The 144,179-nt window shown below is 44.7% G+C and overlaps 5 protein-coding genes and 1 long non-coding RNA gene across 6 annotated transcripts in view; 3 read left to right on the top strand and 3 right to left on the bottom strand.

Annotated features, from left to right (window-relative positions):
- Nucleotides 1–3,339, top strand: part of KLB (klotho beta) — a 29,980-nt gene extending 26,641 nt beyond the window's left edge. The window contains exon 5 of the mRNA XM_083158398.1: nucleotides 332–3,339. Coding sequence (XP_083014524.1) covers nucleotides 332–738 — 407 coding nt within the window. The 3' untranslated portion in view covers nucleotides 739–3,339. The remainder of the gene's footprint in view (nucleotides 1–331) is intronic.
- A 47,806-nt stretch (nucleotides 3,340–51,145) lies between these two features.
- Nucleotides 51,146–61,061, bottom strand: RPL9 (ribosomal protein L9). Its single transcript, XM_083158391.1, has 8 exons — nucleotides 60,973–61,061; nucleotides 59,746–59,792; nucleotides 59,544–59,659; nucleotides 57,881–57,976; nucleotides 57,379–57,511; nucleotides 53,180–53,260; nucleotides 51,903–52,012; nucleotides 51,146–51,201 (listed from the first exon to the last, which is right to left on the bottom strand). Exons 2-7 carry the CDS (start codon nucleotides 59,789–59,791, stop codon nucleotides 51,906–51,908), a joined length of 579 nt encoding a protein of 192 aa, XP_083014517.1. The 5' UTR covers nucleotide 59,792; nucleotides 60,973–61,061; the 3' UTR covers nucleotides 51,146–51,201; nucleotides 51,903–51,905.
- Nucleotides 61,062–61,071: 10 nt separating this feature from the next.
- On the top strand, nucleotides 61,072–89,677 carry LIAS (lipoic acid synthetase). The gene is made up of 11 exons (XM_083158383.1): nucleotides 61,072–61,509; nucleotides 63,449–63,615; nucleotides 64,863–64,956; nucleotides 66,416–66,496; nucleotides 66,603–66,759; nucleotides 67,300–67,357; nucleotides 69,226–69,354; nucleotides 71,047–71,192; nucleotides 71,540–71,610; nucleotides 80,112–80,223; nucleotides 89,152–89,677. The coding sequence occupies exons 1-11, from the start codon at nucleotides 61,459–61,461 to the stop codon at nucleotides 89,202–89,204; spliced, it is 1,119 nt and encodes a 372-aa protein (XP_083014509.1). The 5' UTR covers nucleotides 61,072–61,458; the 3' UTR covers nucleotides 89,205–89,677.
- A 16,381-nt stretch (nucleotides 89,678–106,058) lies between these two features.
- On the bottom strand, nucleotides 106,059–133,574 carry UGDH (UDP-glucose 6-dehydrogenase). Its single transcript, XM_083158362.1, has 12 exons — nucleotides 133,303–133,574; nucleotides 128,226–128,394; nucleotides 124,187–124,288; nucleotides 123,533–123,733; nucleotides 123,076–123,273; nucleotides 122,681–122,828; nucleotides 121,738–121,832; nucleotides 115,000–115,130; nucleotides 114,594–114,727; nucleotides 112,157–112,248; nucleotides 111,940–112,050; nucleotides 106,059–107,376 (listed from the first exon to the last, which is right to left on the bottom strand). The coding sequence occupies exons 2-12, from the start codon at nucleotides 128,385–128,387 to the stop codon at nucleotides 107,266–107,268; spliced, it is 1,485 nt and encodes a 494-aa protein (XP_083014488.1). The 5' UTR covers nucleotides 128,388–128,394; nucleotides 133,303–133,574; the 3' UTR covers nucleotides 106,059–107,265.
- Nucleotides 133,473–137,119, top strand: LOC146029754 (uncharacterized). Its single transcript, XR_014455390.1, has 2 exons — nucleotides 133,473–133,725; nucleotides 136,874–137,119. It is a non-coding gene; the product is annotated as an uncharacterized LOC146029754 (long non-coding RNA).
- Nucleotides 137,120–143,478: 6,359 nt separating this feature from the next.
- Nucleotides 143,479–144,179, bottom strand: part of SMIM14 (small integral membrane protein 14) — a 29,111-nt gene continuing 28,410 nt past the window's right edge. Inside the window, exon 5 of the mRNA XM_083158355.1 lies at nucleotides 143,479–144,179. This exon is cut by the window's right edge and continues 4,140 nt beyond it. The gene's annotated coding sequence lies outside the window, so the exon portion shown is untranslated.

Genomic DNA, 144,179 nt, shown 5'->3' with positions numbered 1-144,179 from the left:
GTTGCACTATTATTGATGGCAACCATCAACGGCAATGGCCCATCCTTAGAGTCTACAGCATTCTGGGAGATATAGACAACTTTTCACTCACCGTATACTAAGGGAACCCTATTTGTTCTCTCCTGACTGTGATGCAATTAGAGAACATTCTTCCAAAAAGTATAATTAAGTTATCATTTACGCAATTAAAGTGACTCACTATCAAACATAGAAGTCACTAATAAAGAAGGTAATACTGCAGTATCAATACAGTATGTCTGTATTCTTTTGTCCTGGGAATGAGGATTGGTATGTAATATTACTAACCCCACTCTATCTCGTTCTCTTCTAGCCTACCTACAAGATGGCATCAACGTGAAAGGGTACTATGCATTTAAGCTGACTGATAAAACAAAACCCCAATATGGATTCTACAACTCTGCCTTGTACAGCTTCAAAGCCAAGGCTTCAGTGCGTGCATACAGCGACATCATTACAGCAAATGGCTTCCCGTTGGATCACGGGAGAAACTCATGCAGGATGACGATTGCAGAGAACTTGTGTCCTTTCTGTTCATACATCCAGCAGAGGAAGCCGCTCATCTTCTTCTGCCTTTGTCTTTTTACCACCATCATTCTATTAATAACTGTCGCAATCATTAAAAAGTACAAGAGGAAGCGGAGAAAACTGCGCCCCATAAAACACCAGCACACCGCTTGTTTCCTAATTAAAAAGAAAGCCGGCTTCAGCCAGTGCTGAGCGCCACTGCACCCAATGGACTGTTCTATTGATTTCACTCCATTTTCTTGGCGGAAGCCAAAGACTGGTCCATCTTTTCAATGTGTCTCTGAGCACGTTTACAAGAGAGACAACACCCCTTTTTTGGGATTTGTTATCCCGTTCCCATGCATCACTGGCAGAGACGTGTGCTGTTCTTGACATCAGTGCTTATTTAATTTATAAACTGCAGTTCTACTGTAATTATTTTTTCGTTATTTAAAAAAAGAAAAAGTCACTGTGCGGGGGGGATGGGGACGTTGCTTTTTTTTTTCAAATTTGCCCACTTACGACATTCCACTATAACAGATTAGTAGCACTTTTTATAAAAAAAAAAACATTTATTTATATAAATAAAATGCTGCTAGTCTCTTCACTAGGAGTGACTCTGTTTTGGAGTTATGGGAAGTGTGTGGGGGGTCAGACAAATGCCTTACCCTCATCCGTTGGTTCTACACTACATGCCACGGAAGGTTAGTGACCATGGTTTCTCACTGGTCATTTATCTTATAGTTACTTTATGCCACAGTTCAGAATAAAACTGCTGAGAAATGTCTTGGATAGAGATACTTTTTCAGCTCTTGCTTACCTGTGCCAGTCACAGGTTGGCTAAGCATGATGGGTAATAGGCCTAGAGGTGATACTACTCTACTTATGATGCTCAGCCAACCATTGACTGGTTATAATGGAGGAGTAGCAGAATAGTGTCAGGAAGTGCCACAAGTTGACCACGGATCTCTTTTGGAAGATGAGGGTGTAGAGTTAATGTCTGCCCTCAAAAACCTTTTAACAAAGCATTTTTCACCTCAACTCAATTTTTTTTTTTTTTAATGTAGTTAGAATATTTAATTTAAAAGATACTGCAACATTTATTTGTATGTTTTCTAAGTCAGCCATTTGTATCCAGCCGTACTAAGGTTGCAGCTATAAGGAAGTTTGCACTCACCGATAGTCGGGATTCTGACGGTCGTTTATCTGACATCAGACATCCCCATACATATTAGGCAATATTGTTAACAATATCGCTCAGAAAGGGGCTTCTAAACTATATTGTTCACAATATCGTCTAGTGTGGACACTCGATATCGTTAATGATGCGTGTTCCATGCAATGATAATGATGAGTGATATTTACTGAACATGTAGGTCAGTTTGTTCAGTGAGTCCCGGTGACGCCATTAGACGGTATCGGTGGCCAATATGGTTAACTTACTATATCATCCACAGTTGCGGTCATGTAGTGTGTATGGGACTTTACAGTCAGACCATAAGAAACTGAACGGTGCAGTTGGATTTTCTAGACCAGCGATAGCCAAACCAGTCCTCGAGATCTACCAACAGTTCACTTTTCCAGGCCACCTAGCTGGTGCACAGATGCAGTCACATTTTCAAACATGTGCTGCATTCATTCCTAACCGACATTCTACAGATCTACAGGTGGTCTGAAAAACATGAACTGTTAGTAGATCTCAAGGAATGATTTGGCCACCCCTGTTCTAGACTGTAAGGGGAAAGGTACTTCACAACGATGGTTTAAAATTGACCAACATCGATGTTTTGTTTCATGGTCTGAAGGTGCCCATACACTAGGGCAATATACATGCGATTTGGTCATTTTTTATGCGATTATGCCGATCAACCACATAAAAAGCATCCAAATTGCATGTATTTGGAAGCAGGCCCAATGCAATCTGCTGCGCATCGCATTGGAGCCTGTGAGTCGCACTGCCAAAAGGAGAGATCTGCCGGATCGCAGCCAAGCCAGGCAGACTTGGCTGGGATCGCATGTGATATATCGTGTGCAAAATGACCTTATACGATGTATTGTATGCAGTCATGGCACCCGGGAACCTCCCGGGCGGCTCTAGGGGTGATCGCGGGATGACACAAAAATTATCTGTGCAATTTAGACCAGGGTTTCGTCACCATCGTAAAAACATAATATAAATTGGTAAAGGTGCTTAATTTATTGTTTAATAAGGACAGCCTCAAACATACATCCCCCCATAACAGCGATAACCATGGACTATTGCACTCACATTTTAGCAAAGTGCACCTTCACACAACACCTGTACACATAGCGACTTGCATTAATCAACACAATTCTGACCAAAATAGATATGTAAATAAAATGCTAGAAAGGGGGTGGGGACAGAAAACACCATTATTTCATGGATTTTTTTTAACAGGAAGGTCACAGATTAATATATTGATTCTATAAATATGTCATGTGTAAATAATGTGGGTATATGGTTCTCTCATATGTGTCTGTTTAGCTAGTTTTGCTAGAATAAATGTATAACCGGTCTTTAAAAACTCTCTGAAAAGGCGGAGATGTCTACAAGTGGGCGGGGCTTTTGATACAGTGACTGCAGTCTGCATTAGCCCCCTTGGCTTTCTGTGTAGTCCAACGTCCTGCATGCCAGTAGCACGCTTACTCATCTCATCATCTGCAATACTTCAGATATTATGACAGTAAGGTTATTTTGCCTTTACAGAAAAAAACAGGATTTTAGCAAGTTATTGCCATGAGTGAACCCCTATGTTGTTCATTGTGATAAAATAAACTGAATATGCGTCAGTGTGTTATTTGTCAGTGTTTCATGTATATTATTATTATTAATAATAATAAGATATCTTTAAGTCAAAACTGTTCATAAAATTGATGCATGGTGCAGTGGCGGAACTTGAAGGTGGTGGGCCCAGGTGCAAAAATATAATTTGCCCCCTCCCCCCCCCCCTCCTCGACCCCAACCCAATTTCACAATATGCAGCAGACACTGGTGGGCTGGTCAGGATGGCAGGGTGCCAGCTGCCACCCAGGCCAGTACCTTGTAGACTGTTTGGGACTGTTTGAGTCCGTAAGCTGCTCAGACTGTGCCACACTCTTTTTTTTTTTTTTTTTACAATTTTTATTATTATTAATTTGAAATAGACACCGGAACTCCCACTGATCCCGGAATACGGAGGCAGGGTTTGGAGGGGAGTACCTGTATGCTCTCACTCTCCGAGGTTGTCTGTCTGCGCTGGTTGCAGCCTCCCTTGATCCCACATCTAGCTTTACCCAAGCCACGCCTACTATGTGCCATACGTTGTCTCTGGTGGCTGAGCTGGTCTAGCTTGGTCTGGGTCCTTCCTGCACAGTAGCTGTTTCACTGCAGAGCACAGCCAGGGGCAAACGCAGGATTTTCAGAAGGGGGTTTCCAGACGGGCGGAACAAAGCACGGAGATGGACACTTAGGTGACCCAGTATATGCAGGGTCAGTTAAAGTATTATAGATAGACCAAATGTATATAAATAATAATAATAACAAAAAAAAAAAAAAAATATATATATATACACACACACACACACACAGCAGTGTAGACGCCTGGGCATAGCAATGTATTGGGGCCCCTACCGATCCTCCAGCGGTAGGAGTGGGGGGTGCTATGAGCGGAGGCTTTGATGTCCCGCGGGTGGTAGGGGGTATTATATCAACCGCACAGATGGTGGGAGATGAGGTGGGAGAAGGGGGCATTGGGCTGAATGAAGGGGTCCTGATACATAACTTCCAGGGTGGTAGAGGATGTTTAATATGCAGAGGAGGGGTGTATAGTGGAGTGGGCTTATTATTCATCATTTTCTGGTGGGAGGACAGCTTGCTTGACTGCAGATATCTCCAGTTCCCGGAAATATATTTCTTAAGCCCCGTACACAAGGGGGGAGATATTGCTGAGCAATATATTGCCCAGTGTCTCCTTTTCATCAGCGACCAGAGATGGTCGCTGATGAAAAGGAACCTCTGCTGGTGGTGCCGCAGAGGTAATTAGCTCTCAGCCAGCCAATCAGAGAACGGCCAGTCATTTGACAGGTATTTTAAAATCTAATACCCGCCCCGCAGCGCTGTTGTGCTGATATCTATGATCATCACCGCCCGGCCAGGTCAGCACTCCCCGGCACCGCCAGCTTAGCACTCAGGGACCTGCTGCCCGCCCCACTGCTCCCCCTGATAAGAGCACCGCCGCCCACTGACCCTCACCGCCCGCCCCCTGCGCCCCGACATGTGATAAATCGCAGGCGATTTATCACATGTCAAATTTGGCTCATCAAGTGCCAAATTGTGTGTGAGCCTCCCGGGGAGCTCCCGGGCGGCTCACAGGAGAATTGGGTCCGACTTGTCCTAAGGAAGCGTCAGTTAAAAAAAAGAAAGAAGAAAGAAAAAACTATGACACAATTATTATTTTTTGCAGGAAAATTTATATTTTGTGATTAAATTGTTAATTTTAACACAAAATTACATTAAAATGTATTTTTGGGAAATTCATTTTATGAGTGCAAAATCTTTAGCTCGAACACCTGGAGTATTTTTTTGAGTTGCACAATTTGACTTTTTAGTGACATAACAACCAACTGCATGAAGGTTAATGTTTAATTATGGAGACAACATCACCCTCACTACAGGACCCATTGCAGATATATTTAGTAAAGGGGGAGAGGTTAAAATCTGCACAATTTGCAAGCTGTGCAGTGCACATGGGTCCAGGGGAGTGCCACCACACCACACACCGCAAAGCCATATTTTTATACTTACCAGTCCGGAGTCCTGTGGTGGGTGGTGCTGCACACATTAAACGCTGTGAAAATTGTACTGGTGACTTGTATGTGTGCAATTGAGATGTCCTTGGGAACAAGGTGCAGACACCATGTTCTCAGAGACCTGCATATGCGCTGTAGACTCTGGTGGTCTTTTACATCTGCCACTCATGTACATCAACCACCCATCAGCATACCTCCCAACATTGGTGGCAGTGGAGGAGGGAAATTAGGGGCCCTCACAGGCTCAGTGCTGCCTCTGATTAAAAACCCTCCCATGACGAGGCTGCTGCTGCTGTCCTCCACGAGCCTTAGAAGCATGTAAAAAGCTCCAACCAATCAAAGCTAAGCACAAGCCTCTCAGCCTCCGACCTCTTGTGCATTCTCATGGGACTTAGTCAACTCCCAGTAATGCACTACACACTTGTGTGCCTCGGTTCCTGATGCTCAGCACCAATCATTGTCAAATTGGCAGATAGGTGAAGCTGCAGCACTACCCCACTACCATGCACAAAACCTTTAGCTAAAAAAATTCATGCCGACCACAGGGGGGCCCTAGATAGAGGGGGGTCCAGGTGTACTGACCCCATGAAGGCCCCCCCCCCCCTCTAAACCGGTGCTCTGCTAGGCAGAACAGTGGGTAGCAGGGGGGACTTCCAACTATGGGAACAGGATGTGGGATTGACCCAAAGATAAACGGGACATTCCTGCAAAAATCGAGATAGTTGGGTTGTATGCATCAGACCTCCGAGCACCCCTATGCTGCCTCAGAACACAGCAGCTCCCCTAAGACACCAGGGCTTCCCAAGGTGTGAACGAAATTCATAGCGGCTGACTTGAAAAAACGATCCTGGCACACCTGTGTTTTTTAATCCCCCCCACCCCATTACCTCTCTAACTGTATCAACTTAACCGGTACAGTATATTTTTTTAAGGTCTAATTGACAAAACAAGGGCTGTACTGTTTGTACGGGAAGCGGTCATCTATTAGAATGAACTTAGGTCTACAGTCATTAGGTCGACCCCACTAGGTCGACTGGCAGGAAGGTCGACCTGACTTAAGGTCGACATGGGCCAAGGTCGACATGACTTAAGGTCGAATTTGCATAAAGGTCGACATGAGGAAGGTCGACTGGTCATACGGTCGACATGGGTTTTTCACTGTTTTTTGAGCCGACATGTGCCAACAGGCGGTATTTCATGCCCTACCATCCACTAGGGCGTGGTGGGAGAATAAAATAGTGTGCCGAGCGCAGCGCGGCACCGTGCCCGAAGCATTGCGAGCAAAGCGAGCGCTGCGAGGGTCCGATTCTCATTGCCAACTGTGTCCATGTCGACTGTGTCGACATTCGGATAAAAAAAACAGTGAAAAACCCATGTCGACCTTATGACCAGTCGACCTTCCTCATGTCGACCTTTATGCAAATTCGACCTTAAGTCATGTCGACCTTGGCCCATGTCGACCTTAAGTCAGGTCGACCTTCCTGCCAGTCGACCTAGTGGGGTCGACCTAATGACTGTAGACCTAAGTTCATTCTGACAGATGTACCGCTTCCGTTTGTACCGGGTGCAGTGTCCTGGCTTCCAGATATCCATAGCAGCATTACAAGGACACAGTGAAAGGCAGCTCCCTCTGCCCATGGCCTCACCCCTGCACCGGTTTTCTACAATTAAATGTTGAAGGGTTGTTGAAGACAATGTGAGTCAATCTGTGAAGTCCGGCAGCTGTTACTGTGAAATGTACACATACACTTGACGGTGTCTATTTAATGCTACGGGGTTATTAAGTGCAAAATATTCTTGCCTACTTTTGAAAACTTGTTTCAGGAAGATTATAGTTAGTAGTACAATTCTGTGTGCAATTGGGGGCGTGTCATGCTCCTCCAAAGGGCGTGTCTAACTCTATATATGGGTGTATATATGCTTAAATGCTTGTTGTTGTATATATTTCTATATAACATTATTAACTATATATTTTGGAAATTTTGCATTATATCATTGATAACTTGCTGTCCACAATATTGAACTTAATTATTTGTAAATAGTTGCTGTGATATTTATATTTCTTCTCACTCAATATACATAAATAATGTGATGCCTGCAATAAAATCCCATTGCTACAGACTAGGTGGGCCAAGTGGTTCTTATCTGAATTCATATTCTATGTTTCAATTACTAATAAACAGTGTTGCAAGCATAGGTGCCGATTTATGTTTTTGCTGGTGGGTGCTCAAGCCAAAAATATAGGGGAGTGGCTTCACGGGGAAGGGGCGTGGCCACACAATAATACCAAGGTCATGATGCGAAGTGGGGGTGTTTGGTTTAGGCGGTGGGGTGCGGGGGTTAGAGTCAGGCACTAGAGGGGAGGGATAGGTTCAGGCTGCGTGGGGAGAAGGGTTAGGGGGATTGGGGGAGAGAGTTACCCTGAGTGTATCCCTACCGTACACACACATATATATATATATATTCTATTCAGTGACAACAGTAACCAGCACTCCAAAGAGATTTATCTTAATAATAAAACTCACAGCATGTTGCCTACTGGTAGTTGGTGAATATACATACTGTACACCTGTACATACATACACACATACTGTATACCTGTACATACATACACACATACTGTATACCTGTACATACATACACACATACTGTACACCTGTACATACATACACACATACTGTATACCTGTACATACATACACACATACTGTATACCTGTACATACATACACACATACTGTACACCTGTACATACATACACACATACTGTATACCTGTACATACATACACACATACTGTATACCTGTACATACATACACACATACTGTATACAGTAGCTTATACTGTATACACAGTATACTTACAATTTGTATACTTTTACTTACTTACTTTTTACAATTACTTATCCAATTTGATGCCCCAGGCAAGATTTTTGTTGGTGCCCCCTAGCAGGTGATAATACCATCAAACTTTAGTGGTTAGACACCAAAAATAACATGCTGGTTAATGACATTTTATACATGTACATACCACGGGTGGGCAATTATATCAGCTGGGGCACCACTTAACACTTCCAGCAAGGTGTGGTCACTCAAAAGGGTGTGTCTTTCACTGTATTGTAGCACACCATATACCCCTTTTACACATCATGCAACACAATAGTAGGCCCCTTATACTTGCCCCTAACATATTATGCCGCACAGATTGAGCCAAAAGTCACATTATGCCACACTGAATGTGCTAAAGTTCATATTATGCCACATAGAATAAGCCAAAAATCCCATGGAATGAGTCAAAATTCACGTTATGCCACACAAAAAAGATCCAAAATTCACGTTATGGCACCCAGATTGAGCAAAAATTTACATTATAGCACAACGAATAATTCTAAATTCTGTTATGTGGTGGGAGGGGGTCTCTTCAAGTGTAAAGGCCCCATCCACTAGTGCACTTTGGAATGTTTTCATCTGATGCAGAGCAATCAAATTAAAATGTAAAATGGAGGTAAAACTTACCTCCATTTTACATCCCCTCTCCCCAGGACACAGATAGCACCATCTTCTACCATACATACTACACACACTGCCGCTGTCATTCATACATACTACACACACTGGCGCTGTCATTCATACATACTACACACACTGGCGCTGTCATTCATACATACTACACACACTGGCGCTGTCATTCATACATACTACACACACTGCCGCTGTCATGCATACATACTACACACACTGCCGCTGTCATGCATACATACTACACACACTGCCGCTGTCATGCATACATACTACACACACTGCCGCTGTCATACAAACATACTACACACACTGACGCTGTCATACATGAATACCACACACACTGGCGCTGTCATACATACATACTACACACACTGACGCTGTCATTCATACATACATACCACACACACTGGCGCTGTCATGCATACATACTACACACACTGGCGCTGTCATGCATACATACTACACACACTGGCGCTGTCATGCATACATACTACACACACTGGCGCTGTCATACATACATACTACACACACTGACGCTGTCATACATACTGATACTCTCATTCATACATACTACACACACTGCCGCTGTCATACACACATACTACACACACTGACACTGTCATACATACTACACACACTGGCGCTGTCATGCATACATACTACACACACTGGCGCTGTCATGCATACATACTACACACACTGCCGCTGTAATGCATACATACTACACACACTGGCGCTGTCATGCATACATACTACACACACTGGCGCTGTCATGCATACATACTACACACACTGGCGCTGTCATGCATACATACTACACACACTGGCGCTGTCATGCATACTTACTACACACACTGGCGCTGTCATGCATACATACTACACACACTGACGCTGTCATACATACATACTACACACACTGACGCTGTCATACATACTGATACTCTCATTCATACATACTTCACACACTGCCGCTGTCATACACACATACTACACACACTGACACTATCATACATACTACACACACTGGCGCTGTCATGCATACATACTACACACACTGGCGCTGTCATGCATACATACTACACACACTGCCGCTGTCCTGCATACATACTACACACACTGGCGCTGTCATGCATACATACTACACACACTGGCGCTGTCATGCATACATACTACACACACTGCCGCTGTCATGCATACATACTACACACACTGATGCTGTCATACATACATACTACACACACTGACGCTGTCATACATACTGATACTCTCATTCATACATACTACACACACTGCCGCTGTCATACACACATACTACACACACTGACACTGTCATACATACTACACACACTGCCACTGTCATACATACTACACACACTGCCACTGTCATACATATATACTACACACACTGCCACTGTCATAAATACTGCACACACTGCCGTTGTCATACATACATACTACACACACTGACGCTCTCAAACATACTACACACACTGACGCTCTCAAACATATATACTACACCCACTGCCACTGTCATACATATATACTACACACACTGATACTCTCAATTAAATATACATACACATACATATATACATCCCACCACACTACAAGTCAAGGCACATTCAGACCACTACCTTATGATGTCCCCTGGCTCCTGCTTAGACAATTTGAATAGTCCCTCTCCCACTCCCGGCCAGTCGCATCCCAGCTGCGTACTCGCTGGTGGCCATGCTCTGGGGCCCGCAACAGGCTGCTGATGTCTGGGGAGCACTGGATGAGCTGACACCCAGTCCAAACAGTGTGCAGGAGGAAGTGGTGCTCCACGCTGCAACCTCAGGAGACGGCATGCGTGGCCGGTTCCTGGCACGGTCAGCAAGCTCCGGGACCCCGGCTGTCTTCTAGTGAAGACCCAGCAGCAGAAATACGGCCCTGTGTCATAGGCACCCGGTCCCTGCAGTGGATGTGAAGTCCGCAGCGAGGTCCCTGTGGCGGATAGGGACTAGTAGTTCCCAATTCCCATCCGCCGCAGGGACCTCGCTGCTGACCTCACATCCGCCAAAGGGACCCAGCGCAGCACCGATCCCCGCAAGGTACCGCCCAGGGGGGGGGGGGGGGCGGCGTAATCACAGCAGGGAGAGAGCCTCTTCAGTACTGCTCCTCCCTGCTTTGCAGAGGTTGACCTGGCCACCAATAGTAAAGGACGTTGCCGCCCCTAGGGCCTAGGCAATTGCCTAGTATGCCTATCCCTAGGGCCGACCCTGCACACACACACAGGAGACACACACATGCACAAACAAACTTTAGCATACATACACACAGCAGGTGCACACATCCATACACACAGCTGCAGCATAAAGACTCACACAATATACATACACTACAGTACACACAGCCGACATGTACTTTCAGCTCACCCATCCAGGATTAAAGATGCCCGCGCTCCTCCACCACCAGCCGCTATTCAGAGGATGTCTCTGCCCACAGCCTGTCACTCTCTGCCTCCGTTCATCCCGTCTCTTCCTCCAGCCAGCCCGTCTCTTCCTCCAGCCAGCCCAGCTCTGCCTCCGGCCGCGTCCAGCCCCGGATCTGCTGCTAAGCCCCATGGGAAGGGAGATGATGAGAGGAGCTGCGCGCTGCAGCTCCCTCAGCCTAGACGCCAGCCCTGCGCTGTGTACGGACTCGGGAGGAGGGCAGCGCAGGGCGGGGGAGAGGGAGGGGGAGCGCGGTGTGACGCCAGCGCGTCACATCAATATGGGTGGGCTGGCTGTGCGGCCATCCACCAGCGCGGGCGGAGGGCGGGCCTGGTGCTGGTGGGTGCTTAAGATTTTCCGTGGGTGCTCAGGCCCCAGAGCACCCACGGAATCGGCGCCTATGGTTGCAAGTAAGGGGGTACGGCGTGGTACGGAGTACCTGTAAGAAATATGTTGCAGGTACGCAGTACCACTTACCCTCTGACCCACTGTCAATTCTATTTTTATTTTAAGTCTAAATATAATGCATCCGCAGCCCACCCACCCAGCGTTATGATTGGTGCGTAAGCACAAGCTGCCCGGCTCTACCCCAAGCAAGAGCCAACCCACCCCCAGTCATTCCCTGTTTCTCATTCACTGTCTCCTGATGTCGTTTAGTCACTTCTCTAGCTTTGTGTGACCACGCCCCCTCACGACACATGGCCACGCCCATTTTTGGTGGAGGCTATCAGTACCACCAAGAAAAAAATTCTACTTGCACCACTGCTAATAAAAGATTATCACCCTCAGCCCACTAAAGAGCATTAGCAGACACTGAGATAAGAAGACTACTGTTACACAGGCTATGTTCTCTACTGCAGGGGGACTAAGAAAAGGTGGTGGTACATTAGGGACTGCTGTGCCCAGGTAGCAGTCTTACCGACTGCAGAAAATAACTGTCCTTGAAAATTTTTGGGTGGTACCCTACTGCAGTAAACAATTCGGGAGAGTTGACGTATGATGGAGAAGGAGATAGGAACTTCGAATGTTCACCAATGCCAGGGAGATCACCCACTCCTCTTCTAATGTCAGGTATCAGAAAGTGCCCTCAAATTATATATTGTTCCTTTTTTACAGGGTCAGGTACTGGTAGATTATGAACGGACCTTCTTGGAGGTCCTACCTGACAGTCACATACATAACAAGCAGTCCCATTGGGAGGGATTCCAACCCTCTAGGTCTGCCAGACCGAGCTGCAATTAGCACAGAGCTGGCTTCCTGTAGGATGCCATTCCCTCCCATCTCATCAGCCCTAACCGACTTCTATGGGCTGCTGATGCAATCCATAGAAGCCGGGGGTTTGCACATACCCAGTACCGTTGCAGCGACTGCGTATGCGCCGGGGTAATATTGTACAATTTACGTGAACTAATGTGATCTCTGCAAAAAAAAATTTGCTATACATTTTAAGCATTTTAATCCTTAAGGTACATTTTTAGTGGACAGGTAGCTAAGAGTTTATCTTATTTTAACGGGCAGAGTTCAGGATTTCGCTTGCTTGGACGCAGTTGTTCAGTTGGTGGATGGCTAATGGGAAGAAGCTTCATGCAGATCTGGTAGTCCTCACATGGACGGACCTGAAACGTCTTCCCGATGGTAGAATCTCAAACAGGTTGTAACCTGGGTGCAGCTTGTCTGACACAATCCTTCCTGCATGCTTCCTAGCCCTGGCTGAGTATATATCTTTGACAGGGGGAGGCCAGTTCCAATGATCTTCTCTGCTGTCCTCACCACCCTCTGCAGTCTTTATTTGTCATTTTCGCTGCCCCCCCCCCACCATACCAAATTGTGAAAGAGGAGCATAGGACGGAATCCATGATTGCAGTGTAGAAAACACAGAGCAGATCCTGCGGAATGTTGTATTTCTTGAGTTGCCTCAAGAAGAACAGTCGCTGTTGGGCTTTTTTGACATTAGTGGTTATGTTTGGTCCCCATTTCAAGTCACTGGTAATGGTTGTCCCCAGAAATATGAAGGATTCAACCCTCGCCACCTCTGCTTTGGATATTTCTAGCGGGGCCAGGGCTTTTGGTTTCTTTCTGAAGTCAATCATCATCTCAACTGTTTTGGAAGGGTTTAGGACAAGGTTGTTGTTGCAGCACCACTGTGTCAGTTTGTCCACTTCTAGTCTGTATGCGGATTCATCACCCTCTTTCATTAGGCCGATGACAGTGGTGTCATCCGCAAATTTTATGATTTTCACTGATTTCGCCATTGAGGTGCAGTCGTTAGTGTAGAGGGAGAAGAGCAGTGGGGAGAGAATGCATCCTTGAGGGGCACCAGTTCTGATCGTGCGTGCACTGGACGGCTTTCACCACCTGTGTCCTTTCCATTAGGAAGTCCGCAATCCAGGAGCATGTTGATTCTGGTACTCCTAAGGAATGGAGTTTTGGTTGCAGGATGTGGGGGGTGATGGTGTTGAAGGCCGAGCTGAAGTCCACGAATAGAACTCTCACATAGGTGCCGGGGAGATCGACGTGTTGTAGAATATAGCGCAGCCCCAGGTTGACCGCATCCTCTTCACATCTATTTGCATGGGGTCGAGGTGGAGGTTGCACACTTTTAGGTGCGTCAGAACCAATCTTTCAAATACTTTCATGCCACTGAGGTTAGAGCGATTGGCCTGAAGTCGTTTAGGTCCTTCCTTGGTGTTTTCTTTGGGACTGGGACAATGACTGAGCGTTTAAAGCAGACGGGGACCTTACAGGATGCTAGAGAAGAGTTGAAGATCTCTGTGAATATTGGGGCCAGTTTTGTTGCACAGGACCATAGGGTCGATGGCGACACTCCATCAGGTTCCGCAGCCTTCCTTGGTTTGACCCTTTTGAATTGTGCTTCTACGTCCTCTAGGTCCACGTGTAGGGCCTGGGGTGGGAGTTGTGGTGTGTCAGGGGGGGTGGGCATGGCCTTACCAGGATGGTCAGGCGGAGAGATGATGCACTGGGCATCCTGCTCGAATCTGCAGTAAAATTTGTTTTGGTCTTCCACCAGTTCCTGATGTATTTCAGGTTGGCTGGGGGCTTACTTGTAGTTCATAATGCATTATATGCCCTTCCAGACAGATGCAAGGTCATTTGCCGAGAGGTTTTCGTCAGCTTGTTCATGTACTCCTTTTTAGCTAGCCTGATTGCATGTGTCAGGGAGTTCCTGGCTTTTTTGAACAGGGCACTATCTTCACTTCTGTAGGCCTCCTCCTTCTCCCGACGAAGCTTTCTGAGCAGACTGCTGACCCATGGCTTGGTGTTATTAAAGGATCGGACCCTTTTGGAGGGCACACATAAGTCTTCACAGAAGCTGATGTAAGATGTTACTACGTCAGCTAGTTCGTCCAGGTTGGACACCGAGGATTGGAATACATTCCAGTCGGTGCACTCGAAGCAAGCTTGAAGCTTTGACTTTGTCTCAGCAGTCCACTTTCTGACAGACCTGACAACAGGTTTTGTAGACTTTAGCTTCTGTATGTACGTTGGGAGAAGATGGACTATGCAGTGGTCAGAGAGTCCCAGGGCTGCGCGTGATATGGATCAATAGGCAGACTTTATAGTGGTGTAGAAGTGGTCTAACGTTCGCCCTTCCCTTCTGTGACATGTAACCTGCTGTGAGTATTTTGGAAGTTCCCAGCTCAGGTTGGCACAATTGAAGTCTCCAAGCACTATGAGCGTTGAGTCCGGGTGTCTGAGTTCGATGTCCATGATCAGCGATACCAACTGGAGTTGCGTTTCGGTTGGGCTTGGATGAGGGGGGATGTATACTCCTACCATGATAATTGAGACAATTTCCCGGGGGGAGTAGAACGGTCTGCATTTGATGGTCAGTGTCTCCAGTTGAGGGCTGCATGTCTTGCCCAGGAAATTTACGTCAGTACACCACCTTATATAGAAGTAGATTCCTCCTCCCTTGGATTTGCCGAAGTGTTCTTTGTCACGGTCAGCCCTGAAAAGGCCGAAGCCCGGCAGAGTCACGAGGAGTCGGTAATGTGTTCGTCTAGCCAGGTTTCAGTGAAGCAAAGGATGAATGACCTTGCACTGACCGACCTAGCATTGTGTATTAGTATGGACAGCTCGGTCATCTTGTTGATAAGGGACCTTGTGTTGGAAAGCAGGATTGCTGGGAGGGCAGATCTGTGGCCCCTGCATCTCCATTTGACAAGGGCTCCCGCGCGACAGCCTCTCTTGCACTTCCTCCTGTGCTTCGCCGTGCCGTGTCGCCACTCCGCTGCCTGAGAAAAGAGAACCCGTTACCACACCCTAGCAACTGTGGTAGGATTGTTTTGGAGGGCGTAGTCCTGGGAGTCGCCACGCGGGGGCACATCCTCAACACTTGTACTACTTTGGGGAGCAGCATATGCGCCGTTCAGCAGCCTGGGGGATATGTCTACATATGGGGAGGAGTTCTTGCTCGTGATGTCTCCCCAGACTGCAGGTGCCTGTGTTATGGGCCTGGGGCAATATGTGCGGCTGGGGTCAGCAGATGCACTAGGGGCAGCGGCTATGCAGGTTTTGACCGGGCCTGGTCTGTCTGGAGCAGGGATGTTTAGATCTGTGGTGGTGGAGGTGCTCTTGTAGGGGAGGACTGGCGTGGGCCGAAACTAGGCCGGCAAAGGGTCTGGGGAAGCTGCATGAGCCGTCTGGGGCAGGTGCCCCCTCACCTTGAGCTCTGTTGGTTCCTTCGCGGGGTCTGCCTCCTGATGGTGGGTCTGGTTGCTGGGCACTGGGATCCCTGAGGACCAAGGACCAGGAAGCCGGAGTTGATGCGGCCTGCAGGGGCCTCCACTGGACCACGTCCTGATGGGATCTGCCTCTGCATTCTGTGCCTTTCCCTGTCCAGGCACCAGGAGCTGTGTCGCCGGGTGGCAGGGCTACAGCCGGGCCTCCTAAGCTGTCGCACTGTTGTGACATCATCCATGGTGCGCCAGGGGCTTGGAGAACCGGGGACTCGGGTGCAGGGGGTGACGCGGCCTGTAGGAACTTCCGCTGAGCCGCGTCTTGGGCAGAGTTGCCTGCTTCGCCGGCGAAACATAATGAATACAAAATTAACATTAAAAATAGATTCAAAGCAGCAATAATTTGAAAGGCAAAACCTAAGCATCTTCTGGTTTGTAAATGACCCATATTATGTGGTTTGTGGCTGTGGCTCAGGAGACATCATTTGTGGTATATATTGTTATATTGTGGTCAGTACTTGCTTATCAAAATCTTCAAAGTCAGGTTTCTATAGCAGTGACTGTAATATAAATCTAATAGCTGTGACATTTGTATAGCTCTGTGATAACCTTCCCAGTTCATGTCATCTGATAACACAGCCTACTGGTAGCATGCACACTGCAAACTGGGGAGATAAGATAGGCCCCTGTGGCAGTGCGCAGGGCAGTATATTATAAGTGGGGATGGTGCAGGGGATACTCAATCTCCTCTCCAGCTGAGATTCCAACCACCAAATAAATGTGCAGCAAATGAACCGTTGTTGTGGGTTATTATATATAACGCAGCAGGAATAAATGCTGCAAGCTGATCATAGAGCAGGGCGACGGTGTCTGTGTTGCGTCATTGGGACATTCATTAAAAACAAGACTTGGATATCAGTCACATGAATTCTCCGTTGATTGGGTCGTAAATTTCTCAGGTTGACACTTGGCATTCCAGGGGAGATGCATGACCCAATGACATTCCACAGATAAGCAAGGCTCAAGATAACATTGTTTCAGTTCTGTGAGGAGTTTAAGACAAAAGGTGGGCAAGCTGATCTATGTGGCCTGGTATCATTTGTGGTAAATCATTCCTGAGCGTGGCTAAAGCCTTCCGTTACTAAGGCGACTATAGGGAAAATGCATGAGCAGCGATTCTTCAAAATTGACGATTTTTGGTGCATTTTTCCCACAGGATTTAAAGTGTTTCTGGGTGAAATGTACTAAGCCTTGAAAAGTGATAAAATGGAGAGTGATAAACCATTAACCAATCAGCTCCTACCTGTCGTTTTTCAATCACAATTGGTGACATGGCAGTTAAGAGCCGATTAACTGGTGGTGTATCACTCTCCCTTTTATCACTTTTCAAGCTTAGTACAATTACAAACATTTTTTAGCCAGTTTATACGGGTAGGGCCTTGGAGAGATATAAAGTAGACAGACATAAAGTACCAGACAAATAAAGCTGGCCATACACCTTAAAGCCCTCCATCCACTACGCAGACATATCTAAAGGTGGCCATACATCTACAGATCGATTGTCAGATTAGGCTGGTTGGAACAAAAACCTGGTAATGGATGAGAGCAAATGACAGTTGACCATTTGCTTTGAAATGCTGGAAAACTGCCAAAAGCTGTCACTCAGATATTACTAGGTTTTTGTTCCAATCAGCCCAATCTGAAAATCGATCTGTAGATGTATGGGCTTCTTCAGATTTGTGTGCACACAATTTTGTCTCTAATTAGGAGATTAAAACCCATTTTAAGGACATAAGAAACACTAGATTTATAAAATAACTCTGAATGATAAAATTACTTACGGCACATTTTTTTACCACTCAGATCCATATCACCCCTGATGAAGTCCTAACGGACGAAACGCGTAGGGTTTTATACCAAAGAAAATTGGGTTATACACCAAAGAAAATCACTCTTTAATGTTGGATCGCCTATTGGATCATTTGATATTCATCTGAACTCATTGTATTTGGATGTTGGATCACTCATTGAATCATGTACCAAGTCTTTATTTGAATGTTGCCTGTGTAATTAATTGGAATAAATACAGTTTTTTATACGTTGGAATTATCCTTGAAATATATAAGTGGTGAAATATCTAGAGCGCACTTCTATTCTTTCCTTTTTATCCATCTTTCCCATTCCGTACCTTCATTAACAGCAGGGTACTATAGAAGTGCTGCCCATATATCAGCGCAGAAAAAGGACCACACACCCCACTTTCGTATATATAAACCTACCCCAAAATCTCTCATTCTAACTCAATTACATTGTTTTCAATTACAAAGTACTGCAGAATATATGGGCAGATTAAGGAGTCAAGATGCACCCAGGCACAACAGTAATTGCAGCCCCTCTGTTATTATTGTTTGGTTGGTTAGAAGCCCTCATCTTATGATTGCCAATGTAATATTGCCAATAAGTGCTAGGTCCTGGCCTATAGGCATACCTGCCTACTTTTGAAAACTAGTTTCAGGGAGATTATAGTTGGTAATATAATTTTGCACAGCACCCCATAGAGGGGGCGTGTCTTGCTCCACTTAAACAATGTGTCTAGTTCCATATATGGAGAGATTGTGTAAAGAGATTGTGAACATGGCACCTAGAAGCGTGAGTGTGTACTGCAACATCTGAGAGGAACCTTTTTAAATTACCTATATCCAAATGTAGATGAGCCCCAAAGCAGTTAGTAAGAGCTACTATACTTGGTAAAGTGCTGGGAAATGGTGCAGATGATTCAATGTAAATGTATCTATCTTTTATTCCTTTTCCCCCAAAAAATTTAACAGTGTAATGTGGGCTAGGTGAAATGAGGGAGATTGCTAGACTAATGAGGGAGAGAGGGAGATTGCTGCTATTTTAGGGAGTCTCCTGCAGAATGCAGAAGGGTAGGCAACTATGCCTATAGGGAGATTCACCAGTGGCGGCATAAACGTTGATATATAAATATAATTCAGCACATTCAGTTAGGAAAGAACACGGATGGCTTAAACATTTGCACTTTGTTAGTGAATAACCTCCAATGTATAGCTACATTCTCTAAATATTTTACTATAGGGGCAAAGGGTAGGATGCAAATAGCAGAGATAATTCATATGGCAAAATAAATACATAGAGTAAAAAACAGGGATTCAGGCACGCACGCCGTGCTGCCAGTGTTTTCACAACAGAAGCACTTCCGCATAGCCCTGCGGATAGCGCTCGTTATTTCTAATGGACTGCAGGGACCCCCGCTGCCTCCGCCGCCAGATTTAAATACACAGCGCCGTAGGACAGGTACCCGGGCGGCAGGGAGGGGGGGGGGGGGGGCAAAATGCCGCCCTCCAGTGGCCGGCGCCCTAGGCAAATGCCTAGATTTGCCTAGTGGTGGCGCCGGCCCTGTGCGGCAGTAAGGTGAGGGGGCAGACATGCAGCAGAATTCCTTATAGCTGTACATGGGAGCTGGGATCTGGTGTCTGGGGGGTGGTTGTGTAGAACTTGGTGAGTGTGCGTGTGTGTAAATGTGCCTTTGATGTCTGCCAATGGGTGTGTGGGTGTGTGTGTGTGTGTGTGTGTGTGTGTGTGTGTGTGTGTGGGCACAGGTAGGGTCATGAATTTGCCTGTGATGTCTTTCTAGGGGTGTGGAATGGGAGTGCTGGGGGGGATGGATTGGCCAGTGATGGCTGCCTAGGGTAGTGGAAGGGGGAAAACTGGGGCAGGGGATTACGCTATGCTCGCCACGCTTCGGGCTCGGTGGCTCGCTGCACTCGACACACTATATAAAATCAACTCCATGCCGACATGGATAGTGGGGGTATGAGCGTACTAACTAAAATGGGCGCCCAACTAACATATAAGTACTGGGGATTAATAGACCTGTGATGTCTGTCTATGGGTGTGCGTGTTTGTGTGTGTGTGTGGGGGTAATTAATTTTATGCCTGTGATGTCTGAGAATATAATGGTCTCTTAGCTGTCTGCCTATAGGGGTAGTGGTTGATGGTGCGGTCTAAGGAGGGTAGGTGCACCGTGCAGGTGGGAATAACACTGGCTGTCCCTTCTGTTTATGGGGGAAGGGGTATGCCCAAATGTTATTTATATTATGTATTAGGAAACTTTCCCATTTAAATTCCTGGGAGTCACTTATGTCATATCTTATGAACTATGAAAGGACCACACATTGCTGTCAGTGTTATCACAGAAATAATCACAGCCTGACAACAGACCAAAATGTACTCTCTATGGGCGAATGCTCTTAGTAGCATCATAACTGGGTATCACAGACCATAACTCATGTGTACCGAGCTACTGGCTGGCACCTACCTACAGTAACACACACATCTGCCTGGCCACACAATGTTCATTATTCTAACAATAAAGCAGCAGCAATGAATACATCAGCATCTTCCAATATGACCATGCTACACATATCATTATATTGCCAGCTAGCATGGCATATGGGTCTGTGCCAGGAAATGAGCAATTACTGTAAATGACAGGCTCCCCATAGGATTTTTATTGCTATTTTTACACAACTTCCTTTTTCCATGAGCCTAGAAGATGGTTGCTAAGCTCCTGGCAGAATGTACACTGTCCCTGGTCTGCAGATCACCTCGTCACCTTCTAATCCCGATGCCATGGAAACAGCAACATGTCATGGAAACAAAACCTAAATATTGTAGCAGAGTCATACTGTGAAGATGGATGGTTCTCATAAGTGTTATCAAAGTGTTTGTGAGATGCCCTGTAGCTTAGACAATTCTATGCCATATACAACATTGATTGGATTAAATGGAATTGTTTTCTAGGAAGATCTTATGGATATAAACAGGGTGGTGCCTTTGGGCACAAATTACCTGGAAAGTGAAATCATTGCCCAGACCAGAAGAAGGGTCGGTTCTTGTTTCCTAGCACGGCCACCCCGATTTCCATCGGGGTGGTCGTGTTGGAAAAATCGCGTCGGTCGCATCGCATGCGATTTGGTCGCATGCGATGCGACCCGATTTTTGTATTGAATCAAATGTGAATAGGGTCCCTGGGACCCGATTTTACATTGGATTCAATGTAAAATATTCTCTAGACCCCCAATTTTACAACGTAAACCCCACCCCACGATTGACGCCAACCCGAAGCATGGCGAGTGCAGCGCGCCCGCGAGGGGCGGCGGTGCGCGTCCTCCGACCTTTTCATTCCCCTACTATCCACGTCGGCGTGGAGTTGAGAATATAAAGTGTGGGGAGCGTAGCGAGCCACCGAGCCCGAAGCGTGGCGAGCCCCGCAAGGGGGCGCGTATAACTTCACAGGTATACGCGTCCCCTCGCGGGGCTCGCCACGCTTCGGGCTCGGTGGCTCGCCACACTTTATATTCTCAACTCCACGCCGACGTGGATAGTAGGGGAATGGAAAGGTTCGGGTTCACGTTAATTGTGTGGTGACGACGGGGACATATATAATGTGAAATGGGTCATATTGGCCCATTTCACATTTTTTACTATGTGAGATGGACTTAATCAAGTCCATCTCATCTTGTGCCATTATAATGGCACAAGACCGACGCGATGCTCCCGATTTCAATGTTAAAAAGGGATTTTTGTAAGAACTTACCGTTCGAATCCCTTTCTCTGATATGGTCCTGGTGACACAGCTCAACACTGGGATGTAGGAGGGTCCGAAGGAGCCAGGCACCTATCCTAAAGCTTTTAGAGGGTAGGCTCCTCCCCTACTGCATCCCGGACTCTTCAGTTCAATCTTTCAAAGCCACTGGAATACATTAACTCAGTACAAACGCCTGCACATATTATATGCACATTTTATAACAATAACTGTTAACTTTTAACCATTTTAACATGAACATCATGAAACTTCTGGCATACTTACTGAGTGTAAGGGAGGGATCGCTGTGTCACCAGGACCATATCAGAGAAAGGGATTCGAACGGTAAGTTCTTACAAAAATCCCTTTTTCTCTTTCAATGGTCCTGGTGACACAGCTCAACACTGGGACGTTCCAGAGCCGGTCCTTTGGGTGGGTACGCTCAGGTCTGCAGCTCTCAGCACTGCTCGCCCGAATGATGCGTCCTCCGACGCGAACTCATGGAATCTATAGAATTTGGCAAAGGTATGAACAGATGACCAAGTGGCAGCCCTGCAAACCTGCTCAGCCGTTGCCCCATGTCGAACCGCCCAAGAGGTGGCAACTGACCTGGTGGTATGCGCATTTATTCTGGCCGGCACAGGCCTTCCTACTTTGGTGTATGCAAAAGCTATCACAGATCGCAACCACCTAGCAATAGTCTGCTTAGATGCAGGCCAACCAATTTTGTGTATGTCATACAATACCAACAAGGTGTCTGTCTTTCTGACACTCTTTACTCTGTCCACATAAATGCGTAAAGCACGCACAACATCCAAACTCTTCAACTTGTCCCTTTTCTTAGCACCCTCTGGGGGTTGAAACACAGGTAGAATTATCTCCTGATTTAAATGGAAGGCAGAGACTACCTTCGGTAAAAACTGAGGCACTGTCCGAAGGACCGCCCTATCGTCATGGAAAATTAAGAAAGGAGATCTGCATGACAAAGCTCCTAACTCTGACACCCTCTTAGCTGATGCCACTGCCAACAAGAACACCAGCTTCCATGTGAGAAACTTAAGGTCCACTGACCTCAAAGGTTCAAAGGGTGCCTTCTGAAGGCATTCCAAAACCAGTGACAAGTCCCAAGGCGCTACTGGTTGTTTGTATGGAGGTTTCAACCTAGATACCCCCTGTAAAAATGTCTGAATTTCTGGTAACATGGCTATCCTCTTCTGGAAATAGATGGACAAGGCCGAAATCTGCCAGGCCGTCAAAATTAATCGAGCTGAATCCAGGTGATTGAATGGACCTAGTCTTAGAAGGTCTGGCCTCAGAGGTAGATGCCATGAGTCCACAGACAACCTCTGAAGCCTCGAGTACCAGGACCTCCTTGGCCAATCTGGGGCCACTAAGATCACCGGAACCTTCTGCCCTTGTATTTTCTTTAAAAGTCTCGCCAGCATTGGTACTGGTGGAAAAGCATAAAGGAGATTCCCCTCCCAGGGGACAGTCATGGCATCCACTGCCTCCGCTAGTGGATCCCTCATTCTGGCATAGAACCTGGGTACTTGATGGTTGAACCTGGATGCCATCAGGTCCACATCCGGAGTTCCCCACTTCAAGGTGATCTGCTGAAACACCTGCGGGTGTAAGCTCCATTCCCCTTCCTTGAGCTCCTCCCTGCTCAGGAAGTCGGCTTCTATATTCTCCACTCCTGGTATGAATATAGCCGATACAGCTGGAACATTCTGTTCTGCCCATAGGAAGATTCTGGACACCTCCCACATGGCCAATTTGCTGCGTGTACCTCCCTGGTGATTCAGATACGCCACAGCTGTGGCATTGTCGGTTTGAATCCTTAAAGGGAGGTTCAGTAACCTGTCTCCCGCCAAGGAAATCACTTTCCAGACAGCTCTCAGCTCCAAGATGTTGATCGGTAGAGCTGACTCCTCTGCAGTCCACAAGCCCTGCAGCCTGAGGTCCAAGACTACTGCCCCCCAGCCCCTGAGGCTGGCGTCGGTAGTAACTACTAGCCAGTTCCAGGTCTGCAATGACCGACCCCATTGAAGGGAGTCCACTTCTGTCCACCATTTCAAGGAGTCTCGAGTGTCCGAAGACAGCACTATCAGCTCCGACTTCATGGTCTGTGTGTTTCCTGACCAAGCCGTCAAGATGTTCCATTGGAACACCCGAGAGTGGAACCTGGCAAATTGCAGCGTCTCGAATGACGCCACCATTTTCCCCAGCAGCTTGAGGCACCTCCATACAGAAATGCTCCGAGCGCTGAGAATCTCCTGGACTAAGGCGACCAGATCCCTGGCCTTTGCCTCCGGGAGAAATACCCGATGGAGATGGGTATCCAGAATAACTCCCAAGAATTGGAGCCTCTGTGATGGTACCAACTGAGATTTTTGCAAGTTTAAAATCCAGCCGTGAGCCTGTAAAAAACTGATGGCTTCTGCCAAGTGACTCTGAAGCATGGCTGCTGACTCTGCTTTGAACAGCAGGTCGTCCAAATAAGGTATCACTGTGATTCCCCTGAGCCTCAGCACCGCCGCCATCACTGACATTATCTTTGTGAATACCCTTTGCGCGGTGGCTAGCCCAAAGGGTAACGCCCGGAATTGTAAATGCAGGTCTCCTATAGCAAACCTCAACAAGGTCTGATGTTCCGGGTGTATGGGGACGTGCAGATATGCGTCCTGGACATCCATGGACGCCAAAAATTCTCCCTGGTCTAGACTCAGGAGCACTGACCGCAGATACTTTGAAATGGTCTACCCATAAATGAACATTTAGGGACTTCAAATTTAGTATCGGTCTGAAAGACCCGTCTGGTTTTGGCACCAGAAACAAAGTGGAGTAAAAACCTTTCTTCCACTCTGCCCTGGGAACCGGAGTAACCACCCCTTTCTCTAATAGGGAGTGAGCTGCTCTCACAAGAGCTGTACGAAGCCGCGCTTCCTTTGGCAAAGATGTGGGGATAAATCTTTTCGGAGGCAGACCTCTGAAAGGAATTTTGTAGCCCTGGGCTATAATGTCTAACACCTAGGCATCCTGGTCTAGAGAAGCCCATGCGTCCCTGAAATGTGAGAGACGCCCCCCCCACCTTTATTACTGTCGGGCAAATCCCCTGACAGTCATGCGGAGGGTTTGTCCTCTCCTTTGGTGGCAGGCTTCTTGTGAAAGGAGCCAAACTTGGACTTCGGGTCTTGCCCCTAGAGGACTGAAACTTTCCCCTGAATGACTGTCCTCGAAAGGACGCTCCACCTCTAGGGGAGGACCGAAAGGACGGTCTGAAGGCAGAAAATCTAGATGCCTGCTTAGCCGTGGGAGCCGGCAGAAATGTACTTTTGCCGCCGGATTCAGTATTGAATCCCGGCGGTCGGGATCCCGGCGTTCAGAATCCCGACGCCGGAATCCCGACAGCCGAAATGCCGACAAGGGGGGGGCCGTGGATCGCCCCCCCTTGCGGGCTCGCTGCGCTCGCCACGCAGCGGGCCCGGTGCCTCGCTACGCTCGGCACGCTATTTTATTCTCCCTCCAGGGGTGTCGTGGACACCCCAGGAGGGAGAAAGTGTCGGCATTTCGGCGGTCGGGATTCCGGCGTCGGGATTCTGAACGCCGGGATCCCGACCGCCGGGATCTTAACTGCATCCCTTTGCCGCCCGTGGCCTGTTTAATTATTTCCTCTAATTTGGATCCAAATAATAACTTTCCTTTTAAAGCTAAAGCTTCTAGGGCCTTTTTGGACTCATTGTCCGCTTCCCAGGCCTTAAGCCAGAGCACTCTCCTGGCATTAATAGACACTGTGGACACTCTGGTTGCCATTTTAAGTGCTTCCTCCTCTGCTTCTACCACATACTCTGCAGCTGCCTTAAGCTTCTCCGCCAGCAGCAATACACCAGGGTCAGCCTGCAGCATGGTGCATAATTCACTAGCCCACTCAATCATGGCCTTAGAGACCCAGGCTGAAGCAATAAGAGGACGTAGGGTGAATCCCACCCCTTCAAATATAGCCTTGAGGTTACCCTCCAGCTTTTTATCCACAGGATCTTTAAAAGCTGCACCGCCCTGAACTGGTAAAACAGTAGCCTTGGACAAACGTGCCACTGAAGCATCCACAACTGGCACCTTTTCCCAGAGCTCCGCATGAGACTCTGGCATGGGGTACAGACTAAGGAATCTCTTAGGCATTTGCAGCCTCTTATCAGGGGTTTTCCAAGCCCCTTCCAACAATTCCTGTAAATCTTCATCCGAAGGAAAGGTAACAGCCTCCTTACGCTGTCGCTTAAACACACCTTTAGCAGGAGTTTTATCCTCCACTGACAGTTTCAAAGCCTGTTTCACAGCTACAATAAGATCCTCTACTCCTGCAGAAGAGGTCTCTTCAAAATCATCACCCTGATCCCAGGGGATGTCAGTATACGCTCCCTCCTCTACCTCATCTACCAATTTAGGCATAGCATAAGACCTTTTAGGGGTCCCTGCAACATCAACATCAATCTTGTCTAGTATCTCACTAAACCTGTTGATCCCCCTAGCAGTATCCTGCATCACCAGAATAAAGGCAGGATCTGCCTGGGTAAGAGGCAAGGAGCCAGAGGACTGCTGATATGATGGCATAGGTCTCTGGGATTCTACCAAGACATCACTCTGTCTGTCCAGTAGCTGCACTAAAGCGTTCACTGACCTGCCTAGGGCACTGGCCCACGCGGGTTCAATCTGCTCTGCCCTCTGAGGTTCACTCCCCATGGGTCTCACAGCAGCGCAAGTGTTACATAAGCCCCCCTTGGCCATCTGCTCAGGGACAAATTTCTGTGTGCATACATTACACGCGCTCAGTGCAATAAGGGCTCCCTCCCCCAAAACCACAGCATGTTGCTCAGACATGATGAAAAGTGATATATATACAGTGCATACAATGTACCAGCTAGGGATGCCAATCCCGGGGCATTTTTTCAATCCCGGGATTCGGGATTGAAAAATGCTCAATCCCGGGATTCCCGGGATCCCGGGATTGGCTTCCCTAATAATAAAAAACACCCTGGCCGCCCGAGCGCTGGGTGGGTGGCAGGGACCGCTGGGTGGGAGGGCGGGTGGATGGCAGGGACCGCTGGGTGGGAGGGCGGGTGGATGGCAGGGAGCGCTGGGTGGGAGGGCGGGTGTGTGGCAGGGACCGCTAGGTGGGCGGGTGGGTGGCAGGGACAGGGACCGCTGCCGCTGGGTCCCCGTGAGCGCTGAGTGGGTGAGCGGGCGGGTGTCCGGCCGTGAGTGCTGCCGGCCGTCAGCGCTGGGTGGGTGGGCGGGCAGGTGGCCGGGAGCGCTGGGCGGGCGGGCAGCCGTGGACGTGCGGCTGTGCCCTGCGCAGCGTGACCTCGCAGCGTGACCTCGTCACGCTGCGCACTGCGGGGTATGGGAGAAGCTGGGCAGCGTCTGAGTGCTCAGACGCTGCCCGGCATTAAACTGCGCATGCGCAGTTTAATCCCGAAATCCCGGGATTGGAAATTCCAATCCCGGGATTGAAATCCCGGCGTTTTGGGGGCCAAATCCCGGGATCCCGCCGATCCCGATCCCGGGATTGGCCACCCTAGTACCAGCGATTATACAGGTTTAATGCACTCAGGAGGTTATTCTGATCGGAGCGGCCAAACGTGCGTACGTTCCCTATTAACGTACGCTCTCCGTACGCGGCCGTTGGGGTTAAGTCCACCCACAACTCAGCCGCATACGTACGGCCAGAAACAACGTCAAAGGGGAGTGGCGTACAATTGAGCGTACGCCAACGTACACGGACGGACCAGCCCTTACACTCCGACAACTGGCGTACAACAGAGCGTACGCCACCGTTTACGGACGTCTCTCGTCCGTCTTCCCACCGACTTCTTGCGGAAATCTGAGCGTACGCCAGCTTGCACGGACGGGTCGCTATTGTTTTCAATGGAAAACTCAGCTTATGTCACCGCTCGTGAGAGTGAGCGTACGTCCGTGTACGCTGGCATACCCTTCACATGTATGGACCTGCAAATCTTGCCTTTCAACTAAAATTCAGACAATTAATTAATTATTCTAATTGTTATTCAATTATTGTTTTCTATTAACTAAATTGTCTACCTTAATAAAGACCCTAATAAAACAACATTTTAACCCTCATTACATGTATATTTGTTATGTTCTAATGTGGCATTTTAATCACTATCTATGTGTCCCCACATTGCTTTTACTTTTAAATAAATTTATGTTGGTGTTTGTGTGTATGTACTAAATTATGTCCATAATTGGTTTGTCCAAAATGTGTAACATGTATACCTACCCTGATGTTATGTGTGATGTTTTAATCTAACAACATTAAAAATTCATGCATTTTCACTATGTGTTATTTAACTCAAAAACACACAAATTCACACATCAATGGTTACCCCTCACCTCAAATTACCAATCTAACTTACATTACACATCTGTATGTACCTGCTCTTACAAACCCTCTCACATATTTATGATTAAAAACACAGGAAACTTCTAACTTTTCAAAAACATTTATTTCAACAAAACAGAGTAAGGGAGTGAAAAAAATTTAAGGAGGGCCTCCAGTCGGCCAAAAAGAATAGTCAAATAAAATAATGTCAGGAAGATTTCCCGCAGAATTTCCTCCACATCATCCTGGTGCTGTTCTGTGTCTGTAGTGAAGGGAAAAAATACATTACAGTATATTTTAATATATCATATACACAAATGTTTGTTGCATTGTAACATAATATGAATTTGGGAGTTAACTGTGAAGGCCACATACATTTTACAACTACATTGAAGATGTGTCTGCTGTAAACACACACATACTGTACATATTACATAACATTAAATTAATTACTCCTTCTTGGATGGATGTATGCTGTATCCCAATTGGTAGTTTTGTTTTGGGGGACTCACCTCTAACCTCACAATTAGGCTGTGCTATTTAAGGGTTATGACATTGTTGTGGCTTAAGCACTCCTTACTATTTACAATTTAGGACATTGCTGTACAAATTATAGGCCTAAAGCTATGTTTGTAAAGCATGCATCCGCATGGCCTCACACACTATTAACAAAACAATCTATAAATTTATGTTGCACATCATGCTGGGAAGTGGAGTTACACAACACCTGGATCCACATAACTACAACACCACTAATGTCGGATATGTCATTGGATGTACTGTTATGTCAATTATTCAAGGGGTGAGGCATGGCCACACTCAAAAAAAAAAACACCAAGGGGACCCTTGTTCCTGGAGAAGGACAGGCCACACCTCATGGTCACCCTGCAGTGATATGTTGCAATTAATGTTGATGTTGGATACACATATGTGGTTGTTGTGATTGTTTATGTGTAGAAATGTGTAGGTAAACATTAGACACATTATTTACTTACGGCTAGTTGAGCCATCCTGCTCGCCGCTGGTTGGGTGTGCGGTGGTTGGGGGGGTCAGGAGCAAGGGGGATGGGATAGGACTTGGGATACTGGTAGTGGGTTGGAGTGGGGATTGGAGAGGTTTGGGGGTGGGTGGTGGAGAGGTGTAGGGGGGTTGGAAATGGGGTGGGGAGGGGGTGGGGGTAGGGGTGTGGGTGGGGGTTGGGGAGGGGGTGGGGGTTGGGGAGGGGGTGGGGGTAGGGGAGGGGGTGGGGGTAGGGGTGTGGGTGGGGGTAGGGGTGTGGGTTGGGGAGGGGGTGGGGGTAGGGGTGTGGGTGGGGGTAGGGGTAGGGGTGTGGGTGGGGGTTGGGGAGTGGCTGGTGGAAGGGGATGTCGAAATTTGGTGGGCCCCAGCTGGACCCATTGTCTCCTCCTCTTCCTCCTCCTCTTCCTCCTCCTCTTCCTCCTCCTCGTCTGGCTGCTCCTGGGCTGCCTGCTCCCGGGCTGCCTGCTCCCGGGCTTCTATGCGTGCCCTTGCCCGTGCTGAAATGTTCATGTTGATGGCATAGAAATCGAAGATTGGGTTTCATAAAAAAGGGGGAAAGACAAATTCACATTAGTCATGCTTATAACCTTCCAAATTATCATTGCTGTTATATTTCAGACATTTATCATGCAAACTAATTGATATGCTACACCCAAAAACTGAGCAACTACTTAAACCCCCCCTATACACCCCATATACACCCATATACACCCCCTATACACCCCATATACACCCATATACACCCCATATACACCCCATATACACCCACATACTCAGGAACATATTTATAAAAAGTACAGAAATCATTTGCAAAAAAACGCAGACATACTAGTTAATAAAAACTTACATCGGGCAATATGGCGGCGAATGGAACTCAGCATGACTGGCTGGCGCCGGCGCAGGTCAGACCAGCGCCGCTCGACTTGGGCCAGGCTTCTGCGGACGCCGGTCCGGGTGTATATTAGGCGGCGGGCAGCATTATACGCCCGCCGCTTGTCCATGTTGGACACATATGGGCCCCTGGGCCCCAGCCGACGGTCCATGACCTCAACCAAGGCCACCAGCTCCTGGGTCGAAAACGCGCTAGCCCTGGTTGAAGTCATAGTGGCAATGGCGCAGTTATTAATTGCAGGTACATATATCACTTTTGGTGCTTGCTGATTGGTGTAAAAAATTGTTTGTTTAGTATTAACTTTATTAATCCTTCTTACATTAATAAACTGGATGCGAATAGAAACTTACGCGGACCGTTCCGATATACACACACCATAACCAACAGCATGCATTCAATGTATAGAGAGGAACTGTATATACAGTGTGCGGAAAAGAATACACGCAACCGTCTACTAATAAATACGCTGCTAAAAGGGGCACAATACACCGATTTCCATGGAGAGACGTACTGTATATACAGTGTGCGGAAAAGAATACACGCAACCGTCTACTAATAAATACGCTGCTAAAAAAGGCACAATGCAACATGTTGGTGTATGACAATTTCATACTCATTACATATGTAAGGAAAGCATTATAACGTGATGTTTTGAAATGTGACTCACAAAGCATACACGAACTCCAACAGATACCAGCTGACAACACTCATCATTGGAATGACAGGTGCACACATTTCACGATGTAGCACACAATGCTCCACAACCTGTGTATGTGCATATACAGGTGATTGATCAGGTGCGTTGAGACCTGCGTAATTTAAGCGGCAATTATCGGCGGGAAATATCGGCGTAAATTAGCAACTACATTGCGGGGAAAAATATACGCCCCCTTGTTCATGGCGGGAGATTAACATATAAATATTCAGTCAGATGCAGGCCAGAATTGCTGCAAACATGTCTGGCTCAGATGATTCCGCAGCTGAGGACGCTCTACAGAGAGCTACAGCAGAATCCCTGCTTGAAGCTTTGACCAAGAGGGAACAGGAGCGGAGAAGGAGGGCCCAAGAGAGGAGTAGCCTGCAAGACCAAGCGGGCCCCTCACTAACAGGCCCTGTTCAACCTCCACCAGCTCCACAAGGGCCAAGCAACCAGCCAGAACAAAAGGTTGCATCTCTCCAAACAGGTGTGACCCAGCAGGTGCATGGTGAGAGAACTGGGGCCACCAGAAAACGAGCTGCAACATCTAGGGTGAGGACTGAGCAGGATACCACCACCAAAAAGAGAAACCCTGCATTTGTAGAGGCAGAATTAAGAATTTTAGTGCCCAGAGCACGCGAATGGATCGAATTGCCAACCAGGAAGCCGGGTGCCAGTGCAAGGAGAAACCTTTGGGACAAGATCACAGAGGAAGTGAACCAGGTGTCACCAGTGGTCAGAGATTGGCAAGCGGTGAAGAAAAGGCAAGTGTGTTTGTCCCCCTGATAATGTCATATGTGTGTACATATGTTACATGTATGTTTTGAGAATAATAGAAAGGTGTGTTTGTAGATAGTGCTACACTTCAATGTCACATGTGAACACAACCATGTCTAATAACCCACATTGATATATGAAACATGCACCATTGGTGTGATGTGAGGTTATGGGCACAGTTCTGCTCATGTGAAGTATGTGAAGTATGTGATGGGACAAGAGAAAGTGTGTTTTTGAAAGAGTTGTTGTAACATGTTCCATATGATGCTACTGAAACAAGAATGACCAAACTGTGCACATGTAGCTGGTGAGAAACTACACATCCCAGTATGCCATCCCATAGTTAAATTACTCCATAATAACCACACTGTCAAGCTATGGTGGAATGTGTAGTTTTACAACAGGTGGAGGTGCATAATTTGGCCATGGATGATGTCATTTCTGCATAGTGATCTATGTATGTGCATTTAGTGGCCTAATGAATGAGATGAGACACTGAAATGCCTCCTAATGGAGACATTAATGTGTGTGTGGGACACATATGGCTAAAAAACATAAGATGACCCACACTAGGAAATGTAACGTAGTCATGATGTTCACTAGCACAGTGGTGCACATATCTCATGGTGATATTTGTATTTTGTATATAGACGATGTATTGTTTATATGGAGAGGTCCGGAGACAGAACTTGACAAGTTCTGTGAATACCTCAATTTGAATCCGTTTAATATCCATTTAACCTTTAACATCAGTAAATATGAGGTGAATTTTCTTGATCTCAAGATTTTTATAGATAACAGTAAAATAGAAACATCAGTCTACTACAAACCCTCGGACTCTAATTCATACATTAACCCCTCCAGTAATCATCACAAGAAGTGGATTTCAAATATTCCTAAGGGACAATTCATACGTTTGAAACGCAATTGTTCCAATGATACCGATTTCGAGGAGAGTGCTGTTAGAATGAGGGACAAGTTCATTAATAAAGGATATAACACCACTCTTGTTGAGGGGGCCCTAGAGGAAACTAGATTGCTCCCCAGAGAAGATCTTCTTAAAAATAAACCGATTACTCCGACTGATACTAATCACTATACTATAGCGTTTAGTACACAATATAATGCTTACCATAGATCCATTGAGCATATTATCAGAAAAAATTGGAGAGTACTGTTAGAAGATCCGGCCCTTTCCAGCATTTTACCACAGAACCCTAAATTAATTTATAGAAGGGCGGCTAGCCTCAAAGATCAATTGGTTAGTAGTGCGTTCATGGATAGGGGGACCATGTCAACACGCAATAATGGGTTCCACAGATGTGGAGATTGTGCCATGTGCAAATCACACCCCTCTGTGGTTAGAAAATTTACAGAGATCAAACTCAATAACATCACCATTAAACCCAAACAGTTTATCACATGTAACTCAAATTATGTAATTTACGCAATCCGGTGTTCATGTGATAAACTTTATGTCGGCAAAACTAAAAGAAATTTAAAAGTCCGACTCGCCGAACATGTGCGAAACATCAAAAAAGGCTTTAAAGACCACCCTTTCTCCTTACATTTTTCAGAAATCCATTATAGCTCTGTGAAATCCATCACAGGATTTTGGGGGTTGGAGGCTGTTAAGGGTAATTGGAGAAATAATAACAGAGATGTTAGATTGGCACAAACGGAGATGAGGTGGATATTTAATTTATCCACCCTAGCTCCATTGGGTTTAAATCATGAGTTTGAACTAAAATGGTTTTTATGATATATTTTATGTCTTTCTCTGTTGCCTTATCGTTGTTATATCCTGCTTTTTTAAGACTATTTTAATGATATGCTGCTTTTTTAAAATGGTTTTATTATTATTATTATCTATGCATATAAATTATACTGTAAATGGAGGAACCTGTTTACCTTTGGTTATATATGACATATGCACATTCGCACTTTATATTTTCCAATTATAATCGCAGTGAGACACAAACGTGAATTTTGCGTTTCATTCACGCTGTTTCACTTCCTATTTATTGACACGCAAACGTCACCCCCTGCGCGTCACCTAGTCTAAAGCTGGTGACGCGTCAGAGCCTCTGCACTAATCACGTGGTTCAAACCACCGGAGGTCGTAGTCTGCTTTCCACTTGCCGGAAGGCTTCACTTCACGGCGCCTTGCGCTCCACATGCCGGAAGGCATCACCTTACGTCACTGATGCGTGTACGCATAATCCGACGCACCAGCCGGATATGCGTTCCAATTCCTCATCACATTTCCGGGGATGCGTTCCACTGAATGGAAACCATCGCCCGTTCGCTCGTTTTTAAACCTTATTGACGCACTTATCAGGCGCTTGCATTATTTAATGTTGATGCCCGGCTTACCAACATATGTTACGGGCTGCGCATGACACTCTAAAGGTGTCATTTATACAACTTTAGTCACATGCACTTTGACCCGGAAACGGTTCCTCCATAGCACTACAAAAACTCTGTAAGTCTCACTCACTGACTATCCTTGAAAAAGGCGGCAGAGCCCGCCGAAACATGTTGGATGTCAAGTGAGTTTTTTGTGATTTTAATGTTCAATTGATTGTACATTCATCTTTTAAGCTGTAACGTGCCCTTGGCCAATGGGCCACGTTTACAGTTTTTATTTTAAAATAAATCTTGTTTCTGAGACTGGTCATCCCTTTATTTTTGGGTACATCTGCTGCCACGTGGGGACCTCACCAGTGGGAATTCGCCACTCACCAGTCCCCCTACAAGATACCTTTATGTGTTTATGGTACCAGTACTTCTTGTGAGTATGGTACGAAGTGCCTTCATATTTACATCATTATGTGAATAGGACCCTTGGTAGTAAAGAAACCTTTATAAGTTTCAAACTCCTGTTTTATCAGTTGAGTACGGTATGCACCTATGATTTCACCCATTTCTGGTATTACCTTTCTGTCTAAACACGTTGGTGGACCTTAAAGAAACCGTTACATATTTGTAACCGCACACAAAGTGTGAGTCGTGGTACGACTTCATTTTTTGGGTCAACCCTACCCCTCCCACTTTTCATATATATTGTGTTATTTATACACATGTTTTCTCTTGTTTCTATATTCACACGAGAAACTATCGATATTGGAACATACAAGTCCAGCGCCAGGAATTCCCATTTGTTTTGGAAGAGTTGCATAGGAGGATTACCCAGTGGTCCTCGTTCTGGAATTTCGGCTGCAAGGATTGGTAGCGCTTTGGGACTTTTCAGTCTTTTTGTTGTCAATAGAAAGGTGTGTTTGTAGATAGTGCTACACTTCAATGTCACATGTGAACACAACCATGTCTAATAACCCACATTGATATATGAAACATGCACCATTGGTGTGATGTGAGGTTATGGGCACAGTTCTGCTCATGTGAAGTATGTGAAGTATGTGATGGGACAAGAGAAAGTGTGTTTTTGAAAGAGTTGTTGTAACATGTTCCATATGATGCTACTGAAACAAGAATGACCAAACTGTGCACATGTAGCTGGTGAGAAACTACACATCCCAGTATGCCATCCCATAGTTAAATTACTCCATAATAACCACACTGTCAAGCTATGGTGGAATGTGTAGTTTTACAACAGGTGGAGGTGCATAATTTGGCCATGGATGATGTCATTTCTGCATAGTGATCTATGTATGTGCATTTAGTGGCCTAATGAATGAGATGAGACACTGAAATGCCTCCTAATGGAGACATTAATGTGTGTGTGGGACACATATGGCTAAAAAACATAAGATGACCCACACTAGGAAATGTAACGTAGTCATGATGTTCACTAGCACAGTGGTGCACATATCTCATGGTGATATTTGTATTTTTAAACTTGTAGGTGGACAGACTTCAAAACGACACTGAAGAGGAAGATGACTGACCGGTACAACCACAGCATATCCACCGGGAGGGGGCCTATGCCAGATAATTTGGAGTATACCCCCCTGGAGCAGGACGCCTTGGATGTCATTGATGTGGCCGAGGTCAGGGGGATATCCAATATGGATAGTGAGCTCCCGGCGGAGGTCTTTGCTGCTGCTTTTGATGGTAAGTCACAGTAATGCATTGTATTTTGAAAGATATTTTTTTGTGCGTATGTGATGGTGACATTGTTTTCAATTATTATCCTAGAAGAAGCAGAAACCCAGGATGAACCGGCAGCATCTTCCTCTGCAGAGCCACAGGTGGAGCAAGTGGTCCAGCCTCCACCAAGATGACACCCCCAGCCACAGGAGACATGGGATGCCAGCGTGATGGTGATGCTGGAGAGGATCGAGCAGCAAGGGGTGGATGCTGCGGTCCGTCAGCAGCAGGTTGGGGAATTTCTGGCGGATTGGAAGGCCACAAACAGGCAGCAGTGTGAGGCCTTCAACCGCATGAATGACACTCTGGCGGCTGGCATGCAAAGCATTGGCCAACACCTCAGCCGCCAGAATGAAATTCTTGCGGAGCTGCTGACCACCGCCAGGTCCCTAAGGGACAATCCCCCATCTGCTGGCCCACCCCAAGCTGCTCCCCAACCTTCCACCTCTGCTGACCCTCCTGTGTCCACTAGGGGAAGACGCCGCAAGCCATCTGAGCCAAAGGCCCCTGTCCCCAAGGCCCCATCTAAAAAGGGGAAAAAAGGGCCCAAATAATGAGACCTGGTTCACTTCCTCTGTGGTTGGACCCCAAATGTTTAAATTGCACTGGACATCCACTTCCTGAGTTGGCCATCGATCCATTTTCGTGCCATGGGCATTAAAGTTCTTATTTTGATCTCTACAAATGCAGGATACATTTTTGGTGGTGTGTATCTTGCTTAGTATTCACCCTGGTTGTTCGAGTACGTATTCTGGTGTCCCCATTTCTTTCACCATTGCATTTGCAGGGTAACACATGTTTGGAGATATGCAACCTCTTGTTCTGGCTGTTTTTTTATTTTTGTGTCTATTTTATTTGTTTATTTGATTTATGACATTAAAGTGTCAAATAAGCTGTGATGCTGAACAGCAAATAAATTTATTTTACCAATTAAAACAAAATTGTTGTATGTGTAATTTCTTGTGTGAAACAAATACTACATTTATGTGTACTTACTGACCAGGGTATTTTTGAACATTTGTTGAAGTGTGGTAGAAGTTTCCCATGTGTAACCCTCTCCATGGCCATTCCCATGTTCCTATCCAACTTTTCCCTGCTAATTAGTTTGTGTCAGCACATGTGCAGAGCAACTTAATAGGTGAGAAAGCAGTTTGTGTGCAGGTGAGGTAGCTCCTACAGTAGTAGGTAAAAGCAGGTCCAGAACAATGCTTTCCTCATGGAGTGGGTGAGGCAGACAAACAAGGGTCAAAAGGTACATTTGTGTAGGAATGCATATGTGTCCTCCCTAAAAAAAGATGTGTGAATCGGCCAAACATGAGAAAATTGCTTGTGAACAAACATGTATAACTTTTTAAATATATATGATTTTACAGTGTCATAAGCAGATGTAGGAATCCTTTGTTAGAGAGATGTGAGTGCAATAATGTGATTGGTGGCATCTTACATCCAGAGTGTAGTAAAATCCAATTCATAGCAGATCAGATAGTGGTACAGTTCTGTATTTTGGGTACTATACAAAGATTGTGTGCAAAATAGTGGGCATGGGCTTAAAACATTGCTGAAACATACTTTGTAGGTGTTAGATGTGGTTTATGTTATTGTATCATAAATACAAAACCTATGTTTGTATTAGAGTGAACACGTTGACACATGTCGACTTGTGTAGATTGAGTGTGCTACTGTGTAAAGTCTATGAAAGCACGTAGTGAATGTGTATAACTGTTTAACAAATACCTACCTTAGCATATATAAGCAGGTCTTAAAAAGATTCTTACCTTAAATTAAACAAACCTTTAAATGTAGAGAAGTATAGAAAGATAAGCTTCCAATGTGTTTGAGTGTTGTGTGTGGCTTGCAGGTAGTGAAATCATGGTTTTGACTTAATAGACTGCAGCATTGCTTATTACATTCAGGTGTATGTGTTTGAGTAGTAATCAGCGTAAATTAGCAAACCCAGGCGCACGCAGGCATGCGGTATCTGTAGGGGTGGTCTGAGCTGGCGGTTGGCGGGCGCCTGTTTTGTGTCCGAAATGAACGGTGCTTTAGGCGATCGTGCGGTAGTAGCACCGTTCATTTTTGGTGCACACCCCCGTGTACGCCCATATTTACGCCCATTTTCCCTCATTATTTCGGCCGCTCCCCTCAACACGCCCCTATGCCGCCCCCAATGCACGTACTCTCGCGTACAGGTTTTTTCGCACGGAGAGACCCGTCCGTAAGCGTTGTGGAGTGTTCGCGCCTGCGCATTGGCGATTGTACGCATGCACAGATCATGAAAAACCCCGGAACATACGTGTACGGCCCGGCCGCACCAACCAGAATAAGGCCCTCAGTCACTTAGCTGTCTGTTGGTTTCAGATGCGGGGAAACGATGCCCAGGAAATCCAAACACTCTGCTGGGATCTGTAAGCCAGCTCATCTCCGCTGCAAGCGTTCTGAAAGGCGCCAAACACAGAGTGAGGGAAGAGACCAAAGTCCCTGCTGCTGCGGGGTCCGTGACTTTTGGCGCCAACCACCCCCAGTCAGCCGCTCCCTAGGTAGGATTTCCTAGTTCCAGTATCTCCCCCTCGACTGGGGACCACTTGGAACATGCCTGTAACAACGCTGCTGTCCTCTCATATAGGAGCTCAGCGTGTAAGCTCCGCATAAAATGGCCGCCGCCATCACGGAGCGCCTGTCCCCCATGATCCCCACCTAAACGTGAAGCCAGTTTCAGGACACTCCGGAGCCCAGGCAGCTTCTTAAAAGAAGCTGTAAGCGCTGCACAGGGAGGCCAGACAGCGTCTCCCTTGTGCACAGTGAGCTGACAGGACGCGCTTCTGTCAGCTCCTGCTGCGCTAGCAGTGTGAGGATTCACTATGAGAATCCTCACACTGTGCCTACCTAGCTAGAGTACAATTAATAAAATAATAAAATTCCCCTAACTACTCTAATTCTTCAGCTGCTCCTGCAGCTCTTTAGAATAGCACCCACTCCAGTGGGCACCTAACACGAACTGAAGAGTCCGGGATGCAGTAGGGGAGGAGCCTACCCTCTAAAAGCTTTAGGATAGGTGCCTGGCTCCTTCGGACCCTCCTACATCCCAGTGTTGAGCTGTGTCACCAGGACCATTGAAAGAGAAAAAATATTTTAACATGGAAGCCTATGGCTAAATCGCGGGCATCGCGTCGGGGCCAATGTTAATGGTCGCGACCGACGCAATGCCCGCGATTTTCCCTTTGCCGGCAATATGGACCTGATTTCAAAGGAAATCGGGTCCATCGCGGGCATCGTGTACCTTAACTTAAACTTGTGGCCGTTCTAGGAAACAAGTACCGAAGGGTCAGATGTATAAAGCCCTGAAAGGTAATAAAATGGAGTGATAAGCCACCCTCCAATAGGCTGCTACTGTTTTTCAAACACAGCCTGTGACACAGCAGGTAGGAGCTGATTGGCTGGTGGTTTATCACTCTCCATTTTATCACTTTTCAAGCTTAGTGCATCTGGTCCGATGGGAAACAAATATAAAAATAGAACCCAGAATCACTTGGAACACAGAACGTAAATAATAGGGTTTTATATACCTACCGGTAAATCCTTTTCTCGGAGTCCATAAGGGATACTGGGGATTCACTTAGTACTATGAGGTATAGATGGGGTGCAAAGGAGCCTGTGCACATAAAACACAACAGGGTGTGCAGGTTCCTCCCCTCTATGCCCCCTCCCACAGTTCAGTCTAGGTTAAAAGGTGTCCTGTCCTGCAGCTTAACCATAACCCACCCTTCCAAGTGCATAACACTAACCCACCCTCCCCACCACCTTACCCCCCCCCCCCCCAGCCTAAAGGTGGCCATACACACGCAGATTTATCTTCTGATCTGTCTGGTTGGAACAAAAACATGGTTATGGATGAGAGCAAATGACAGTTGACCATTTGCTTGGAAATGCTGGAAAACTGACAAACTGTCACTCATCCATAACCATGTTTTTGTTCCAACCAGCCAGATCTGAAGATAAATCTTACTAGTGTATGGGCACCTTAACTCTTACTCGCCTGCATAAGTACACCTGGCACTCTTTACTCGCAAACAGCATCATCACCATTGTGCCCTATGGAAGTATTTGCATATGAACATATTACATAAGATATGAACATATATATTACACTACCTTCGAGTGCCACGGTTTGTTTATATATAAGATGGCAGAGGCCACCTGCTTGTTTTGTTGAGCCAGAGCCACCAACTCACCCGCAGATGGATCTTGTCGAAGTTCCTTGGAGATCAGGGCTGCCTAGGCCTCCATTGCCTTATTTACCCAACATCCCACCTGTGCAGGATGGTGTAATACCCCTGCAGCTGTGTAGATGGTCATTAAGGTAGTCTCCAGCCTCCTGTTGGAAGTGCCCTTAAGGGAAGGGACACCCGGAATAGGGAGTACTGTTTTCTTGGAGAGACGAGAGACTGAAGGATCCACTGAGGGTGGAGTCTCACATGCTTTTATGCTACAGTATCTGCAGGGAAAGGGTATGAGGTTAAGAATCTACTTGATACCTGAAAAAGCTTATTAGGATGAAGCAAAGCATTTTTTAAATGGAGATCCAATTCCTCTGACACAGGAAAAGCAGCTAGTTGTCTGCCTCTTTTACTTAACATCTATGGACGAGCTGGCAATAAGGCTTCATCGTCTATCTTAAGGTTGATTTCACCATGGCAATAAGGTCCTCCAACCACTGTGAAACCGGTTCTGGAGCTGGTTGTTCCTCTAATATTTCAACTGGGTCGGCAAACTCACCCTCTTCTAAAGGCGGCATGTCATTGTCTGACCCATCTATATCATCTATGACATGAAACAGTCTTTTTGAACTAGGTAAAACCGGAGGGGCTATAGGTTCAGGGTCCCTGGAACTAGGACCCTGGCAAGGGATTCCACAGCCGATATTAAATCAGCCCGTTGGGATCTGGTGGCCTCCCTATCTTTCTGTGAGGCTGACAATTCGGAAGAGAAATGAGAAATAACCTCTGTTAGTTTAGAGGCCCATGTAAGAATTTCCGGTACTCTTTACCTAGCACGGCGGCCACGATTTTGAGCGTGGCGAGCGCAGCGAGCCCCGCGAGGGGACGCGGACACCTTCACAGGTAAACGCGTCCCTTCGCGGACTTCACAGGTACTTCACAGGTATCCGCGTCCGCTCGCCACGCTTCGGGCTCAGTGGCTCGCTGCGCTCGCCACACTATTCTATTCTCAACTCCACACCGACGTGGATAGTGGGGGTATGAAAAGGTCATAGCTGCGCTCGCCACGCTTCGGGTTCACGTTGATCGTGGGGTGGCGTTAACAATTGTGGGGGCCATTTCACACTTCAGGGTGCCTATTTGACCTCTGTGGGCCATTTAACATTGTTTCCTATGGAAAAATCGGGTCAATTGAGGCATTGAACAGGAAAATCAGGTCAATTGAGACATTTAACATTGTTCCCTATGGGAAATCGCGGGCAGCGCGTCGCACCTGATTTTTTAGTGCATTCAATGCCCGCGATGGGCGCCGTGATAAGTAAAGAGTACCGAATTTCCTGCCGGGGTGGTAACACCGGGGGTTCTGAACAATTATCCTGCCATAGTACACCCCGCACAATACACACTATGCACACAATAGTGGAGCTATAGGGTACAGAGAAAGGGTTAATAGGGACTGGATATGAGAGTTAGAAAAAGTCAGTACCTGCACTATGGCATATAATACAGGAGCACTAGGACTTACAATTTGTTACACAGCCTATGGGGCAGATGTATTAAGCCTTAACAAGAGATAAATGCAAGGGTGATGAAGAGACATAATTGTCCAGCCAATCCCCTGCTAACTGCCATGTTACAGGCTGTGTTTAAAAAAAAGTCAGTAAGGAGCTAATTGGCTGGACGTTTATCTCTCTTTATCACCCTTGCATTTATCTCTTGTTAAGGCTTAATACATCTGCCCCAATGTCTCCTGAAACCGCTTCTAATTGTGTGTACACACGTTACATTTCGTATCGGGATTGCATATACATCACATGGTGATTGAACAGGTTTTTAACCTTTCGATTCCGATGCGCGCTCCCGTTCAGCACATAGCGAAATAGACAGGGCATCAATGACTATATAGTGCAAATCGAATGTAGTTAGCATGAATTGTATGTAAATAGTGCAGACTTATCAAAGATTGCATAGCAATTGAATCTTAAGTCAAATAGAAAAGGATTCTCATTGTGTGTACACGCCATAAGTCCCCACTGTGTAACTCACAGATTCTGGGGCTTGGATCACATATCTGAGGCCAGCAGCAGCATATTAGGTCCGGTTCCCTGCACAGACTCAGGAGCACGTGTAAGTTGGCCGCTGCCTGTGAGGGGAAGTGCCGGGGAAGCTGGATGCCTGTAGTGCTAAGCTCCGCCCCCTTGCAAAGGCACGTATTTCAAATGTCCCTAATACCGCCATTTACCCGGACTCCCCCTTCTAACAGGGAGCCAGGATATACTCACAAATGCCATGCTGGCCGGTGGTGGTATGGCTGGAGGACCGCGCCACTTGTAGCAGTCCGGTCACTGAGATACGTAGTCTCAGGAGCCGGGTACCCTGGCGAAAACCACAAGCAGTGGTGCTGGGGTCCCCCGGCAGCTCCCACGGTGCAGACAGGCAGTGGTGTAAGCTGCCTGTCTGTCCTCAGTGTTAAAAGTAGTCACATCATTGAAAATTAAATTTCTATCAGCCCTGGAGAGAGTAAACAAGCGCCCAGCCTGCCTGGGAAGGGGAAGTAGAAGGGGGGGAGTTAGCCACACTTCTTTAATTTCTTAAAGTGCCCATGCGCCTGGTAGTTGCCCTTCTATTCCCCACTGTGAATTCCAGTGTCACCTAGTGGATGGAGGAGAAATACAGGTACTTGTTTCCTAGAAGGGCGCCCAAGATTTTGATCTTAGGCATCGCAAGGAAAAAAATCGCGTCGATCGCATGCGGCCAAAAAAATCGCATGCGATGCGACCGACGCGATTACCGCAATTTTACATAGGGAACAATGTTAAATGGCCCAATTGACCTGATTTCACATAGGGAACAATGTTAAATGCCCACGGACCCCAAATACCCACCCTGAAGTGTGAAATGGCCCCCCCAATTGTTAACGCCTCCCGACGATCAACGTCAACCCGAAGCGTGGCGAGCGCAGCGAGCCCACGTGGGGCGGCGGTACGCGTCCTCAGACCTTTTTATACCCCCACTATCCACGTCGGCGTGGAGTTGAGAATAGGAAGTGTGGCAAGCGTAGCGAGCCACCGAGCCCGAAGCTTGGCGAGCCCCGCGAGGGGACGCGGAACACGGTCCCGAAGCGTGGCGAGTGGACATGGATTACTTAACATGTATTCCGCGTCCCCTCGCGGGGCTTGCTTCGGGCTCGTATTCCGCGTCCGCTCGCCACACTTTCTATTCTCAACTCCACGCCGGCGTGGATAGTGGGGGTATGAAAAGGTCAGAGGACGCGTACCGCTGCGCTCGCCACGCTTCGGGTTGACATTGATCGTGGGGTGGTGTTAACAATTGGGGGGGGGGGGGGGGGACATTTCACACTTCAGGGAGGCTATTTGGGGTCTGTGGGCCATTTAACATTGTTCCCTATGTAAAATCGGGTCAATTGGGCCATTTAACATTGTTCCCTATGTAAAATCGGTAATCGCGTCGGTGGCATTGCATGCGATTCTATGTAAAATCACGTCCATCGCATCGGTCGCATCGCATGCCATTATAATGGCATGCGATGGCCGCCCTTCTAGGAAACAAGTACCGAAATACATTACCTTCCAACTATCTCAATTACAGCCAGACAGTGACAGTTGTGATATTTGGACATGCAGTGTCCCGCAGGCAGGAGAAGATTGGGGGAGCCTTTGATCCCTGAATTGTGGAATCAAATATTCTTATATTATTTTCCACAGAGCATGGAGTTTAGCCCTGCCCCCGGTTTTTATTGATCCATCTAGCACCTGCCAGCAGTGGCCATCAAGTAACGCAAATCATCGATAGTCCACCATAGATGGTTATCGTCAATGGCACCTTTAATAGTCAGCCCATCACAGACCATCCCTATCCTGAATAGGTAATCTAAACAGTGCAAAGAGATGAGTCTGGGGCTGCCCATGGAACCCTTTGCATACCCTAAAATGACAAAAACACAACACACTCCCACGCACTTTTCAGCAGCGTGCAACTGTGACACACGGGAACCCCAATTTCGACTACTGAATTGTTGGGAGGTATGAAAAATAGTATTTTGTACTAGAACAACCAATGTCATAGAGCGTGATGCAGCAAATGAAAAAAATGATGCCAAACAGCTGAAAATGCAGTTTTTGGAGGTTTGTCATCAGCAACATATGTGGTACATTCAGGGGTTTCGATGCGTTGGGCAAAGCAATTTTTAAATCAGTTTTGCCCATAGAATCCTATTGGCTTCTTTCGCACTTCCCCTCCAACTGGATCCCTCCCAGCATCCCTGGCGGCATGCATGTCACTCGGCGCATGCGCAGATAGGACTTCGGGCACAGAACCCGCAAGTCCCATCATCGCGAAGGACGGCTCTGACCGAAGAAGAGATGTCCTTCGCAGAATTCTTCATGCCAGTATGAAGAGGCTGGCGGTAAGCATCGCAAGTTTTTTTCGGTGATTGCTGCATCTCGCCCATAGAGATTTTGGGATGCCACCTATTCTGCAGAAGGATTGTTGCTTCTATGTTTCCATTGTTAATGTCCTATTGATAAGATTGGCACAGAGTTCCCCTTCTGCAGGCCAAGGGCCAGATTCTCTAAGCTTCAAAAGTGATAAAATGGAGAGTGATAAACAGCCAGCCAATCAACTCCTACCTGCCATGTCACAGACTGTGTTTGAAAAATGTCAGACAGGAGCTGATTGGCTGGTTGTTTATCACTCTCCATTTTATCACTTTTGAAGCTTAGATAATCTGGCCCCAATCCACTAAAATATCAGACAGGTGGCAGACTCATGGGAAGGTGACATATAAATTGGTGACTTACGTAGCTCAGGGGGTGATAGAAAGCTGCAGTTATACTATGCTATTGGTCACATAACAAGTCTGCATGCAGATTGCTCCCTGCTGGTAATGTTAAATGGGAAAACTAACAAGGTTCTGCCAGGGAGCGCACTGAGGCCGAGAGACACCAAAAACAACATTCTCTGGGGGAGAGAATATCTGCAGTGGAAGTTGGAGATCTGCACCTGTTAGATCTCCAGGTGGATAAAAGCAAAGGGAACACTGAAGAAGAGCTGTAGTTATATCTGACCTCACTTTACAGATACAGGATATGAACGAAAAGGAAAATAGCGCCCTCTATGGGTGTGGACTCAGTACATTTTCCCCAATGTATTATACACTTTTATTTATTTCCTAAGATCTATTGGCTATGAATAGGAGTATTAATAGCCTCTCAATATATTCATATTTTCCACATTTACTAAGGCCAGTATATGGTTATCCCTATTGGTAAGTATGAGTGGGTGATTGTAGTGTGTATTAAAGTTTTATTTTTCACGGTGTGTGTGTGTCTACACAATGCTATCAGCTCGGTGCCCACTGCAGACCCGACCAACCCGATTTTCTGGCTTTTTAGAGGTTCCTGTACAATTTAAAAAAAAAAAAAAATGGAGGATGGCATGCCATTATAATACCTCAGACCCAATTTTACATTGTATACCCACCCTGATGGTTAATTATTGTCAAATACCTCCCCATTGTTAACGCAACACCACGATCAACATCAACCTGAAGCATGGCGAGCCCGCGAGGGGCGGCGGTACGCGTCCTCCGACCTTTTCATACACCCACTATCCACGTGGAGCTGATTTTATATAGTCTGGCGAGCACAGCGAGCCACTGACCCCGAAGTGTGGCGAGCGCAGCGAGCCCCGCGAGGGGACGCGTAATACGTGTGAAGTAATGCTCATCCCCTCGCTGCGCTCGCCATACTATGAAAAAATAAACTGCACGCCGACATGGATAGTGGGGGTATGAAAAGGTCAAAGGACGCGTACCGCCGCCGCTCGCCACGCTTCGGGTTGACGTTCATCGTGGCGTAAACAATGGGGGGCATTTGACATAGTAATTACCCATCAGGGTGGGTATACAATTAAAAATCGGGTCTGGGGGGCATTTAACATTGGATCCAATGTAAAAATTGGATCGCATTGCATGCGATTTGATGCAACAGATTTTTCTGACCCGATGTCATACAATTCAAATTGGTGGCGCCATGCTAGGAAACAAGTACCGAAAGAGTACCCCCTTTATTGGGGGATACCCACCCCCCTAGGGTCCTGGCCCGGGCTCACCAGCCACAGGTTAATGCTTTAACGCTTAAGGACATGCAATGATCTAATAACTGGCACAATTAACAACATTCTTCATCTCCTGATAGGATCAAGCTGCAGGACACAAATAATCTTAGGCAATACTGGCATTGTTAAATAAAAACAAAATCAATTTCTTAATCCCTGCCTGTAGGGAATGTTCTCTGAAACACAAAACACAACACACACAAGAGAAGGGAATTTAAAAGGTACTAAATGTCCAGCAACCTGGTATTTGTATTAGATGACTCATTATGAGTGGTGTTCAGGGGCAAACGCAGGATTTTCAGAAGGGGGTTTCCAGAGAGGGGCGGAGCAAAGCACAGAGATGGGCACTTAGGTGACCCAGTATATGCCAGGTCATTTAAAGTATTATAGATAGACCAAATGTATATAAATAATAATATAATAAAAAAAAAAAAAAAATATATATATATATATATATATATATATATATATACACACACACACACACACACATAACAGCAGTATAGGACTAGCATAGCAATGCATTGGGGCCCCTACCTATCCTATGGATAGCGGTAGGGTTGGAGGGTGCTAAGAGCGGAAGCTTTGATGTCCCGCGGATGGTAGGGGGTATTAGATCAACCGCTCAGCATGTAGGGCCTGGATCAGTAATTTTCACTAATTACCCCTTTACTGCACAGATGGTGGGAGATGAGGTGGGAGAAGGGGGCATTGGGCTGAATGAATGGGTCCTGATACATAACTTCCAGGGTGGTAGAGGATGTTTAATACGCAGAGGAGGGGTATATAGTGGAGTATTCTTAATTTTCTGGTGAGAGGACAGTTTGCTTTACTGCAGATATCTCCAGTTTCCGGAACTAGATTTCTTAGCTTTTAATGGAATTAAAAACTAAAGAATCCCTCCTACCAAATGGTATTGGGGACTCGGGGATCAGACTTCAGGAGGCAGAGCAATCTGCCAACAAGTATTTAAAACTACATACCCGGTGTGTGGAGCTGGAACAGTAACCAGCTGCTGGAAGGCTGTTATCTCTGGTTCTGGGATCAGTAGAGACAAACTGCTAGTGTCCTTCAAAGGGGGAGAGTCCCAGCTTTTGGAATATACCCTCAGAAAATCTCTTAGTCAAACAGAACCTGAAATATCTGACTGGGAAGTGCAATTAACAGGCTTGGATGGGGACCACTGCTTTGAAGTCAGATATCTCCGGTTCCCCAGGGCCGATTTTTTAAATTCTTGTACCCATGGAAAGAGGAGACCCTCACCTTTCAGACTAGGGCCCTTAGATTCCTGGGGGGGTTTCTGGGTACTCAGAAACCCCCCCTGCGTGCGCTACTGGTGTTCGTAGTGTCCAGCAGTGTACGCATGATGTTTTTAGCAACATTGGTTAAAGTTTTTTCTATTAAACTATTGGGCCAGTTTACCACACCACCGTAACAGGTCAGAAAGTAATCCACTTAGGTGCATGCTTTTGATTGTCTTAGCTCAGTCATCTCCACTGCTTTATTCCAGTGGGGAGGTGTATACCGGGAGGTGCTGTTGGGAGACGTAATTTTCCCCACTGTCTCTAGACAGCCACGTGAAGGTGGTCATAGAGCTCTTGGGACCAGGAGACAGGACACACCGCTTCAGAGGTTGAGTAACTACAAAACAATTAAGCGAATTACAACTTCACAAAGATACTTCATTGCGGAGATGCTCAGCTAAATCCAGTAAGGAATATTGGGATCACTCTGGAGCAACAAGTTTGTCATCTTGTGAGACTATGGCTCAGCCATAGCCTGTTCAGGGAATACCACATCCTAGCTTTTTTGAGACAAAAAAAAGGGATCACCTTCTACAGGTGCAGCCAGAGGAAGGTCAAGGACTTCTCTGATGGCTAAAATTAAAGACTGAGACCCCTGAGAATCTGTTAGGGGGATCATCTACATCCTCCCCTTCTTCTATAGCCTCCTCCTCAGAGTCAGGCATAACTGCAGCTAAATCACACTTGTGTGACAAGCCACCCATGGGAGTGAGGATTTCCACCCTGGCAGAAAGGACTTAAATCCTGCTGCACTTTTATTCTGCAGGGTATTTGCAGTCAGCTGCGTGGCCACAGCTTCCAGCATATTTTTAATGCTGCTAGTCCAGGATGGTTCATGAGGCTCCCCCTATGATCCTCCACACAGTGGTGTGGGAATACCACTAAACTGTGGTGACCCCCTAGTAGTGGGGGGTGACATACAGTATTCACAAGTGACTTGTGAAGTAGATGCAGGGGCAAACTTAGTGTTGCAAATCATACAGGTTAACTTTCTAACCATTTTAGAAAAGTATCACCCCACAACACACACAGTAAAACACCAGTGTCAGTGTGAAGTGTATAGAAGCTATGTGCAGTCTCTAACACCTATGTATTCCCAGAAATGCTCAACAAGCAAGTGGGGAAAGGACTCAGATATTGGGGGAACCAGCACACCCTTGTCATAAAGCTCATAGATTGAGGAGCTGGTTAGCAGTAATAGATATGAACACACATAGTAAAATATCTATATAAGTATGCAAGGCTATAAACACTGTAATGAGCTCAATTTCACTTGCTGTCTTTGCTGAAGTTCACTTCCACCCAGTCTGGAGCTGCCAGCACTGCTGAGGAGTGTCTGCTGCTGTATAATGGTGCGCAAAACATGCAGAGAGAAGCAGGAAATTGGTGCCAGTGAGCTGTGTCCCCACTCTGAGTAAAGCCCTGCCCTTTACAATGGTGGCAGTGCTTTTACTAATCTTTATACTGGCGCTGTTGCCATTCCTAGCAAACACATGAACACCTGCCCTGATGGTCCTGCCCTGATGGTCCAGAAGCAGTGTAAAGCATCCAGTGTGGACAGGGGGCTGTGCAGGGACACCGCCATTACCGCTGCCATCATTATGCCGCAGATGTCTTAGGACTGAGCAAGGGTGTGCAGTGAACTGGGGAAATGCTGCAGTGCAATGCCTGCCACAATCACCCACACAGGACAGCGGTCCTGCAGCAGGGAGTTTGGTACCTTGAAAGGCTAGCAACTGTGAACCGCCCCTGGCTTCCCACGAAGCAGGGAAGTGTTTAGTCCAAAACAGGCTCCCCAAATTAACAAACAAAATTAAATGAAGAAAAACTCTTCAGGAGCTCTGCAAGTGCACCCTCTCCAAGGGCACATTCTTCTAAACTGAAAATGCGAAGGAGGAAGTAGAGGGGAGGAACCAATACACCCACTGTAAAGCGTTCTATGTGCCTGTCTCCTGCAGAGGACCTCTTCTTCCCCAATGTATGGAGAACCCAGTATACCATATGAATGATAGTGAAATGGAGATTTCTCAAGTCACATCAGCTTTATGTTTACAGGCAGCATAGGTCTTTCAAAGCAAACCCTTAAATATGGATAGTTTGCTATGTCTGGGACTGCCTATGTCACAGGTTGTCTCAAACTGTGCAGGGCATAATGAAATCAAGACGGTCACGGAATTTAGGTGAAACACTGTCCAGTGTCAGAGAACTGTCACAGGTCATTGTTCTCCCAACAGGATACTTATCCAAAATACAGCTAAGCACACCCAATAATAAAAAAAAAAAAAAAAAACCAGAACAATGAATTATTTTGAAGTGACCTCTGAGCCTATCTAAATTCAAACATCTATAGAAAGAGCTGCAGCATGCTGGAGAAGGTACTCGGACCGAGACAGCTGGAGCAGTTTGTTAGGATGAGTGCACTTGTCAGTAGGTAATTTGACCTAAAGCTCTTTCTGACCACTACTAAAATTGCAATATTGTGAAATCTTACATCATAAGTCAGCTCCATTTTAATTTGTTTAAAACATTTAATTTTGGTTAAACAGAAGGTAAGTCTTCCACCTTACATACCCATATTTCTATATGTGAGATTATGTATGACCATCTCTTTAAAATGTTAGTCCTACACATACACTACTTTAGTTTTGCCATGTATGTTCTATGCACCACTCTAACACCACAAACTGCCTTGCGGTGAAATGTTTATTGTTTTTTTTCACGCAAAATCAATAAAAAATACTCAATTCAAAAAACCAGAAGGTAAGTCTGATGTCTACCGAACATAGCATAATGCTGGATGGCGAATTTTGACAACCTAATATAAGAGAACCTGGGTTCTTATTGCATAGAAGGGTACCAACAAACCTAACCACGCATGTATATAGTCTGGATTTTCAAAGGAAATCCCATTCATAGTGAAAGTCAGTAACTATAGGTTTAAGTGTGCTTGTAATGTAATTACCTTTTCTGTAAAATGTAAATGAATGCTCCATATCCACAGTAGGGTGTCATGTGTACAACAGAAGGCTCTGCTCCAAACAAAAGCAGACAGACCAGCTTCATACGTAGCTATGATAAATTAATGTGGAAGAGTAATAGAGACCAGGCGAAAGGACACAGATCTTATACAGCATAGGAGGGTGTAATGAGTGGTGGTGCATCATACTAGGTGCCTTGGACTTGCTCAGTACACTTTAGTCCGCACAGCCATTGATCACCATCACTACTATAACAATGCAGCCAATCAGAATGATCAGAGCTTTACAAGTAGAAACCTTCCAGGTTTGTACAGGGGAGGGTCTACCGTTCTTTATACCTTCATCAGTTGGCAGCGGAAACCTCCCAAACAATACCATAGATTCCAAAGACTTGCATGTTCAACATTGAGGAGCCAGGCAGAGAAAAGCGAGTAAATGCCCACATTATTTCATTAGCGCAGCACCCTGCATTCACTAGTAAAATAATGAGAGCCAAGGACAAGAAACAGGCTGAAATGTCTGATATTATTCAATAATGGAATGAATGAGCTGGTCTGCATAACATCTTGGAATGTGGTGCATGCCGCACGGTAGGGCAGGCATGGAATGTTGTGCATGCCGCACAGTAGGGCAGGCAGTTTAAATTAGCGTTAGTATATCAGGGCATCACGGACACTGAGGTCATGGGTTCGATCATGTACCTAACTGTGCGGAGTCTGTATATAATCCCCGTGCTTGTGGGTTTACTCCGGTTTCCTCCCACAATCCAAAAATATATCGGTGGGCCAATTGGTTTCCAACAAAATTAACCCTAGACTGAATGTGCGCGTGTACATGTGGTAGGGAATATAGATTGTAAGCTCCACTGGGGCAGGGACTGATGTGAATGTTCAAATAGTCTCTAATGTGCTGCGGGATATGTGTGTGCGCTATTTATGCTTTACCATTTACCCAATCATAAGAAAGCAATAAAATCAGCCAACCAATTAGATAAATGGACTTTTATTTGATGCGGCATAGAATTCAAACTTCTGAGAACACACTGTAGAAAAAAAACAAAAAAAAAAAACAAAGTACCTGTTAGCGCTTTTAGAACAAGCAATGACCAAGAAAACATCAGATGTTCAAGTAACTGATCAGCCTACACCAGGCATATTCAAACTATGGCCCTCCAGGTGTTGACAAACTACAAGTCCCATCATGCCTTGCCACAGTTTTGCTATCAGGGGATGCTAAAACCATGGCAAGGCATGCTGGGATGTATAGTTTCACAACAGCTGGAGGGCCACAGCTTGGACATGCCTGGCCTACACTAATACATATACAGATATCTGGTGATTGTTTCATGCTGAAATAGGTCAGCATTACAACACCACTGATCTGTACATATGGCTCTAATCTTTACATGATGTACAGAGTTGCTTTACAATTGCGCTTAACCCTTTGAGTGCCACAGTTTGTGAGTGATGTGCAAAATAGCCACTAAAAATGCCAGGGTCGAAGACTAGGATGTGAATCACTTTAGTTATTGCCGGCAAATGCTCTGAAGTCATTTTTTAAGTTTTGTTAAACATGGCGCCAAGAAAAGAACAGTCGCTGTGAGCGATGCTGGCATTTTTAGCTGATATTTTGCACATCTCACAGCAACATCAGCACTCAAAGCATGAAATTGAAACATTGGGACAGGCTACAGTAATTAAGTGCCCATCAGTCACCCACATGAAGCTCAATAACCACACTAACCTTTTACTGCTCCTGTTGCTGAACTGTTCCCTTCTCAGAGACATAGATACCATCCAAGAACTTTCGGATATCCTTATTCTTTACTGTGGTGGCTTGCTGGATCAAGGCCGCTACAACCCATAAGGAGACAATCATCAATAGTCATATGCAATAGGTTTATACAGACTACATACAAACAGCTGTATAAATAAATCGGAACTCTAGCAAGAAACATGCCATGACAGGTGTGTGCCAACTGAAGTGTGCCAATGGGCCGCACTCCTACGTTTACAGGTCAGTGTCATTTAATAATGTACAGGTGGGGAATTCCACATTATACCAATATGAGGAGTTGTTTCAGGCCACCTCTTTACAGGAAGGAAAGATCTTTCTGACCTGAATTGCCTGGGCTAGTTAGCTTCCAGGAAGATGCAGCCCATTTAGAAAACACATTTAAAAGACTGTAGAGCAGGGGTGGCCAAACCGGTCCACGTTTTCCAGGTTACCAAACTGGTGCACAGCTGTAGTCATAACTGTCACATGACCAAGATCACCTAGCTGGTGCACAGCTGTAGTCATTACTAACTGTCACATTTCAAAACCTGCTGCATTCATTCCTACTATAGACCCACAGGTTGCCTGGAAAACATGCACCGTTCGTATATCTTTCGACTGGTTTGGCCACCCCTGCTGTAAAGGAACCAACCACCACAACAGGGTCACACTCAGTTTGAGTTTATATGTAAATACAATTACAAAGGTTCTACACCATTACCTCTTTTACAACCCGAAACATTGGTATTTGGAAGTTTGGCTGCCAACTCTAAAATGGATGCGTCTGTTACCCATTAGCAGAAAGACCTATTGTATCACTGCATGTCGATACAGCTCTTAACTGGTAACAGTACTGGTTAAGTGACGGACCCCTACCTCCTGCAATTCTATTTTGCCTGGGTGAGAGGTCCAATTATGGAAATGCTTGGGAAAATAAGCCATCACATGGGGCAATAAAGAGGGGCCTATTTAACCCTCTGAGTGTCAACGTTGCTGTAAGATCCTCAAAATATCCGCTCAAAAAGCCAGCGCTGCCCAGCGACTTATTTTGGGTGCAATATGTAACTAAACCTCAATTGGCTTGGCTGTATTTGTATTAAAAGAACAGTCGTTTTAGGCATTGTTGGTGGATATTTTGAGTATCGCTCACAGCAACGTTGACACTCAAAGGGTTAATGTTCAGTTTTCCCACAGCTACCCTGTACTCTTATCAGGACACCACAGAAAGCACATAGGTAACTTACCTGAGTTTGACACAAGTTCAATGTCATTCCCCTCCAGAATCAGCTCGTCCTTCTGGGCTTGGGACACAGCACAGGCAACACCTAGAGAACCAACAGATTCAGATCAAATCACAGCATCGGGCCAGTCCTTATCTAAGGGCACAAAAGGTACAGTCAGCCTACTCCCACCCAGTACCTGCTACACTAGGCTGAAGGCCCATATTACATAGCACCCACTGCAATATAAGCATGCCCCTCACTGTGCATTACAATGTATGCTTAACATTAAAGCATCTCATACATTGTACACTAGCAAAATGACTGAGTACCAGGAGTAGTATTCCCCGAATCGCTAGGCAACAGCAGTACGGTCCACTAGGACACTGCAGTACCAGTTGGATGCCCCACGCAAACCATTAGGGCAGTACTTCTCAATGAGGACTGTCAATGAGCATCCCCGCACTAGGTAATGGCAGTACTAGCATTGTTCATCACAAGGAAACTGAATGACACCGATAGGCAAATTGTTAGCTTAGATCAGTGGTGTCAAACCTAATGGCCCTCCAGCTGTTGTGGAACTACACGTCCCAGCATGCCCTGCCACAGTTTAAGCAATCCATTATATAAAATCTGTGGCAGGGCATGCTGGGACGTGTAGTTCCACAACAGCTAGAGGGCCATGAGTTTGACACCACTGGCTTAGATCATGATATGCACTTAATCACAAATAGAAATAAAGAAACCAATAAAGCACCAACCAAGATCAAAATACACAAGCAGCAAGCACGCAGGCAGGGGTAATACAGATCTTTGTAGAATGCCTTTCCATGGAGTACCAGTAAGTCGGGCATTGGAAACAGAACTCCGTAATAGCAAATAGAGATTGAAATAAGTTGAGACAAAAAATGAAGTTCTCACTATACGGCCTATAATAAAGGTGTGATGTCAACGGTAAAGCCAATTACTCAGTAAGAATAAGCACAGACCGGTAGACCGGTACAAAGGTGCCATATGCTAACGCAGCAAAGGAACAGAAGCACTGTAACATGTGCCTCATACAAAACGGGGCCAAGATGCTAAATAATGAGTTGATTTGACTTCAGCAGTAAATAGCCGATACTTAAACCATTGTAACCATCCAGCGTCAAGGCTGTATTTGCGAAGTATTGTATAAAATGATGGTTTGATGCCCATAGTCACCAATTGCCATCTAAGTAAGCTATGCGACAAAGCACCAGGTGGGAAATACTGAGTGTCTGATGATGGGAATCTGGACAAGCCCTATTGCTTCCAGCTTGCACTGAAGACAGCACAGCTGGATGGGGAATACGGACGTTTATAGGATCACCCCAACATGTTCACTATAACGCACATTGCATAGTTAAAAAAACAAAACCAAATCAACCCGCAAAAAAAACCAGATACCTAGTAGTTTAAGATTTTATGTAATCTTGAAAGAAATTCTGGATTTTACTCTTAACTAACATTTACAACATACTGAAGACACACATATACAGATTTAATGAGTGATATTTCCATCTGTAAAGCATTGGCATGTCAATATCTAGATCAGGCGTTTTAAACTATTTTGCTCTGAGACACCTTCAGATAAGATTTACAGGAACCCGGGTAGGTAGCACAGAATTGTCACCACGCGTGTGCTCAGCAGACAGCACATGCATGACAGCATTGTGGAGGCACAAAATGATGCGAGGAGTCTGAAGTAACAGCTGATTCAACAGATTTTTCAGACTCTTTGGATCACTGACAGAAAATCAGAGAATTAGTCATGTTGGCAACAAAGTCGCAACCCACCTGCCGAGTTGGTTGTGACAGATGAGAACTGGTGACCCGTTATGAATAAACCACATATAATCCACTATATGAACTTGCTTAATAAAAGTAAACCCCATTCGATGCAAGCTGGAGCACATTAGGACAAGCCATTCATGAAGACATTAACATATTAGTTCTAGAATTTATAAATATAGCGCACTGTCTCCAACAGGACTTAAGGCATTAAGTTGAAAGCTCTGCAACATACCAGTGTCTCACATCACAACCTCTAATGCACGGTACACACCAGGACGACCCGCTCACGATGTGCACCGCGAGCGGGTTCCGATCCGATGGCGAGCCGCACCCGGGTGTATGGTCATTTCCAGATTCTACCTGCTGCAGGTAGGATCTGAATAACGACCGTCCGACCCGCGGGGCCGCACATCCGATCGGAATCTGATCAGAACAGGATAGAAAAGGGCCCAATCACCACACAATCTACATCCAATCGGTCGGAATTGGATCTAGATTGATGGGATCGGACCCTTATGGTCCTGGTGTGTACCCAGCATAACAGTTACTGATTCTGGTGTACATAATCTACAATTAGATTTTTACATTCTAAATAAAAAAAAAAAAAAAAAAAAAAAGCTTTAAGATAAGCAATAATCCCATTAGGATGAGCCAAAGCCAAAGACTACACAAAGTCAGTAATATACTTTGAGATCTTTAAGAAATAAACATATGCTAAATAGAAAAATGAAACAAAAAAAAATAAAAAACACCCATATTGTGCAGCATTAGGTTTCGTTTGAACACACTGAAAGTTCTAATGCACAATTCTGCATTGTATAAAGAAAAACCATGTACTACTTTCTGAATATAAGGTGTCTTTCAGAACTATGCTTCTAGCTGTGGTATAATCACTACCAGTACAGTTACAAAAACAGAAGAGTTGTGCACTAAAGCTGGGTACCCACCTATACATAGTTCTTGCTGTTCTATCGCCCTCAAAACAAACAGCCATTGGATTGTGTACACAGTCCTGACTCATGTGGTACGATCCAATAACTTAACACTATGCAATGTTCGGCCTCAACCAATCTTAATTGCCGCTGTGATCGCGAAACCCCCAAAATAGTGGGTCACTGGGACCCCCACTTCAGGGGTCCTGCCTTATCTTTTCTAGGTCCCAAAGGCATACTGAAGCCGCCTGCTCTAGCCAACAAGGCATATACCCTGAGCCGAGGGCCGCCCCAAGCCTGTTTTTTGGGGTAACAGATTTGGGTGCCACTCACTGTGGCCATTGTGGGTCGAGGGGGAGTATCAATTAGCTTACTCGCACAAAGCAAGAGATAGACATACTAGAAAACACATAATCTGGAAACAGGGACAAAGTGCGCCTTTGACGCACCAAAAATTTAGGGCTAGGCCACGTTAATAGTAATAATTCAAATTACACCACGAAATAGTGTCACTTACACACACTGCACCAAGATTATGCAAACCAAAATGCCCATTAAACATGCCACACTACATTGCCCATGTCAGAATTATTTCCACTACACAACATGCCACACCATAATGCCCAGGGGGTACAAACAGATGTGGTGGTGTACCAAACTACCAAACTGTTAACTATAGCAAACTATTTATCGCCTGTCGAGGGGGGTTTTAATGTTAGGAGTTGTATTAAATAAAGGTTAAAGGAAGGTTGCATAGAATCACCAGTTTTTCAAACACTGAGGGGTAGATTTATTAAGCTCGGTGAAGTGATAATGTGGCTGGTACTTTATCACCAGCCAATCAGCTCCTATCTGTGAAGTTACAGGCTTGGTTTGAAAAATGAGGTAGGAGCCGATAGGCAGAATGAGCAACCTAATCATCAAAATGTATCTAAGGGTCTCCATCGAGCTTTACAAACAAAGATATCAAACTCTACACTAACAAAAACAGTCACCCTCTTAAGATCCATACACACAAAGCGATTTTCACCTGTTTTAGCGATTTCCCTGGGGGTGGATGGCTTTCCATAGCAGAACGCTATGGAAGTCCGTCCACCCCATCGCCTATCAGCGGTGGCCATCAATGATGTGGGAGTGCACATCTCCGCTTATCGCTGGCCCATACACACCAGGTGGCCTTTGAGCTGAAAGCAGCTCAGAAGACAAAACAGAGCTGCTTTCAGCTCAAAGCTGCCCAGAGTGAATGGGCCTTAAATTTATATATTAGTGGCATTTGCTTATTACTCAAGAGCTTATTTCCATTAGCGATATGTTCTGCTGCGTTGATCAATGACTGTTGCCCCAGCAGTGTTTAACCATTGTTTGCAGCCCATATCAAAATATTCAAACCTAAACATTTTTAGGAAACCCCAGAACCTGAACATTAAGCGCCGGTAAGTTATCCCCAAGATGGACCCCTTAAAGCATTATACATACCTGGCCTCATGCGCACCCTGCGGATGTACTTTTCACCCAAAAAGTTTCTGATCTCCACGAGTGACCCAGTCTCCTGGATAACTACGTTAATAGGAAAGTGAGCGTACACAGACCTCATCTTGTAACGAAAACCCTGTGAATGAGATGATCACGGATGACTGATCATTTAGTTCTGCAGATAATGTACCATGACAGAGCAAAACGCTATACCGACAAAGTACACATCCAATATGGATTAATGCGCAGCTATTAGTAAAGGGAATGAGAGATTTGCCATTTACTTAGCAAAGCACCCCTTATAACTGATAATTACATTCAAAGCAGAAGAGGGGGAGGGGGGTTAGTGGTGGAATCCATTAGTTAATTGCTGTCAAAATCCAATGGCACTGGTAAATTAATTTACCTCATGTGGAAACCCACCGCTTCTGGCTGGATTTATTTTGCCTCCACACAGAACTTTGTAATAAAGATAAGTACCAAGCACTTCTAGGCTGCTACTTACCAGTGTGACACCCTTGATCATGTTTTGTACATGGCTGCAGATTGTGCGCACTGTGGCCAGCTCCTTCCTGTTACCCCACCATTTGTCCACACGGAGCTGGAAAGGGAGAAAAAAAATTCAAACCAGGACTAGACTGATGTTCATGGACTAAAATCCTTAAGTCAAAAAACTGCTTTAGTGTGGTGTACAGGGCTGTGGAGTCGGAGCAAATTTCGAGTACCTGGGGTCGGAGTCGGCAAACAATGCACCGACTCCAAAAATTATAATTAATGACTTCTCTACTGTAAAAATAAAGACCAATGCATACAGTGCCTCATGTAACAGCAAAACGAACACGTTAAGTGACCGTGAAAAAGCATGCTTTTCATGTGCTTCACTATATGGCACGCAACGCCCAATTCGGAGCACCAATACTTCTAAATGTATTCTCCCTTGTAGTTTACAACTTATTTCCAACGTTCAATAAGGTTTTCAATACCTCATTGGTAGAAATCACCTGGTGTAGACTTGAAAAATTCATTCAGCCAAGCTCTCCCACCATACGCACAACATCTTTTTACGCGGATGAAGATCTTGTTTCATGCGCGGGGTCGTTTGTTTACCTTAGCTAAGCCATTCCTTACGCTGGTTCATAATGATGTACAGGCACCATTTTTCATCGCCAGTAACGATTCGGTAAAGAAATCGTTCCTTGTGTCCGTGAATTGAACGGTGACGAGCAAGCAAACCAGCAGACAAACATTGTGTTTGTCCTTTGCTTAAACTGTTCAATACAGTAGACTGTTGGCTTCCCAGCCACTAGTTTCTGTAGTAATAATATGTATGTTGCCTTTCTTTACTTCAAGGAATGTATCAAATACATTCACATATTAATACAGAGGAGTCAGAGTCGAGGGCAGACATACGAGGAGTCGGGCCATTTATCTACCGACTCCACAGCCCTGGTGGTGTAAACCTCTTAATGGCTTTAAAGCACACGACAATGATTTGGCTCTTTGAGGGGCATCTACTAGATTGTAAGCTCCTCCGAGCAGGGCCCTCTTCCCTCCTGTTGTCAAAGCCCTCTTCTCTTCACATTTCACTCACAGTTCTCCTATACTCAAATACTGTGACCATCTTCGTCCACATACTCATCTCCATCATTGGCCTCAAGCCTCTTATAGTATGTTGATTGAGTCCTCACTACTTACATTTAAGCTGTAATGTGTATTGAACTGTGGCGCTCTATTTGTTATTTATTCAATGTTATGCCAAGTTTTGTCTCCCTGTACTGTTCCTTTGTACGGTGCTGCAAAACACTTGTGGCACCTTATAAATAAAACTATAATAATAATAATAATAACTCAGAGGGACATTTACTTAAGTGGCTGCCCAAATGTTTACACCCTGGTACCTTTCTAGCATAGAAACCAATGCTTAACATCTTGAATAAAGAAAGCCCAGCAGCTGCAAATATGAAGCAACCCCCATACAATACAGTGGCCATCTAAGAGTGAGAATAGTTCTGTTTCGGATACAAACTTTGGACAAAATTGATAAACATCGTATTACCGCAGCAATTGAAATGAACGCTTGAAACTGAGGCATAGAGAAGTCCACCCTTAGTTTCAAGCTTTGCGGACCAAAGGAAAAAAAAAAAAAAGCAATTCTTGTAGATCCTTACCCTCCTCTTTTTCTTGCCCAGTAAGCACAGTTCTACATTGATGTGGTTGAAGTTTTTCCGCAGGGTTCCTCTGGGCCCCTTCACAGTTACTGTGCGGCCCTTCAAGGAGATTTCAACTGTTGAAGAAAACAAAACTGTCAGGAAGGGCTAAGTTCAAAGCAGGCATAAGCATGTAAGGACCATTATGGAGGTGGGAACTTACCCTTGCTGGGGATGTCAACAGTCTGGTTGCTGAGAATGGTCTTCATTCTGGAGAAGAAAACAGTATTAAGTTTCATTAAGTGGTATATACAATGCAAGTATAATAATAAATATAGTGTATGGACAGAGATGATCACTATCATCATCGCTGGGGGGAAAATCCACTCGTGCATACACATTGAGCGGCTTTCCCCCTGCCCAGCGCCGTCGGCAGGTAGGACAGCTTTGCATAGCATAGAACAAAGCTGTCCTCAAAGCCGCTTATCTGCTGGTAACGGGCAGCGCTCATTAACGGGCTACACATAAGGCGGCTTTGAGCTGAAAGCCACTCAAACATGCTGTTTGGAGCAACTTTCAGCTCAAAGTCACTGTATATATGGTGGGTAAGTTACCACTCTTGCTATCTCAGCAAGCTGTCCTTTACATAGCCGAGGCATCTTTGTAGGAAACTAAATCCAGGGCCACAATACATGGACATTTAGTTGCCTGGCTCATTAGATGCACTGCATGGCTATTTTACATCCAAGACAATGCAAACAAATTCTTCCAACATAAAAATATGGCTCATTTTGACAGCCCATAGCACATGGATTCCTAATACTCAGCTACTGGTATTAAAATCAAAATCACTTCTGTATACATTTCTTATCTATATAGGGGGGAGGCAAGAAACATAAAATCCAAAAATGTGTTTTTGCTGCAACCCTACAGGAGGCACCTACAGAACCCAGGCAACAGCACATACATGCTCAGTACCAGACCTATAACATGCCCAGACAACAACACATACATGCTCAGCACCAGACCTATTACATGCTCAGCACCAGACCTATTACATGCCCAGACACCAGCACATACATGCTCAGCACCAGACGTATTACATGCCCAGACACCATCACGTTTACACTGCGTAGAGTGCTGCGCACACCGCAGGGGCCTTACTGGTCAGAAGTAATATCTGTGTGCAGGCAATGTCACAGAGCGGGGAAGCAGCCCCCAGCACACTCACTACCTACAGGCATCAGTACTAGGCCAGGCCGGGGGGAGGAGACGTCACCACACCATTACCCCGCGCCTCCGGGCACCCAGCACACCCATATATCGCACAGCGTCAGCCTCACACCCCACGGAGGGGGCTACACTGCGCCCGGGAGACAGGGGATCGGCACACAGCCAGGATGGACGCAGATTCCGTCACCCAGCCCGCCGCAGACCGCCATCTCCTTACCTCGCTGCTGACAGAGCAGAGGAAAGGGAGGGCGTCTGACGTCATCACGTATTTATACTGCCGGTGCCGCCACGGACAACCCAGCGACGCCATCAACGTAGTCATGATCAATCGATAGCCTGATGCTAAAGAACGGAGATTTGCAGAGCAAAGAACAACAGTCTGAAGTGGCCTAACAGCTGCTGCATGCCGCGGCGTGAGAGTCTTCCGAGGCTTGCTGCGACCTGTAATCAGACAGAAGCGGTGCCGTATATACAGTACTCTACGACTGCATTACTTCAGTGCATCTGAAACGTATAGCCAAAACAACCACTAGCAACTATCACTGCCTGGCTACGGAAGGCCGCTGGTGCCAATCCTAGTACGAGTTAGCACTGGTTGTGACAGCGTCAGCCAGGGCTCAGGCATGACCAATCGTTGGTAGAGCAGTGCCCTTACTTGAAGTCAAACCAACAGCAAAAACTCAGGGGAGTGAGTGGTGGCAGGATGAGACTGGTCGGTTTGAGGATAGGAACAGATCTGATTCGGGCCACTGGGGTGAGATATGACAATATGATGGCTCTGCTATTTTGTACAATAACCTGCACCTTCACCCAGGGCCAGGGTGCTTGCTGGCTTTCCAGTGCAGCCAGGGGGAGTAAATCCAGAATGTACTGGGGTGGGGAGAACATTCAGAACTCATGAAGGTCCACAGATCTATTAGGCTGTAGCACTTATCACTGGGATGCCACACTTGTAGCTGACCTTTTACTTTTATTTCTGGGTAATAGCTTTAGCGCAACACTAATCTTCAAAGTACCGTTTTTTTGGTACTTTGTGCATGTGTAGGACCTGTTCTGCTCATGCCCAAATGGGATAGGATGCAGGCCAGCATCAGACAGTAATTGATTGACAGTGTGATGCCATTGGGGGGTTTACAGGCTTTGTTTTGAGAAACGGAGGTGTGTTGCTGCCTTTTAAGGGTAGGGAGCATGCCAGGGATCTGCATCATGTGACAGAGTTTTCTTGGTCTCTATGACGGGAGGCTTGAGCAAGTGCCGCAAGCCACCCAATGCTGGGAGAGGGATTGGATGCTGCATCCTATGATGCTGGTCGGATCACTGGTGCAGCAGGAGGTATCTGCTTGTAAAAGGCTCCTTCTGCTGTGTTAAAATACAGAACTATCACTGCTTCCTCCAAGGATGTAACAGTCATAGCAACTTCCAACCGCACCTGAATATAAGATTATTAAAAAATATAATTTAATTTCTTGATGATTTAAGCAACTTTACTTACTACTGGAGTGACACCTAGAAGGGTTGTCCAAGGCAGGGTTGCATTTTTTCACACCCATGAGGAGCATAGATGCATATAAGAATTTGAACTGCCTCACAGCACTGAGGTCATGGGTTTGATTCCCACCATGGCCCTAACTGTGCAGAGTTTGTATATTCTCCCCGTACTTGCGTGGGTTTCTTCCGGGCACTCCAGTTTCCTCTCACATACCAAAAATATACTTGTAGGTTATTTGGCTCCTAACAAATATTAACCATAAAATGTCTCTGTGTGTGGTATGGAATGTAGATTGTAAACTCCACTGGGGCAGGGATTAATGTGAATGTTTAAATATTCTCTGTAAAGCGCTGCGGAATATGTGTGCGCTATATAAGAAACTGTAAATAAATAAATAATAATAACTGTATTAGCGGCCTAGCCAATCGACAAGATTGTCCTTGAATACCGGTTATATTGGCCGTGTTAAAAACAGTTTGCTTACATGGCATACAAGCTGGTAGTGCCCTTTTCCTTCAGAAACTTTGATAACTGGAACTATATTCTTAAATTGCTGTCTAGAGAAAAAGAGATTGCATATTGAACCACAGAGTGAGGGCAAAGTTACACGCTGATTATTTTTCTGTAGCAGAAAGGTTATCGTGAAAGGATTATAGCTCCTTCTATCCATTAAAATACTAAGGTTCTCTTATATTTTTGTGTGTTTGGTTTATTATAGCACTTTTCTTGTTACCCATGGTCTAGAGCTGTAGGTCAGCACAAATCTTTCTCAGGACACCATTATATTGATAAGAGCTAAGCTGAGCTTGGTGAGAGCCATATACTGTAGTGTACACCATGTCTCTCAAAACCTGTGCAGTTCTTCTTTCCTGCCTGGGGTGTCGCTCTTTGCTTTGCTTCTCCTAGTCCAGATGCTAGAAGCAGCACAGCAGAGTGCGACACCCCAAGCAGGAAAGAGGAACTCCATGGGTTTTGAAAAGGCGCAGGGTGCTAGAATGAACACGACACTGAATTTTCAATTAAACTGGTTGCATAGAGCAGTCCTCAGAGCACCTGCTCAGGGGATTGACAGCATTGTATGTATTTATGTTCTAGTATTTGATGTTCGTTTCTAAAATATGTAAATAAAGTATAAGGAAATTAAATCAGAATATAATGTGATTATTTCATGTCTATACATATTCATATTATTATTATTTTTTAGCTGGCTGAATACCACACGTCTTACAGAGTGCTGGCCACTTTATCAGATGAAAAGAAAGACCTTATTCACAATGGGCCAGATCTGGGTGATTTCATATCCGGGGACTTGACAGACAAACACGTGTGGGCGGATTACAAGGGCAACCTGAAACGGCAGAAGGGGGAGAGGTAGGAAAGCAATTTATCTGTATGAGCATTCCCATCAATGGTGTAGTAACCGCTGTGCACCACTTTCACCTAAATGCACCAATGTTCTCATTGGGATTCCTTAACATTTGAAATCATATGTATAAACACTGACATAGGATAGAATAGTAAGCTACCCTACATAGTGAGTGAGAATATATAATGTCCCCCGTCCCCCGTCCCCCCCAAGCTCAGACACTCCAAGATACTTGTACATTCCCAATCCAATTTAATATTGTCAGTGCTGTCTTCCCACTGACCCATTATGAACAGGGCTGCCATCAGGAATATTGGGGCCCGGGACTCATTTCCAGTCCAGGCCCCCCCCCTCTTCTCCTCACTTGACTTGAGGTCCCGGAGCACAGGCTTCTTCAACTCAGGATGCCGGCAGCCAATTCAAATGCAGCAATGGCTGGTGAGCCAATCAGAGCTTGTGTACCGGCAGCCGCTCTGATTGGTACGCAAGCTCTGATTGTCTCAAAAGCCGGTGCAGCATTTTAATTGTCCGCCGGCATCCTGGGTTGAATAAGCCTGGGCTTCAGGACCTGGTTTCTTCAGCGCACCGGGTTGTGGTGGGAAAAATGAGCTGCCCGGGCCCTTCCAGAGGCTGGGGCCCAGGACAGCTGTACCCACGGCACCCCCCTATTGGCGGCCCTGATTATGAACACAATAATGGAAAACAAGCATACTCAGGGGTGAGAAGTGCTAGAAGTGTGAGAACTGTGGTGAGGTCCATTCTGTCTGTCAGGCCTGGCATAGTTTTCTCTGGTAAAACCATAGAGTGCACTGTACTATTGAGGAAATGACCTAATCCCATATTCACAAATGAAAAGCACAACCATGCTCTATAAATAATTGTTAATATTGATCAGTGTCCTCTTTATGGATAGTAAAGTCCATGAAGTCTCAAGGGAGGTCACTTTTAGATCTCCGTGACTGTCCGCACTGAGAGATCCGTTGTACGGTGATTGAGGAGTGGCTGATAGGCTTATCTGGGTGACTGCAGGCAATAGGGGAGACCTTCATCAGGCTGCCGTGGGTAGATGATAGAGCAAATGAAATGATGAAATCACACAAACCATATTAGGAATTCCTGTACTGTTTATAGAACTAGCCAGTATGTACGTTTACAGAGTCTCGTTTCTCTAAGACACCTATTTGTCATGAGGTTTGGGTTATCCAAGTGATATTTTTAACATATTATATATGTGTTGTTTTTATTTTTTCAGACTAAGACTTCCACCATGGGCCAGGTCTGAAATTCCCATGGGCAAAAATTACAATAAATTGAAAAACACATTGCGAAATCTAAACCTTCACACAGTAAGTATATGCATACATATGGGGTCTAACTGTGCGGCCCCTCACCTGTCTATACTGTGACCCCTTCCACATCTGTAATCACTTCTGATGCCTCCCCACTATTTTTAGCTTTTCTCTCTCTCTCCAAGCAATATATAGAGGGGAGCCAGGCAGTACTAGCTGCAATGTCAGAATATATGTACTTTTCTCTGTGCCAAATGAAGATGCAGATTCAGGGAATGCAGGCACAGGGCTTCAATTAGGAGCGACTATTTTATGTGCACAATTAAGTGTGGTTGTATGCTGCACTTAGAGATCTCTGGACACGCTGATTTTATTTGCAGACCCATAGGACTGCATACAGAGCTTGTCCAGCAAGGGGGGCGAGTTCCATTGCTTTTGCCAGTGTTTAAATTGAATTGACCCCTTATTGTAGAAAAATAAATCTAAAATAGCAAGTGTAACTAATCCCACAGAGGGGCAGTTCAGTTGGCAACTGCAGATCTCTGCGTGCAGACAAAAATAAGCAAGTCCAGAGTTTCAAAAGTACAAGCTGCATACTCCTGACCTCTGTCCGACCTTCAATGGTGCAAGTTATCTTCACCTCTCATGGTGCAAATTCATATGCATTCCACACTTTTATTCACATGTAAATCTTTATTGAAGTGACCGTGCTGTGCATCACAAGCAGTCACAAGTATCTGACGTATCAAATCACCGACCATCAAATAATTTCTCTCCCATTTAGAAATAAGTCAGTCAGAAAAGACTTTTATTTCAGTTGATATCCGCCGAAGACTGGGAGGGCGCTGATGTCATGTGACAGCCGGCTGCCACGAGCCAAGCGTTTTCATGGGGACGCCAAAAAAAGACGTCGCCATGAAAACGCCTTTAATGGGGTAAGGAGGGCTGGGAGTGTTCCCCTGCCCGCTCCCAGCCCTCCTTCGGTCCGGAGAGTGTGTTATTCGCCAAAGCCGTTCGGTGCTGCGGTTTGCGCATTGGGGCTGGGGCTGAATTCGGATCGCAAAGAGCGATCCTGAATTGGCCCCCAAGTGTGAACTGTAATAAAAAATTGGTTTTAAGTTTTCCTCTCCAATATACTTCCTGAGTACAGCACATGTCACTGAACACCTATATTCTAAGCAGCCCCACATACTGTTTATCCACTTTTATCCAGTAATTGCAAAAGCACGCAGTCTGGCTGAATTATATACAAGTCAGGATTTATGGTGCATTTATATGTTCTATACAATGTCCCACTATGCTTGTTCCCATTTATCATGGTTGTCAATCTTTACTAATTTACCTGAGCAAAGATATTGGTCTACGGAGTACCTGATCCCCCCCCCTGCTCTACCCCTTCCCCGGCCGGCACAGGCATCCGCAGAAGCCACTGCCTGAATTTGCTCCCGTGTCTCACTGTGTATAATGATGATTTTGTATGCACAGTAGTCAGTGAGTGTCTTTCTGTGTTGATCAGGTATGTGAAGAAGCTCGATGCCCCAACATCGGAGAGTGCTGGGGAGGTGGAGAATACGGCACGGCTACTGCAACCATCATGGTGTGTGATTACATTATTTACTGTCCGTTCCTATTATCTCTTCTATGGCTGGTTTAGATAGAACTTTCTTATGGTTTCTGGTAATTACTCTTATTTGTATCCTCAGTTAATGGGGGACACGTGTACCCGAGGCTGCCGCTTCTGTTCTGTGAAAACGGCTAAGATTCCCCCAGCGCTGGACCCGGATGAGCCGTACAACACCGCTAAAGCCATAGCGGAGTGGGGACTGGACTACGTGGTCCTGACATCTGTGGACAGAGATGGTCAGTATGTGCCCAGGGGCAGATCTTGTATTCCTGGCAGCTGTCACTTCATAGTCTGTACTCCTCTGTACTCTTACAATATAAGTATAAATCAGATTAGAACAACATACATGTGTATATCATTCTCGGGATTCAAACCCCAGACCACATGTGCCATAGTCAGACATTTCAGTGTATAGATAGCCAAGATGTTGTAATGTGCATTTCTGCACCAAGATGTTGTAATGTGCATTTCTGCACCAAGATTTTGTAATGTGCATTTCGTAACCATGGGTCTGAGACCCTGAGCTGACTTCTCTATAACAGCTCAATAATTCAGCATTCTAAAAATGTTCCTATAATGGCTGATCTAGATCTAGTATTATAATAGGGCGCTAAAGATATCCGATCTTTTAATAAAAAAAAAAATTACAAATATTTGTTTTTGTTTTTTGTTTTATTTACCAATGTGAAATATCTTCCGGTCTGCCAGACCTGTGGTTATTGTTCTAGTGTTCAATCCCTAACAATCATTTTCATATTGATGTTGCTGTTTTTTAGATCTCCCAGATGGGGGAGCTGAACACATTGCAAAAACAGTGTCTCATTTAAAGGAGAGGTGAATTTTTCTTTATTTTTTTGTCGTCCTTCTCATTATGCGCATTCCCAACAATCTGTTCCAGTTATGCCAGCTTATTTGTTTGTGTGTAGTAATGTGCCTGCCACAAGAACATTCCCCATAAGACTTGACTAATCCATCTGAATACTGTACATACTGTATACATCAGCTGGATCGACTTGTATGTTATCGGCAATCTTCACTTGTGACCTAATTATAAATTTGAAAAAAAATGGACATTGGAGAGATTTTGGAAACGTGGTCCAAAATTGAAATCCGACTTTGGGAGGTATTCAGTCTGTGCCGATTATTTCCTGACAGGGGAAATAACAGCATCACCTATTCAATGCTACCGTTACCGACAGCATTGAAGGCCGTCAGACCTTTTTTGTCGGAAACGGATGCGCATTGTTGGATTCACGTCCATCTTGTGGAAATCCGCGGTCGTTTCCCACAAATTGTGTTTTTTCCGACGCTAGACAGTCAGTACATTGAATACGGACTGTTGATGTACTGTCAGAAACATCCGGGATTCCGATTGTCGGGATGTCAGTTGAAATCCAGGTTTGAATACCCCCCTTTGGCTTTCATCTTCTAAACCGCACTGAAAGTGGAGCTTGAATATATTTTTTTTAATCTTGCAATCTGTTTATTTTGCAGCAGCAGTAACAATACTTGTGTATCACTGAATATTGCAATAATATTAGTAAGCCTGCTCGAAGCAAAAGCTTCGAAAGCTAGTCTGCTACCCTCTGTGTTTGTGCAGGTGTGAGAAAGAGATGTAGTTCACTCTCTGCCAGCAGATGGCAGTGTTCAGAGACTCACGGACACTAGGATAGATAGAAGGGATAAATTGGTATTCGTGTATGTGGCTTGCGTAGGCATATTCCATAGTCATTTCTTCTAATGGAGAACCAGCAAAGCTGTCTGACACTGCTGGTCCCCATTGGCAAGAGTAGATAACTGTAATCTCAGAAGTATCTAGAAAGTAGCAACACTCTTTGCAGCTCGGTAAAGGGTGAGATGCTGAGAAAAGGGCTCATTGCGCTCCGTAAACAGACTGCTTAGTATAGTGCCCGTCCTCTGCACTAATAATCCAGTAGAGGAGAATCCTGGATTCTACAAAATCCTGATGAATAGGATGTTCACGTTCTGCTAGATGCCCCCTTATATAGGAGCTAGTCATATGGACATATGGACACAATGCAGAATACATAACAACGTATATCCACCTCAGGGGTGGATAAAAAAGGTCTATAGTGTCTAGGTAGACAGTCAATCGGGCGACACATCAAAATGTTGACATATGTTTTTCACGGTACAGCTGTTGACATGAACTCCTGTTTTGTGTATCTCATACTCTCGCATGGCTCGCTTCCCTTTACTTTACCATTCCCATTGTGAAAAACTTGTCGACTATCGTCACATCGACCTTTCACTTGTGTCAACTTTTTTTCAAGGTCTACCCGTTGCATGCTGACCCTTGTCAATATTGACCTATGGCATGTCGACCGAGACACTGTAGAACTTTCAACTGCTTCCTGTCAGCATTGACTACAGTGCTCATTGCTTGTTTGTATTGCCTTATAGCACAGGTACTCAAAATCGGTCCTCAGGACCCCACACAGTGCATGTATTGCAGGTCTCCTCACAGAATCACAAGGGAAATAATTAGTTCCACCTATGGGTCTTTTAAAATGCGTCATTAATGAGTCCACCTGTCGGGTGACCTGGAAAACGTGAACTGTGTGGGCTCCTGAGGACCGAGTTTGAGAACCACTGGCTTGTACAATGTCATTAATGTGCCCACGTACATTATAATGTTGGTTTCTATAGTACAATAACAGTTTTTGTTTTTTTTGCTCCAGAAATTCAAAGATTATTATTGAGTGCCTAACGCCGGACTTCCGAGGGGATATGAAAGCTGTAGAAACCATCGTCCATTCTGGGCTGGACGTTTACGCCCACAACGTAGAGACTGTTCCTGCCTTACAAAGGTACTAACTGTACTAAAGAAAAAAACCATACATGGTTTGATTCGCATTGATTTTATAATTTTCCAAGGAAAATTAAGAAAACCGTGTGGGTGGGAGTTCACTTGTGTGGGATCTAGCCAGCTGTCAGGCTGCTGATTTGTGGAGCTATCCACCAATCAGACTAGTGTCAGCCATTTACTGTAGGGTAGCATGTGGAGAGATGGCGTGGGACTGCAGAATGTTATGAATGGGAGCGTATGGCACAATGCATTGCTTTGTCCAGGAAATACAGTCCTGGACACATTGGGCCTGATTCAGACCTGCTCACTAGGCTGCATATGTTCGCTGTCTAGAGAGCAGGTCAACGCCGCCCTGCCAACGCGCGCCCCCCCCCCCCCCCAGCGCCGGCTGGATTCTCTTGGTACGTTGCTCGCATGCAACCGCACAGGAAAATCATTCGATGAGCCAGGACTTACTTTTTAGATGAACGCTGATGGCCGATTTGAAGGTGGGTGCTGACGTCATGTGACTTAAGTGGCCCACCCCTAGCAGGCAGGGGCACGTCTGTGCCCCAACTGCCCGCCCAGCGTGTCTATGGGCACGCTCATGAAGTGCCGGGTGCCCACCCCAGAATGCTCCCCGCCCGTCAATCAGGCAGTGAGCGCCCCAACAAATGAAATATTCAACGAAGGCACTCGCTGCGGAGGATTGTGCATTATCACTCATGCGCAGACCCCCACCATTGGGGACGAAGTCGGAATACTTACAGTTGTAACTCATCAAAACAGGGAGCAAATGTATTCTGTTTTTATTACATTGGTCCCAAGTGGCTGCCGGGGACTTTCCCTTCATCTGTGGGGTGCAAGTAGCGGTTGTTAAAATAGGGATAAATAATAGTTTTGATGGACACATCTACAATGCTCGCACCAATAATTGCACTCCTGGGGGGTTATTCTGGTCCAATATACACGGACTGTACGTTCACATGGGGACCAATGTCTTGCGTATGCGCAGCTGCATTTTGCAAACATTGTTCGCCGGGTGCACGCACCCAACATTGCGTGGGATAGTCACGCCTATGGGAACGCCCAGCTTTTCATGGGCGGTCCCATGAAAACGCTGGGAGTACCCATGAAAATCGCCCGTCATGGACATCATCGGATGTCAGCTGCCCGCCCACTTCCTTCCAAATGCCCATGCACATCTCAGAGTAACCTTAGATGTGTGTGGGCCTTCCACATCATTCGATGGTCGACAAACATCGAATGATGTGGGTGTTCCCCCACAGTCTGCGGATGGATGTTTATGTAAATCATCCATTCGCAGCCCTTGCGAGCGTACGTTGTGTGTGGGGAGGGGTGGGGTTCCAGGCGACCTGGCATTCTCAAGGCGGCGTCTGGTGGACGCGAATCAACCAGAATAAGCTCCCTGGTCTTTATGGTGCACCAGCATTTGGAGAGCTGAGTACCTTGCACGTGCCTTTGGCGGATGTAAGACACCTGTAATAAGGTAACAGGTGACATGGCAGTGTGACGTTACGGCCTACTGTTTATAATGTCTGATTACTGTAGACTTAATAAGTGTGAACGTGATTGGCTCTTGGTTCTGTACCGTGACACTAGTGTACTGTGATATTTTACTGATACAATGATGAAAGACTGAGCTATGGTTATAATGACTCTTTGTGTGACATCACTTGCATTATGTTCCTAGGCAGGTGCGTGACCCACGTGCTAATTTTGAGCAGTCTGTGAGTGTGTTGAGACACGCCAAACACGTTCATCCTGACATTGTCACAAAAACCTCCATCATGCTGGGCTTGGGAGAGACGGATGAGCAGGTCCATGAGACAATGACAGGTGAGTGACTGAAGATATGATGTCCTATGCACTGGAGGGGGCGCGGTGTGCGTCTGGCCAGGGTGCTGCAGTACAATGCGAAATTATTAGCTGGAAGCCAACCACTATTGTGATCTTGAAAAAAAATGACCTGATTATATATATATATATGTGTGTGTGTGTGTGTGTGTGTGTGTGTGTGTGTGTGTGTGTGTGTGTGTAAATGTAGATTTGGCCCATTGTAATTCCCTGTTTTTTTTAAATGTCCCTACAATCCCCATGTGAAATGTTGGTGGCTATAGTTATAATGTTACTACAAGCACCTGATCATACACTGGTATATAATCTCGTATGTTGTACTTGAACAGCTTTGCGAGAAGCAGATGTGGACTGTCTGACGCTGGGCCAGTACATGCAGCCGACAAAGCGGCACCTTAAGGTAATAATCTATGACCCTAACACTGTGGACTGTATTACATAGAAGATTCCTCTGCATGCCGCAGACTCCCTGGTCAAAGATTACTGAGGACAAAGGAAACATGGAGATAATGAGTTACTGTGCTAAACCGATTCTACAGTGGTGTCCTCATACATCCAGCCTTAACCCCTTCCCGACAATTGACGTACATTTACGTCATGGTCGGGAAGTACTTCCCGACACATGGCGTAAATGTACGTCATGGCTTGTAACTGTCACCGCGTCTATAGACGCGGTGACAGTTTCAACATGTCTGCTGTCCCTGACAGCAGACATGTCCGTGCATGCCCAGGGGGGGCTGCGATGCCGCCCCCCCGTCGGCGATCGCTGTGATTGGCTGTTCAGTGTGAACAGCCATTCACAGCGTTTTCCTGTGTCACCGGCGAATAACGTTCGCCGGTGACACACGATCGGAGGTGATTGGTGCTGTAAAGTACAGCACCAATCACCGCGGGGTGTAAGGGTGACACTGGTGTCACCCCACCTCACCCCGCCTGCCCCCAAAGGCCGTGATTGGTCCGTCGGACCGACGGACCAATCACAGCCATGGAGGGGGGTTTAAACGAACGGTAACTGCACTGCAGACGCCATTCCGGTCTGGAATTGCGTGCAGTGCGGTCACCGTGCCTAGCTGCCACAGTATACTGACCTGAACCTTGCCAAATACTTACCTGATCCTTGCAAATATCTTGCCTGCTTCATCACTGCTTGTAGTGTGCTGGATGCTTCCTGGATCCTGTTACTTGTGACTTCCTGTGTTGTGAACTTGTGCTGCTGCAGTGTAATAGCGTTAGATAGAGAGAGATAGAGAGAGATAGTGTCAGAGAGTGCTATATTTTGTGCTGCTGCAGTGTGATATAGTTATAGAGAGAGAGAGAGATAGAGAGAGATAGAGAGATATAGAGAGAGAGAGAGATAGAGAGAGATAGAGAGGCCTAGTGACAGAGAGTGCTATATTTTGTGCTGCTGCAGTGTGATAGTTATAGATAGAGAGATAGAGATAGTGACAGATTGTGCTATATATTTTTTATATAACTGACTGCTGCCCCCCCTTTTGTGCTGATCAGTATAAATTAACTGATCAGCAACTTTTTGGGGGCGCAGGTTTTTTTTTATATATATATATACCTGTCACTGCTGCTGCTGCAGTGTCATAGAGTGTTAGATAGTGAGAGATAGAGAGATAGAGAGAGATAGTGACAGAGAGTGATAGAGAGTGCTAAATTTTGTGTCTGCTGCCCCCGCCTTTTGTGCTGATCACTATATCTGAGGTGATCAGCAACTTTTTGGGGGTGCAGAGGTTTTTTTTTTTTTATATATACCTGCCAGTTGCACTGTCAGTTGCACCAAAGGTTGTGCACCGGCTGCCCCTCACTGGTAATCAGTGTCGCATCACTGATCACCTTTTTTTTTTTTGTGTGTGCTGTGGGGTCTTTTTTTAATTTTTTTTTTTACACACACTGTGATTTTGTGGGTGTCCTGTGGCCGCTGTGCGCTGATCAGTGACGTACATCACTGATCATCTTTTTCGGCACAGGGTTGATCTATTTTTTTTTTTTTTTGATCAAATTTCTGTTGCCTTTGAGCGCTGTTCAGTGACGGACGTTACTGACCAACATCTGTGCTCAATTTTTGGCGCAGGACCTTTTTTTTTTTTTTTAACCCCTTCAATTTTTTTTTTTTAACCCCTTCAATTTTTTTTTTTTTTTAACCCCTTCAATTTTTTTTTTTTGTATAAAGTATTTTTTTTTTTCTGCACTACATACACACTACACACTACATACCCCTCGGGTTGAAATAAAGTTTGTACCCCCCCCTACACTATACACGTGTTGAAACATTTCACTACCAGTAACATAAAAATGGCATCCCAAATGTCATCCCAGTCATCCAGAAGAATGTATTCAGCGGAGGAGGCATATGCCATGCTTGCTTCTGACTCTGACGCAGCCAGTGATGCAAGCGGGGAATTTGAAGGATTCGCCTTAAGCTCCTCTTCCTCCTCTGGTGATGAGGGACCCCCTCAAAGACGCCCCCGCAGAGCAGCTGAGACCCCCCCCCCAATAATTGATCTCGTATGGACCCCACCACCAGACAATTTTGAGCCCCAGGTTCCTGAGTTTTTGGCCATGCCAGGAATCCAATTTGATTCCACAGGTCTCAGAGAAATTGACTTTTTCAAATTATTTTTCTCTGATGATTTTATAAATTTAATGGTGGACCAAACTAATTTATATGCCCAGCAGTTTATTGCTCAAAACCCCACGTCATCATTTGCTAGGTGGACCCCTGTAGATGCAGTAGAGATGATGACGTTTTGGGGTCTGGTGTTTCATATGGGCATAGTAAAAAAGCCAGAAATTAGGCAATATTGGAGTACAGATGTTCTGTACAGCACCCCATTTTACCGTATGGCCATGCCCCGGGCTCGATTTGAGACGATCCTTAAATTTTTGCATTACAACGATAATGCACAGTGCCCACCCAGAGATGATCCCACCTTTGACCGGCTATTCAAAGTCAGGCCGGTCATTGATCATTTCAGTGCCAAATTTGAAGACATGTACATCCCAGATAAATTCATTTGCATAGACGAGTCCCTTATACATTTTAAAGGAAGGGTTAAATTCCGCCAGTACCTTCCCAGTAAGAGGGCAAGGTATGGCATAAAAATGTATAAGCTGTGTGAAAGCACCTCAGGGTACACTCACAGGTTTAGGGTATATGAAGGGAAGGATTCAAGAATTGAACCGCCAGAATGCCCCCCCTCCCTCGTAGGTGTTAGTGGAAAAATTGTCTGGGATTTAGTGCACCCCTTCCTGGATAAAGGTTATCACCTCTATGTGGATAACTTTTACACCAGCATCCCCCTGTTTAAGGCCCTTGGTTCAAGAGGTACAGCAGCTTGCGGTACTGTGCGCAAGAACCAAAGAGGCCTCCCAAAAACGCACATTGCCCAAGTAATGAGAAGGGGTGAAAGCAGGGGAATATGCACCGAAAATATGTTGTTGGTCAAATATAAGGACAAGAGGGATGTCCTTATACTGACAACAATTCACGGAGACAGTACCACCTCCGTCCCTGTACGAGGTACCAGTACCCACACCTCAAAACCTAATTGTATCCTGGATTACAATAGGTACATGGGCGGAGTGGATCTTTCAGATCAGGTACTGAAGCCGTACAGTGCCCTGCGGAAAACAAAAATCTGGTACAAGAAGCTGGCCGTGTATATCATCCAGATGGCACTGTATAACGCTTACGTGCTATTCCGTTCTACCGGCCAGAGGGGGACATTTATGCACTTTCAAGAGGAAGTCATAAAGGGCCTAATATTTGGGAACCAGCAGGCAGAGGGCCCCAGTACTTCTAGTACTGGCCCCCGTATTGTACCAGGGCAGCATTTTCCTGATGAAATCCCCTCCACTGGAAAAAAGGGCAGGACACAAAAAAGGTGCAAAGTTTGCTATAAAAAGGCAATAAGAAAGCAAACTATTTTCCAGTGTGACACTTGCCCCGACAAACCCGGCCTATGTATAAAAGAGTGTTTTAAAATATACCACACATCTATGGATTATTAGGTTCATAATTTCACCGTGCTTCGGGGGTCTTGCTAATGCCACATAGCACCCACCATTCATTCCACCAGAATCTGAGCCGCAAAATCCAAAAATCACTCCTTCCCTTCTGAGTCCTGCCATGCACCCAACTGGTATTTTTTGGTCACATGTGAGGCATTGCCGTACTCGGGAGAAATTGGGGCACAGATTTTGGGGTGCTTTTTCTCCTTCATACCTTCTGAAAATGAAAAATTTTGAGCCAGAACTGCATTTTTGTGTAAAAAAATGTAATTTTTCATTTTCACTGCCCAGTTGTATCAAAATTGGTGAAACCCCTGGGGGTTTGAAATGTACACTATACCCCTAGATGAATTCCCTGAGGGGTGTAGTTTGCAAAATGGGGTCACTTGTGGGGGGGTTCTACTGTATTGGTGCTTGGGGGGTCTTGCTAATGCGACATAGCACCCACCAAAATTCCACCAGAATCTGAGCTGCAAAATCCAAAAATCACTCCTTCCCTTCTGAGTCCTGCCATGCACCCAAATGGTATTTTTTGGTCACATGTGAGGCATTGCCGTACTCGGGAGAAATTGGGGCACAGATTTTGGGGTGCTTTTTCTCCTTCATACCTTCTGAAAATGAAAAATTTTGAGCCAGAACTGCATTTTTGTGTAAAAAAATGTAATTTTTCATTTTCACTGCCCACTTGTATCAAAATTGGTGAAACCCCTGGGGGTTTGAAATGTACACTATACCCCTAGATGAATTCCCTGAGGGGTGTAGTTTGCAAAATGGGGTCACTTGTGGGGGGGTTCCACTGTATTGGTGCTTTGGGGGTCTTGCTAATGCGACATAGCACCCACCATCATTCCACCAGAATTTGTGCTGCAAAATCCAAATATCACTCCTTCCCTTCTGAGTCCTGCCACTTTTTGGTCACACATGAGGCATTGCCGTACTCGGGAGAAATTGGGGCACAGATTTTGGGGTGCTTTGTCTCCTTCATTCCTTCTGAAAATGAAAAATTTTGAGCCAGAACTGCATTTTTGTGTAAAAAAATGTAATTTTTCATTTTCACTGCCCACTTGTATCAAAATTGGTGAAACCCCTGGGGGTTTGAAATGTACACTATACCCCTAGATGAATTCCCTGAGGGGTGTACTTTGCAAAATGGGGTGACTTGTGGGGGGGTTCCACTGTATTGGTGCAACATAGCACCCACCATTCATTCCACCAAAATCTGTGCTGCAAAATCCAAAAATCACTCCTTCCCTTCTGAGTCCTGCCATGCACCCAACTGGTATTTTTTGGTCACATGTGAGGCATTGCCGTACTCGGGAGAAATTGGGGCACAGATTTTGGGGTGCTTTTTCTCCTTCATACCTTCTGAAAATGAAAAATTTTGAGCCAGAACTGCATTTTTGTGTAAAAAAATGTAATTTTTCATTTTCACTGCCCACTTGTATCAAAATTGGTGAAACCCCTGGGGGTTTGAAATGTACACTATACCCCTAGATGAATTCCCTGAGGGGTGTACTTTGCAAAATGGGGTGACTTGTGGGGGGGGTTCCACTGTATTGGTGCAACATAGCACCCACCATTCATTCCACCAAAATCTGTGCTGCAAAATCCAAAAATCACTCCTTCCCTTCTGAGTCCTGCCATGCACCCAACTGGTATTTTTTGGTCACATGTGAGGCATTGCCGTACTCGGGAGAAATTGGGGCACAGATTTTGGGGTGCTTTTTCTCCTTCATACCTTCTGAAAATGAAAAATTTTGAGCCAGAACTGCATTTTTGTGTAAAAAAATGTAATTTTTCATTTTCACTGCCCACTTGTATCAAAATTGGTGAAACCCCTGGGGGTTTGAAATGTACACTATACCCCTAGATGAATTCCCTGAGGGGTGTAGTTTGCAAAATGGGGTCACTTGTGGGGGGGTTCCACTGTATTGGTGCTTGGGGGGGTCTTGCTAATGCGACATAGCACCCACCAAAATTCCACCAGAATCTGAGCTGCAAAATCCAAAAATCACTCCTTCCCTTCTGAGTCCTGCCATGCACCCAACTGGTATTTTTTGGTCACATGTGAGGCATTGCCGTACTCGGGAGAAATTGGGGCACAGATTTTGGGGTGCTTTTTCTCCTTCATACCTTCTGAAAATGAAAAATTTTGAGCCAGAACTGCATTTTTGTGTAAAAAAATGTAATTTTTCATTTTCACTGCCCAGTTGTATCAAAATTGGTGAAACCCCTGGGGGTTTGAAATGTACACTATACCCCTAGATGAATTCCCTGAGGGGTGTAGTTTGCAAAATGGGGTCACTTGTGGGGGGGTTCTACTGTATTGGTGCTTGGGGGGTCTTGCTAATGCGACATAGCACCCACCAAAATTCCACCAGAATCTGAGCTGCAAAATCCAAAAATCACTCCTTCCCTTCTGAGTCCTGCCATGCACCCAAATGGTATTTTTTGGTCACATGTGAGGCATTGCCGTACTCGGGAGAAATTGGGGCACAGATTTTGGGGTGCTTTTTCTCCTTCATACCTTCTGAAAATGAAAAATTTTGAGCCAGAACTGCATTTTTGTGTAAAAAATGTAATTTTTCATTTTCACTGCCCACTTGTATCAAAATTGGTGAAACCCCTGGGGGTTTGAAATGTACACTATACCCCTAGATGAATTCCCTGAGGGGTGTAGTTTGCAAAATGGGGTCACTTGTGGGGGGGTTCCACTGTATTGGTGCTTGGGGGGTCTTGCTAATGCGACATAGCACCCACCAAAATTCCACCAGAATCTGAGCTGCAAAATCCAAAAATCACTCCTTCCCTTCTGAGTCCTGCCATGCACCCAACTGGTATTTTTTGGTCACATGTGAGGCATTGCCGTACTCGGGAGAAATTGGGGCACATATTTTGGGGTGCTTTTTCTCCTTCATACCTTCTGAAAATGAAAAATTTTGAGCCAGAACTGCATTTTTGTGTAAAAAAATGTAATTTTTCATTTTCACTGCCCACTTGTATCAAAATTGGTGAAACCCCTGGGGGTTTGAAATGTACACTATACCCCTAGATGAATTCCCTGAGGGGTGTACTTTGCAAAATGGGGTGACTTGTGGGGGGGTTCCACTGTATTGGTGCAACATAGCACCCACCATTCATTCCACCAAAATCTGTGCTGCAAAATCCAAAAATCACTCCTTCCCTTCTGAGTCCTGCCATGCACCCAACTGGTATTTTTTGGTCACATGTGAGGCATTGCCGTACTCGGGAGAAATTGGGGCACAGATTTTGGGGTGCTTTTTCTCCTTCATACCTTCTGAAAATGAAAAATTTTGAGCCAGAACTGCATTTTTGTGTAAAAAAATGTAATTTTTCATTTTCACTGCCCACTTGTATCAAAATTGGTGAAACCCCTGGGGGTTTGAAATGTACACTATACCCCTAGATGAATTCCCTGAGGGGTGTAGTTTGCAAAATGGGGTCACTTGTGGGGGGGTTCTACTGTATTGGTGCTTGGGGGGTCTTGCTAATGCGACATAGCACCCACCAAAATTCCACCAGAATCTGAGCTGCAAAATCCAAAAATCACTCCTTCCCTTCTGAGTCCTGCCATGCACCCAACTGGTATTTTTTGGTCACATGTGAGGCATTGCCGTACTCGGGAGAAATTGGGGCACAGATTTTGGGGTGCTTTGTCTCCTTCATACCTTCTGAAAATGACAAATTTGGAGCCAGAACTGCATTTTTGTGTAAAAAAAATAATTTTTCATTTTCACTGCCCAGTTGTACCACAATTGGTGAAACCCCTGGGGGTTTGAAATGTACACTATACCCCTAGATGAATTCCCTGAGGGGTGTAGTTTGCAAAATGGGGTCTCTTGTGGGGGGGTTCCTAACTTTTAGCATCTTATGGTGCCTAGAAACCTACATGGTGCCTAAAAAATAATCTCATAAAAAGGAGGCTCCAAAATCAAGTAGGTGCTCCTTCTATTATGAAGCCTGTGGTTTGGTCAACGTGCACACTAGAGCCACATATAGGATATTTATGAAAACAAAAGAATTGGGGGAATCAATTTTTAGTCACATTTCTCTAGTAAAATGTACTGTGTTCCTTAGAAAAATGTTTTAAAATTGCAAATCTGCAAAAAAAATGAAATTTTGAAATTTCACCTACACTTTGTTTTAATTCCTGTGAAACACCTAAAGGGTTAACAAACTTCCAAAATGCTGTTTTGAATACTGTGAGGGGTGCAGTTTTTGAAATGGTATCATTTATGGGGGTGTCTCACATACAAGTCCCTCAAAGTCACATCAGAACTGAACTGGTCCCTAAAAAAATCAGTGTTTGAAATTTTCTTGAAAATTTGAGAATTTGCTATTCATATTGTAAGCCTCCTAGTGTCCAAAAAAATTAAAAGGAAGTTGAAATAATGATGGAAACATAAAGTAGACATATGGTCTATGTTAGTTATTAACTATTTTGAGTGGTATGATTATTTGTCTCACAAGCAGAAAATTTAACATTTTGCAAATTGCTAAATTTTCCATTTTTTTACGACATTTTGGTATTTTTCACAAAAAAACACAGACTGTATCGACCCAAATTTACCACTAATTTGAAGTACAATGTGTCACGAAAAAACAATCTCAAAATCACTGGGATAAGTAAAAGCAAAAAAAAGTTATCCCCACTTAAGTGAGACATGTCAGATTTGAAAAAAAGGGCTCTGTCAGGAACGCAAAAACTGGCTCTGTCAGGAAGGGGTTAATGCTCCATCCAACATGATATTCCGGCTAACTTCAAATGTTTATGGTTTTTGTATGCAGAAAATTCGTATTCAGAACACAATGCGACTCGGATGCACCAGGAGACTGTGCTGATGTTTTGCTCTTTTGCAGGTTGAAGAATACGTCACACCAGAGAAGTTTCAGCACTGGGAGAAAATAGGCAACCAGTTAGGGTTCCTGTACACGGCCAGTGGCCCTCTGGTTCGATCCTCTTACAAAGCAGGTATGGCATATTGCATAGGTTGCCTCTGTTCATGCCAACTTCTTGCTCTAGAGGAATTTACAAGCAGCAGACACTTGTTAAACATGTTCTTGGAAACAAGGGCCTGTAGTGCAGGATTAGGCCTGTGATATCCACAGCAAAGGTGGCACTAATGACTTTTACTATTAAGGGGAGTATTCAATCCCTGACGCTATTTCCGACGGGGGAAATAAAAGCTAATATGTGCATATTCAATGCTGTCGGGCCCGTTTTGCAGAGAATTGCCCTATCTTGATGATCCACGGCTGTTTAAGCGGCCACGCCCCCTTTTCACCGATCGACAGGCAGGACATTGAATTCCACCTGCTGATAAACGGGCCAGCAGGTCAAGGTCCCGACAGTTGTGACCCAGAATTGACTACCCCCTTAAATCTTTGTTACCTCCTACTGAAGCTGTCATTTATTTGTATTCAGTTTTCACCACAGCTTTGGGGGCGTCCCCCGTGTGGCGGGCACAAGATTAATGTCAAAAGGAGAGATCTGATATTAGATTTGTGACGCTCTAGGTATCTGCGCAAGTATTGGGGGAAATGCACTGTAGGAATGCCTGTGTTATTTACTGGTAATATGACCCTGTGCCTGAACGCTGCAGAGTGGCAGTGCCGAAGGCTCTCCCAGCTGCTCCAGACTTCTAAGCTCACTCCTGGGCCTAGGATACAGAGATTTTTTTTTTTTTTTTTTTACTTCGTCTTTATTAAACATTTCATATAAAATTATACAAGACTTATACATACAAATAACAGATACACATGAAGTAGACAAAAATATCACATGACTAACCTAACATACATACATACAAACATACATTAATTAAGCAGCAGCCTATATTTTCTTATGACATTATAACCGTGATCCCCCAGTTTACCAATCAACTTATACCTTCCCTCTATTGTCTATGTACTTGCAATTGGGGAATGATCAACTCATCCCATTATTTATACGTACATTCTATAATAAAATGACCTAAATCCAAATATAAGTGAATATTGTATAAATATCGCATTAATAACCTTACAGTGTTGACCATACAGATATTGGCCATTCAGTGTTCCCGCTCTGTGAAATAGTCAATAGGTACCACATACCCTATATATATATATATAAGAAAAAAAAGCAACAAAAAAAAAAAAAAAAAAAAAAATTCACCAAGTTTTATAGAATAGCGTGGAACACCACTCATTCTAAGGTGCTGTTATAGTTATCAAGTACTAAGAAACACATACCTAACGTATACAGTTTTAATCTACTATTGTGCATATTTGTATTGTGAGTGAAACCGTTTCCCCCACATCCCATAAGTCCGGATCCTACATTCCTACTAGAAACAAGTTCTTCTCATGGTTCACCGTTTTATCGGTAGTTATCCACTAATTATACATATACCAATATCGTAGGACCTGACCTACGTACATATGGGGGGGTGGTCGACTCATCCTACTAATTATATATAAAACAGGTGTTACATTAATATTTTTGTGGGTCCAAACTTAAGTGGATATTGTGTAAATTACGCTTGTTACTTATTATCATCATTCAGTGGTTAAACTTATTTTTGCAAGGTCTTAACAAAAAAAAAAAAAAAAAAAAAAAAAAAAAAATTCTACTCTGTGATACACACACTAGAAGACAACCTATAGAATATTTTAGAAACATACAAGAAGGTTGAAGAGTTGGGGTGGAAACCACTCATTCTAGACTACCTATCTGTAGCTATTATATACCTAAAAACATATATAGTGAAGAATATATACAATTCCAATCTACTCTATTGCATTATTGTATTTTGAGTTATACCATTTCCCCCATATCCCATAGAATTTAGAGATTGCATTCCTTGATAGGAACATATTTTTCTCGTGGTCCATAGTGCTATTTACTAAGCTGAACCAGGCTTGGGTACTCGGGCCACTTTGGGCCATCCATGAGCGAGCGATCACCACTTTGGCAATTGCACAAAGGTTAATTGCAAGCTTTCTGAGATCTGTGGTCATTGTATCCCTGGGCCAAACCCCCATAATAATTGCTAACGGTTGTAAACAGTCACTTGGGATCCCCAACTTAATCAGTATTTTCCCTATTTCTTGCCAGAATACTTGCAACTTTGGGCATTCCCATACAAGGTGCCAAAACTTACACCCCCTATTCTTACATTTTGGGCATCTATCCGATGTATTTTGGGCAAATTTACCTATCCTTTCGGGGGTTAGGTATGTTCTATATAAAATGTTTAGTTGTATCTGTTGGATTCTGGCAGAACTAGTAGCCTGCCCAGGTGCCGAGAGTGCAAGTCTCCAATTTATTTCATTTAGTTCAGGTATATCCTTGGTCCAGTTCAACATTAAACCCCCCAGCTGTTCACTTTGAGTATTTTCTAACAGAAACCTATAGCACTTTGAAATCCGTTTATTACAACTTAACTTTTTGATAAATATTTTAATTGGGTTTTCCTTTATACTAATAGTTTTGTCCCTATTATTTTGAGCTATTGCACTCCTCAGTTGCAAGTACCTATAAAACATCTTTTTAGGGAGGTCGAATTCACTCTGCAGTTGGGAGAAGGATTTAAGGATATTATTTACAAAAATCTGTCCCATAGTCTGTATCCCATATTGCCCCCATATCATACCACCTTGTTGTAGATTTAATTTCTTAAGTTGGGGAAGGGAAAAAATAAGCACATCGGGATCAGTTTCCTCATAGTTCATTCTCCTACAAACCCATTTCCATATATTCCTGGCTTGTTTAAGCAGGGGGGGGGATCTGCGATTTCCCTCCCCTGCCAAAACTGCCTGCAAAGGGAATCCGAACGTGGCTGCTTTATATATGAATTTGGATAGATCCTCCGTGCACTCATCCTCTTTGACCCAGCTTACCAAATGGGTCATCTGGGCAGCATAGTAATATAACTTAAAATTAGGCATCGCAACGCCACCTCTATGTCGTTCTCTACTCAGTGAGGACATTTTTATTCTAGGATTTTTATTCCTCCAAATAAAGGACGAGATCACACGGTTGATCCTCCCAAAAACATTATCCCTGATAGGGACCGGTGATTGTAACAATATATAAAGGAGCTTTGGCAAGATTGACATTTTTATCAGGTTTACCCGTCCGATTACAGTCAATGGGAGTTTCTGCCAACTTTTACACTTTCTTTTTATCTCATCTATTATAGGGTCAAGATTGTCCTTAATGAAATCGGCGGAATTTTTAGATATAATAATCCCAAGATACTTAAATCTATCGACACTATGAAGGCCCGATGTACCCATTCCTAACCCGTTCCCCCGTACATTAGTTAAAAGTAGATGTGATTTACTATAGTTTATTGTTAAACCTGAATACTGTCCGAATTCCTGAATATTCTCAATAACACCGGGAAGCTGATTTACATAATCGGCCATGCCTATCAATAAATCATCTGCATAAAGAGAAATGATATTGCCACCAATTCCCACCTCACCCAGAGTTGCCCTCAACCTACAAGCAATTGGTTCTATCGCTACTGCGAACAGCAGGGGTGAGAGGGGACACCCCTGACGAGTACCTCGCAGTAGGGGGAATGAATCAGATATATACCCATTGACTAGAATTCTAGCCATAGGGGACTTATATAGGAGAAGTACTCTATCAATAAATTTAGGACCCAACCCAAAAGCCATCAACACTTGTCTCAGATAAGGCCATTCAACCGAGTCAAAGGCTTTATTAGCATCAAAAGATGCAATCGCGACATTTCTATCCGATATCTCTGCCATCTGGATATATGTGAACACTCGACGCAAATTAATGGCAGTAGATTTCCCACACATAAATCCGTTTTGATCCGGATGGATAATTTTACTGATTACTTTATTGAGTCTGTTTGCCAAGATCTTGGCATAGATCTTAGCATCGACTGTAATCAACGATATTGGCCTGTAGGAATCGACCTGGGCTGGGTCCTTACCGCTCTTAGGAATAACCGTGATGATGGCTTCTGACATTGAGTTGGTTAATTTACCCTCAGTTTCCATTTCTTGGAACAGATGTAATAACCTTGGAGCGAGGCTCCCTCCGGCTTTTTTGTATATTTCTCCCGGCAAACCATCTATCCCTGGGGCTTTATTTGAGGGAAGGGACTTAATCACCTCTTCTACTTCCTGGATGGTAAGAGGGGAGTCCAGTAGAGTACTATCCTCTAGAGATAATTTAGGCAGATCTATATTGCTTAAGTAGTTTGCAATATCATTGCTCCCAAAGTTTAGTTTGGATTGGTATACTTCCCTAAAATGATCCATAAATACCTCCGCAATCTCGGATGGGGTTATCCGTAGGTCTCCTTTGTCTGAGTAAATTTTTGCTATTATATTTGGGGGTTTATCTATTTTGGAAAGATAGGCCATATATCTACCTGCTCTATCAATATTCAGATAGAATTGATGTGACTGTTTTAATAATCTCTGATTGGCCATAACTTGAAGGTGTTCGACCCACTCTCGTTGTGCCGTCAGCCATTCTATTCTGATTGGTTCGGTTTTTTCAGATACATATCTCTGCTCTTTCTCTACCATTTTGGTTTCCAATACTAAAGCTACTTCTCGAGTTTCTCTTTTTAAAATTGAAATTTTTTTCATCAGACTCCCTCTAAGGACTGCCTTGAACGTGTCCCAGACCACCGTGGGCCTAGCCGTATCTGCATTAACCTCAAAAAATTCATCAGCTTCAACATTTATATCCTCTATGCTGCCAAATTGCGCCAGCCATGAAGGATGGAATCTCCAATACCTGAAACCTGACTGTAGAACAGAATCTATCTGCATCAACACAGGAGAGTGGTCCGATATGCCACGTGTTTTATACTCTATTTTTGAGATATTTTTAAGCAAATTTTTTGACGAGAAGATCATATCTATTCTTGAGAATGTATTATGAGATGGGGAGTAACATGAGAATTGATTGACCTTTGGATGTCTCTCCCTCCATACATCCCACCACCCTATTTCAGTAATAAATTCAGCGAGCCTACTCTTACCACTGTCATATCCCCCTTTGTTTTTCCACCTATCCAGACCAGGATTCATAACTGCGTTAAAATCCCCCAGGCATATTATAGAACTCTCAGGACGTGCGGAGACAAAGTCTACTGCCAATCTGAGGACCTCGTAGGAAAACGGAGGGGGTATATATACTGCTAATATACAATATCTAATAGAGTCAACATTGATATCAAGAAATACATATCGACCCCTGTCGTCTATTTTAGATGCAAGAAGTTCAAAAGCAATACTTTTCTTAATAAGTATGGAAACCCCTCGAGCGGACGAGGTAAACAGAGAATGAAAAGACGTTCCAATCCAAGGACGCCTTAGCGCCAAAACTTTATCACCATATAAATGTGTCTCTTGGAGACAAATTATGTCGGCCGCCAGTGCCTTACATTGTTTAAGTACCAAGGAACGCTTAACCTTCTCGTTTAAACCGCGCACATTCCAGGTTAGAAAACCCACCATTTCTTCTCAAATATAGTTCCTAACAACATTTTCTGTATTTCATCTAGGGATATCCCTATTTGGATCCGACTGTAGTTATATGTTTGTTCAATCTTTAACTCCACCATTTCACAAGGCTGCATGCACAATACACAATCACATAGACAGACAACAAAAAACATATACCCACTTCCCCCCTCCCCCCTACCTGTATAACCTACCCAGCTAGGCATACCTACTTCAAACCCTCCCTATCCAATATCCCTTTCAACCTCCAACTTTCGCTAAGGGCAATTTACTATTGGTCACATCACCTTAAGCAGGCCCAGCCCCCCGGTGGCCCCCATACATATCCTAATTATTTATTATACTTTCAACCACCCCCCCACCCCCCCCCCCTTGCCCGCGCACACAATAAGCAGTATTTAATCATTTTTCCCAGTCCCTGAGGAACAACCATATATTCAAGGTATGACAAAAAGAAAAAAAAGAAAAAGGGAGAAACAAAAGGACCGCAACCAATATGTCCAGATAAATATATCAGTTCTCTCCTTATCTCCAACCTCTGGCTTCAATCAGTACTAGCTAGTTGCCAGTTGTCTAGTGGTTGGATGGTTCTTGTCCAACCAAGCAGCAGCTTCCCCAGGTGAGATAAAAAACTTAGTCTCATCCTGGGTCACGATCCTTAATTTTGTAGGGTAGAGCATAGAATATTTCATATTCAGTTCTCGGAGTCTTGCCTTTATCTCTCTATACCTAGCTCTCTCCTTTTGAACCTCGTATGGGAGATCGGGGAATAGGGAGATTTTTTTCCCATTGTAGGAGAGATCACCCGCTGTTCTTGCTAATCTCAAAATATTGTCCCGGTCTCTAAAGTGCAATATTTTTGCGATTAGGGTACGTGGAGGACCACCGGGTATCGGGGCCCTGGATGGAACCCTGTGTGCCCTTTCAATTGTAAAAAAGGGGGAAAGGGCCTCAGTCCCCAGATTTTGTTTTAACCAGTCCTCTATGAATTTTTCAGGCGAACTGGCCTCCGCTCTTTCCTCAAATCCTACAAACCGGATATTATTTCGGCGCAACCGCCCCTCCATGTCCGACATCTTGTTTTGGATCTCTGATAGTTTGCCCGCCATGTTTTTCACCTGGCTCTGAATTGGGCCCATAGAGTCCTCAATCTCAGATACCCGGGCCTCCACCTCGGATACCCTGACACGAATCTTTTGCGCATCGTCGCGCAGGAGCATAATGTCCGACTGTACTTTATTAAGTTGTTCTGTTAGGCGAGACTCACAGGTGTTAATCGCTTCCAAGACTTGTTGTAGAGTAACCTCTTTTGGCTGTTCGGCCATACTCCCCCCCTTTGTAGGGGTAGATTGAGGAGTGCTTTCCCGAGATTCAGTTGGATTTTTTGCTTGTGTACGTGCAAACTTTTCCAGTCTTGCGGCCGCTGTATTCTGCCCAGTTTTCCCCATGCTGGTAAAGGGAATACTCTTTAAGTATCTGAATTTATGTTTTAAGAGAGGTAGCTACTTGGAGTGCGTTTAGGCTTTCTATGTCCCGCAATCAATCCTTATATAGAGCCATGCACTGACCCAACAACAGGATACTTTGGGGCCAAGATTGCACAGTCACTGTGATGGAGGAGGTTAATTCAGGTAGTGCTTTTAATATCTGTCCGACCCTGTCTGTTATACTGCACTTCACCACACACACTTATTAGTTGCCAGGAGTGGCTTTATACAGTTGATCAGAATTATTACCACCAGCGATGTAATTAATTAGTGGCATGTTCAGGTAAAGGAATAATCCCAGCCGGGGCACACTGGATCCTTGATTGGCTGCTTAAACCTCTCCCGGCTTTTTCTTAAGCCAATATAGTCAGACAGGTAGCTCCCCTCCAAACACAGGGACCTTGCTGGTCCAGAAAACACTCCTGTTAACCACAGCTTAGACCCGAGTTGACTTTCCACTCAATAGGCAGTCTATATACTGTTCAATGTGTGTGGGCTTATCAGTATTTATACAGGTTAAATCAAGCACATACCTGCCATCATCTTCCCCCAAACGTTTTCCTTCTGGCACCCTTGTATTTCCTTCAGGCACCCTACCTGGCCCAGCTCCGTTGTATTTATCTGGCGTTGGATAAAGAACCAGATTGCCCTTGAGAGTCAGACCCGCTCAGCCAGCCGGGGAGCACAGCCCAGTATCTATGTCAGGAGGGAGCCTTTTCTACCTGGTCGAATGTTTGTCCAGGGCAGCGTAATGGATGGAGCTCCCCGCTCTCTCCTGGGGGACCTCAGAACGCTGCTTCACCAGCGTGGACAGCGCGTCCCAGCACCCAGGGTGCACCGGAGTTGGAAACGTCGCTGGGAGCGTCTCTGACGTCACCTCTCTCCGTCCGTCTGAGCTCCAGCTCCCGGCACGCCACCGCTATAGCCCGTCAGCGTCAGGGAGAGGTCAGCTGTAAGGGGGATCAGCGGCCACCGACTCACAGGACAAGGTACTGCTCACATGTACGCGGTACACCGGCGGGGGGCTCGCGTGGGGAAGCTAACGATCCAGCATGGAGCCTCCGGGGAGCTTAGACCACCTCCTCTACGCACACGCCGCCGTGACCCCGCCCTCTCCCAGGATACAGAGATTTATTTACTAAGATGGGATGTTGCTATGGGAAATCAATCCGATTATATTATCTTCCTGAAGGTCCTAAATAAATAAGTAGATTCTGATTGGTTGCTACGGGCAACATCCCATCTTCAATAGACTCCGATCTTAGTAAATTTACCCCAACGTATGTCTGGAGCTGGGCTGTGGGAGCTTTTATTGGTCTTCTAACAATGAATTCTGAGATGGACTGAAGGAAACCATTGTGCACAACTGTCAGTTGTTTAAATCTGTAAATGCTTCCAAGATGCACTGTGCATGTGTCCCGTTTGTTACCGCTTGGGGTCACATATTAGAATTGCCGGAAGATTCATACACTGTAGAGGGGGGCTGGGGGCATGCCAGGATCTAACTCAAAAGGTGCCCATACACGGCGCATTTGCCCATGTGATGCGCACTCCTGCTCACATTACATCACACAGCACAAAAAGTATGTGCAGCTCGTACTTTTTGTACTAGATCGCATCGCACCGGCAAAATGCACTGTGTATGGGCACCTTAAGGTCGGAAGGTGTGGCAGATGGCAAGGTTTTATCATTTATGCAGCCACATAAGCAGAAAGATGCAGTTGCTTCTGTAGACGTGCCAACCTCTGAATCACCCCCCTCCCCAATGTTCTAGCATTTCATGCGTGTTGATAGAACTACTCTCTGTACCATCTGTCCACTGTGTTATTTTCAAATCTATGTATTAGGTGTATGCTGGGGAAACACTCGATCTTTAACAAAAGTGATTCTCGTACATTTATTAGGTGAATACTTTTTGAAGAATTTGGTGGAGAAGAGGAAAACTAAAGCCATTTAAGAAAGGAAATGACCTAATACATGGATTGCTGAACCCAGGAACCGGAACTATGGCATGAAAGGCTAAGCTGTGTATCCTGGCATTAACTCCGTAGCTGCCCAAGAAGAGACAAGTCCTGGGGGGCAGGTGGATGGTAGACTATTTGAGGAACAACCCCGCATACCGCCGTATGTGCACACACCTTCCTAGCAGTGACGCAGACTATTTTAGCAGCTCCATTTCCTTGTGTACAGAAAGAAAACGACATAATGGAGTTTAGTGCTAGAACACCCGCTGCACACCCGCTTTCTCCACTTAGAAGTTTAGTCTTGTAATTGCAAAACAAATAAAAATTCTCTACATCACAGAGATGTGGTATAGCACAACATCCGGAACGTTTCTGACAGCTTTTGATTATTTGAAATATCGAAATACATTCATGTGTTAAAAGGGGATATTTATTGACTATGAATAAAATAAATATTATCATGGTTCTAATTGTCAGTATATTACATTTGTGTGTACACAGCTGTAATCAGTGGCATAACTATAGCGCCGCAGACACCACGACGGGGGTCTGCGGGCGCTACTGTTATGTACCCCCGCCTGCCGCACGCCCCTGCACGCTGCCTGTACCTGGGCAGCGTGAAGCGACAGTGTTCAGTGAACTGAAGTGCCGATGAGAGCGGACACTGTGGTGGACGGAGACAGCGGCGACCGAGGCCACTGATTGGCTGAGGGTGCGCTCTCTCTCAGCCAATCAGCGGCCTATCTTTTGAATTTGCAAACTCTGACGCAGCTGTCCGTCCGCAGTGTCCGCTCTCAGCGCTTCAGGTCCTGGACGCTGCACCAGGTCCCCCAGCACCCTTCCGTTTCCGCCCCCGCCGCCACTTCATGCTCCACGGGTACGGAGTACCACCTCGCCTCCCCCTGCCTATATCTGAACCCACGGTGGTGGGGGGCACATTATTTGTTGTTACGCCACTGACTGTAATGTAGTAAACAGAACCAGACTGAGTGTGAGCGTACTCATCACTCTTCCAAAGGCGTTTCCTAATTACCAGTACGCTGGCAGAATGAGCCTCCACTGTCTCATTTGTAGACCATAATGAATCGGAATGGTAAGCATTCCAGAACATATGGCTGACATGGAAGCCATGTATTATCTGCTATTCAGCGAATGTGGATTATTAATAATGGGTTCACTTTAAATCTGCCTGTCCTTTAGTTGGCTGTAAAATCTGTTAAACTGTGTAGCATGACACAGGACAAGGTCATATCACCACGTGTTTAGCATGCAGAGCAAACTCTTTACATACTGTATAATGCAGGTAACCTTGTGTATAGGTTATTCCCTCCAGTTCTTGTATGTAAAGCACAAGAATTGTCATGGTCAGTACAAGTTCTAATGTAGTAATAAGGAAAGGGAAGGCAGTGTCTATCTTTCAGTTACCACTATACTACCCATTGCAATGTCTGTCCAACCCACCAAATACAAAACTTAGGGGTAAATTTACTAAGATGGGAGTTCTAGTAGAATCTGATTGGTTGATCTGGGCAACATCCCATCTTCAATAGAAGGTGCTAAATTAATATGAAGTAGAATCGGATTGGTTGCTATAGTAAACATCCCATCTTCAATTGAACTCCCATCTTAGTAAACTACTAGGGATGGCCATCGACAATTCAAAATCATCGATAGTTTATGGCTGAAGTTAAATAGCTTTGCCATTGATGGGGAAGAACCAGCTTGTTTCCCGCCTTCGATGTCAAGCATAAACATGGTTTTTATTTTTTCCCAAAAGTGGCCAGGACACGGTGCATAGCTCTGGCCCCAACACCATAGAAGCCCTGTCCCCATACCTTGAATGGCCCACAGGCCAATCAGACAAAGAAAATGGATGACCATCTATAGGTAAAAAAAAAAAACTTGATGGTCATCCATTGCATAGTATGCCACTATCGATGGCAAGGGCATCGATCCCTTAGCTTCGGTGTGTTTTTGAGGCAGTAGGAGCTCAGAGGTTGCAGATCACAAAATTCTATTTTTTTTTTAGGTGCGGGCTTCGATTTCATTAGGGGAAAATGGGAAAGATGTAATGCATTGCGGAGAGAGATAAAGTAGCAACCAATCTTCTAACAGGCATGTTATAGAATGGATCAAATTTACAGGGTTTTATTGAGCGCTAGGGGCAAGTGTGCTGTGTATTGTACAGAATGCTGCCTTCTGGTAGAGAGGGAGGAATGTGTTTTGCCCTGTGGGGATCTGATGGTGTGCCTTGGCAATTTTAAAATCTTATTTAGTGTGCCGCAAGGTAAAAAGGTTGAAAATCATTGTGGTAGAGGGTTGCCGCCCTCAAAAAGAGAAGCTTTACAAAAAGGAAAACCAGTGGGTGCCTTCTGTACACTAAAATAATTTAATAAACAATACACATAACATATCACAAATCACGAAAGTATAAAACAATAACTTTGCATGCATGCAAAAAAGCTAAAAATATATATACTAAAAAGCCATTTCAATGCAATTCCATAAGGGTAAAATATGTAACAAATAGTTACCAAGTCCCGATTGGATGGTGTGGTTGCTGAGGTAGAACCGATATTACAGTCCCACAAGTGGTATGGATTTTTTCCAAAAAACACGATGGTAGTGTGGGCAATGATGAATAGAATCCCAGATTGGATCGAATAGGGGCAAGCAGATCTCTTACTCTCTGCCCTGTGCGGGATGCCCAACAGTGGTTAGTAGCGTTGAGCTGTAAATGCTGAGTGGCACGGTCTCCCACGAAATGGATAGGTACGTCAGGCAAGTTGCTTTGCGGTGTCCAATATTATGCAGTTACTGCTCTGGCCAGCACGCCGATTGCAGTTAGGAGTACACCGGCTCCTGTGCTTGTACCTCCTTATTGCAGTGAGCCCGTACTCGGCTCTCGTGTATGGTGGTGATAACACAGTCCTCCGTACGTGCAGCAGGCTGTGGGGAGATGCGCTGTGTCAGCCGGTGATGTCTGCAGCAGGGATCGGGTTCCCGGGGGGAAGGTGCGACCAGATAGCCGGTTGATGTTGCCGGTCAGGTGCCGCTGGTGTGCCCCACAGATCCTTAGCTGCAATTAATCAAGTGGTACTCCTCACAAAGACGCGTTTCGCCGCGCTCAGGCGGCTTTGTCAATTCAGGAATGGGGAGTTCCATGCTGGGGGATGGTCTTATACCCATCAGATAATTATGTGCAGGTGTATCTCTCATTACTCGGTCCAGTCCATATTGTTTTAATGGCTCTAAAGCTCTGTCTTTCATATTATATGGAAGACAGCAGTAACGTGTCACATTCCTTGTATCACAATATATTATAACAACACAACATTTTTTTTTAAATATAATAATGTTACACTGACAGACTATTATTGAGTTTCAATTTTTTATCATTATTTCTACTATATTTTAAATTTAATTAATTTAATTAGAATCACCACAGGATATGAGTGTATGCAATACACATCATGTATGGTATATTTAACCCCTTCCCGACATTTGACGTATATATACGTCATGGCCGGGAAGTACTTCCCGACACATGACGTATATATACGTCATGACTTCTAACTGTCACTGCGTCTAGAGATGCAGTGACAGAGGGACGATGTCTGCTGTCCCTGACAGCAGACATGTCCCTGCATGCCCAGGGGGGGCTGCGATGCCGCCCCCCCGTCGGCGATCGCTGTGATTGGCTGTTCAGTGTGAACAGCCAATTACAGCGTTTTCTGTGTCACCGGCGAATAACGTTCGCCGGTGACACGGGATCGGAGGTGATTGGTGCTGTAAAGTACAGCACCAATCACCGCGGGGTGTAAGGGTGACACTGGTGTCACCCCACCTCACCCCGCCCGCCCCCAAAGGCCGTGATTGGTCCGTCGGACCGACGGACCAATCACAGCCATGGAGGGGGGTTTAAACTAACGGTGACTGCACTGCAGACGCCATTCCGGTCTGGAATAGCGTGCAGTGCGGTCACCGTGCCCAGCTGTCGCCATTTACTGACCAGAACCTTGCTAAATACTTACCTGATCACTGCCTGGATCTTGCTTCTTCTTGTGACATCCTGTGCTGTGTTGTGCTGTGTTGTGCTGCTGCGAGTTATTAGATAGAGAGATAGAGAGAGAGAGATAGAGAGAGATAGAGAGGCCTAGTGACAGAGAGTGCTATATTTTGTGCTGCTGCAGTGTAATAGAGTTATAGATAGAGAGATAGAGAGAGATAGAGAGAGAGAGATAGAGAGATAGTGACAGATTGTGCTATATATTTTTTATATAACTGACTGCTGCCCCCCCTTTTGTGCTGATCAGTATAAATTAACTGATCAGCAACTTTTTGGGGGCGCAGGGTATTTTTTATATATATATATACCTGTCAGTGCTGCTGCTGCAGTGTCATAGAGTGATAGATAGTGAGAGATAGAGAGATAGAGAGATAGAGAGAGATAGTGACAGAGAGTGATAGAGACTGCTATATTTTGTGTCTGCTGCCCCCCTTTTGTGCACCCTTAGCAACTTTTTGGGGGTGCAGGGGTTATTTTTCATATATATAACTGTCAGTGCTGCTGCTGCAGTGTCATAGAGTGATAGATAGTGAGAGATAGAGAGATAGAGAGAGATAGTGATAGAGAGTGCTAAATTTTGTGTCTGCTGCCCCCGCCTTTTGTGCTGATCACTATATCTGAGGTGATCAGCAACTTTTTGGGGGTGCAGAGGTTTTTTTTTTTATATATATACCTGCCAGTTGCACTGTCAGTTGCACCAAAGGTTGTGCACCTGCTGCCCCTCACTGGTAATCAGTGTCGCATCACTGATCACCTTTTTTTTTTTTGTGTGTGCTGTGGGGTCTTTTTTTAATTTTTTTTTTACACACACTGTGATCTTGTGGGTGTCCTGTGGCCACTGTGCGCTGATCAGTGACGTACATCACTGATCATCTTTTTCGGCACAGGGTTGATCTATATATATTTTTTTTTTATCAAATTCCTGTTGCCTTTGAGCGCTGTTCAGTGACGGACGTTACTGACCAACATCTGTGCTCAATTTTTGGCGCAGGACCTTTTTTTTTTTTTTTTAACCCCTTCAATTTTTTTTTTTTTTAACCCCTTCAATTTTTTTTTTTTTGTATAAAGTATTTTTTTTTTCTGCACTACATACACACTACACACTACATACCCCCCGGGTTGAAATAAAGTTTGTACCCCCCCCTACACTATACACGTGTTGAAACATTTCACTACCAGTAACACAAAAATAAAAATGGCATCCCAAATGTCATCCCAGTCATCCAGAAGAATGTATTCAGCGGAGGAGGCATATGCCATGCTTGCCTCTGACTCTGACACAGCCAGTGATGCAAGCGGGGAATTTGAAGGATTCGTCTTAAGCTCCTCTTCCTCCTCTGGTGATGAGGGACCCCCTCAAAGACGCCCCCGTAGAGCAGCTGAGACCCACCCCCCAATAATTGATCTCGTATGGACCCCACCACCAGACAATTTTGAGCCCCAGGTTCCTGAGTTTTTGGCCATGCCAGGAATCCAATTTGATTCCACAGGTCTCAGAGAAATTGACTTTTTCAAATTATTTTTCTCTGATGATTTTATAAATTTAATAATGGACCAAACTAATTTATATGCCCAGCAGTTTATTGCTCAAAACCCCACGTCATCATTTGCTAGGTGGACCCCTGTAGATGCAGTAGAGATGATGACGTTTTGGGGTCTGGTGTTTCATATGGGCATAGTAAAAAAGCCAGAAATTAGGCAATATTGGAGTACAGATGTTCTGTACAGCACCCCATTTTACCGTATGGCCATGCCCCGGGCTCGATTTGAGACGATCCTTAAATTTTTGCATTACAACGATAATGCACAGTGCCCACCCAGAGATGATCCCACCTTTGACCGGCTATTCAAAGTCAGGCCGGTCATTGATCATTTCAGTGCCAAATTTGAAGAGATGTACATCCCAGATAAATTCATTTGCATAGACGAGTCCCTTATACATTTTAAAGGAAGGGTTAAATTCCGCCAGTACCTTCCCAGTAAGAGGGCAAGGTATGGCATAAAAATGTATAAGCTGTGTGAAAGCACCTCAGGGTACACCCACAGGTTTAGGGTATATGAAGGAAAGGATTCAAGAATTGAACCGCCAGAATGCCCCCCCTCCCTCGTAGGTGTTAGTGGAAAAATTGTCTGGGATTTAGTGCACCCCTTCCTGGATAAAGGTTATCACCTATATGTGGATAACTTTTACACCAGCATCCCCCTGTTTAAGGCCCTTGGTTCAAGAGGTACAGCAGCTTGCGGTACTGTGCGCAAGAACCAAAGAGGCCTCCCAAAAACGCACATTGCCCAAGTAATGAGAAGGGGTGAAAGCAGGGGAATATGCACCGAAAATATGTTGTTGGTCAAATATAAGGACAAGAGGGATGTCCTTATACTGACAACAATTCACGGAGACAGTACCACCTCCGTCCCTGTACGAGGTACCAGTACCCACACCTCAAAACCTAATTGTATCCTGGATTACAATAGGTACATGGGCGGAGTGGATCTTTCAGATCAGGTACTGAAGCCGTACAGTGCCCTGCGGAAAACAAAAATCTGGTACAAGAAGCTGGCCGTGTATATCATCCAGATGGCACTGTATAACGCTTACGTGCTATTCCGTTCTACCGGCCAGAGGGGGACATTTATGCACTTTCAAGAGGAAGTCATAAAGGGCCTAGTATTTGGGAACCAGCAGGCAGAGGGCCCCAGTACTTCTAGTACTGGCCCCCGTATTGTACCAGGGCAGCATTTTCCGAACGAAATCCCCTCCACTGCAAGAAAGGGCAGGACACAAAAAAGGTGCAAAGTTTGCTATAAAAAGGGAATAAGAAAGGAAACTATTTTCCACTGTGAAACTTGCCCCGACAAACCCGGCCTATGTATAAAGGAGTGTTTTAAAATATACCACACATCTATGGATTATTAGGTTCATCATTTCACCGTGCTTCGGGGGTCTTGCTAATGCCACATAGCACCCACCAACATTCCACCAGAATCTGAGCTGCAAAATCCAAAAATCACTCCTTCCCTTCTGAGTCCTGCCATGCACCCAACTGGTATTTTTTGGTCACATATGAGGCATTGCCATACTCGGGAGAAATTGGGGCACAGATTTTGGGGTGCTTTTTCTCCTTCATACCTTATGAAAATGAAAAATTTTGAGCCAGAACTGCATTTTTGTGTAATTTTTCATTTTCACTGCCCAGTTGTATCAAAATTGGTGAAACCCCTGGGGGTTTGAAATGTACACTATACCCCTAGATGAATTCCCTGAGGGGTGTAGTTTGCAAAATGGGGTCACTTGTGGGGTGGTTCCACTGTATTGGTGCTTTGGGGGTCTTGCTAATGCGACATAGCACCCACCAACATTCCACCAGAATTTGTGCTGCAAAATCCAAATATCACTCCTTCCCTTCTGAGTCCTGCCACTTTTTGGTCACACATGAGGCATTGCCGTACTCGGGAGAAATTGGGGCACAGATTTTGGGGTGCTTTTTCTCCTTCATACCTTCTGAAAATGAAAAATTTTGAGCCAGAACTGCATTTTTGTGTAAAAAAATGTAATTTTTCATTTTCACTGCCCAGTTGTATCAAAATTGGTGAAACCCCTGGGGGTTTGAAATGTACACTATACCCCTAGATGAATTCCCTGAGGGGTGTAGTTTGCAAAATGGGGTCACTTGTGGGGTGGTCCCACTGTATTGGTGCTTTGGGGGTCTTGCTAATGCGACATAGCACCCACCAACATTCCACCAGAATTTGTGCTGCAAAATCCAAATATCACTCCTTCCCTTCTGAGTCCTGCCACTTTTTGGTCACACATGAGGCATTGCCGTACTCGGGAGAAATTGGGGCACAGATTTTGGGGTGCTTTTTCTCCTTCATACCTTCTGAAAATGAAAAATTTTGAGCCAGAACTGCATTTTTGTGTAAAAAAATGTAATTTTTCATTTTCACTGCCCAGTTGTATCAAAATTGGTGAAACCCCTGGGGGTTTGAAATGTACACTATACCCCTAGATGAATTCCCTGAGGGGTGTAGTTTGCAAAATGGGGTCACTTGTGGGGGGGTTCCACTGTATTGGTGCTTTGGGGGTCTTGCTAATGCGACATAGCACCCACCAACATTCCACCACCAAAAATCACTCCTTCCCTTCTGAGTCCTGCCATGCACCCAACTGGTATTTTTTGGTCACATATGAGGCATTGCCATACTCGGGAGAAATTGGGGCACAGATTTTGGGGTGCTTTTTCTCCTTCATACCTTATGAAAATGAAAAATTTTGAGCCAGAACTGCATTTTTGTGTAAAAAAATGTAATTTTTCATTTTCACTGCCCAGTTGTATCAAAATTGGTGAAACCCCTGGGGGTTTGAAATGTACACTATACCCCTAGATGAATTCCCTGAGGGGTGTAGTTTGCAAAATGGGGTCACTTGTGGGGGGGTTCCACTGTATTGGTGCTTGGGGGGTCTTGCTAATGCAACATAGCACCCACCAACATTCCACCAGAATCTGAGCTGCAAAATCCAAAAATCACTCCTTCCTTTCTGAGTCCTGCCATGCACCCAAATGGTATTTTTTGGTCACATGTGAGGCATTGCCGTACTCGGGAGAAATTGGGGCACAGATTTTGGGGTGCTTTGTCTCCTTCATTCCTTGTGAAAATGAAAAATTTTGAGCCAGAACTGCATTTTTGTGTAAAAAATGTAATTTTGCATTTGCACAGCCCAGTTGTATCAAAATTGGTGAAACCCCTGGGGGTTTGAAATGTACACTATACCCCTAGATGAATTCCCTGAGGGGTGTAGTTTGCAAAATGGGGTCACTTGTGGGGGGGTTCCACTGTATTGGTGCTTGGGGGGTCTTGCTAATGCGACATAGCACCCACCAAAATTCCACCAGAATCTGAGCTGCAAAATCCAAAAATCACTCCTTCCCTTCTGAGTCCTGCCATGCACCCAAATGGTATTTTTTGGTCACATGTGAGGCATTGCCGTACTCGGGAGAAATTGGGGCACAGATTTTGGGGTGCTTTTTCTCCTTCATACCTTCTGAAAATGAAAAATTTTGAGCCAGAACTGCATTTTTGTGTAAAAAAATGTAATTTTTCATTTTCACTGCCCAGTTGTATCAAAATTGGTGAAACCCCTGGGGGTTTGAAATGTACACTATACCCCTAGATGAATTCCCTGAGGGGTGTAGTTTGCAAAATGGGGTCACTTGTGGGGGGGTTCCACTGTATTGGTGCTGTGGGGGTCTTGCTAATGCGACATAGCACCCACCAACATTCCACCACCAAAAATCACTCCTTCCCTTCTGAGTCCTGCCATGCACCCAACTGGTATTTTTTGGTCACATATGAGGCATTGCCATACTCGGGAGAAATTGGGGCACAGATTTTGGGGTGCTTTTTCTCCTTCATACCTTATGAAAATGAAAAATTTTGAGCCAGAACTGCATTTTTGTGTAAAAAAAATGTAATTTTTCATTTTCACTGCCCAGTTGTATCAAAATTGGTGAAACCCCTGGGGGTTTGAAATGTACACTATACCCCTAGATGAATTCCCTGAGGGGTGTAGTTTGCAAAATGGGGTCACTTGTGGGGGGGTTCCACTGTATTGGTGCTTGGGGGGTCTTGCTAATGCAACATAGCACCCACCAAAATTCCACCAGAATCTGAGCTGCAAAATCCAAAAATCACTCCTTCCTTTCTGAGTCCTGCCATGCACCCAAATGGTATTTTTTGGTCACATGTGAGGCATTGCCGTACTCGGGAGAAATTGGGGCACAGATTTTGGGGTGCTTTTTCTCCTTCATACCTTCTGAAAATGAAAAATTTTGAGCCAGAACTGCATTTTTGTGTAAAAAATTTAATTTTTCATTTTCACTGCCCAGTTGTACCACAATTGGTGAAACCCCTGGGGGTTTGAAATGTACACTATACCCCTAGATGAATTCCCTGAGGGGTGTAGTTTGCAAAATGGGGTCACTTGTGGGGGGGTTCCTAAATTTTAGCATCTTATGGTGCCTAGAAACCTACATGGTGCCTAAAAAATAATCTCATAAAAAGGAGGCTCCAAAATCAAGTAGGTGCTCCTTCTATTATGAAGCCTGTGGTTTGGTCAACGTGCACACTAGGGCCACATATAGGATATTTATGAAAACAAAAGAATTGGGGGAATCAATTTTTAGTCACATTTCACTAGTAAAATGTACTGTGTTCCTTAGAAAAATGTATTAAAATTGCAAATCTGCAAAAAAAAAATGAAATTTTGAAATTTCACCTACACTTTGTTTTAATTCCTGTGAAACACCTAAAGGGTTAACAAACTTCCAAAATGCTGTTTTGAATACTGTGAGGGGTGCAGTTTTTGAAATGGTATCATTTATGGGGGTGTCTCACATACAAGTCCCTCAAAGTCACATCAGAACTGAACTGGTCCCTAAAAAAATCAGTGTTTGAAATTTTCTTGAAAATTTGAGAATTTGCTATTCATATTGTAAGCCTCCTAGTGTCCAAAAAAATTAAAAGGAAGTTGAAATAATGATGGAAACATAAAGTAGACATATGGTCTATGTTAGTTATTAACTATTTTGAGTGGTATGATTATTTGTCTCACAAGCAGAAAATTTAACATTTTGCAAATTGCAAAATTTTCCATTTTTTCACGACATTTTGGTATTTTTCACAAAAAAACACAGACTGTATCGACCCAAATTTACCACTAATTTGAAGTACAATGTGTCACGAAAAAACAATCTCAAAATCACTGGGATAAGTAAAAGCAAAAAAAAGTTATCCCCACTTAAGTGATACATGTCAGATTTGAAAAAAAGGGCTCTGTCAGGAACGCAAAAACTGGCTCTGTCAGGAAGGGGTTAATAATTGTCAAATACCAAATGCATAGGTATGTTCTAAAGCTCTATTCGTGCCAGACATATAACGGCTTAGCTCTGGTAGGGAAAGGTCTATTTCACAGGTTTAGTCTTAAAGGGACCTTCATTTCCTAGGTCTTGTCGACATCAAAACAATGGACACAGGTATTCAGTGTCTATATGTCCACTTGGAAACGTAGTGTGCATAGCAATTGTCCTTAATCTAAGGGTTGTTTCTATTCTATGTGCCTATGAAGCAGGCCGGCTTCTGGCTTCGGGAAAAAAGGAAAACTTAGCGAGTATTAGACTTAAAGGTATATATACGTTTATGAAAAATCATAGAGAGTATTATCCAAAAAGATACTGAGTGGGAGATAGTACAAATAGCAAAATAGCACAATAAAAATGAGAATAAAAAATAGTAAATACTAAATGATAGATAATAAAAAATATAGTAATAAATATTAAATAATAAATAAATAAAATATTAAATATAAAAAATAATAAATAATAAAGATGAAAATAAATAAAAATAATAATAAAAAATATGAAAATGACAATAAATAAAAATACCGATAAAAATAACCAATGTAGAGATAAAGCCCAAGCTGGCAATTTATTAACAATCCTGGCTCCTACTGAGTTGGTTCTAGGGTCATCTATTTTCATATATGTTCTTCTAATTTAGAAAATATAGTATCACTTTCCATGCCGCTACCACTTGGCTGTGGTCATGCTTCTACATGATGTACATTTTGCCATACTCAAAAACGAGATGAGAAGATGGAGAGGAAAACAATAAATAAATGAAGGGGGGGGGGGAGGAAAAGAAGAAAGGGAAATGCATCTAGTGTTCTATCTGAGTGCATGATAGGGGCTCGGTTGTGAGGTGCACATATCACCCATTATATATAGGGGACTTTTCATAGACAGCAGTGAGGGACTGGCCTAATAGAAAGTACCAGACATCAGAAGAGCAGGGGTCAGATAAATTCAAGATCTATAGTTTCGTTTAGGCCATGGGGTTTTAGTGTCTGCAGCTTCAGTATCCATGCCACTTCCTGTCGGCACAGATTCCTGAACCTGTCTCCTCCACGGCTTGTCGTTGCTATGTGCTCTAAACCCACGACTCTTAGATTTGCAGGGTCACTGTCATGAACCTCCGCAAAGTGGCGGGGGACACTATGGTTTGTACATTTCTTTATAATATTGCTCCAACACTCTAACCTTCAGAGGGCGAATAGTGCGGCCTACATAGTAGATATTGCAAGAGCATATTAGTAGGTATATTACATAGTTAGTGGTGCAGTTTATAAATGATTCGATATTTAACGTTTTTTCCAGATTTGTGGATGTGATCTTCTGTGTCTTATTAATTACAGGTTTACAGGTTATGCATTGTGCATGGTTACATCTATGGAATCCTACTATTTTAGGGCCCACAATTGTGCTTTGTGCTCCTACCTTTTTAGTGTCCGATTTAAAGAAGCTTGGTGCTAGTATATTTTTTAAATTACGTGCTCGTTTGAAAATGATAGATGGCTCTTTTTCTAGATTGGTCAGAAGGATGGGATCCGTACTAAGCAATTTATAGTTCCATTTGATTATATTTGAAATCTTATTGGCAGCCACATTATATTTGGAAATGAAGCATTCTTTACCAATCCTTCCATCCCTACTTTCATTTTTATTTTCTCTCTCTGTTTGTTTTTACGGTCAATAATTTTACTCCTATCTAGATTACCAGTGTACTCCAAGGCCTCATCCAATATGGCCTGAGGGTATTCTCGGCCTTTAAACTCTAAAATGATGTGTTTGTTCTAGAAATTTGGCATCAGACGTACAGTTGCGCCTGATTCTTTGTAGTTGGCCCTTTGTTGAGCCAGCTTTTTTTATGATTGCTAGAGTAGGGTATAAAGCTACATACGTCAACTGTTTTTTTTTAGCCAGCAACTGTCAACATTCCTCCTATCACCTCCACCGTTACGTCAAGGAAACTCAAATGTGTGGGGTGGTGAGTGCATGTGAAGGATAAACCATAAGTGTTATTATTTAAGTGCATAACAAAATCATTAATCGAATCAGTGCTCCCGTGCCAAATAAAGAACAGGTCGTCGATATAGCGACCATAGAGGACCAGGTTCGCTGCCCAGTCCCCATTCCAAATGTGTTGGTCCTCAAATTTTCCCATGAAGATGTTAGCGAAACTGGGCACGAACCTAGTCCCCATCGCTGTACCGAGGACCTGTTGATAGTGACAGTGATCAAAAAGAAAGTGATTATGTGACAGAATGAATTTAATAGAAGCTAGAATAAATGCTCGGCTCCCCTCTGAGATCCCCATACCTCTCCTAAGGGTTTCATCCACTGCCAGGACCCCATTTTGATGGGGAATGTTGGTATACAATGCCTGGACATCGCATGTCACCAGTTGGTACTCATGATGCCACCCTATACCCTCCACCATTTGGATGAAGTGGGTGGTGTCCTTGATATGGGATCTCAGATAGGAGGCGCGTGGCTGCAAATAACTATCAATAAATTGTGAAAGGTTAGAAGTAAGTCCCCCAATACCAAAAATTATAGGTCGTCCCGGTGGATTGTGAAGCGTCTTGTGTATTTTAGGCAAGTGATAGAAAATGGGGGTGACCGAGTGGAGGGGGTCGAGGAACCAAAATTCGTCCTTTGTAATGACATTATCAGTTACCGCATTCTCCAGGAGTGTTTTAAATTCCTCCTGGTATTGCATCATTGGGTTATTTTTAAGGATCTTGTAAAATTTACTGTCAGCCAGTTGACGTTTTGCTTCCCCTACATAATAATTAGTGTCCTGAATGACCACACCCCCTCCCTTGTCTGCTGCCTTTGAAATGGCTTTTTAGTATATATATATATATATATATATATATATATATATATATATATATATATATATATATATATATATATATATTTTTTTTTTTTTTTTTTGCTTTTTTGCATGCATGCAAAGTTATTGTTTTATACTTTCGCGATTTGTGATATATGTTATGTGTATTGTTTATTAAATTATTTTAGTGTACAGAAGGCGCCCACTGGTTTTCCTTTTTATGTTCTAGAATGGGTTTGAAAAATGAGTTTAGTTTTTGATGGTACTTTATCGCTCTGCACTGTATCACTCTAGGCTTAGTACATCTGCCCCAGATTATGATCCTGTGTAATCTGCATAACGAACTGCGATTTCTCAGCAAGATTAATCTCTAGGAAATGTCTGATATAGACGTAGGAGTATTCTTGTGAAAGCTGTAACTGGTGAGCGAGAGATCACTGTGACACGAGCACATGAAGATGACATTTAAGGTCTTCTGTCTTGGGAACAAAATGGAAAAATATTCAAATAAGCACCCAATTCCCATTGGCTATTCCCTGCACTAATCAAACACGACCATTTGCCCAATAGATCGTCCAGCCAATAATACAGAGGCTACAGAACTCTGCTCTCAAGGCAGTTTAACAGTACAGGTTTTAAGGATATACATGCTCAAGCATATGTGCCTTAATCTGTGGAGATGTGCCCTCATACATCTAGGTTCAATACGCCACGGATGCAAGTGAACGGAGCCAATTTATTATGCAACACATATTTGTGTGCGACTGGGTGTATAGGAATAAGAGTCAGGTAGATAATATTGGTGACACTTGTGCATAGTGATCAGTGTGATATTGGTGTAGGGATGGTAAATATATATTGCTGTTGGCTCTGTGTGTGCCTTCTACCAGTTGGATATGTATGGTGATATATAGATTACACAAAATGAATATATTTACTGTTACAGGTTGAGTATCCAAATATCCGTTATCCAAATTATTCCGAATACAATAAATTCCAGAAAGTGAATTTTTTTCCCTAAAAGCACTACTGGGGTCATCTGTAACAGCACTAGTGAGGACATAATATGTAACTGGCACTACTGGGGACATCTGTAACAGCACTAGTGAGGACATAATATGTAACTGGCACTACTGGGGACATCTGTAACAGCACTAGTGAGGACATAATATGTAACTGGCACTACTGGGGACATCTGTAACAGCACTAGTGAGGACATAATATGTAACTGGCACTTCTGGGGACATCTGTAACAGCACTAGTGAGGATATAATACCTAACTGGCACTACTGGGGACATCTGTAACAGCACTAGTGAGGACATAATATGTAGCTGGCACTACTGGGGACATCTGTAACAGCACTAGTGAGGACATAATATGTAACGGTCACTACTGGGGACATCTGTAACAGCAATACTGAGGACATAATATGTAACTGGCACTACCGGGGACATCTGTAACATCAATACTGAGGACATAATATGTAACTGGCACTACTGGGGACATCTGTAACACCAATACTGAGGACATAATATGTAACTGGCACTACTAGGGACATCTGTAACACCAATACTGAGGACATAATATGTAACTGGCACTAATGGGGACATCTGTAACAGCACTGGTGAGGATATGATAAGTAACTGACACTACCGGGGACAAGGGCGTAACTACCATAGGTGCAAGGGGTGCAGCTGCTATGGGGCCCAGAGCTGAAGGGGGCCCATCTTTTCTGTCTAGTAATATGTTTTACATACATTTATCCCCATCAGTTGCTAAATAGGGGGCCTTTACAAACTTTTGCTATGGGGCCCACAAATATATAGGTACGCCTCTGACCGGGGACATCTGTAACAGCAATACTGAGGACATAATATGTAACTGGCACTACTGGGGACATCTGTAACAGCACTAGTGAGGACATAATATGTAACTGGCACTAATGGGGACATCTGTAACAGCACTAGTGAGGACATAATATGTAACTGGCACTTCTGGGGACATCTGTAACAGCACTAGTGAGGACATAATACCTAACTGGCACTACTTGGGACATCTGTAACAGCACTAGTGAGGACATAATATGTAACGGTCACTACTGGGGACATCTGTAACAGCAATACTGAGGACATAATATGTAACTGGCACTACCGGGGACATCTGTAACACCAATACTGAGGACATAATATGTAACTGGCATTACTGGGGACAACAGTAACACCAATACTCAGGACATAATATGTAACTGGCACTACTGGGGACATCTGTAACACCAATACTGAGGACATAATATGTAACTGGCACTAATGGGGACATCTGTAACAGCACTAGTGAGGACATGATAAGTAACTGACACTACCGTCCGGGGACATCTGTAACAGCAATACTGAGGACATAATATGTAACTGGCACTACTGGGGACATCTGTAACAGCACTAGTGAGGACATGATATGTAACAGCACTAGTGAGGACATAATATGTAACCGGCACTAATGGGGACATCTGTAACAGCACTAGTGAGGACATAATATGTAACTGGCACTACTGGGGACGTCTGTAACAGCACTAGTGAGGACATGATATGTAACTGGCACTACTGGGGACATAATATGTAACTGGCACTACTGGGGACATCTGTAACAGCACTAGTGAGGACATAATATGTAACTGGCACTAATGAGGATATGATATGTAACTGGCACTAAATATGTGCAAGAAAATTATTGCTGGGCATTCAACATCAGTGCCTGAGATAGGACACAAACTTTGTTTCATGTTTTGAAACCTTGTTTTATGCACAAATAAAAAATGTGTGTATTTCATGTGTTTGTACATAAATGCAAGATACATCATTGAAATGTAAAAATATTCTGAAATACGGAATAATCTGTTATCCCAAATTCTTTAGGTCCCAATCATTTTAGATAAAGGATACTCAACCTGTATTAGCAGACCTGACATCAGTACTGGTTGACAATGGTACGATAAATGTAGGTCAGACTATTTGACATGGCAGCTCAGAAACCACAATAAAACACAAAGACTGCTACAAATTCTTTATTGCAAATATTACATTGATGAATATACCATAAATGAAGAATAACAATGTCCCTAGGGTGGCGACATACTCTGCCTGGTTACCTGGTAGGGTGGTCAACAAATGACAAAGATACCTTGTATCCATAAGAGACATATTGGGAACATGGCAAAGCCTGGAAGACACGTGTGCCCATATGCACCGTGGGTCCAGTCCTCTTATGGGTTGACTAAAGGAATAAGCAACATACACGTGAATGTACATTCACTAGGAACGAGACACAAAGTGAACCCATAGGATGAAAGTTAGTTCAGCAGACAGACTTTCTGGCTGCACTGTATATAAGGAACAGATACAGTATTACAATGACTAATATATGGGCAATGGATGAATTTCCCAGTTTACCATGCATTTTAGAACCTGTAACAAGTACAGAGTGTACTGTTCCTATCTGTTCAGATTAAAAAAAGGCCCAAAATGACTTTAATCTAAGTAAATCATATATAGTTTCATTATTTCTCTTCCGTCTGCAGAAAGGAATCCAGTCTGTGTATTACAATCTAGAAAAGAACCATGTTCTAAGTTACATTTGTTCTACGGTTGCAGGATGCTGGCCAGGCCCGGAACCGGTCACAGGTGTAGCTGGCAATGCATCCACACATACCGTATTGCCAAGAGCCTAATAATCAGACTACAGATATCATTTAAAAAAATAGTTTGAGTTTTCACGATTCGACAAACCCCCTTTAATGGGCGCGATAGTCCAGATGCTCGATACAGGATTATAAAAATACAAAATGTTCCAAAAATAGATTTGATCCAAAACGTTCCTTTAAATATCCAAATAGAAAAAAAAGTTTAGAAATAGTCCAGTTTTGCAAAGGAAGAGCATGCTGTAATGACTGCAATACCCTTGTTTATATATTTTTATTAAAAATAAAAATTACATTCGCTAGCTCTATTACAAAATCTGTCTGTTTGGTCTCCATAATTGTGGGTTTTGAAAGCTATATCCCAGACTGTGCAGTGGGGAAGGTGAATTATGTACAAATAAATTATCTATTGATGCTAATGAATTATTAACCATGCAATGTACCTAGAAGTAACCTCTCTGTTACCTGAGGAGCATAGAGGAATACTGCAGACCTACTGGTCAGCCCACAGACATGACATGTTCAAATCCTTGTAACCTAAATATCTCCCAGCGCAGCTTATACTCTGGCCTTCTTGATAGGTAGATCTGTAAGGCTAAACTTGGGGATGTCGGCTGTTGGTGTGAACGGGATTCTCTTAGTCGCCACCTTTTTCCCAATGGTTTCAACCTTAAAATAAAAAAAATAAAATAAATTATTATAACATAACTAAAAGAATAAATACCGTATATACTCGAGTGTAAGTCAACCAGAATATAAGCCGAGGCACCTAATTTTACCACAAAAAAAATGGGAAAACTTATTGACTCGAGTAGAAGCCTAGGGTGGGAAATGCAGCAGCTACTGGTAAATTTTCCTGTATAATAATACCGGGGGGTGCGCGGCGGCCACCACTGCTGACCTGCTCCTGCGTCCGGCCGTCCAACTCCACAGCGCTGCCCGGCTCCACTCTACAGCGGCCAGGCCTCCTGCACTAGACATTTCCTCAGTGCAGGAGGCTGGCGGCCATGTTGCCATAGCCGCGCCTATGTAAAAAGCCACTGACTCGAGTATAAGCCGAGGGGGGCAAAAATAAAATAAAAAAGCCAGAAAAACTCGGCTTATACTCGAGTATATATGGTAATAATAATAATAATATTAAGGCACTATGGGGGTAGATGTATGAAGCTGCGCTATGGCCCTTATTCAGATCTGATCGCAGTACAAATTTGATCTCAAAATGGGCAAAACCATGTGCACTGCAGGTGGAACAGATGTAACGTGCAGAGAGTTACATTGGGGTGAGTTATTTTGTTTCTGTGCATGGTAAATACTGGCTGCATTATTTTTACACTGCGATTTAGATTTCAGTTTCAACACACCCCACGCACATGTAACTCTCTCTGCACATGTTACATCGGCCCACCACCTGCAGTGCACATGGCTTTGCCCATTTTGAGAACAAATTTGTACCGCTAACAGATCTGAATAAGTGCTGATGTGCTTTATGCACATAGCGCTCCTTATTTTTGACAATTACTGATTCCTCCAAATGTATGAAGAGGCTGTTAATGGGGGAGAGATTTGCTTTCTTCACTAACGATTAGCGCTAAGTTTATTGTCCTCTTGCCCATACCCTTATGTACCATCCATGTGCAGGCAAGTATTAGACGAAAAATCAGCGCTTCTTCCAGATCCCCAGCCCCGAGCTATTGTCACCCGGTCCCTGTTGCCAGCTCCAGACTACGCAGGAGATATCACAATAATAGCGAGATCTCAAGCATGACCAGTACAGCCAGCTGGAGGAGAGTGCGCTGGCTTTTTAAAAGGGCGCATGCACAGTAGCGCTGCAGCAGTGCCGATATATAAAAAGAGAAAAGGCTGCGCTCATCTCCCCTGAGCAGCATAATACATTTAGATGATGGTTGCCTGCTTCCTCACGATATTGCTGGAGAAATGGGACCCGAAAAAAAAATAAAAAAAAAATTAGGTACTTGTGGAGTATCACGGCTTCCACGACCTTGATCGTATGCTGATCGTATGATAAAAAAATCGCATCGCATACGATCAAATCGCATGCGATGCGATCGCACCCGATTTTGCACTGAAATGCATCAAAATGTGTAGTAAACATGTGAAATGCCCCCAAATGCCATTTTTCATAGTGTACCACCCCCACTATCAACGTCAACCCGAAGCGTGGCGAGCGCAGCGAGCCCGCGAGGGGCGGCGGTACGCGTCCTACGACCTTTTCATACCCCCACTATCCACGTCGGCATGGAGTTGAGAACAGAAAGTGTGGCGAGCCCCGCGAGGGGACGCGGATACCTTCACAGCTATACGCGTCCCCTCGCAGGCTTCACAGGTATCCGCGTCCCCTCGCCACACTTTCTATTCTCAACTCCACGCCGACGTGGATAGTGGGGTATGAAAAGGTCGTAGGACGCGGGCTCGTTGCGCTCGCCACGCTTCGGGTTGGCGTTGATTTTGGGGGTGGTACACAGTGAAAAATGACAGTTGGGGGCCAATTAACATGTTTCATACTAATTTTAATGCATTTAAGATCAAAAACGTATGCCATCGCATCGCATCGTATGGCATCCGATGCGATCGCATACGATTTTTGACCAAAAATCGGTAAAAATCGCATCGCATCGTATGCCACTACATATGGCATACGATGCCATACGATGGGAGCCGTGATACTCCACAAGTACCAAAAATTATATTTTAATACATTAACCCATTTTTTTTGTCACACGCAATACATTCACTTGGCCTGTAGATGGCGGTCATTATGCTTAAGATGGAAAGACTGATATAGTGTAAGATAATAGTTTCCTTACAAAATTATAATTGGATTAAGAACATGTATTATTTGCTTTATTGAGGGCTCTAAAGTATCCCTGTTCCCCACCCAAACTCATCTGCATTTACAGCACGGATCACTAACCACATGCCTGTAAATGTTACAACAGTTGTGAGTGTGGAGCAACTAACAAAACATATGAGGATTTCAGTCTGCAGAACATTCACATCATACATGCCAGCAAGCCAGAGTCAACTTAGTGCAATGTCCTTTGTGGCCCTGAACTTAAGCAGCACAGAGCACAAAGCCCCACTGCAAATAAAGGCCCTCATTCAGGTTGGATCGCAAATACACAGCTTCACAATAAATCAGGAATCTGTGCCGGCGCAGGACCATGTGCAGAACGGGTCATGCCGATGGCATAGCTGTATTGTGAACGTCTCTGACCGATTGGCAGGCAGATGTGTTCAGGGAGAAGCACGAGAAAGCAATGGCTGGCATTCGGGGAAACGGGGGCATGTCATCCACATCTGTGGCTGTACTGCGTCTACAATGCAGTTTTATTTGGCCTTGCAAATCCCCCTGCATATGCAAGCATCAGTATAGTCAGACTTACTCGGGCTGGAGTCACAGATGAACATTGTGGCCGATGGTCAAGATATTCACCCTGAACTGCGATCACGTTGCAGTTTTAGCAATCACAAGCGCAGAAAGGAGGTAGTACGCACCTCATTTATTTATTTAGTTTCTTATATAGCGCAGCATATTAAGTTGCGTTTACAATTGGAAACCGTGATAAAACAAACTGGGTAGTAACAGACCGATATAGAGGTAGGAGGGCCCTGCTCATAAGCTTAAGGGGGGCTATTCAATCCCCGCCACTATTTTGGACAGGGGAAATAGCGGAGGGCACCTATTCAGTGCGGTCTTGCCCGACAGCATTGAAGAGGCAGATCGACAGAACAGGCCCGACTTTAAAAGCTGTCTGGCCCGTTTCGCCGATAACGGACATGAATTGTCACGATCACGGACGAATCTCGACAATACACAAGCGTCTGCGCTGACACGACCCCCATTTTGTCAATCGGCAGGCAGAACATTGAATCCCGCCTGGCGATATGCGGTAGACCAAAATAGGGTCACGGCTGTCGGGACAGATCGACAGTCCTGCCCCGGTATTGAATACCCCCCTAAATCTTACATTTGCTTTGCTAAGGATAGCAAGCAGCTTGGCATAAACAATCCAACCTGAATGAGAGCCAAAGTACACAGTCAGCCAGTAATGTGGACTCCTGCACAGAGAGGATGCAATGAACTTGGCAAATACATGGAGTAGTTCTCTTAGACGAAGCCAAATACAATAACGCAATAATGTGCGCTCAGCCTTTTAACTTTATAAAAAAAAAAAAGTTAGCGTGGAGTTTTAAACGTTGCTGCAATCTTATATTATGGAGTCTGGGCTCCGTCAGTAGGAGTCTGCCTCAGTGTCTGGCCGGGCTCAGTAGGAGTCTGCCTCAGTGTCTGGCCGGGCTCAGTAGGAGTCATGCTGAGCAAAAGCAGAGATTAACCTATTCCCCTTGGTCAGTTATGTCCAAATTGCAGAATGACTGTACAGTTACGCCCATATAACAGCCTGCCTCACCCACAGGACGGATTCATCATCTTATGCCGTAACTACTTTTTATTTTGTAATTTATTACACCCGGAAAACATGCGCTTAGAAGCAATTTTCTCCTTATTAGCTTTATGAAGGTATTAAAAAGTAAAGAAAATGTTCAGACGCTTAAAATGACATCAGAACGAAGGCAGCGATCCATGGATGTTGTAATCCTTAGGTTTTAAACTAAGGAACAGACCGCAATACATAGGATTGCACCGTTAGCGTACATGCCAATACAAGTTAGGCACAACTCACATACACCCGTGCCTTTAATGCTTTATTTTGCTTGAGAAATACACACTTGCTATTACAGATGTAGCACCTCTAAGTGAGCCCAGGAAAATCGCCAGAGGAGAGGCGCTGCATCTGACGGGGACACGCATCCCCTTCACTCGGCGGCGGATGGCGGAATCCCTGCCCGTCTCCGCTTCAGGGAGACGGGCAGGAGCGGACTCCATCAGAACGGGGGCATAAGTGTCTCGTGTGCGCACGCCCCCTTCTGCCAGCTGGCGATTCTATCGCCTAGAGCAGCTCTAATGAGAGCTGATCCATCTGTAGGTCTCACTAAAACCTCTAGAACTTCTGGAATACATAAGATACACCTCTCAAACCCTGAGACTAGGTCATTTGGACAGTTGTTCTGATAAACTCTATTTATACTCGACCCAGAATAGATTATTTATTCTTACTATGGCATCCTGATTGAAGAACCTCTGGCCTTATACTGGTATCACTTGGTGCGTTAAATGGTGAACAATGTAATGTTGTAGTTGTATAGATGTACCTGGAACCCAATGTTCTGCAGCTCCCCATGGAGGTCATCTAGAACTCTCCTCCCATCGAATATAAATGCTGGTTTCAGCATCTTGGCGTGGATACGATTGAAATCCAGCTCCTGCCAACAAGAAAATAAAGACGCGTTTAGATGGCATCTCACAAAACGTCAGTGTTCACAAATCTGATATGTAACAAAGCACGTGGCGCCACATGTCACTTCTCACCTTAAACATGTCCCACTCCGTGCAGATAACCATAGCATGGGCAGTCTCACAGGCTTCATACGGGTCTGCCGATATGTGCACCAACTTCTCCACTAAACAGAAGAAACAAACGGTGTAATCCCCACTGTCACAATATTATTCTATTCTATTTATAAAGGTGCCACAATTGTTTCGCAGCGCTGTATAATGGGCATACAATGGAACAGGACAGGGAGACAAAAACAAAAACACCACAGCTTAGATGTAAGTAGTGAGGACGTGATCAATTTACTACTAGGGGCTGGTGGCCAAAGATGGAGATGAGTATGTAGATGAAGATGGTCGCTCAGTGTGAGTATGGGAGGGATGTGAGTGAAATGTAAAGAAAAATAGGGCTTTGATAACAGGAGGGAAGAGGGCCCTGCTCTGAGGAGCTTACAATCTAATAGGAAGGGGAGACAGACAGAGTGCATGAGGTGCAGGCAAGTGGGAGGTGGGTTGATAGCAGGATGTAAGCAAGCAGAGATGGTCAAGGCGTGTGGCAGGGGTCAGAGGACAAGCCTCAGGACTAGGTTATGCAGCGGAAGGGTACGCTTTGATTAATAGGTGAGTTTTCAGTGCCCGTTTGAAGCTTTGCAAGGTCAGGGAGCGTCTAATGGAGCAAGGGAGTGCGTTCCACTCAAGGGGTGCAAAGTTCTGAACTCTAGCATGGGAAAGGCAGGAGGGAGTAAGAATGGAGATGAGGTTGGAGATATATGGAGCAGTAGAATTAGAGATGGCGCTATATGTGAGGGTGAGCAGTTTGAAGAGGATTCTGTAGGGGAATGGGACCAAGATTTTGTGAAGGAGAGTGGCAGGAGAGGAAGATAAGCCTGGCTGCAGAGTTAAGGACAGATTGGAGGGGAGTGAGATGGGAGCGAGCGAGACCGGTGAGGAGAGTATTGCCGCAGTCTAGACAGAAGATGACTAGACTATGGGGCCTTATTCTAGTTCACTCTGACAAAATCCTTCTTAGATGGACAAAACCATGTGCACTGCAGGGGGGTAGATGTTACTGGTGCAGAGAGAATTAGATTTGGGTGGGGTTTACTTCAAAATGAGATCTATTTTGCAGTGTAAAAATAAAGCAGTCAGTATTTACCCTGCACAGAAACAAAATAACTCACCCAAATGTAATTCTCTCTGCAATTTTTACATCTGTCCCCCTGCAGTGCACATGGTTTTGTCCATCTAAGAAGGATTTTGTCAGAAAGAGTAAACTAGAATAAGGCCCTAGGTGTCACAATCTTATTTCGCCCTTGTAATTACCCTCTATATGCACATCCTCATTGTGCTAGGTTCCGACAGAGCTGCACGCTTAACTAAGTCTGCCCTATGGGGTTCTGAGCCTCAGAGCACTGCAAACAGACCTAGTATTATACAGTACAATTATGCATGTTAAGGAATAATATGGGGAGATGTAAATTAGTCCTTTAAAAGAAAACATGTAACCAATCATATAATAGCTATCATTTTACAGGGCATTTCTCAACCCTGATCCTCAGGACCCATACAAATCATGTGTTCCAAGTCCCCTGTGGATCTGTGATAGTTTGCCATACATCTGTGTCTGGCTACATAATGTAGTGGCGTTTCTGTATCCTGGTCCTCAGGATCCTGAACAGGTCACTTTTTCCAGATCACTCAGGTGTGTGACAAATGGTCACAATTTATATGGTGACAACAATGGAAGACGTGAACCGTTTCAGGTCTGGAGAACAGTCTGACAAACACTCTGCTTTAGAAGGTTGGATAATCTCCACCTAAGAGGTCAATCCTATTGGCCACAATGTTCCCCCAGGTGAGAGCAGCACAGTACTGCTGGATTCGCAGAACCTTGTTCACAGCGCCACAAGGCAGTGTACAAAAATGCACAAATGGGGGGTGAGGGCCTCAGATGGGCGAGTTCTGCTACCATTTGTACTGTGTCCTAAGTCTCCTGCAGAATATATGAAGCATGAGGAAGGACTGACAGCAGCCATTGCCACAACCAGAAGTTATGGTTAGGTAGTAAATTAATTAGTTGACCCGGTAAAATTACGACAATTTTAATTTAAATTAAATTTTAAATTACTAACTATTATCTTCTAGAACATGGGTCTTCAACCTGTGGCCCTCCAGATGTTGTGAATCTACATGTTCCAACATGCATTGCAAATTTTTTTTCCTATAAGAGCATGCCAAAAATCCTCAGGGCATGCTGGGACATGTAGTTCCACAACATCTGGAGGGCCACAGGTTGAAGACCTGTGTTCTAGAAGGTGCTAAATAAAGAAGTAGATTCTGATTGGTTGCCCATAGCAACAGCCCATGTGACAGAACTCCCATCAGTAAATTTACCCCTAACTGCCATCACAAATCCGTTCATATATTCCACATGCAATATGTGTCCTTGTTATTTCTGTATCTATGCACCTACCCCGGTCATCAGCAGCCACTCCGGGATGGGACAGGTCCATGATTATTTGTTCTCTTGGGACTTTGGGGTCGTAGATGTGAAGCTTGGCGCCTTCATCCATGAGGTACTTACTAATATAGATACTGGAGGACTCTCTGGAAAAGATTTATACACAAGTTAAAACAAAAAAAACAGGTCATCTTTAATTTACAGGTCCGTGTCCATATCAAACTCATTTAAAAAACAAATCATAAAAAAAAAAGCTACAAGAACGACAGCCCTGGTGCGGAGGGAGAACCGCGCCAGTCTGCATGGTGCGTCCTTTATGAAATCACAGCAATGACGCACACAAATGCACCTAGGCGGACTTGGGCAGTTGGGCAGGAGATGCGTCGAAGCTTCTAAGAAGAGTAGACAAGTGTATTACCGCGTGTCTCCGGTGTCTTTTTTGAACGCAAATCCCAGGACAGCAATTTTTTTGTCAGCCACCGTATTGAATAAACAATCAATGATCCTGGAGGTAAACCGTCTTCTCTGGTACTCGTTCATGTCTATAACCTGGAATGGGAGAAATGAGGGGTTAATACCTGATCACTCCGCTGTGAATTCGCAGGCAGGGAGATTATCGATAGACTGTACATGCATACAGATCATAGTGCGTATGCGTGAGGCTCATGGTTTTTTTTTTTTTTTTTGTAATCGCCGGCCCAGATGGGACTGTTTCTTTCACAGCCACCAAAACCTGACCAATGCACAGAGTGCACACACTGGAAAAATCATTTGATGGCGAGTGGATTTGCAGCCAATCACCAATCCAGCTAAACGCTAATCAATTCTCAGGCTTCCGCGGGGCGTGATTTCACTCTGGCAAGTCATACATATATATATATATATATATATATATATATATATATATATATATATATATATATATATATATATATATATATATATATATATATATATATATATATATATATATATATATATATATATATATAGAAGTATATGAAATGGGCACTCACCAAGGTCTTTAAATTCAGCAAATAAATTTTTATTCATGAAAAGGTAGTACATCCGACGTGACGTGACGTTTCGATCAAAAGATCGTCATCAGGAAAGTAACAACACAGGTAACCGGTATCATTTCCAACAACAGGCAACCTGGTATCCATCCATGGAGGAGATACAACTGTACAGCCTCACCGGGCCAGTTTAAATACCCTCATACCGGAAGTGATCACTTCACTTCCTGGTGTAACATCATAAACGGTACCTTTAGCGTGTAAACACATATGGAGAAAACAGGGCGATCTGTAAACATAACCTATACTCAGTAAGGGCAGCGGTATGTACCATGTAATAGAGAAAAGACATCAAATAACAACAAAAGCGCTGTTTAGCGCTAATCGCACTGATCCCGCTGGACCGGAAGTGGAACTGTGCGTTCCACCGGTCTGTATAGCGGAGAACTTCCGCGTGTCAGAACTGTCTCAGCCCTGCAGCCGCCAGACCGGAAGTAGAACTTGCGTTCCACCGGTCATGGCGAGGGGAGACTTCCGCGTTCCATGGGCAGTCGGGCACGCAGTGAACAGCGGTATAAATACCGGAAGTTCAACTTGCGTTCCAATACATCAAATGGGCGCAGCAACATGTGACCCATCAATGGTGACAAGTAAACAACTCAGTACAAAGGGAACCAATCAGCGGGGTGCAAGGGATATTAAGCATATGTTTGGGTATTTAGAAACCAGCCCGGGTGGCCTCACTAAAACTGGCATAATATAAACAAATTACATATATTTGCCCATATATCACCACTTGTTGATATAAAAAGCAAGTAAACAAAAATACATAAAAAATATACATAAATATACATAACATCTATATTGAAAAAGTGACACATATGTCCAAAATATATGTACAGTGTGCATTTTTATAATTTTATGATTATTATATTTTTATAATTTTGAAATTTAACGGTGTATAAAGTACCCCAAAGGGGTCATAAACAATTGGCACCACATGTGTGGGTATGACACAAGTGCATCGTACTCACACTCGGAACTGTATATACAACAAAGTAAATCAACAAATAAATAAATGAATAAATGTAGAAATAATACAAAAAAGAGAATGACCCGGAGACACCAAATCCAACTTCAAAAAGCAACAAAATCCAAACCAAGGCAACTGGAAAAATAACCATAAAAATGAAAAAACAGGAAAAGGGTATCAGAGGTTATTATCGCAAAAAAATGGATAATGGATTCGCCTCGTTTAGGCCTTTAGGGGCAATAGTGCCTAGTTCGAAAATCCATTTAGCTTCTCTTTTTCTGAGCATAGTATCTCTATCACCACCTCTCACTGGTTTAGGGATATGGTCTATCAGCATACAATCGGAGGCTGGCCACACTATGGCCAAATTTTGCAAAATGTTTAGCAACCGGTTTGTCCGAAGTTTTTGCAAGAATCGCTGCCCTAATGGTGGTCCTATGATTAGCCATCCTCTCTCGAAAGTCCCGTTTAGTCAGGCCCACATAATATAGCCCACATGGGCAAATAAGAATGTATATAACGTAATCCATTCTACAGTGGAGCCGGTGCCTGATGAGGATCTTCTTCCCACTGTGTGGGTGGGCAAACGATGGTCCTGTCATCAAGGACCTGCACGTAGTGCAGTCGCTGCATCTGAAACAACCGTTCTTAGGTCGAGGGAACCAGGTGCCTGTATCCACAGCAGGTTGGCAGAGAGGTCTCATCAATAAATCTTTCAGATTGCTTCCTCGTCTGTATGCACACATAGGAGGTACCTTACTAACACCAGCAAACGCTGGGTCTGTGGCAATTATTGGCCAAAACTTGGATAGCTTCTTTTTCCTAGTGTGTGCACCTGTGTCGAAATTGTTGGCATAAATCATTCTTGGTTTCATGTCAGCTGCACTCGGTACAGGCTGATCTGCTGAATTTTTGGACCTTGCCTTGGTGAGGCATCTAGAGAGGGTGGTGTCAGAATAGCCACGTTCTTTAAACCTGGAGTACATCTCTCCAATCTGTTCTTCCATCGTTGTTGTGGCCGTGTTGTTCCTTAGAACTCTTAAAAACTGAGACACTGGTAAGTTTTCTTTCAAATGGGGAGGGTGGTGGCTCGTTGCATGAAGGAGAGAATTCCTGTCTGTGTCCTTGCGGTAAAGTCTAGACCCTAGACCACATCCATCTTTGAAGAGTGTTACATCAAGAAAATTAATCTCAAAACAACTAAAAGAAAAAGTGAAGCGGATCGGTGTCTCCAGGCCATTCAAACAAAAAAGCATGTCCCTCAGGTCACTCTCACTTCCCAGCCAAATCAAAAAAACATCGTCTATATATCGACGATAATAAAATATATTAGTGCCATAGGCGGGGAAGATGTACTGCTGTTCATAACAGGCCATGTACAAGTTGGCGTACGCAGGTGCCAAATTTGACCCCATTGCGGTGCCAGTCTTTTGCACAAAATATTTATCTTTGTACAGAAAATAATTTTTCGTTAAAACCATTGTGGTTAAATCAACTAGAAAGTCCGTGGGGGGACCTCCACGTAACTCATCCTGCAGTGTATGTCTGATCACATCAAGGCCCGCCTCATGTGGAATCACGGTGTACAAGGATGCGACATCCATTGTCACTAAAATGGCTTCAGGGGGTATGGCTGGAATCCTCTTAATGCTTTGTAATAAATCACCAGTATCACGCATTATTACAAAGCATTAAGTATTACAAAGCATTAAGAGGATTCCAGCCATACCCCCTGAAGCCATTTTAGTGACAATGGATGTCGCATCCTTGTACACCGTGATTCCACATGAGGCGGGCCTTGATGTGATCAGACATACACTGCAGGATGAGTTACGTGGAGGTCCCCCCACGGACTTTCTAGTTGATTTAACCACAATGGTTTTAACGAAAAATTATTTTCTGTACAAAGATAAATATTTTGTGCAAAAGACTGGCACCGCAATGGGGTCAAATTTGGCACCTGCGTACGCCAACTTGTACATGGCCTGTTATGAACAGCAGTACATCTTCCCCGCCTATGGCACTAATATATTTTATTATCGTCGATATATAGACGATGTTTTTTTGATTTGGCTGGGAAGTGAGAGTGACCTGAGGGACATGCTTTTTTGTTTGAATGGCCTGGAGACACCGATCCGCTTCACTTTTTCTTTTAGTTGTTTTGAGATTAATTTTCTTGATGTAACACTCTTCAAAGATGGATGTGGTCTAGGGTCTAGACTTTACCGCAAGGACACAGACAGGAATTCTCTCCTTCATGCAACGAGCCACCACCCTCCCCATTTGAAAGAAAACTTACCAGTGTCTCAGTTTTTAAGAGTTCTAAGGAACAACACGGCCACAACAACGATGGAAGAACAGATTGGAGAGATGTACTCCAGGTTTAAAGAACGTGGCTATTCTGACACCACCCTCTCTAGATGCCTCACCAAGGCAAGGTCCAAAAATTCAGCAGATCAGCCTGTACCGAGTGCAGCTGACATGAAACCAAGAATGATTTATGCCAACAATTTCGACACAGGTGCACACACTAGGAAAAAGAAGCTATCCAAGTTTTGGCCAATAATTGCCACAGACCCAGCGTTTGCTGGTGTTAGTAAGGTACCTCCTATGTGTGCATACAGACGAGGAAGCAATCTGAAAGATTTATTGATGAGACCTCTCTGCCAACCTGCTGTGGATACAGGCACCTGGTTCCCTCGACCTAAGAACGGTTGTTTCAGATGCAGCGACTGCACTACGTGCAGGTCCTTGATGACAGGACCATCGTTTGCCCACCCACACAGTGGGAAGAAGATCCTCATCAGGCACCGGCTCCACTGTAGAATGGATTACGTTATATACATTCTTATTTGCCCATGTGGGCTATATTATGTGGGCCTGACTAAACGGGACTTTCGAGGACCACCATTAGGGCAGCGATTCTTGCAAAAACTTCGGACAAACCGGTTGCTAAACATTTTGCAAAATTTGGCCATAGTGTGGCCAGCCTCCGATGTATGCTGATAGACCATATCCCTAAACCAGTGAGAGGTGGTGATAGAGATACTATGCTCAGAAAAAGAGAAGCTAAATGGATTTTCGAACTAGGCACTATTGCCCCTAAAGGCCTAAACGAGGCGAATCCATTATCCATTTTTTTGCGATAATAACCTCTGATACCCTTTTCCTGTTTTTTCATTTTTATGGTTATTTTTCCAGTTGCCTTGGTTTGGATTTTGTTGCTTTTTGAAGTTGGATTTGGTGTCTCCGGGTCATTCTCTTTTTTGTATTATTTCTACATTTATTCATTTATTTATTTGTTGATTTACTTTGTTGTATATACAGTTCCGAGTGTGAGTACGATGCACTTGTGTCATACCCACACATGTGGTGCCAATTGTTTATGACCCCTTTGGGGTACTTTATACACCGTTAAATTTCAAAATTATAAAAATATAATAATCATAAAATTATAAAAATGCACACTGTACATATATTTTGGACATATGTGTCACTTTTTCAATATAGATGTTATGTATATTTATGTATATTTTTTATGTATTTTTGTTTACTTGCTTTTTATATCAACAAGTGGTGATATATGGGCAAATATATGTAATTTGTTTATATTATGCCAGTTTTAGTGAGGCCACCCGGGCTGGTTTCTAAATACCCAAACATCATCTTTGCTTAATATCCCTTGCACCCCGCTGATTGGTTCCCTTTGTACTGAGTTGTTTACTTGTCACCATTGATGGGTCACATGTTGCTGCGCCCATTTGATGTATTGGAACGCAAGTTGAACTTCCGGTATCTATACCGCTGTTCACTGCGTGCCCGACTGCCCATGGAACGCGGAAGTCTCCCCTCGCCATGACCGGTGGAACGCAAGTTCTACTTCCGGTCTGGCGGCTGCAGGGCTGAGACAGTTCTGACACGCGGAAGTTCTCCGCTATACAGACCGGTGGAACGCACAGTTCCACTTCCGGTCCAGCGGGATCAGTGCGATTAGCGCTAAACAGCGCTTTTGTTGTTATTTGATGTCTTTTCTCTATTACATGGTACATACCGCTGCCCTTACTGAGTATAGGTTATGTTTACAGATCGCCCTGTTTTCTCCATATGTGTTTACACGCTAAAGGTACCGTTTATGATGTTACACCAGGAAGTGAAGTGATCACTTCCGGTATGAGGGTATTTAAACTGGCCCGGTGAGGCTGTACAGTTGTATCTCCTCCATGGATGGATACCAGGTTGCCTGTTGTTGGAAATGATACCTGTTACCTGTGTTGTTACTTTCCTGATGACGATCTTTTGATCGAAACGTCACGTCACGTCGGATGTACTACCTTTTCATGAATAAAAATTTATTTGCTGAATTTAAAGACCTTGGTGAGTGCCCATTTCATATACTTCTATATCCATTGTGATGTTCATTCATCTGTTGGAGCACCCCCTATGACAACAATCTACCCCGAGTGCGGACCCTCCCAAATATATATATATATATATATATATATATATAATATATATATATATATATATAATATCGCAGGGTTCTGCAATTTAGCAGAGGAGAGAACAGGTCTGAATAACCCCCCCTCCTTCCCCAAGGACAATTTCAAATATGCGCTGCTCAGTTCAGAGGCTATGGCCAGATGTACACACACACACACACACACACGCACACACGCACGCACACACGCCAAGCAAAAAAAAAGTAAACCGTTGATTTCTCTTTTTTTTGATGCGGTAGGACACAAGGCCTTCTACTGCTCACGGCACAGCAAGCCATTAGATCCTACATACATTAACCCTTTGACTGCTGACATCTGTGAGAGATGTGCAAAACATCTGCTAAAAGGACCAGCGTCGCTCACATTTTGTTATGTAAATTCAAATAAAAAAATGTTGCGTAATAAAAGATGATATTTCCTATATAAAAGGTAAACGTTACAGGTCATTATGATGAATAAAAAGGTTTGCGTGCCAATTTTTACTCCAATTTTGACAAATTCACTTGGCACTCAAAGGGTGAAGGAGGGTCTAGCCAGAAATACAGAATACATATAATAATAGGTACTGTAATATCTGACCGCGGCACGGAAGTATGGCTATTACTTACCTGTTGCCAGTATCTTGCTACTTCGTGCAGGTTTAAAACTTCACACAAATAAACCAGATTTAATACATCCTTCTGGAAGCAGCTTCCACCAAAACCTGTACCAAAGTGAAACAGCAAATATGAACATCTCTAATTGACAACCTTCTACCCCACCATATACTGCACAACATGCAGCCCATAACATTTCCCATAACCCCCTCTACTTAACTCACTGGAGGCTATTCAGTCAGGTTTAAATACTCTTTACATTTGTACGTTTTAGGAAGCTCAGAAGTAACCCAATTACAGCAGAATTTGTTCCAAGTTACATAATGCTACACCGACACACAATCTGAATTCCCCGAAAGCAGCGGTGGGGAACTTCCGGCCCGCAGGCCGTATGCGGCCCCCCGCCCAATGGCTGTTCAGCGAGTCAAGTACAGGCGAAATCTCGCGAGAGCTACCGACCTCTCGCGAGATTTCCCCTGTATGAGACTCCCTGCACAGCCGCCGGACCACACAGACCGGCGACTCGTAACCTGCGGCAGCTGCCCCGCGAGGCATTATGCCTCAATGCAAATGGCCTTCGGACCTCAAAAGGTTCCCCACCCCTGCCCTAGAGGAAAGCTTAGACACAGTTATAGGAACAAAATAAAAGGGGATTATACAAGGATGAAATCCCCTGATCACACTGTATACCTGAGCACACATTTGTACAAGCGACACCTGAGACTAATCCATATAAATTACACTACGTGCATGGGTTAATCTTACACATGAGCTTATCCTGCAAGGCCCTGTACATCGCTGTACCCATTACCAACACAAGGCTTATGTCAGGTATTAATACATCGGTAATTAGGCAATGTAACCTGATAAATAGATGGTGGTTTCTGCTGGGTAGTTAACAGACACACATGCAGTACAGAACATAAGCCAAATATTAAAAACAGATTGTATTTACCGACACTGGCTTTAAGGAATTTGTTCCCAATTCTTTGGTCCATTCCAATAGCTCTGGCCACTTCTTCTACATCTGCACCGGTCGCCTCACACAAAGCGCTGATGGAATTAATGCTACTGATCCTCTGAGCGAGAAACGCGTTGGCAGCCTAACGACAGTACAGCAGCGAGTTAGCAATAAACTCAATGGAAATAAGCAGTTTCAAGCCAATTTCATTGTGCTAGATTAAGATAGATCATTATTACAGTCATGCGCTTTTTCATCTTGTAATATATTTTTTGGGAGAAATGCAACAAAGTAGTAAGGCTATGCAACAGTCAGATGTTGACTGATTGGTCAGGGCAATGCAATTGCAGCGGTATAGAACAAGTCTGCTTAATGGGCAAAGTACTTACCAGTTTAGATAGCTCAGACGACCAAGTGTTAGTGGTAATAATTTTTTCAGAGGGGACCCAGTTCTCATATACAGCACAGAGGGCACGCACAGCTTTTTGCCCCTCTGGGGTCTCATCTCCGCCAATTAGAACACGGTCGGGATTCTTAAGATCTTTAATTGCCGTACCTTCTGCCAGGAACTCTGGGTTAGACAGCACCTAGAATGGAACAACAATTATAAAATGAGTACAAATGCCAAATAGTCATCTATACCTCCAACAAACAAGACATGTAAATAACCCTTCCATAAGGGCACAAACCAAAAGATAAAACAAAAATAGTAGATGACATCCTGTCGGAAGATTAGAACATCAAGTTTATTCAACCAACTACAACCCTGTATCAAAGATTTTAGGAACAAAAATACATGGATCACATACCATCAGATACAGGGTCCAGCGCACGTAATGTTCTTACCTGGAGATTGAGATTAGGTTTTGTGTTGGCATCAAATATCCGCCGAATGCTCTCTGCGGCACGTACTGGCACAGTGCTCTTCTCAGTCACAATTTTGTAACCGTTTGAGTTCTGAACGATTCGCCGGGCACAAGCTTCAATATATTTCAGATCCGCGGCCCGGCCTTTGCCCATGCCGTAGGTCTTTGTTGGGGTATTAACCTGTGCAAAGAGTGTTAAAGGTCAATTTAATTTTTCCTATAAATGTCTAAATGAGTACCATACTGACAGATGAACATGCGCCCGCCCCCGCCCCCGCCCCCCCCAAAAAAATATGTCCAGTTAAACTTAGCTCTGCAAAACATAATCTGTTATTTGGCACTACACTCCTTACAAAGTAAAAACAACCTTACTGCACCCATTGGCCAATACAAACTTCCCGCACATAAATGCGGCCATCTTGCTCCACAAATGCATGAGGTTTGTTGGAAGTCAAGTGAGAACATTACCAAAAATATTGTGCTCTTGGCTTTAAAATGTTATTCCCATGGTTCTTTGGGAACAGCACTAGTATATAAGGGACTGAACCGATATTAGGGCCCACGCTTGCTTTGCTTACGTCATTTGTTATTCTAGGCGTTAGAGAAATTCGGCAAGTATAAAAGAAATCCTTACTGAGATGAAGACCAGGTCAGCCTCTTGTATTGCTCCATCAATATCCATGGAGTAGAACAAGTTCTTCCCGCGACAGGACTCAACCACTTCTTTTAAACCCGGCTGTAAGAAAACAAACAAAAAAAAAATCTATAAAAAAGCAGGAAAGGGCTAAAATTTACTAAAGCTTCTAAAAATTAAAAGATGATGTTGTCAATAGCAACCAGATTAGGTCTATAATTTTCTAGGATGCAATAGTGAAATTACATCACCACTTTCATTTTTAGAAGCGTTATTAACTTTACCCCTAAATATCACAGCCCAAAAACAATGGATAAATAGCATTTAAATCTTTAATCCACTTTCCCCATAAAGTTACCAGATTACTCCCATCCCAATTCTCATCTGCCCTCCACATGCTATTGGTAGTGTTCATTCTAGCTCCCGCCATCTTTGAAAACCCATGCAGTTCCTCTTCCCTGCCTAGGGTGTCACTGTCTGCTGTAGTGCTTCTAGCACAGTGTGGTCTGTACATAAGCACTGATATGCAAACAAGACCTGTGCTAGAAACACCACTGCAGACAGCGACACCCCAGGCAAGGAAGAGGAACTGCATGGGTTTTCAAAGATGGCAGGTGCTAGAATGAACACTACTTTCGGCATGTGCTAGTGCAGGGGTAGGCAACGTTCAGCACTCTAGTGACGGTGGAACTACACATCTAAGCATGTTTTTTTTTTTTTTTAGCATGCCCGAACAGCAAAACTCTAGTGTGGCAATGGTATGCTGGTACTTGTAGTTCCAAAGCAGCTGGAGTTTTGCACGTTACCTATTCCTGCATTATTGTGCGTATAAATTTCCTGTAGCGTTCAATAAGAAATACTTTGTTGTACCAGGTTTTCCGCCTCCTATGGTTTGATTTCTTTGTATATACAGGATCTAGTTAGTTATGGTCATTGCCTTTGGATGGGACAGGACGGCTCTGGTGATAAAGTGGTATCCATTACACTGTTGAGCTATGTCCTAGTCATTGCAATAAAACAATCATTAAAAAGAAAAAGCTTTGGTGATGACGCTAAGCATTGCGTAAAAAGCTGGACCGAGTCATTAAAGTCGTTTGAATTTCAACAGAAAAAAGCCCAAAAAAAAAAACATACAAAAACTAAATGATCTCTGCAATGAATCTTTTGTTGTGCACTCCGTTAACAGTTTAGTCATGAAAGTGGTTTGAAGTTCCGCCTAGATACAGTATATATCGTCGCTGTGCTGGTCACTTCCTGTAATCTCCATGTCTGAGTGATTACAGATGTGTCCCAGCTCTGCCAGCTCAGCAGAGCACAGACCATATACCCCTAGTGGACACTCTTATTCTGGGAAATACAGAAACAAGGCCGGTATTGTACTTTCAGCTATTTTCTTGGCAATATGGTTCATTACAATTTTTACTCTTCTTAAAATTAAGGCAGCATGGGACTAGTTTCACAACAGCTGGAGGGCCATAGTTTGGAAATGCCTGGTGTAGGGTCTCATTCTGCAATGTCCTTGTTTCCATCGAACTGTATTCCCTGTTTTTGGGGGTAAACACAGTTTCCTCTGAATAGGGAAATCCCTTATTGATGATGACATCAGCTGCCAGAGCTCAGTAGGGACCAATCAGCAGCTTTTTAGAAATTCCTGCATTAAAAATCCTGGGTAAGAGCTGTTTCCACTGCAGCTCACCCAGGAAATGCCTGCTTAAAACCCTGCTTGTGACAGGGTAAAAATTCCAGGTCACTATTACTGGTAGCTGTTTCCAGGGTAGTTGCGCATTCATAAAAAAAAAAAAAAAAAAAAAAGCACAGCATTTTCAGGACAGTAAAAAAAGGGGTATTAGAGAGTGATAAAGTTTCAACCCATCAGCTCATAACCATCATGTTACAGGTTGTTTTTAGAAAAATGGCAGTTAGGAGCTGATCGGCCGGTACTTTATCTCTCCACTTTATCACTCTCCAGGGCTTAGTACATCTGCCCCAAAGAGTAAAGCAACTCTGCAGGTAACAAAACAGTTAAATGTTTCTAGAGAACCATTATTTCCTATTTAGCACATTTAAGGAATTTAAGGAAAACTTCTGGTAAGTAGAAATTCTGCATTCAAGGACAGGACAATGTATAAGAATGTACAGTTATGCTGATAAAATTGTAGCAACAAGAAAATGGACTTCTCACATTTTTAAGCATTTCAAAGATAAACGGTCACACGACAGTGTAACCAGACAACCAATAAGCAGGCGCCCATATAACGAGGAAGGCAAATAACAGCAGGGAGGCTGTAAATGTCTATACCTAATTATGTCACTTACAGCTGGATTAATTCTACTTAAAATATATTAGCGTTGAGGGACAGATACGGATTTGTTCAGTTATCTTTCTTTTCCATTAATGGTTTATGTCATATCACATAGCAGACAGATGCAGATACATTTCTTTCTGTCACTGAAAAATATGGGGTCTTCTATTTTTCATGTAAGAGTACCATCTAAATGGTCTATGTTCGTATATCATTCTAATGCTGAGCTTGCCAAACCGGTCCTCAAGATCTACCAACAGTCCACGTTTTCCATTACTAACTGTCACATTTTCAAACGTGTTGCATTCATTCCTAATTGGCACAGTCTACATATCTACAGGTAGTCTGAAAAACATCAACTGTTGGTAGATTTCAGGGACCAGTTTGACAAGCCATATTTTAATGTATGCCATATATACATGGATGAGAAGCACAGAGATGGTGCAATGCTTTGTTGAGCCTCACATATAGGCCCGTATTCAATGCGGCCGGCGAGGGGGTTAAACAGCGGGGATCGCAGAAAACAAGCGCTCCTCACTGTTTAACCCCCGCGTCGGCCGCTCACTCAATATTCCAGGGGAATCCTCGCTGTCAGAGAACAGCAAGGATTCCCCCAAACAACGACACTAGTGGCTAATGCAGGGAGCCCGCTGCATTTAGCTGCGAGTCTCGCTGTTTCAGCGGCAGCATACAGCGTTTCTCCCTCGCTCCAAAAGAGGGGAAAACAGCGTATGCAGGGAGGTCAGTTCAATACTGACCCTGCAAGCTGTGACAACTCGCGTCCACCATTGAAGGCACCCCATAAACCATAATGGTAATAAAATAACAATGATTTGTTAGTAGTGCACTTCTGGGAATCCGCACCTCATGAATATTAACTGGATGAGAGATTCAGAAAGTGAGAGATTTGGTAAGAAATCTCCATTTTTTTTTTTAAGCGCCAATCAATTACACTGCAAAATCAAACTGGTTTTGCAGTGTAAATGATTGCCGCTTTAAAAAAAAAAAAAAAAAAATAATAATAATTGGAGATTTCTTACCAAATCTCTCACTTTCTGAATCTCTCATCTTATAAAATTTGCCCCAACATGTAGTGGCTATCCTAAACTGACAATTCCAGCCCAATGTTTCTTCTTTAGCTAGCAGAATGCCTGCTGAACCTGTCTGTTCTACTCTACTCCTCTGTGTACATAATCTACCTCGGAAAGGGTATAAAGGTTAAAAGTGCTAAAGTTCATTCTTTCAATATGTCACAACTTCAAAGGAACCATGACAGGTGATACAGAATACGGGATACACAATGCGCATATATTTCTTACAAAATGCAGGGATACCTGTTTCTATTTATGGAAACAAGGACATTTCCTAGGCCTTTGAAATGTTCCTTAGCTTCCCTTCTGGACTTGTAACTTGGTGGGACTGCTATGCTATTACTGGTGCCTGTCATTGTGTTTCCCTCCTATGTCCCTATAGATTGTAAGCTTGCAGCAGGGCCCTCTAACCTCCAAGTCTGTCTGTTGTTACCCAGTGTGTTTTATCACAGTGTCTACCATTGTAAAGCGCAACGGAATCTGCTGCACTATATAAGAAACTGTAAATAAATAAATAAAAATCTTCCAGTCACGTTTTGTGAAAAAATCATGTCCAATTCAGCTGAGGTAGGCTATATATCTTTACCTCCATATTACCTAAAAGCCAGGATTAGTAAGCGACTACCGAGTGGCACAGACCATTACCTCATAAATAGGCAGCGTGTCCGAGTTCCACGCGTTTATCCGAGATTCATTCACATCCACCACAGTCACCTTGATGTCAGGACACATATGAGCAATGACGCTGCACGTCGGGCCCCCAACATACCCGGCGCCAATGCAGCAGATCTTCTTAATCTGAAACATGGTTCCCCTGCAAATTAGAGGAAAACATCCAGATCAGTTCTGAAAGGAAACATGGGCTGATAAGTCTCCACGAGCAGATTATTTGCAGCCACGTAGATTTGTTTATTATTTTAGAACACACAAGTGATGTTTGCGTATGAAAAATGTTATAATTAAACATTACCACAAACTTGTCATATCAAGTAGATTGTTTGTTTAATCTGGTTAATTATACTTTGCAGACATATCACATTATCATACTCAGGGGTTTATTTACTAAAATGAGAGTTATATTGAGGATGGGAGGTTGCCCATAGCAACCAATCAGAATCTACTTGTTTATTTAGCACCTTCTGGAAGATAATATACAGAATCTGATTGGTTGAACATAACTTAGTAAATAAACCCCTCAGAAGTGAATTTATAACTGGTCACGCTATACCTGGGTCAGCCTTGCCCCCCAGGGTGAATACAACATGAGAGGAGATTCTACCGCGAGACAGTATTAATTTGGAATATCAATTGGAGGCAAAGGCCACAAGCAGCTGATGTTTCGACTGTTTCTTTAGCACTTTGCACCCGACAGCATCACAGATTGGTCCTCTTTGGACAGTTGGATAAATCTGCCTTAAGGCCTCCATACACTTATACAACTTTTGGAGGGAGAAGTCGCATAAGATTTCTTGTGAACCACCCAGGAGCTTCCCAGGCAGCAGGATAGCATGTTATATACCACATGCGGTCCTTTTGCATTTGATATATCGCATTTACCGGTGCAGGAGGCTGATCCTTTGTGCAGCAGGATCTCCAACTCCAGATGTCAAACACATGCGATTTGGCCACTTTTCACCTGATATATTGGCCCGATCCATTGAAAAAAGGGTGAAAAATGGCCAAGTCGCACTAGAAGCCAAATTTAGGTAGTTTTAAGGCCAGAAATCAAAGCATGACATGACATTTACACCAGAAGTCTGCTGCTATGTACTGAACTATAACAAAATCAGGACAGCGACTCAAACTTTCTGTCTCTTTCTACAAACTGCTGGAACGATATCAGAAAGATTAGTCTGTCCAGACACAAGGCACACCCATGTTATTCTCCACCACTGAGGGAAAGGATGCGACTCTCAGCGTTACACAGTATTTGTGCCACATCACAAATATGACACTCATACGTTTGATCCAGGCTGTTTATTGTGTTATAGCCATACTCAGTGCTAATTATTCATGGGTTATTTGTCTATCGACTTTGGACAGATTATATATAAAATGCCATCAGGCTAGTTAGCTTCAATTAACAGCAGATGGTTAACATTAATATGGGTTTGGTTGTAGGAGGAAATGTACGTCATCGGGGGGTGCGGGGGGGGGGGGGGGGTGGGGTGGGGATGCTGTCAGTACATCTGCAGCAGTTGTGCAATTATTGGGAACTGAAGAAATCTCTATAGGGACTTGTGTGGGGCCTGATCATTTACAGAACGTACAGTGATGTCATACACAACTTATGTCACTTCATACGGAGCCACATAATATTTCTCGAGTTCATACTTTTGCCCCCGGTCGTACATTTATTCAGTGGTAGATACAAGCATTTAAGTTCAATAAAATAGATTGCGGATACAATGAAGGCGTTATAGGAGGGACTTTAAGTTAACAGCGGCCCTTTCACAGACATCTAAGGAACAAAACAAGGGGGGCTGGTCATGTGCGCTGCCAGGAGAGCCCCAAAACAGTGTATAATCCTGTCACTACCTAGTGACTCTGCAGGTAATAAATGTCGCCTTTCATTCCGTCCCTGAGCAGTTCACAGAGCGAGCATTCACAGGAGCGCTGGGAGACTGTCCAGTGTAATCATCACTGACTGGATGGGATCATGGACAGAATTCCTCTGCTAACCAAAGTCTCTCTCTGCTGCCCATTTGTAGACATAAAGCTGCAATCTATAACGCCTTAGAAGCTGCAGAACTACAAATCCCAGCATGTCTAGTCAGAGCTGGAGAGTCACGGGCTTGCAACGTTTATTTTCAAATATTGAATTGTTCAAAGTTCTAGAACAAAGTTATGGATCCTAATTTGCCGTTACACAGAATAACTCCCTTAGTTCTTCATCCGCTTAGAAAATCCAGGCTTTCACGGTAATACATTATCAACACGTGACGGTTTATGGCCCTCCAGTTGTTGTGATACTACACGTCCCAGCATGCCTTGCCACAGTTTTGCTATTACGGAATGCTAAAACTATGGCAAGGCATGCTGGGATGTGTGGTATCACAACAGCTGGAGGGCCACAGTTTGGACATGCCTGGCTATGGTAACAGAGTAGGAAGAAAGCTTCCCGGCAAAACTTCAACATGCTGCCCACAACCAACCCCCCCCCCCCCCCATACCAAATTTCCAGCCCCTCAAATGAAAGTGTGGAGGTGGCTTCTAAAAATTTTCACATCCGCCAGCTGCATTAAGTACAACAATGATGTCTTAATCATAGACATCCTTAATTTTGTGATATGCAGACTCGGTGGCGCTCCCCTCAGATTCCGGAGCCCTATGCAGCTGCCTAATGGTAGAACTATATATATATATATATATATATATATATATATATATATATATATATATTTAGTTGTAAAGCCTAAATAAGGACTTAGTTAAAAGAAAGTATGGGACTATAGCTTACAGGATAGATGTACAAACTATGGCCTTCCAGCTACAAGTCCCATCATGCCTTGCCACAGTTTTGCCATTAGGGAATGCTAAAACTATGGCAAGGCATGCTGGGACTAGTAGTTTCACAAAAGCTGGAGGGCCACAGTTTGGACTTGCCCAAAAAAAAGTGAACAAATTATGTCGACCTTTTTCATGTTGACCAATAGTTGTTGACCTATTGACTGTCAATCTAATTACTTTCGACCAATGGAAAGCACCCCTGCCCCCTGCACAAGCCATACATTCCATAAGTACTTCCTGGCACCGTTAGAACTTTAGGGTTGCCGGCACTGTGACTGTACAGACCCCTGTGATAGATCAAGTTTCATGTGCAACGCTGAAGACCACTCCAGAAAGAGGGATGTCCCGGTTTCCTGCAGCAGACACAGGAGCTATTCTGCCTCTTGGCTGATATGGAATCAATTAGTGCAGCAGCTTTGTAGTGAGGAGGAGGGGGAAGGAAATCTAGCAGCAATTTAATAAACATGAAACAAGAACATGTCACAGGAACATAGACAGCCAATGAATCACTTATTGCATACCAGAAACCCCCTCCCCAATACACCAGAAGTCCTCACTGACCCACAGAGCAGAGGTGTAACCAGTAATTTTGTGAGCCCCATAGCAATATATTGAAGGGGACTCTGTCCCAAGAGTTCTTGTGTGTCACCTAGACTAGATGGTATGTTTCACTGGTATGGGTAAAAACCACACCAGGACAAGACCACCGGACTGGACATCAAATTCTGCAGTCCGGAGCTTGTAGTGTCCGGTCCGGGGAGTGTCCTGTCTGGGGGTGTCCTGCCTGTGACACCTGTCACCAGGGAGTGGAGGAGGGGGAGAATAAAGCCACCCTGTATGGTCTGGGCATGTAGCAAAAATCGGACGGTCCGGACCACATTGGGAGGCAGCAATCTCCCCTTCCCCATGTCCCTGATGATAGCTATCACAGGGAACCTCCCCGGACGGGAAACCCCCGGGACCGGACACTACAAGCTCCGGACTGCAGATTTTGATGTCTGGTCCGGCGGTCTGGGGTTTAGGCCGGGTCCTGTTTTTACATAGTCCCCTGTTTCATATCTGTCAAATTATATGTTTGTGCACATTATGCCACACAATATCCTGAATTCACATTTGGACACAGTGCCCCGAGTTCATAATATGCCACATTACAATGCCCTCCGTTCATAATGTGCCACATTATAGTGCCCACCAGTTCAAATTATGACAAGTTGTGGCCCCAATTCATATTATGCCACACTATTGTGCCGTCATTTCATATTGTGCCACATTATAATGCCCCATTTCTTATTATCTAACATTATAGTGCCCTTTAAAAAATAAACACATCAGACTATGATAGATTATAGTGACCCCCAGTCCATGCCGTGTCAAATTAAGGTGGCCTTCAGTTAAAATCTTGATATTGTACAGATCTCCCTTATCATTTCAACATCCACTACACACTCCTCGCAATGACAATGTAATATCACACACTTCAGGCTGGGCAATGGATCAGACACAATCGCTTAGCAGACAAACCTGGGAAATTGGTATGCAACTTTATAACCTGGATCCAGGTCCCCTAAGCATCCATAGTAATGGCACTTCTTGCATTCCCTTGCCACAGAGCACAACCGAACTCCTGCAGTGCCCCCACTGTCCCACAAGGCAGCATATCCCATCTTCTGCAGTGCCTGCAGAGTATTACCCCCTCTTACCCACAGAACATAACTCACCTCCTGCAGTGCTGCCACTGCCCCACAGATCATAACCTACCCCCTGCTGTGCCCCCACTGCCCCACAAAGCATAACCCACCTCCTGCAGTGCTGCCACTGCCCCACAGAGCATAACCCACCTCCTACAGTGCTCCCACATAACATATCCCACCTCCTGCAGTGCCTCCGCTGCCCCGCAGATCATAACCTACCCCCCTGCTGTGCCCCCACTGCCCCACAGATCATAACCCACCTCCTGCAGTGCCACAGAGCATAACCCACCTCCTGAAGTGCCCCCACTGCCCCACAGATCATAAACCACCTCCTGCAGTGCCCTAATAGTGCCACAGAGCATAACCCACCTCCTGTAGTGCCCCCACTGCCCCACACATCATAACCCAACTCCCGCAGTGCCCCCATAGTGCCACAGAGCATAACCCTCCTCCTGTAGTGCCCCCACTGCCCCACACATCATAACCCACCTCCTGCAGTGCCTAGTAGTGATCACACTTACCTGGAGAGAGCAAGGCTGTGTGCAGTGCAGGATTTCTATCTCACAGTGCCTGTGGCCGGCACACTGGCTGGAAATCCATACACCCGTTAGATACACCCACTGGGGAAGGGAAAGGCGGGGACACGAGTGGGTGTGTAGGGGAGGAGGGAGCGGCGACAGGATGACGCGAGTGGAGGGTGATGATGATAATGATGATGATGTGAACTTGGGGCAGGGGATCTGGCTGCCGGTGGGAATGGGGAAAGGATCCAGTGGCTGATGCCTGAGCCGGGATCAGACTCTCTATTGCTCCGGATGTAGATGCCGCGATCCCTCCCTTACACTGCACCGAGCATGCCTGCTGCTACTCACCAAGGCCCGGCATTAGAGTGCCAGCTCTCCGGGCTAGCGGGAGAACACATTCATAGGAGATGGCTCAGCACGGTACTGCCATGTATAGCTATTGTTCTTGCTTTATGTGGGGCACCATACACCAACGTTACTGCAGCCTGTTGTATGTCCCACTACATGCATGTAAAGCAGTGTGTGGCATGCTGTGGCACCTGGCAAGGAGAGACACTGTGCCCATATACCTGCTGGTTGTTCGTGGTCACAAACGCAGAAAGTGGACTTTTGAGAAAAATCGTTGTGGTTCCCAAACTAGTTAGGCCGCCCCCATACCTCCCAACACGACCCTCTCCAGGAGGGACACACATTTGCTCTGTTCTTGGACTTCCCTTACTGCAGTGATGGGGATCCTTCGGCCTTCCTCCAGCTGTTGTTGAACTACACATCCCAGCATGCCCTGCTACAGTAAGCTATTTGGCCATTCTAAAACTGTTGCAGGGCATGCTGGGATGTGTAGTTCAGCAACAGCTGGAGAGCCGACGGGTCTCCCCATCCCTGCCTTATGCTGGGTACACACCAGGACGACTAGGGCCCGATCCCCTCAATCTAGATCCAATTCCGACCAATTGGATGTAGATTGTGTGCTGACTGGGCCCTTTTCTGTCCTGGTGTGGACCGATCCGATGCGCGGTTCCGCGGGTCGGTCGATCGTTATTGAGATCCTACCTGCTGCAGGTAGGATCTTAATGACGACCATACAGCCGGGTGCGGGTCACCATCGGATCGGACCCGCTCACGGTGCACATCGTGAGCGGGTCGTGCCCCCCCCCCCCACCTCACCGTGAGCGGGTCGGACGAGCCACTGACGACCCGCTCACGATGTGCATCATGAGCGGGTCGTCCTGGTGTGTACCCTACATTACTGTATGATTGCCATCACCTGTTTCAACACAGGTAATGGCAATTATAAATTAAGAGAGAAGTTCAGAAACAGCAGTGTGTCCCTCCTGGAGAGGGTCATGTTGGGAGGTATGCGCCCCTAGGCACATTACTGTCCACTTCATTTTGCAGTCAATCCAGATTCCTGTATTTCTTGGCACTCCCACCAGATTCCACCCCATTCCTACTTCCTGTCAATCACCTTTCGAATAGCAAAAGTAGCAGGATTTCGTCGCAGGGTGGCCTTGCGCATGTGTACTGTGGGCTGTGCACATGTACAGTGTATCGATAATTGTCCACCATGCCAATTTGCGGTTATCCGATCAGGTCTGAACTACCTCTATTGTTCTACACCCAAGAGTTACAAAATAATATATTTATATATTAAAAAAACAAATAACATAAAAAATAAATAAACTGCTGCGCCACCCCATGGCATGTGCCTAGTGGGAAATTTGCCACCAGTGGTGTAGCTAGGTGCCAGGGTGCCCGGAGCAAGGGCATGTTTTGCGCCCTCCCCCCGATTTGTAGTAGGCGGTGCTCTTGCGCTGGAGATAAGGGAGTGCGGCCTAACATCGTACTACACACCGTAATGCCCATTGCACATTTTAGCAAACTTTGTAATACCCATTACACATAAAGCCACATGCCGTAATGCCAATTACACATAAGGCCACACATGATGCCCTTTACATACTATATAACAAACCGTAATGCCCATTACACATTTGACACATAAGTGCCACTTACCTACCAGCTCATTGCTAGGAACTTCATGCTCGATGCCAGGGGCTTCATGCTCAATGCCAGGGGCTTCATGCTCGATGGCAAGGGGCTTCATGCTCGATGCCAAGGGGGACTGAAATTGCTCATTGCCAAGAGGGACTGAAATTGCTCATTGCCAAGGGGGACTGAAATTGCTCATTGCCAAGGAAGACTGAAATTGCTCATTGCCAAGGTGGACTGATATAGTTCATTGCCAAGGGGAACTGAAATAGCTCGTTGCCAAGGGGGACTGAAATAGCTTGTTGCCAAGGGGGACTAAAATAGCTCATTGCCAAGGGGGACTGAAATTGCTCGTTGCCAAGGGAGACTAAAATAGCTCGTTGCCAAGGGGGACTGAAAATGCTTTTTGCCAAGGGGGACTGAATCCTGCTGCAGCCCGCTCCCCAGCTCACCCACTCCCTGCTGTGCCTGGCTGTCGGATGCGATTTTCAATTCAAGTCTCCCGCCACCAATGCTGCTTCTGATTGGCTGCTGGGCTGGACCGCAAGTGCCTATTGGCTAGCGTTCCAGTGGGAGACTTGAATTGAAAATAGCGGCGGCAGAGTTTGTGGTGCGCTGTTTGCCACTGCCCTGACGTGCCTTGGAGCCCTGGGTTGGTGGTCCAGGACCAATTAAATGATGATCAATGTACTAGGCAAAACTAGTGCTTGTGGCTGCCAGTCATAAAATATGTGGACAATCAGAAACAAATCTTGTCCTTTGCTACATAATTAAACCTGAATATAACATTTAAACACAATTTCTTTAATTAAGATTTTTTCTTTATTTTTCGATAAGAAACTTTTGGTCTAGGGGCGCCAAGGATAAAATTCTGATACTCTGCTTTAGAAAGTAAGCTCTCATGCACAGGACCCTCTCTCCTCATGTGTCTTTCTTGGAACATATATACACCCAAATAATTGCTTCATTGTCCTGTACCCTGATGAGGGCGGTCTTTATATACCAAGTACTTGTTCTAAATAATTTTGCACAGTAATTCGTTATTTCAATTTTTTTTGCTCATTTATGTATTGTTAGGTGCTGCAGGACCCTTGTGCCACCATATAAATAAACAATTATTATAATAATAATAATAGAAATGATTCAAAAAAGTTTGGAAACCACCGCCTTATGGTGTTGAAAGGGTTCCAGATTAAAGAGTTGGCAGTGTCTAGATTGAAAAAATGTACCCCCGCCATTTGTGGGTATTAACCGTCTGTATTCGGGCAGTGTCAGGAAAAACGCAGGTGTGCTCAGGCATTTTCTGGTAGTGTGAATGACGTCAGCTTCGGCCTCAATCAGCCCATCTCTGTCGTAGAGTCATGCAAACTTGCACAGACTCCCCCATTTGATGGGGAGTAGTGAATTGATTTGCTGATCTGCAATAAATCAGACAGCCTTTCGCAGACTTGCACAGGGCGGGATTACACTCTGGCGAGGCGGGGGCTGGCTGATCGCAGGCCACTGCACAGAAATGATCAGGTCTGTATAACCCCATGGTATGAGGGTTTACTTTCTTTTTCCAACTTTCCCGTTGCAGGGCGGTAACATTCCTGAATACAGACGTTGTGTAGCTGGAACACTGAAGCATTGAGAGAGGCCTGTGTAACTCCCAGCCACCACGTACACAATGATCCTGGGCTCCCTTGGAACGCAGCATGGTCAGATCTCCTATATGTAGAGCGTCAGTGTATTTGGAGAACCAGACTACAAGAGACCAATGATCCATTTTACCAAGTGTCCTAATTGTAGAAGTAAAAATGACATTTGCACAATTGTATACATAGCCCTGGTCCCAGTGGTCTATATTGTTTTCTCCTCTAGACCATATATTAAGCAACTTTTCACTAGATCTATAATGTATCCATGAAGGGCCTGACTATGTGGATGTTATGGGCCCTACACACGTAGCGATATACTGTACAGGCATTTTCTGAGCGATATTACTTCATTTACCTACATCGCTCAGAAAATGGCCGGAAATCGCTGTGTGTGTAGTAGCCATAGCGATAGCAATGTGCGGCTCTGCGCGTCACTATTTCCCTACTATTAATCGGTCGGGGCCAGTGTTATCACCGGAGATCTGACAGATTGCTCAGCGCTGTGTGCTGGGCAATCTGGCATCTCTCAGCTACACACATGGCTACATGTGTAGGCCCCTTAAGTTCAACAGCAGTAGCAGAAATCTGTTTTTCCTTTTAGTCACCATCCTGATATCTCCATCACTGTTAACAACTCGACAATCCACCCTACCCGACAAGCTTGTTGCTTAGGGGTCATCCTCGACTCTGAAATGTCCTTTGTTCCCCACATTCAATCTGTCACCAAATCATGTTACATGCAAGTAAAAAACATATCCAAAATATGACCGTATCTCACACAAGACGCTACCAAATCTCTTATCCATGCACTCATTATATCCTGCACTGATTATTGCAGTAGTCTCCTAACTGGTCTTCCCAAGAACAGACTCTCACCACTGCAATCCATTTTAAATGCTGCTGCTAGGCTGATCTTCGTGCAAGATGCTCATCGTCTGCTGATCCGCTCTGCCAGTTTCTCCATTGGTTGTCTATATTTTACCGTATTCAATACTTCTACTCGCATATAAAGCTATTAACCATACGGCACCACCTTATATCTCTTTACTTATCTCAAAATATCTCCCATCTCGACCACTACGCTCTGCATCTCTCCTGCACGGATCACCGACTCCCATTGACTATTACAGGACTTTCATCGGGCTGCTCCCACCCTATGGAATGCCCTTCCACGCACAATAAGACTCTCCACTAGCCTCCAAACTTTCAAGCGTTCCCTGAAAACTCACCTTTTCAGGCAAGCCTATCATATTTAAGTTCTACACGCATAACCCTCTGAGGCACTTACTGTAATATATAGCTTCCCTTCTGGGCCTACAAACCATGCTATTACTGGTTCCTGTCCTTGTGTTTCCCTCCTATGTCCCTATAGATTGTAAGCTTGCAGCAGGGCTCTCTTACCTCCAAGTCTGTCTGTTGTTACCCAGTTTGTTTTATCGGTACTTGTTTCCTAGCACGGCCACAACCATCATAATCGCGGCCATCGGGGGTAAAATCGGGGCCATCGCATGCGCAAAAAAATCTGGTGCGATGGGCCAGACGCGATGCCCGCGATTTCCCCATAGAGAACAATGTTAAATGCCTCAATTTACCCGCGATGACCACGATTTCCCATAGGAAACAATGTGAAATGGCTCAATTTACCCAAATTATCATAGGAACAATGGTAAATGGGCCAAAAACACCCCTGAACATTGAAATGTCCCCCCAAAAGCAGTTTACGCCACCACGTGATCAATGTGAACCCGAAGCGTGGCGAGCGCAGCGGTACGCGTCCTCCGACCTTTTCATACCCCTACTATCCACTAGGGCGTGGAGTGAGAATAGAATAGTGTGGCGAGCGCAATGTGCGGCTCTGCGCGTCACTATTTCCCTACTATTAATCGGTCGGGGCCAGTGTTATCACCGGAGATCTGACAGATTGCTCAGCGCTGTGTGCTGGGCAATCTGGCATCTCTCAGCTACACACATGGCTACATGTGTAGGCCCCTTAAGTTCAACAGCAGTAGCAGAAATCTGTTTTTCCTTTTAGTCACCATCCTGATATCTCCATCACTGTTAACAACTCGACAATCCACCCTACCCGACAAGCTCGTTGCTTAGGGGTCATCCTCGACTCTGAAATGTCCTTTGTTCCCCACATTCAATCTGTCACCAAATCATGTTACATGCAAGTAAAAAACATATCCAAAATATGACCGTATCTCACACAAGACGCTACCAAATCTCTTATCCATGCACTCATTATATCCTGCACTGATTATTGCAGTAGTCTCCTAACTGGTCTTCCCAAGAACAGACTCTCACCACTGCAATCCATTTTAAATGCTGCTGCTAGGCTGATCTTCGTGCAAGATGCTCATCGTCTGCTGATCCGCTCTGCCAGTTTCTCCATTGGTTGTCTATATTTTACCGTATTCAATACTTCTACTCGCATATAAAGCTATTAACCATACGGCACCACCTTATATCTCTTTACTTATCTCAAAATATCTCCCATCTCGACCACTACGCTCTGCATCTCTCCTGCACGGATCACCGACTCCCATTGACTATTACAGGACTTTCATCGGGCTGCTCCCACCCTATGGAATGCCCTTCCACGCACAATAAGACTCTCCACTAGCCTCCAAACTTTCAAGCGTTCCCTGAAAACTCACCTTTTCAGGCAAGCCTATCATATTTAAGTTCTACACGCATAACCCTCTGAGGCACTTACTGTAATATATAGCTTCCCTTCTGGGCCTACAAACCATGCTATTACTGGTTCCTGTCCTTGTGTTTCCCTCCTATGTCCCTATAGATTGTAAGCTTGCAGCAGGGCTCTCTTACCTCCAAGTCTGTCTGTTGTTACCCAGTTTGTTTTATCGGTACTTGTTTCCTAGCACGGCCACAACCATCATAATCGCGGCCATCGGGGGTAAAATCGGGGCCATCGCGGGCATCGCATGCGCAAAAAAATCTGGTGCGATGGGCCAGACGCGATGCCCGCGATTTCCCCATAGAGAACAATGTTAAATGCCTCAATTTACCCGCGATGACCACGATTTCCCATAGGAAACAATGTGAAATGGCTCAATTTACCCAAATTATCATAGGAACAATGGTAAATGGGCCAAAAACACCCCTGAACATTGAAATGTCCCCCCAAAAGCAGTTTACGCCACCACGTGATCAATGTGAACCCGAAGCGTGGCGAGCGCAGCGGTACGCGTCCTCCGACCTTTTCATACCCCTACTATCCACTAGGGCGTGGAGTGAGAATAGAATAGTGTGGCGAGCGCAGCGAGCCACCGAGCCCGAAGCGTGGCGAGCGGACGCGGATACCTGTGAAGCCCGCGAAGGGACGCGTTTACCTGTGAAGGTATCCGCGTCCGCTCGCCACGCTTCGGGCTCAGTGGCTCGCTGCGCTCGCCACACTATTCTATTCTCACTCCACGCCCTAGTGGATAGTAGTGGTATGAAAAGGTTGGAGGACGCGTACCGCCGCCCCTCGCGGACTCGCTGCGCTCGCCACGCTTCGGGTTCACGTTCATCGCGGGGTGGCGTGAACTACTTTTGGGGGGACATTTCACTGGTCAGGGGTGTTTTTAGGGCTTTCTGGCCCATTTACCATGCTTCCCTATGATGATTTGGGTAAATTTACCCATTTAACATTGTTTCCTATGGGAAATCGGGGGCATCGCGGCTAAATTGAGGCATTTAACATTGTTCCCTATGGGGAAATCGCGGCCATCGCGGGTGGACCATTTAAGCATTTTTAGGCGCACACGACGCGACCGACCCGATTTTTCACTGTTTTCAATGCATTTCAATGGAAAAATCGGGGGCATCGCGTCGGTCGCGTCGCAGGCCACTAAAATTACCCCCGATGGCCAAGATTTGTGGCCGTGCTAGGAAACAAGTACCGTTTTATCAATGTTTACAATTGTAAAGCGCAGCGGAATCTGCTGCGCTGTATAAGAAACTGTAATTAAATAAATAGTGTAGTTTGTATTTTGGGCTTGGAGTTAGTGCAAGAACTAGACATTTTGGTGTCCTGTGCTAGAAAGGGAAATGGCACACCTCCAACTTAAAAAAGGAATAGTGGACGCATGGGAAAAATGTAGGGCGTGGCCTAATGGGGAAGGGGCGTGGTACATAATAGTATCAATAATGCCCACAGGATTAGCACCCCTTACACACGTAATGCTGGCACACACCTAGTTATGGCCCTGCTTGGAGTATACAAGTGTTTTTGTTTCAGACATATTTTTCTGCTTTCCCATGACATACTGGTGACAGACTCCCGGTGTAGATCATTGTGACATGTTGGGACTGATGCAATTCTCATTAACTGTGCTCCTGGATCGGAGGCACCTCCACTCCTCTGATTTCGGCATAGCATGGCATACAGGGGGTTATTCAGACCATTGCACAGTTCCGAATTTGGCCCCTCAGCCAATGTTATTTAGACCATTGCACATGCACATTGGCCCCGACTACAAGTACATTAGGCCAAGTTTTTCTTCGCCAAGGCTCTCGCAGCCTGGGTGACAGGAAGAGGGCATTCCTGGGTGGACCACCAGCATTTCATGGGCGTTTGTTGGTAGTCGTGCCCATAGACAAGCTGGACAGGCTGCAATAAACGCTGCAGGCATTCCTCTGCCTGTTCAGGGCGGGCTGATGTTGTCTGCACCTGCCCCGAATTCACATTGATCGGTGCATCCACCGAGTGACTCCCGGGCAGAGAAGAAGAAATCATTCGATAGTCAGGAAGTATCAAATTATTTCTCCTCTGTGTGGTCACATGCTAACAAGTCAGCGGAGCTCAGCCAATCAAGGAAGCGCTGCTGCTGTATCACTCCCTGATTAGCTGCTGGGTTCTGCAGTGACGAGAATCACGTGGGGAACGGGCCATCGGGGGAAGGAAGCTCATTCCTACAGGGAAAGAAGATGCGATCTACACTGGATAGATGAGGAGTATAATTTTTTTTTCCCACAGTAACCATTTTGGATTCTACATGGAGAAGTGGACTGAACCTGCGTGATCAAGATAGGTGAGTATGGATGTATGGGAGGTGTAATAAAATGTTATTTAAATCCATGTGTTTGTGTCAGTTGTTGGGCTATTAGTTCTGTAGATGGACTACATGTCCCAGCGGGACCATTAATGCCCTGCATGCTGGGACTTGTGGTTCTCCAATTCCCAGCATGCAGGGAGGCTTGCCTGTGCCCTGTAGTTCTATTACAGTTCCCAATATCTTTTTTGGTACTTGTGGAGTATCACGGCTCCCACGACCTGCATCGTATGCAGATCGTATGCTAAAAATCGCATCGCATCGCATGTGGCATACGATGCGATTCGATGTTTTACCGATTTTTGCTCAAAAATCGTATGCCATCGAATGGCATTGTATGCCATATGTAGTGGCATACGATGGCATACGATGCGATACGATGTTTTACCGATTTTTGCTCAAAAATCGTATGCGATTGCATCAGAATGCATTGAAATGTGTATTAAACTTGTGAAATGCCCCCAAATGCCATTTTTCATAGTGCACCACCCCCACTATCAACGTCAACCCGAAGCGTGGCGAGCGGCGGCGGTATGCGTCCTACGACCTTTTCATACCCCCACTATCCACGTCGGCGTGGAGTTGAGAATAGAATAGTGTGGAGAGCGCAGCGAGCCACCGTGCCCGAAGCGTGGCGAGCGCAGCGGATACCTTCACAGCTATACGCGTCCCCTCGCGGGCTTCACAGGTATCCGCGTCCCCTCGTGGGGCTCGCTGCGCTCGCCACACTATTCTATTCTATTCTGAACTCCACGCCGATGTGGATAGTGGGGGTATGCAAAGGTTGTAGGACGTGTACCGCCGCCCCTCGCGGGCTCGCTGCGCTCGCCACGCTTCGGGTTGACGTTGATAGTGGGGGTGGTGCACTATGAAAAATGGCATTTGGGGGCATTTCACTACTTTAATACACATTTCAATGCATTCTGATGCATTTCAGTGCAAAATCGGGTGCCATTGCATCGCATCGGATGCCATCGTATGGCATCCGATGCAATCGCATACGATTTTTGAGCTAAAATGCTCAAAAATCGGTAAAACATTGTATTGCATCGTATGCCACTACATATGACATACGATGCCATACGATTTTTGAGCAAAAATGGTCAAAAATCGGTAAAACATCGCATCGCATCGTATGCCACACGATGGGAGCCGTGATACTCCACAAGTACCTCTTTTTTTTTTTTACTTATTTAACCCGTGAATAAATTGCAAAAATAAATATTTTTTTTTATTTTTTTTATTCCACTGTCATTATTGCCTCAGTCATTTTTGACTGTTTCACTTTGACTTCAGTATCTCCGGCTTTATGTTTTTGTTAGTTTGTTGTGTTTTGTTACTGGAGTACTGTACCAACAAAAAGATACACAAAACATTGTCTGTTATTTGCACTACTATTCTTTTATGTGGCTTGTCAATATTTTGAATTTAGCTTAGCACTATCTTATTTAGATAATTTTTAACATACAAAGAAGACACACAACCAAGTTGTAATCACGGTTTATTAAGTAAATAGAAAGTGCATAGTACAAGCCCTTTACTCTGAATTATTTTTAATCTACATGGCACAATCAGGAGATTTTGTTTGACTTAATTATGGAAAGCATTTGTAATCATCAAGTTGATAGTGTTAACAAGGAGAAACTGATTATAGAACACTACAATAGAGGCACAACAAACTCTCTTGTCCTGTGGGTGTATAATGAGGCGGAATCCTCCTCGGTCCAGTTTTCAAAATGGGGACACAAACAATAAACCAGAATCCAGACTTTGGGTCAACATACATTGGCCAACGGTCAATATATCAACGCCTGCACGGTAATGGCTGACAAATGCCAATGGCCAATTCCATGTCAACCCACTGGAAACCCAATTCCGGTGTTATGCAGAGACACGGGCAGATTCAGCATTGGAAATAAAGCAAGACAGGGGCAACTTGGCACCTGGGCAAACCATGTTTGGGGGGAGCAGGGGCCATGCTGCAGTCCTCATTAATGAGGTCCTCCCTCATCTGAACCTTTCAGTTGAGTGAGGGGATCACTAACGATGTTGAGTGTGCACACAAGATGGTAAAAGGTATCGCTCAGAAGGGCCCTTTCTTGTCTACTGTGTATGGGTCTCTCACACCTGTATCTCTCAGCACTTTTATATTGCCCCACATGCAGTGTAGCATGGATTTATAAAA

This window comes from Crinia signifera, chromosome 1 (assembly GCF_055691185.1).
Source record: "Crinia signifera chromosome 1, ASM5569118v1, whole genome shotgun sequence".
In the NCBI taxonomy this organism is placed as follows: domain Eukaryota; kingdom Metazoa; phylum Chordata; class Amphibia; order Anura; family Myobatrachidae; genus Crinia; species Crinia signifera.
Note: the sequence above shows the minus strand (reverse complement) of the source record. Positions and strands in the feature narration are given on the sequence as shown.

Bases quoted from the DNA above. Each gene is read 5' to 3' on its own strand.
- RPL9 (XM_083158391.1), bottom strand. From the start codon at position 59,791: ATGAAGACCATTCTCAGCAACCAGACTGTTGACATCCCCAGCAAGG. The intron at 57,512-57,880 runs GTAAGTAGCAGC...TCTCATTCACAG, and splicing joins TGATCAAGGGTGTCACACTG to GGTTTTCGTTACAAGATGAG. The intron at 53,261-57,378 runs GTATGTATAATG...TTGGTTCTCTAG, and splicing joins CAGGGTGCGCATGAGGCCAG to GTGTTGCCTGTGCTGTGTCC.
- LIAS (XM_083158383.1), top strand. From the start codon at position 61,459: ATGAGACTGGTCGGTTTGAGGATAGGAACAGATCTGATTCGGGCCACT. The intron at 61,510-63,448 runs GTGAGATATGAC...ATTATTTTTTAG, and splicing joins ATCTGATTCGGGCCACTGGG to CTGGCTGAATACCACACGTC. The intron at 80,224-89,151 runs GTATGGCATATT...TACATTTATTAG, and splicing joins TCGATCCTCTTACAAAGCAG to GTGAATACTTTTTGAAGAAT.
- UGDH (XM_083158362.1), bottom strand. From the start codon at position 128,387: ATGTTTCAGATTAAGAAGATCTGCTGCATTGGCGCCGGGTATGTTGGG. The intron at 124,289-128,225 runs GTAATGGTCTGT...GTTTTCTTACAG, and splicing joins ACACGCTGCCTATTTATGAG to CCGGGTTTAAAAGAAGTGGT. The intron at 112,249-114,593 runs GTAGGTGCATAG...TCTTCTGTTTAG, and splicing joins AGTGGCTGCTGATGACCGGG to TGGAGAAGTTGGTGCACATA.